Here is a 144,179-nt window from a genome sequence, read left to right on the forward strand (position 1 = left end):
ACAAGTTAATACACCATTCTCTTAAAAAGTCGATGTTAGGGCTGGAATAGAGGGTGACGATATTGTTGATTATTTATTTTTGATGGTAATTTATAGGGACTGAATTATTTACAGATGAATCAAAATGAAATGGCCTAGATTTTGATAACATTAACCGGGATCCAGAACACGAAATGTATTTCCAAGAAGATGATGTCTTTCTTCATTACAGCAGAGAAGCTCGAGATTATTTAAAGGCGTATTTCTAGATCCAAGAGCTTCCAAACTTTCTCAGTACAAGATACTACAGTTTGTTTGTTTGTTTGTTTTGGAATTTCGCACAAAGCTACTCGAGGGCTATCTGTGCTAGCCGTCCCTAATTTAGCAGTGTAAGACTAGAGGGAAGGCAGCTAGTCATCACCACCCACCGCCAACTCTTGGGCTACTCTTTTACCAACGAATAGTGGGATTGACCGTCACATTATACACCCCCACGGCTGGGAGGGCGAGCATGTTTAGCGCGACGCGGGCGCGAACCCGCGACCCTCGGATTACGAGTCGCACGCCTTACGCGCTTGGCCTAAAATAAGAACGAGTATGTCTGTGTTCTCTTATAGCAAAGCCACATCGAGCTCTTTGCTGAGCCCACCGAGGGGAATCGAACCCCTGACTTTAGCGTTGTAAATCTGTAGACTTACCACTGTACTAGCGGTGGGGAGATACTACAGAGCAGTTCATATCCTAACTGAGGTTTCTCACCTGATGGATCTATAGGTATTCGGTATTGTAACAGTTCTAAGTGTTTTTGTATTTGCTACCATCCCCTGATACTTCCTTGCGGTTTTCAGTTTTATAACTCCTGCTTTAATTGCTGGATTGGCCTACGAGTTCTACGTGAATGGCCGCCTTGTTCATCTGATCTCACCCCACTTGACTTCATCTTTTGGTGAATTCTAAAAATCAAGATCTACAGTAAATGGTGTGGTACTAACTTTAGAAGTGAGTTGGTCTCCGTTATCCTCTCTTTGACAAAACATCTAATTTTCAAACTTATTATTTGATGTGACTGCCATGTTCACTTATTAATTAGCTGAAGGTACCATTTAAGGAATCAAAAACTGTATAAAAGATAACGTTACATAATGTTCTTCTTCTTTCATTTATTATTAAATCATTCGATGTCATGCTTCCTGAAAGGTAATAATTGATTCGTTTAACTGATAAAGTACTTGCGCTTTAAGTTCAAAGTCAAAAGTTTATTTAAAAAATGGAAATGTGCTCTATTTCAGAGGTTTTTATTCTTCTATAGCAAGAATCCTAAAATAATATAGTTCATGTAGACCGTGTGGACATTTTCAGTTATCATACCGAAGATAGAGGTAATCGAGCCAGTCAACTCTGAGTAATGGACGATAATACATTCGCTTACATGTGTAATGAATCATCCTTGTATCAAGATTAAACATTCAGGAATGTATTACTTGAGATATATTATTGTAAAGCCTCATTATATGCAGGATCAAATAGCTTTCAGCTATTGATAAAAACTGAATTATCTTCAACGGCACAACGGTAAATCTGTGCGCTTGTACCACAAGAAACCACATGGTGGGCAAAGCACAGATAGCCCTTTATGCTTAACAAACAATAACAAAAACTTAGTTTTATATAAAGCATTCTGTGTTACACACGATTACAATCCCATTGAACCACAACTGAATGTATAAGAAAGCAACATGGAAAATAGTTTACATTTAAGGTGTGGGAGGAGGATCTCTCTTCACATGAGTTGGCGGTCCTTTGCGATTCCATAGAACTACACCCTCTTCACAGCACACTACCCAATGATATTTCTTTGTTTGTTGGTTGAATTTCGCGTAAAACTATTTTTAGGACTATATTCCCTAGCCACCTATAAATGAGAAGTGATAGTTTGATTATTTGTGTATTTGAAGTAAACTGAAAGCTACACAATGGGCTATCTGTGCTCTGCCCATCACAGGTATTGAAACCCGGTTTCTAGCAACGTGAGTCCACAGACATATCGCCAATGTTCGAGCTACTCTTTACCTAAAAAAAAAATGGGAACTTGATCGTAACTTATAACACTAAACAGGATCTAAGAGAAAAGCCAGCCATATGGTTCATTAATTCTGTTATTCGAGGTATATTAGCTTGTATGCACATGTACAGGATCTGAATTGTATTTCAGTTTCGAAATATGCACTGATTTGTAATAGCAAATAAATGAAGCTTTCACATTCCAACGGTCAATCCCACTATTCGTTGGTAAAAGAGTAGCCCAAGAGTTGGCGGTGGGTGGTGATGACTAGCTGCCTTCCCTCTAGTCTTACACTGCTAAATTAGGGACGGCTAGCACAGATAACCCTCGAGTAGCTTTGTGCGAAATTCAAAACAAACAAACAAACAATCACAATCCAAAAAAAGCCACAATAGCCAATAAAATATAAAAAAAGTGAACCCTCAATTTAAAATTAAAATGGTAAAAGTAAAGTGTACATAATATAAGCTGAATAAAATCACAAAATTACGTAAAATGCAACTGAATTTTGAATATAATGACATTAGATTAACCAAAAGAAAATTGCGCGATAATTAGTTTTAAATAAATTAAAGAGTAGCATAGAAAGATATACATATATAAAATACTTGCGTAATATTAACGCAAACACAAACTCGAGGTAACTATGATAAAACAAAACTCTAAGTCATAGTTCAAACATTTCAAATATAATTATTGTAGTATGAATCACACACATGCACAAGGCATTGCCAGGTGGTTAAGACATTCGACTCGTAATCTACGGGTCGCGGGTTCGAATCCCCGTCACACCAAACATGCTCGTCCTTTCAGTCATGGGGACGTTATAATGTGACGATAAATCCCACTATTTGTTGGTAAAAGAGTAGCCCAAGGATAGCTGCCTTCCTTCCAGTCACATACTGCTAAATTAGGGACAGCTAGCACAGATAGCCCTTGTGTAGCTTTGCTCGAAATTGAAAGCAAGCAAACCACATAATATTTCCACAAGGTTTCTGAAGAGGTTAAGAAACGGATATGTGAGCCACTTCCTACTATTTTTTGTCAACCCTTGAATAATGGGTAGACATCAGTGATTAGAAGCTAACCAGTGTAATTCCTGTTTCCAATGGAAGCGATAAAAATTGTCCCAGCAATTATAGACCCATTAGCCTTACATCAGTCGTGGAAAAATATTTGGAAAGTTTGTTTAAAAATGCTTTACAAAGTCATTTAACAAAATTTATAATTGTATCTGATAGTCAACATAGTTTTACTAAAGGAAAATTTTGCCGTACATAAGAGGCTTGTAAAAATATTTTCGTAGGTGTGGAGGATAAGATAGCAAATTGGATAGAAGAGTGGCTTGATGGAAGAAAGCAATATGTTTATGTAAATATAGTTCAGTCAAACTGGATTCATGTTGCAAGTGGTGTATCTTAAGGCTCAGTTTTAGAACGATTGCTCTTTTTGATTTACATCAATGACACAGATGAAAGAATAATCAAAAATTACTTAAATTTACAGATAATATTAAGGTATTGGGTTGGGCAAGCTGCGAAGAGGATGATGATGCTTTACAAAAGGATTTAGTGAGTTGGGCAAATATGCGGCAGGTGGGTTTTAATTATAATAAATACAAGATAAAACATGTGGTTTATCTTAATTTGAATTATAAATATAATTTGGATGGGAATAACCTTAACAGTGTTATGAAAGAAAACGATCTTGGTGTTATAGTCGATTAGTCTGTAAAGCCATCCAAACAATGTAGTTTTGCTAGTGGTAGGGCAAATAGGATTTTAGGTTGTATCTACAAGAATATTGAATACAAGTCTAAAGATGTTATAATTTCATTGTAAAGTTCAATAGTTAGGACACAATTGGAATATTGTGTTCAGTCTTGGGTTATTTATCTTAGAAAAGACATAGAATTGTTGGAAAGGGTTTAGAGAAGAGTTACTAGAGTGATGCCTAAGGATAGATTTTCATATGAAGAAAGATTGAATATCTCAAACTGTTTTATTTTGAAACAAAGAAGAGTTAGAGGAATTTGATTAAGATGTTCAATTGTAAAGGGAATTGATAGTGTTGATGCATCATCTTTTTTCTTATTTATCAGTGAAAATAGTAAAACTAGGGGACACAAATATAAAGTTCGGAAGGGTAAGGCAGTCTCATTTTCCTAACAGAGTGGTTGGCATTCAGAATGATTTGGGTTCTGACTTTTAGTTTTCAAGTGCAATCTTTTAAAACATACTATTGACCGATTTGAGGTTTAAGTACAGTTTTGGATTCAGGAGGTTTAACTATTTCTATTGGTATATTTTATCATGTCTTACATCTCAAACATTAACTTAATCTGAGAGTAAACTGGTAGATTTTCTGATAAGTAATAAAATAGTATCGGGGGTATATGCGAGGCCCACTCTTGGTATTGCCGGCGCAAAAAAAATAAAGTTAATGAAAAGGGGTAAATGTCTCATATATTAAATTACTTTAATCCTGTCTAAACGAATTTCAAGTGCAACGACTACTGAGGGCTATTTTTTGATTTTACTCACTTGGAAGCTCAGTGCTAATAATTTTCACCATTCTGTAAATCATATAGAATACTTCTTTATTCAAATATATTCAAGTAATTTTTTAAAAAATTGTGTGCAGTTTTCATATATACTGAAATCACATCCATGTGTATTAAAAGTATCAAGGTCATTAACATTAGCCAATTATTTTATATAGGTAATGTTTATATATTCAGGTAATTTTAATAAAATGTTGATGCAGTTTTCATATATACTTATCACGTCCATGTGTATCAAATGTATCAAGGTCGTTAACATTAGCCAATTCTTTTATTCAGGTTAGGGGACGTTCTACAGTTCCTGTTCTTATGTCTAAAGCCATCATGTACGCATTTTGATACGGACTTCTAGAAAATTGGCTTATTCAAATAGATAAAACTGAAGTTTGAACAACTGACCTGGAATAGCCTGGAATTATATGTAAAGTAATGGTTAAAATACAAAACTCAGAAGCGCCTCTAAATGCTGAAAAGATTCGTGGGTCTAATCCGTAGGCGCGGAAATTTTCGACTTTGCATTATGATATCGATAACGGTTTTCAATTCTGATTTTTCAAGACATATCTGGGAATTGGGAGCATGAACATCCTGTAGTAGTACCATACGTTTGTAGATTACATTACTAAAGTCTGGTTGGTTTGGTTGTTTGACGTTTTTAGCTCCAAAGCAACTAGGCTATCTGTGCTCCTCTCTCTCGTTTTATTCTGAACCCAGAAACCAGATAGCAGTTGCACACAGACTGTAGCAAAAAGGTATGACTCCTATGGCTAGAAGGAAATACACCGCTCCCTCCTTTTACGCAATCTTTATACGCGAAAGATGAATTCTCCTGTCGGTGCGCCCTCGCTTCTGTGTTTGGGAAAGTCGCTTCTTCGCTTGCCCCATTACTACGGTACTGAAAGTTGCACAGATTAGAAGCCGGAATACAATATGGTAACGCTTCAGACATAAGCATGAATAAAGACTTTATAATTATTTTTCGTTCCCTTAGAAGCCTAACATGGTCTGATGATTAGAACGCTCGACTCGGAATCTGAGAATCGCAGGTTCCAATTCCAATTACCGAACATTTTAATTCTTTCAGTTGTGGAATCGTTATAAGGTAATGGTCAATCCCATTATTCGTTTCTACAACAGAAGCCCAAAAATTGGAGGGTGGGTAGTGGTGATTAACTACCTTTTCCTTAGTATATCAGTAATATGTTAGCGACAGCCTTAGAGAGTTTTGCGGGAAATTCAAAACAATCACCTGTAGTGAGGTCTGTTCAAAACCTGACTCCTCCAAGTCGTGCATAACGACCAAATACAGATACAGACTCACTTGTTTTCCTCTGCCTTATGGTGTTACGTCAACAACTGATTTTCAGTTCTGTTTCACTTTTAACTCAGAAGTAACTAATATCAAGAATACTTTACTGGAAAATGAATAACCATGAAATGTAAGCATATAGCAATCTCTTTGTCTTTTGTTGCTGTAGCTGTTGAGTAAACTTCGCATAAGCCTAGAAACTTAAGAGTTTCTGATTTCCCATGTTTTATTTCGTGTTACTTTTTAGAGTTACTCTAGGTTAAAAGTTTTGTTGAATATTAAAAACAGAATAAAAAACCGCATTACTTTTTGGTCATTTACAGTTAGGGAATGCAGTTTTTAAGTATGTTGTCCCCGATATATAAGTATACGGATTTACAATGCTAAAATCAGGGGTTCGATTCCTTTCAGTGGATACAGCAGATAGCCTGATGTGGTTTTACTAAAAATAAAAACACACGTTCAGTCATGTTAGACTGGGAGTACAAAACTTCAGTCACAACTAAGGAAAAAATTCTGCCATACTGGCCAACAGTGAGCACAGAAACACATTTTTAAAGGCGGTACTTGTACTGGGACTTATTTTAGTTGCTTTGTTGTTTTTTATGTTTACACAGATTTGATTTGATTTTTCAAAAACAGGCCCATCTCATTCAGCAGAGTACTTCTATTTTTGAGAATTTCACTACTGCTTACAGTGACACTTAAAAAAACAATTTCAAAAGAAATGTCGGAAATATATCCCACAAATACGCTTAACATACATGTTTTGTAACTGCTAAGTTTTATGTAATGGTTTTCAAATTGTTTCTTCAGCTTGCAGTAGGCGACATTTTTTATAGACGAAGCCATTTTCATAAAGAATCTAAACATTTCTTCGTCAAAATGAAATTATAAAAAAATCAAAATATACAGAAGTTTGCACTAAAATTTTGTTGGATAAAAGCTAAAGATAGATATAATTTTATTATGCCTTATAAAGTAAAAGTTATATCAAATTTAAGACTCACTTCACTCTCATCTGGTATATAAATCCTTCCCTCCCCCACCGATCCAATATCAACATTTTGTTAGTACAGGAATCGTAAGTTTTTAATTTTGTTGTAATTTTGAAATTATTAGTTGGGGAATGTATAGTAATGGCAGAAAGTTTTTAACATCAATACAAATAACAAATTGAACTTGAAATTTGCATTATAACTCCCTATTTAATCGCTAGGTGGCACTTATTACAACAAAATTCCATAAGTGTTAGAAGTTGCAGAGTGTTCTCAATGGATAGTAATTGAGAAAGTAAACAATTAAGTGAAAAGTAATTAATACTTCTTCAAGAATCACCAAAAAATGACAAGGGGTAGTGCTAGAATAAGAGATGGAGAGTATACTAAAGCTGTGTATACAATGGTTTTTGTTATATTCTGAGAAAAAAAGATGAATATTATTTCGTTTCTCTTACTATTATTAGTAGTAGTATTTAATAATAATAAGTGTATCACCATAAGTTTTAACTTAATGGAGTAATAGGAATACTACTTTTTCACTGTCATCGTGTCAGGATCGTTTTGTCGGGCTATCAGGATTATATTCTTAGTTACACTTGTAGATAAAAATGAAAAAGAAATATGCAGGTTTACAAAGTTGAAATGTGACAGTCATTGAATCAGTTACTGTTGATAACTATTTATGACTAGAGTCTTATTATAAGCCTAAAAGTTAAACAGTAAAAATTGCTTGCTGAGTGTTTATCTCTGGTGAAGAAAAGCAATGTTTTTGATTTTATTATTTATGTTGAGACATTTTATAATTTTGTTCCATATTTGCTTGCAGTTAAATACAAAAGGAAAGTAATAGAAATATGGCAGATAAAGTTAGTTTACTGTTAATATTAGAGGTTCTCTGTTGTTAGTTTATACTAAAGTTTATTTTTGCTTTAGCATCTTTTATACAAGTGTCACTGTTTAAGACTGTGTAGAGGCCTAATTTAAAATAACAGTGACATTTAAGGTCAGTAAGAGGCCTGTTAGTCCATCATGGCTCTCCTGTCCAACAAAGTAACCAAAGAAAACAACAATCTTAAAGCTATCTCTTCTCATGCAAACATTTATCCATCCTTCTTCTAAATTTCCATAAATTAACTGTATCCAACAGGCCTGAAGGCAACTTATTCCAAAAGCCAACCATCCTGTTAGAAAAGCAAATTTTGTTTTATATTATAACCAATACTGTTAAAGAAAATAGCAAAAATGATGTACTAGAGTCTATCTTACCTACTAAAAACAAAAACACTGTTAACCTTTCACTGTGCCAAATATTTATCTCAACAGATATCTGAAGTTGTACAAATTATTTTCTATTCATTGTAGCTCTTTTACTCTCTAACTTCCAGCCATCCTTAGTCTGTTGCATTTGGTAGAGACAATCAAGAGCTTATGATATCATTGCATCTTATGCAATAGATAAGTTCTCTGGAAGCTCCTTGTTAGTTGCAAATAATGTAACATCATAGCTGGATAAACAAATGAATTTTGATTCTAAATGAATGACTATTCAAATGATATTTAGCTGGCTGAACTTCCCTTGATCCATTTTGTTAGCATGAATTAAATTCATCATATGAAACGTTTTGTTACTGAAAAGGTTAAATTTTGTAATTATTTTCTCATGATTTGCATTGTTTCATTTATTATTTCTCTACTCTTAACATTAATTTATTATCACTTAATAGCATTTTACTTAAAACATGAATCAGGCAACAGGAAACAATAAAGCTAAGTCATCTATAAAAGGTCTAATGTAAATGCTTCAGACCTTAAAAAATTTAAGGTAATAGCAAACCACTTTAATGTATTGTTCACAATTGGTTTTATTATTCAATTATTTAAACTTGTATTTAGTTAATAATAGCTATATGACACTTCAGTATATAATGTGACATTACATCATTAGTTAAGATACATTAGTTATTGCTAATTGCTTTCTTTCCCATATTTAAAATTGTTGTAACTTTCCATTCTTATTCAAATTTAACCTTGTGTCTAATAATCAAAGTGTTAATGTTGCAATTTTCTGTTAAACTTCTGAATCCATAGTACCAAGAATATTGTTAATTTTCTATTTTAGAGTTGTTTGTATTAATGAAGTTCTGTCAAACAGAACCATTGTTATTAGTGGAGTGGTTCAAGATTCAGTACATGTGCTCTTGCTTTTTCTGATTTGTGTCAATGATGTTGACAGGAGAATAATTAGTAAATTAATAGTTGTTGCTGCTGATATTAAACTTGTGTATTTCTAACTGTATTAAGAATGTTGTAGTATTACATAATGTTTTGCATGAATTGATAAGTTGAAAAATGATAAATAGCAAATGACTCTTAAGGTTTGGGCAAGGTAATAATATGTTTATCATAATTTGAATAACACATTTAATATAATTGGAAACCCACTCAGTGGCATGGTTGAAGAAATGGATCTTGGCATAGTAGTGACCCACTGCTAGTTCAGTGGTATGTCTCCAGAGTTACAACGCTAAAATTAGGAGTTTGACTCCCCTCGGTGGGCTCACCAGATAATCTGATGTGACTTTGCTATAAGTAAACACACACACACATAGTAGTGAATAAGTCCCTGAAGCCATCAAAACAATACTGTGTTGTTTGTCATAAAGCTAGTGTATTCAAAGAAATTTGGATTCCAAGTTTAAAAATACATCTTTACAAATCACTAGTTAGACCTCATTTGTATACAGTTTTGGTCTTGTGTAATTTTGGTATGAAAATGAGTAATATAGTAGGTTTCAAACTTATTCATACAGCTTTTTATATAAAACTTCCATGGAAAATTATTTTACTTGTAACTGTTGATACATGATGTGTTACAGATCAAAGAAGGTCAGTTCAAGGAGGCAATTGAAGTTCTGAATGATCAGCATCAGAGTAATCCAAGTGTAAGTATGATATCTTGATAGTTAAGATTTACCATGTGTTATGGATACATTTCTTACCAAAAGTAAAAACATATTTAATCTTACAACAACTGTACAGTACAAAATTGTTAGTAAAACCTGCAGACAATGAAGAATAATATGATCTTTTGAGGTTATTTCTGCACACCTATGAGAAAATTTTTTTTAAACTGGTCTTTTTACCATGAAAAACAATTGCCAATTATTAATTACCTTACCAGTCATGACATGAAATTATTATTGCCTGATGCCTGTTTACTCTCAATATTTAATAAACTGAATAACGTATACTTAGTGTAGAAATAAATTCCACACAGAAACTAATTCTTTTTGTTTTAGTTGGCTTTATAGTTTTAAATCTCATTACTTACATATCTATAATTGTGTTAACAATGTGTATATATCTAGTTACTTGAATGTCACTTACTTTATTATAGTTGGTCCTCTACTTTTGTTGAAATTTTATTTAAAACATTTTGTGATCAATTATTAATGGCTACCTCCAGAGGAGGAATAGCAGATTTCCATTACACTTTATTAGCAGTAACTTATTACTTTCTCAGAATGTGTATACTAAACTGTGAGTAGAAATACAACTTTATAAACCCTCAGTGGGGATTCCTGTATGTGGTGAGGAGACCTTCCAGGGAAGGTTCTGTTTTTTCAGGTTACCTTCTCTGGGATCTAAACCATTTACCCATGTGTTTGTCGTGCATGGCAACCTGTGAAGGGGAGAAGAGGATCTTGGTGGTTGAGGGTCCAACCCTAACATACCACATTGGCTTTGAATTCCTGTAGATGGGCAGCATTTGGGTGGCCCCCTTGTGTCAGTTAGCTGGGCCACTTGGGCTAGGGTCAACCAAGTACTAATTTTGGAAGTTCTCAACAGGTGTTGTGGACATTGTGTCTGATGCTGGGGTTTGGGTATAGTGCTCATGAAACCCTGGTGCTACTGCAGTGTCCTTGCTTGACATTGTAGTCCATTCCCTCGTAGGGCTCCATGGTGGGTGAAGTCAGTGGGCACCAAAATTTTTTTTCCTATGGATCCTCCAAATAAAAATTTAATAAAATAGTGAAAAAACAGTCAATAGGTAAATGACCACATCTTGAAGACTCTGATCAGCAATCTTCAACATCTGTACCACCAGTTGTACCTCATTTTCTCATCATACATTCTGTTTCAGGGAAATCTTTAGGGCAAATGTCTCTCTTTTTTATTCAGAAGGGACAGGAAGGACTTGCTTGCTCTCCAAAGTCAGTAAAGAAGCTTCAATCTGGAGACAAATTGGTTGAAACATCCACATTCCAACAAAGTGAATTCCTCTTGAATTCAAAGGCAATTGGGGATATACCTATTGAGGTTACACCTCATGCTACTTTGAATTCATCATGAGGAGTTATTGTTGAGAGGGATTTGAAGAACGTCCCCGAGTCAGAGATTCTCACTGGTTTCTCCACTCAAGGAGTTTCTGCAGTGAGGTGCATCTCCATTCGCAAAAATGGAGTTACACTCCAACAGATATCTTCCTTTGATATTTACATCATTACATGCACCTGTCACCATTAAGGCAGGTTATCTAAATTGAGGGTACGGCTGTACATTCCAAACCCTCTCTGATGTTTCCAGTGTTAAAGGTTCGGTCACTCAAAAGACGTCATGTCAAGGTTCCCTGACATGTGCTCGTTGTGGTGGCAAGGACCCCGATGCCTATGAGTGTCAAACGGATCCACATTGTGTCAGTTGCAATGGTTCTCACACTTCCTACTTTTGTTCTTGCCCTAAATGTTTGGAGGAAGAAGAGGTGCAGCATTTGAAAACAACTCATAATATTACTTATCCTGAGGCTCAGAAATTGCTGTCCACCACTTCATCTCGGACATATGCTGCTGCACTTCATTCCACAACTACAGTGGGACGGCAGACAGATCTTTCTCTGCCTCCAAGGGAATAGTTCTCAACACAAATGAAAAACTTATTGACCTCCATGGTTAAAAAGTTGATGAATCAACTTCTACACCCATCTCTGTTTTTCCCATACATTCCAACAAACCCCAAGATCCACATCCTTTGGCTCCAGGTACAGGCATTTCTTCAGATACAAATTTTTCTCTCACCCCAAGATGCAAAACAGTCATTCATTTGCATCCTCAGTCACTGGAATTCCCTTCCAACAACAAAGACCTGCCCAGTTGACCCAGGGCATAATAAGGGCAGTAAGAATAAAAGACATGGTCATAAACAGAAGGGTTCTCCAGTCAATTCACCTACACGTCACTAAAAATGTACACCTTGATACAATGGAACTGTCTAAGTTTACGTTCTAATCTGGATGACATCAAAACACTGATTGCTTCCTACCATCCTGTATGTCTTTCCTCACAGAAACATTTCTGAAACCTGCCGATACAGTCACCTTTTGGCAGTTTTGTCTGTGCAGAAATGACAGGCTGTGTGATGGATGAGTACATGGAGGGGTAACACTGTTGGTTGATCAGCATATGCCCACCCTGTCTTTGTCATTCAACACATCCTTGGAGGCTGTAGTCATCCATGTTTCCTTGTGTCATACCATCATTGTTTGTTCTATTTACCAGTCACCTGGAGAGACATATGATCAATCAGACCTTCATGCTCTCATTGAACAGTTGCTGTCTCCCTTTTTAATCCTGGGGGACTTTAATGGACATCATCCCCTCTGGGGAAGTGCTGTTATTGATAGGAGGGGTCTCTCTGTAGAGCGTGTGCTCTCTGATCACAACCTTTTTCTTTTCAATACTTGTTCTTCCTGTTATTTTTATGCACCTTGTCAGTCCTTTACTGCTATTGATATCTCAGTTTGCTCCCCTTCATTATTCTCCCATTTTTCATGGAGGGTTGACAATAATCCATGAGGTAGTGATCATTTTCCTTTTGAGAGAGATTGGCTGTGGTTGATGTCAGGCAGACTGGTTCATTTTCACTGGTCTCAGAGAACTTGATCCTGCCATTGTCTGTCAGCCATCAGTAGATGACTGTGTGGCAGTAGTAACTGACTGTATTATACAAGCATCCTTAATGTATTCCTAAAACCTCGACACATTTTCCACTATATTCTCATCCGTGGTGGAATCCTGCCTGCCACATGGCACAGAAGGATCAAAGACGGACCTGGAATACTTTGTCGATTCCCCACACTTTCAAATCACATTACTTTCCAGCGGGCCCATGCACATGTGAGGTGGGTAAGATGTCAAAGCCAGAAGGAATCTTGGATTAAGTTCACAACTGGCATATCTTCTTCTATCACTTCCAAAGTCATATGGGACAGGGTTTGAAAGGTCAGTGGGCACTACAATTCTGTTCCTCTCTTGATCTTACTCTCTGATGGCTAAGAAGTAGGTGATATCCAGAGCATCGCCGATACTCTAGGTGAAAGCTTTTGTCGTGTATCTAGCACTTCTGCTCGTTCCTCTACCTTCTTAGCCATCAAGACTCAGGCAGAGCGTTTACCTCTTTCCTCTCGAACTGACTGTCTCTATGACTGTAATTGTCTTTTCACATTAGTGGAACTGAAACTGGCCCTTCATTGGTCTGGTAGTACATCTGTTGGACCAGATGATGTACACTATGACATGCTGTGCCATCTGTCTCCTGCTTCTCTTGATATTCTTCTAACTGTTTTTAACCAGATCTGGCAAGAGAATGTTTTTCCTGATGTCTGTCACCAGGTTATTGTCCTACTTTTCTCTCAGCTGGGATGGATCCCAAGATTCCTTCATACTATCCTCTAATGGCTTTGACGAGCTGTCTCTGTCAGACCATAGAGAGGATGGTTAATGCTCGTCTTGTTTGGTTCCTCGAAACAAACAACCTCATCTCGCCCATCCAGTGTGGGTTCCGAAGACAGCACTCCACCATGAACCACCTGATTTGACTTGAAACATCAATCAAACAAGCCTTTCTTAAACGACTACATTTTGCATGAATATTCTTTGACATTGAGAAGGCTTATGACACAACATGGAGGTATGGCATTTTATGAGACCTCCATATATATGAGTTATGTGGCCATTTACCAATTTTTATTAATTATTTACTGGACAGGAAATTTCAAGTTCGTGTTGGTTCAACACTTTCCTGTACTTTTCTATATGAATTTGGAGTCCCTCAGGGCTGTGTTTTGAGTGTCACACTTTTCAATATAAAGGCTAATGCCATCACTGAACAGCTCCCTCTCACTGTTGCAAATGGGTTCTATGTCAACGACATTTACATCTCATGTCAATCGTTGAACATGAGATATATTGAGCAGCAACTACAAACTGCCCTCAATCGTGCAGTGAAGTGGACCACAGCAAATGGCTTTAACTTCTCTCTCTTTAAAACCATTTGAATGCACTTTTGCCACCAACGGGATATTCACCCTGATCCTGAACTGCAAATTGGTGAAGTTATGCTGCCTGTGGTCCATGAAGTTCTTGGGGCTTATCTTTGACCATAAGCTGACCTTTACACCACATATGAAGCAGCTATGGGTCAAATAAACAAGAGCACTGAACATCCTCCATGTCCTCTCTACCACCAGTTGGAGAGCAGATCAATGTTCTATGTTAAAGATATATTGTGCTCTTATTTGATCAAAACTTGACCATGGATCACTGGTCTATGGCTCTGCCAGACCCTCGGCCTTAAAGATGCTGGACCCCATTCATCATCAAGGACTGGGGCTTTCTGCACCTCCCCAGTTCTGAGCTTATACGTAGAATCTCATGAACCTTCTTTGCACCTTTGCCGTTTGCAGTTGTCTCTACTATATGCTTTGAAACTTCGTTCCTTACCAAAGCATCCCACCTGGGGTTGTGTTTTTCTGTCTTGGTGGGCCATACTTTTTCAGAACAGATGATCTGCCATTGCTCCTTTTGGCATTTGCTTCCAGGTGCAATTGGATGAATTGGGTCTGTCCTTAAATAACACTGCAGTATCCACTTGTCAGCCCCTCCCACCATGGCTTATTACAGTCTCCAAATATGACCTTTCTTTCTGAGAAAAACAGATACTCCCAATTGAAAGTACCGTCTTTTATTTACTAAACATCTTTAGAACAGTCTTTCCATTCCAATGTATATGGATGGTTCCAAGTCAGGTGACTCTGTGGGCTCTGCCATGGTTTGTTGCGGTTTAGTGGCTGTGTGCAGAATCCCCTCTACAGCTTCTGTGTTCACTGCTGAAATGTATGCCATTTCTCTTGCCCTGGATCATATTGAAGATAAGAAGTACTCTCACTGCACTATTTACACTGACTCGATTAGTTCTCTACTGGCACTGGAATCACTTCATGTTGGTTCACACCCTGTTCTTACTGATATTCAAAACTGACTGGCCCATTTGTCATTAACATTGACTTCTGTCCAGTTTTTCTGGATACCAGGCCACTTTGGTATTCACAGGAACGAACTTGAGGACACAGCAGCTAAATCTGTATGCTCTGGCACTGTCATCACTGTGCCTGTTCCATACTTAGACTATGGTCCTGTATTCAAGGCTTGGCTCCGTGCCAGCTGGCAGTTGACTTGGAGTGAGCAGTGCAAAACAAGTTTTTCCAAATAAAACCCTGTATTGGACTTTGGCCATCTTGCTTCCATAAGGATTGGAAGGAGGAAGTTGTTCTGACTAGACTACACATTGGTTACAGTTTTTTAATGCTTTGTTTTCTTTTATCTGAAACTGATGCATCAGTGTGTAGTCTATGTAACACTTAGATCACTTTTAGCCACATTTTACTTTCTTGCCATCGTTACTCTCAACGACGGCACCATTATAACTGTTCGGTCCTAAGGTTTGTCCATAACATTAGACAGTGTTATTGGTGATTGTGACACTGTCCACCTTGATAAAGATTTTAGTTTTTTAAAGGCCATTAATCTTTTTAATGTCATTTAAGTGTTTTAAATTATACATTAAACCTTTTTTGATGTGGTTTCTTTTAAAAATCACAATATATCTGTTTCAATTTGAAATTAGATAATGGCCATAACATTAAATAACTCAACACCAGGACTGGAAAGGCCAACTTCAGGTGACTAATGCTGCTGTTTGAACTATCCTTTTGTCATCCTGGCGAGTTATTTCAATTTTGCTGCATGTCTTTTAAAACTTTTACTTTACTTTACTTTTTGAAAATGGCCTTAATGACGATAATCTGGAACCAGGACTGGAAAGGCCAACTTCAGGTGACTGATGGTGGTTCTTGTACTTACCTGTTAGTCTTCCTGGTAGGTTATGATGATTAACATTATGCTACAGAAAGTCCTTTATAACTTCTCTTACTGTAGTCTCTCTCTCAACATTGTAGACTGGATGTCAACATTGGTTTTTATGTTATTTATGTTTTTCAATGCTGTTTTGTTTTACCTTCATTTCCTTTTATGAATTTTACTGCATTCACTTTACTTTTATCTTTTTACTGGATGTTTGGTGTAGATGGCCTAGCAGCTTTGTTCCATAAAACACTAAATCAACCACCAACCAACCAACTTTATGAAACTCCTTTTTGGATTCTGAATTTCTTATAAAATGTAACATACATGTTTTGTTTCTTTTAGTGTATGTTTATTTCTAAAACATTTGTTTTTCATGTGATATTTAGTTTATGCAAGTAAAACAACATCTGGTTTTAAAAGAGTTTATATAGCCTAAAAGCAAAATGTTACCCTTAGCTTTCAAAATCTATTAACAATTTCTTTAATAAGATACACATTTTTTTGATACATCCTATACTATAAAAGTGTAACTAAATTTTCTGAAACAGTAGCATATTACTTTTAAACCACTTTAATCAGTGTAAGTACCTCATAAGACTGTTTTGATATGCTTTATATTTTTAGTAATAAAATAGAAGGACTCAACAGCTGATTACCTCCATTCACATGCTGGCCCAAGAATCTCATTTTGATTGTATCTGTTCCAGACTAACTGGTAGCTTTCATTTCTGTGTATAACTAGCTTTCAAAATGGTCTCTGATCAGTACTTTCTTATTGATAACTGAAACCCTCCCTTTCTTTTCCAGAAATTATTGATTATTCTTGTAAATTCTTAAATTTGCTGGCCTGCACCACTGTTGAAGGCAACTCATTCTACACAGAGAAAAATAAAACACACTCAACTGCAACCTAACCTGTCTTTTTGTAAATTATAAATTTCTTTCCTCATGCTCTATTGTTTTCACAATGTAGCATAAACAAAATGAAGGCTTTTATTCTGTCATTCCCCAGATAATTTTCTAAACTTCAATAAAAATTGTGTACTACCCTAATTTTCTCATGAGAAAGTAAGTGATACGACCCTATACTCATAACCTTTCCATTTTGGGATTAATCTTAATAGACCTCTGAGCTCTTTCCAGAAAGTCAGTATGTTAGAATCCTATATTAGGAAATTAAAATTGTACAGTGTTTCATGTAAGGCCTGGCTAGTAGCTATTTTTTTTAAAAATTGCACAATTGCATTATAGCTGGGTGATCAATTTAACAAACTGAGAGCAAAAATTATGTCAATTAGTGTTCCATAAAATAATAATTTAAATGAAATTGTAGTCAATGCTACAAATATTAATCAACTACTGTTTCTGATTATTACTGTTTTATTATTCCAACTGTCTAGTTATCAAAATATTACCATTATGAATTTTCATTTATTACCTTCCATAAAATTTGTTTACCTTCAAAAATTAATATTACAAACTGTAAAAAATGGGCTGCCTTTGCTCTAGATACTGTTTGTATTGAACCACATTTTTAATGTTAAGTTTTGTAGCCATGTTGTGAGTATAATTGATCAGTTGATTGTTGTTAATTAATGAGCCCAGTGATGAAGCTCTTAACAAAATTCACTAATATTCCAGTTGTAAAATGTCATCATTTGCTATGAATGTCACTTGCTGAATATGTTTTCAACTAACCTATTTAAGTTATTCTGCATTACCTCAACTCTTCAATACAACCAGAAATATTTAAGAGATTAATGCCAATTGCAGACTTAACTGATTTATTTGTTTTCTGTAAATAGTATTTATGTAAATAAGTAAAAAAGACCAATCACTGAAACCTTGAAGCATACCACTAGTAGTAAAATGGTTTCAGTTTGACTGGACTGTTTACATAACCATTTTTTCTTTCTTTCATATGACCTTCCTGCAGTTGAATTTATGAGTTTCTCCAACTTACTGGTATGATCTTAGCTTAACTTTTGTACAGCACATTATCAGAAACATTTTGAAAATCCACATACATGAAGTCCACACCTTTTTCATTATCTGGGTAACATTCTTAGAAAAACAACTTAGCAGAAGAACATTGCTTGATTTAGTAATATGGTAAACATTTATCTTGATGTTGGCACTGGCAAAAATGAATACAAGACATAACTAAAATAACTGTGAGGAAACTAGAATTAAGGGTAAGTGACCTAATGACCTTAATTGAAATCAGTTGGCTGAAAAACTGACTGCTTATTTTTTGTTTAACAGCTGTTTTAACTTTCTTTTGAATTTATAGATTTTACCATGCTGTAAAACATTTATATGCATTGGCAGTTTAAAAATTAATTTTTGTGTAACTGGTATGAGAGAGAGATATTTTAGGAATAGATAAATGAAATAAGTTTCTCATGTGGTTTATTTATAAAATGAATGGAGTTTACTGTTTTATGTCTTGTTTATGAGTTCTGTGTGTTCTCTTCTTATTCTTTGGAAACTTTAAATAGTTTTTATTTGGTTTGAAAATTTCACTTACAAAGTTTAATGAAACTGTTTTGGACATAAATATAGGCACGAATAAAAATGGCAAAATATTGACTGTTTTTATTCTGTCCTGTCTTAGGATATCTCCAATTTTCAGACCTTACAGTAGACTTTGGAAGAGTACAAGATTAATACAAATGTTACTAATGTTGTTGAACTCGGTCAATAATGTGCAGAACAACAGGTAGAATGTTAAAATCCAGTGTTACCCTATTGTATTTAGTACTTAATGTTAAGGATTCATGTGAGTTGTTTAAATGATGTTCTCTTTGCCTTATATACAATACAAGCACTGTAGATAGTTGTACTTCGGAAAACTATTACAGCTTTGGTGAAAGAATTGGTTAACATGAAAGTCACATAATAAATAAACAAACAAGACTAGTTCAGTACATAACAAATTCAACATGATCTCTGTCAAGACAGTATTATTAAATTTAATAAAAGATTGCTGTAAAACTGTTTCATCTACTGAGGGCTTTGTATCTCTGGTGGACTGACTGAACTTTTATGTAGCCAGTGAAATATACATATTACATTGTTTACATTTACTAGTTATATTTTAGAGTAAAAAGTTTGCTATCATTGATATTCACTTTAGTTCATTTCACTGTATTTTTAAAAACAATAAATGCTAACATTATATTTCGTTGAAAGTTTCTAGGTAATTTGATATATTGAATTTTTAGCATTATACCTATTGTTGTACTGAGTTAGAAACCTGCATAACATCGTTTAAGAAATCAATTTTCATGGTAATCTCTGCATGATTGACTTGTTAATTTTGTACCTTTTTAAAACTGTATACACCTAATATATACAGATGTTACTAGCAGTATTTTATTCTGCTCTGACAATCAGCAGTGTAAACATTTTTCATGTAAATTAGTAGTTTGATTGTTAATAGTAAAGTATATTTATACTTTCTTCTTAAAATCTATAAGTAGAAAAAAGTACTGACAACCATGAAAACTTGTAGAGTGAAAAATGATGATACAAAAATTTTTTAACAACAAAAAAATTTGTTTACAGGTCACACAGTGTAAGTTAAGTGTCTGCTCTCATACATCTAGTATATTGTGCAGTATGGGAATTGAGTTATTTTTGCTGTTATTGTGTATCATATTTTTCTTTTTTTGTTATTAGTCAAGAGCAGCTCTCTCGTTGTTGGCTTACTGTTACTACTTCACTCAGGATTTTGTGAATGCAGCTAACTGCTATGAACAGTTGACATTGATTTGTCCAGACATAGATGAGTACAAGTTATATTATGCTCAATCTTTATACCAAGCTTGTCTTTACGAGGAAGCTATGAAAGTTACTGTGCAAATAGAAAATCAAGAGTTTCAGTCAGAGGTAAGATTTCTATTATTAACATATATAATACTTAACTCTATCACAAAATGGGAATTAATATACCTGATTATTTGCAAATAATTGTAAGCAAGTTATGAAGAACTTTAATTGTTTTAAAGTTCACTTTATTTAAAAATCCTCATATATGATTCATTCCAAAAGTTAATATTCAACAAGTGCAGCTCAAAACATTCTTCATGAAAAAAAAATCTAAAGACAGCTGGTAGGGGTATAAGATCTCTAATTAAAATAAAGTACATTGTTCCATACTTCATTGTAATTAAAGGTTTAATATCCATACCAACCATCTTTAGAATAACAACATTCTTGCTTATAAAAACACAGCATTTTAATCGCTTTCCTGTTTCATCTGAATGCTAATGAACAAACTCACCAATGCTTTATTGATGAGAACAACTATTTCATATGAAGCCAACATGAAAATGATAAATAGGTACTATAATGGTATGTGTTAAAATTTTTGCTTGAATAAGATTATAATTTTATTTCACTTTTGTAAATTTTTTATGAAGTAACAAGTAAAAAACACTGGTTTGCTTAAATTAACTAAGTAGACATAATAAACTTTACAATTAGGCTTTTCCTGAGACATCACTTTTAAAATACTTCAGAATTTATATTTGTTTTCCATATAATTGAGGTTTTAAAATTTACATTTTAAGCCTTGGGTATAAATTTATAAGTCTGCATTTTTATATTTTATATATTTATATTTAAGCTGGTATGTACTTATACTTAATTTTCATTCATTCTCTTGATACTGCAACTGCTTTAAATTATTTTAGAAACTTCAATTGCTGTTTTTGCTCCTGAACATCTTGTGCCAGTACGTAGCATTTTAGGAAATACTGAATTAGGTTGTTTTACCCACACTTAACATACTTGTTAAATGTGTTAACAAATATGTATACTTGAATGTTAAAAATATGTAATGTCTTAAAAGTCATTTCATATTGCATTCTGCTTAGTAATTTACTTGCTAATGAGATAGTTAGTGTAAAGAGTTTATTTTTTGTATAAAAATTAATCAGGTTTGTATTATTTTGCATCACAGTAAGCTTAGTACAAGTATTGTTTATACAGTTGTTTGTATGTTTCATACTTCGTTTGATAAGGACAAAATTATTTTCAGGTTTTTCTTGGTCTAGAGGTGCAACCTTTTAATAAGCTTAAATTTTGAGGAAGAATGTTAGATTAGAAACCAAAGTGTAAACAAATCTAAAACTGTGAGGAAAAGTATCTTTACTGGAAACTAGCTACTGTTTGTGGCAAGGACAAAGTGAAACCTTTTGGTGAGAGCTTTATAGAGTGGGAATTATTTTCAGTGACAGATGGAGTTTTAGGATGGACAAAGCCAGTAGTGGCCTTGCAGGACTTTTGACTTCAGCTTCAAGTCCCAAAACACAAGTTTTGAAGGATATTACACCAGTGGAAAATTCTATTTTAATAGATAGTTCCTTGAAAATAAAATCTTCTCAAAGAACTAAAGAAATCAGAGTTAGCAAGAAAAGAAAATACCCCTACAACTGTGAAGAATATTTGTGGTTTCAATAATGCTAAAATTACAGAAATAAAAATGATTATAGAATGAGCATTAGAAATTCAATTAAAATCTTAATTTTAATTTTTGTTAACTGTGTTTTAAGCTAGTTTTTTGAAATAAATGAATAATGGTTTCCACATCTTATTATATTTTTTTAATAAAGATATTTTATAAAGTTTTCATTCAAATGTGTGTTCTTGTTTAAAAGTTCTTTTGTTGAATCTTATAAATTATGCAGTTGAAAGAAATATTTACATTCAAATGTATTTTCTGAAGTACACTTGGTAAAAATATTGAAGGTTAATCAGAATTTATGAATAATATAGAAAACTCCAGGAAATATATCTTCACTTAATTTTGTACACAATTTTTACACACTTAATATTTTATTGAATTCAATTTTCTTAAATAACATATAATGCACATGTCAATAGCTTCTGGTACAAGTAAACTATTATCCTGGTAGATAATACAACTGTTGCTAATATTATAAAGAGAAAGTTTAAACAAATTTGTTTGTTATATGTGTTTAGTTCTAAAGGTTATTTGAATGTGAAAAGTACTTTTATGAACTTCCTTTGTAACATTTAAAAAAAAAAATACATTTTTAAATATGAACACTCGGAAAACTACAGATAAACAATAATTATTTACATTTTCAGTCACATTTTCAAAACATTCCAACCACAAACATTGAAGATAATTAAAAATTTATTTACATGGGGCTTTCTTAAACCTGTGGATAATTGAGAAGTTTCAGGAGAGTGTGGGATTTATTTTGTTTTATTCAAGAAAGTATACAACTTTTGTTTGTTTTTATTAGGTGAATATGGTAAGATGTTGTGTTAGAACATTCAAGTATTGTGCAGCATGAATCCTAACATAAGTTGATAATTATAGAATGTGTTACAAACTCAGAAAAGCTAGGTTTCTGGAATTACAGGATTTGTTGGGGTGAGAAGGTGTAGCTTGAATGAATGACTGAATTGGAAAAGCTAAAATGATGGCTAAGAAATTCTGCTGAACAGGCCCAAAAGAAGTATATTCATAGTAGATTCTTGCATTTAAAAAGGTTGAATAAGATAATAATGTAATTGAGTAAACATTTTTTGATTATTTAAAAAGTTTAACAGATGGTTTATTTTAAGGTAAAAAAAGTTATGAAATACAATTTTAGTGCAAAGAATTTTATTTTTGTGACTACTGAAGTGAAATATCAGCCCTGAGTAGAATGACTTCTGTGCTTATGTGAACAACAGAAAAAGGAGAATTTTTGCTATTCTAAATGAGAGATACATTTCTTAATTATGTATCTTAAATAGTAAAAAGGACACATCTTATGTCTTATTTAAAAAAAAAAGGCAGAAAATATTTATTTGGAAGACAAGAAAACTCGAGGGAGTAAAGCTTTCAATTATGATAAAAAGCATTCTTAAAGTTGCAAAATTGAGATAGCTATGTGAAGCATTTTTCTGTAAAATCAAACTGTATAAACTTAATCACTTTTTGAGATTTCCATTTTGTTAAATATTGATTATTAGCAGATACTTGCAAAACATTTGCAGTCAAATTAATATTTTTATTGAAACAGTACATCTTTAAATACAGAATTTATAGAATAATAAAAATAATTCTCAGTTGCAGACACTTAAACTTGAAAGTACATTTGTTTTAGGCTAAACATTCTTTAAGGCTTTATTTAAGCATGGCTGAAGTTCAATAAAGAGAGATTAACACTGTATCATATTAAGTTTTTTTTTACTTTAGTTAGAGCTGAATTTTACCATGTGTAATAATATCATTAGGTAAACTTGTAATATTATTTTGTAATCTAATTAGATTCTTTTAAAAACTCTAAGCTTGTAATATGTGTTGCAAAATATTTGTTAAAGTATATTTATATTTGCCATTTGTTCACATCCATTATTTGACAAAACAAAGGTTTTGTCCCTTTCATTAGAATACCACAAATACATCATTTTGTAGCTTTGCATTAAAACAAATAATTTATGTATCATGAGCATGTAGATGATGTGCCCAAATTTTCACGACAGACAAAAATTCATACTATTATAGTAGATTTCCTTCAGTTAACACAATTGGCTTACAGCTAATATATTTCAAAGTAATTTGTGTTTATATTGCAAAGTTTTGGGTTTCAAATACTTTCATCTTGTTATTCTGAAATAATAGCTCTTGTAGTTTTCTGTGTCTTTATTAAATGTGAACATTTTTATTTACAGATTATTAAACTACAGGCAGCTATTAAATATGGAGAAGAAGACTTAAGTGCAGCGAAGGTAGGTTAGATAATCACATTACATACAAACCTTTTCATGTTGAAGAATTATCAGTGAGGACTCAGTTGGTTTTCTAAGTACTTTTTTTATCTGATGTATTTAAGTACCACGCCACTAGTGGTTCAGTTATGATAATTAAAGGTTTTCTCCCTTTTATTAGACATACCACAAATATGTCATTTTATAGCTTTGTATTAAAACAAATAATTTATGTATTGAGTCCATAAATTTGTTGGTTATGGACTTCTTCATGACGTAAAAGTACCACAAAAATTTCAGAAATATTACAAGTATTGGAAGTAATTCCACTAATTACTGCTTGGGTCCTCTATGTATTTTATATGGAAAATGGGTAATTTAGTCCATTATACAGTTATAATAATTTAAATTTATAAAAGAATAAGTAAGTGTTCTTAATGTTGTGAGAAAGATGTTTGTGTCACAATTCTTTGAAAAAAAAAGTGTAATTTAACATCACCAACATAATGATTTCTTTTTATCATTAAGCTTCATATAGTCAACCCAATCTTTTCAACTGCAGTCTTCATTTCTTGCTATTATCAGAAATAAACCTGATCCTTGGTTGAAAGAGACTAAATTATAGTTTTGTCTTCTTTAAATGTACTCCTTGGTGTGGATTCCTGTACGTGGTGAGGGGACCTCCCAGGGAAGGTTCTGTTCTTTCAGTTTATTTCCTCCGGGTTCTAAACATCCACCGTTTTTATTTGCTGTGTGTGGTGACCCATGAAGGGGAGAAGAGGATCCTGGTGGTCGAGGGGTCCAACCTTAACACACCACCTTGGCCTTGAATTCCTGCAGATGGGCAGCCTTGGGGTGGCCCTCCTTTGGGTCAATCGGCTGGTCCACTTGAGCTAGGGTCAACCAAGTACCAGTGTTGTATGTTCTTAGTAGGTGTTTTGGACATTATATCTGATGCAGGTGTTTGGGTATAGTGCTCACGAAACCTTGGCATTGCTGCAATGTCCTTGTTTGACATTGTAGTACATCCCCTTGTAGGACTTCATGGTGAGTGGGGTCAGTGAGCACCGAAATATTCCTTTTTTATTATGTATCCTTCAAATAAAGATTTAAATAAAATAGTGAAAAAATAGTCCACGTCTTGAAGATTCTGAGCAGCAATCTTCAACAACTGTAATACTTGTTGTACCTCATTTTGTTATCCTACATTCTGTTTCAGATAAACCTTTCGGGCAAATTTCTCTCTTTTTATTCATAAGGGAATAAACGAACTCACTGGCTCTCCAAAGTCAGTAAAGAAGCTTCAATCATATTGGTGGAAACATCCATGTCGCAACACAGTGAACTCCTCTTGCATACAAAAGCAATTGGGGATATACCTATTGAGGTTACACCTCATGCTACTTTGAATTAATCACAAGGAGTTATTGTTGAGAGAGATTTGAAGGACATTCTGAGTTAGAGATTCTTGCTGGTTTCTCCACTCAAGGAGTTTCTGCAGTGAGGCGTATCTCCACTCGCAAAGATGGAATTACGATGCTGACCAGTATCCTCATTCTGATGTTGCCATGTCCACCTGCCACCATCAAGGCAGGTTAACTTAATTGTGGGGTAGGACCATACATTTCAAACCCTCTTTGAGGTTTTCAGTGTCAGCAGTTCAGTCACTTAAAGATGTCATGTTGTGGTTCCTTGACGTGTGCTCCTTGTGGTGGCAAGGATCATGATGCCTATGAGTGTGTAACAGACCCCCATAGCATCATTTGCAATGGCTCTCATTCGTCCTACTTTTGTTATTGTTCTGAATGGTTGGAAGAAAAAGAAGTGCAGTGTTTGAAAACAATTCATAATATTACTTATCCTGAGGCTCAAAAGTTGCTGTCCACCACTTCATCTTGGATGTATGCTGCTGTACTTCGTTCCACTACTACAGTGGGAGTGCAGACACACCTCTCTGTGCCTCCAAAAGAATCATTCTCAAAACAAATGAGAAGTCTTTTGACCTCCATAGTTAAAAAAGTTGAGGAATTAACTTCAACACCCATCTCTGTCTCTCATATACATTCCAACAAATGCCAAGATACACTTTCTTTGGTCTGGGTACAGGCATTTCTTCAGATACATCTTCTCACACCCCAAGATGCAAAACAATCAATAATTCACGTTCTCAGTTACTGGAATCCTCTTCTAACAGCAAAGACCTGCCCAATCAACCCAGGAAACATTTCTGAACCCTGCTAATACAGTCACCTTTTGGCAGCTTTCTTTGTACAGAAATGACAGGCTGGATGATGGATGAGTGCATGGAGGGGTGGCACTGTTGATTGATCAGCATGTGCCCATGCTGTTTTTACCACTTAACACACCCTTGAAAGCCGTAGACATCCGTGTTTCCTTGGGTTGTGCCATCATTGTTTGTTCTCTCTTCCTGTTGCCTGGAGAGACATATGATCAATCAGACCTTCATGCTCTCATTGAACAATTGCTGTCTCCCTTTTTAATCCTGGAGGACTTTAATGGGCATCATCCCCTCTGGGGAAGTGCTGTTATTGATAGGAGGGGTCGCTCTGTAGAGCGTATGCTCTCTGATCACAACCTTTTTCTTTTCAATACTGGTTCTTCCTCTTATTTTCATGCACCTTGTCAGTCCTTTACTGCTATTGATATCTCAGTTTGTTCCCCTTCACTATTCTCCCATTTTTCATGGAGGGTTGACGATAATCCACGAGGCAGTGATCATTTTCCCACAATTTTGAGAGACACTGGCCATGGTCGATGCCACCCAACCTGTGTGCCCTGGTGGAAGCTGGATCAAACAAACTGGCCCACTTTCACTCCTCCCATCGTGTGTAAGTCATCAAAAGATGGCCGTGTGGCAGTAGTGACTGACTGTATCATACATGCAGCTGCTTGATGTATTCCTAAAACCTCAACTCATTTTCCATGATATCTTTGTCCATGGTGGAATCCTGTCTGTCACATGGTGCAGAAGGCTCAAAAATGGGTCTGGGATACTTTTCATAGGTATCCCACACTCTCGCACTGCATTGCTTTCCAGCAGGCTCGTGTACATGCTTGGCGGTTAAGACCTCAAAGCCAAAAGGACTCTTGCATTAAGCTCACAACCAGCATATCTTCTACCACTGGTTCCAGAGTCATATGGGACAAGATTCAAAAGGTCAGTTTTTTAATTTATACAATAGACCTCTTTTAATGTGATTCCCTTTTAAGAATCACAGTCCATCTAGTTCAATTTGAAATTAGAAAGTGGCTGTAACATCAAATAACTCGTAACCAGGACTGGAAAGGCCAACTTCAGGTGACTAATGCTGCTGTTAAAACTACTTGTTAGTCATTTTGGCAAGTTATTATCAAAATTTTGCTACAAGTCTTTTAAACTTTTATTACTTTTTGAAAATATCCATAACGTTAAATAACTCAGAACCTGGACTGGAAAGACAAACTTCAGGTGACTGATGGTGGAACTTTGTACTTAACTTGCCAGGAAGACTAACAGGTATGATAATTACCTTTATGCTACAGAAAGCCCTTTACAATTTGTATTAGTGTAGTTTTTATCTTAATGTTGTAGACTGGAAGTAAACATTGGTTTTATGCTATTTGTTTTATTTTAACTTAATTTCCTTTTATGAATTTTTCTAACTAAAATTGATTTTGACTTTTTACCAGATGTTTGGTGCACATAGCCTAGCTTCTTTGTGCCATAAAACACCAAATCAAATACATAATAAAGGGAGGCATAACAGAAATAAAAGCCACGTTAGACATTGAGAAGTTCTTGTTTTTTCCCTTTGTAGAGCCTTGTTGACCAAGCTCCTCCAGATGATCCTGATACAGAAGTTAATCTTGGTTGTTTGCTGTATAAGGTAAGATATAACTGATGGATTTTTCATAGGTATTTCATAAAATTCTTGATTTGTTAGTTTTTTTCACAGTTTAGATAAAACTTGAAATACATCAATAAAGTATAACATATTTTTGAAATACGTACAGTAGTTACACTAAATAAAGAAAAAAAACTTAAACAAAATGGATTGAATGAAAATGGAAATCAACCCCTTTTGTTATAACTGGGAGAGTTACATTGAAAATTTAATTAAAATGCTTTATTATAATGGTATACAAGTAAATTTGACATCAAAACATGGTTAGTAAATCAAATGCTCATATTATGTAAGTTTTACATTCTTAGTTTTACAAGGAAATATTAAAAAACAAACTTAATTTCACCTACTATGAAAATTATGACTTTTACTCTTTAGGTTCTCCCACTTTAATTTATCACTCCTCTGAGAAGTACAGAATTTAAGGTAAATTTCACATTATAATATATTTATAACTCAAGCAAACTATAATATTTGTTTTGCAACTGACAGTCAAATTAAGATATGTTAAATGTCACTCTCACTTATAACAAGTAAAAAATTCAAAGCAAAGATTAACAGGAAAGAGCTTACCAAAGATTAAATGTAAGTTGGCAAAAAAGTGAATGTATGAAAGTAAATTACATAGCTTATGTGATTACAGTAAGCAAACATGCCAGAAGCCAAATCAAACAGTGACAAAAGAAGATCAGTTTTTGAAAAAGCATCTTTGGGAGGGATAAACAAAAAATGTTAAAAATCAAAATGATACAACAAAGAAATTGAAGTATTGCAAAATTACACCTATCATTGTATTTTTTTTTCTAGGAGGGAAGATTTGAGGAAGCGTGTACTAAATTCACAAATGCAATGCAGGTAGAGGGCTATAAGCCAGGTAACTTTGTATGCCAGTTCTTTATTGTTAAAACCAATTTGTTAAAGTATGAGTCTTTGTGACTTGTGATGTGGTAAAAAATGGATAAGTACTAAAATTACATTTTAGTGGTACTGATTAAATGCAATGTGTAAGTGAAAGCTAGTCTAAGAGAATGTGCATTTGTAATAACGAACAAATATAAGTTTTATTAATATTAATAATCTGATTAAAGGAGCCTACTTAGATAAAAACAAGAGAACCCCTTAGTAAACATAACTAGTTAAATGTTTGATATTTTCTTCTGAATATTTATGATTTTATTTTAAAAAATAACTTGCTATGTATGGTTTTCATAACCTCACATTATTAGACTGATCATGACCTTTATCAATCTAATGCCACACAAGTCACTGATTTATAGATCACATTTCACTTGCATATAGTTGTATAAACCATAAATTTACATTTATTAATTAAGGACAATTTTGTAGATTTGTCGTACAACATAGCTTTATGCCACTACAGTATGAAACAGTTTGCTCCTGCTCTGAAGCATATTGCAGACATCATTGAAAGAGGAATCCGTGAACATCCAGGTTAGTAAAGTTCTGAGCAATAGATATTAAACAAAGTAAGTAGTTTAGTTTCTCAATTTGTGTGATATAAATGTTTATAAAACTGCAAATGTATGTTTGTTAGGATCTTAATTTTTCCAAATTATTATTTGCATAAAATATTGTCAAGAAAATTACTGATTCACCTTGCAAGGTTTGTTATCTACGTATGACAATAGTTTTCAGATGAAGATATACATATAAGCACCAGTTAGTGGTTATGGTTAATCAATCAGCTTCATGGAAATTTAAACTTTTTAATTTGGTGGATTAGTACACATCATATATTTCTGTTGCATTGTTTTAAGAGCAGAGTGCATCTGTGGGTAAATTTGTTCTTTATTTTTTGTGTGAACAATATGTTTGTTTATATTTTTCAAAGGTATAGTTTGAGAATATGCTGATTATTGTTAGTCACTTCAATATATATTAATCTATTTTATTACAAAGTTTAGGTAATATTCACAATCGGATCACGTTGGCTACAAAGGTTAATAAACTGCAAGCAGTGTAACACTGATATGGTAGATCCTGAGATGGAGTAATATTGGTTATGTGTGTCAGTGCTTTTGCATTATATTTTGTACAGTAGTAACACTATAACATTGGTTTAGTTAGGCATTAGCTTGCTAATATGTCAACTCTGAAATTTTGTTACACAGAGCAAATGAAAAAGCCAGTACTGGATGATCTTCATCTTGTACTGGCATCTTTTCCTGTTGTAAAAATATTCTGGTTTTGAACTTCCACAGAGGCCGTAGAGAAATACAATACTTTATGCATCATATTATGACTCTGATAATGATTTAAACCTGTTTTCTTGAATGTGAAGTTTATTAAATTTACTGAACTTGACAACACTTTCTGTACATGTAATTATTTTTTCAATAAATGCTGTTTAAAAGCCACTTTTTAACAGATTGTTTGCAACATCTGTTAGAGAATGATGAAAACCTTGTTTTGAGATTATAAGTATTTGTAAGAGATATATGATTTAATCAACTCATTGCACTTGGTACAGCTAGGAAAGGAACATTCATTGATCAGCTTAATTCATGTCATTGACCAGTTCAAGCAAGTTTTTACAAGCTGTAGGTGTAGTTTGAAATGCAGTTTAGGGAGGCTGACTGTAGCTAACAAACAGTTGTAAGTACTAAGTCAGGATTTTGAGAGGTTTCACATTTGTAAAAAAAACCTTAGAAATGCCAGCTTGTCACTAACTTTGCAAAAACGACCATTAATTGTGTATAACAACTCATTAGCAATCATTATGGTGAGTGCTAACTAAAACCTAGGCTAAGATATAATATTGAACAAAAATTACTGTAACTTCAGAAGTTTGGAGAATAATAACTATAATGTTAGTTTCAGTTAATATTTTGGTTGTCATAACATACACACTAAATTTGTTATGTTGTGTTTTTTTCAAAGAATCTAATAAAAGTGATCACTTTAACATTGTTTTGATTGTAAGGTTTGCTTTAAAATATTTTATGTAAATACATTTAGTTGTAGGTTTTATATATGTGTTTTCTTTACTTAGAATTAAGTGTTGGAATGACAACAGAAGGTATTGAAGTAAGAAGTGTTGGAAACACCATTACTCTTCATGAAACTGCTCTTATTGAGGCATTTAACTTAAAAGCTGCTATTGAATATCAGCTGAAAAATTGTGAGTTTTGTTATAATATCTGAGTTTTGTACTAGAATAGGTGTACTGTTTTATAAAAATAAAACATTTTCCTATTTTTTGGTAACTGAGACATTTGATGTTTGAAATCTTTTTAGCACTATTTATCTACACTTAGTGTAAATGCAACGCAGTGTTCAACAATCATGTTAATGTACCTTGCAGCACTAAACTTAGTCAATTCAATGTGTACTTTTAGTTATTTATAATAACAGATTTAGTATATATCAGTTATCTTAAATAGTAACAATTACATTGGTCAAATGTGACAGACATGGTACAATGTGACAATTTGCTATGATGTTAGTAATTTAACCCTTTTGCTACTGGCTCAGTATAAGATACACAAGTTCATGTACTCATTTGTACATGTTAAGTATTTACAGTATTTCTGAAACAGTACCTTTACAAAATTTGGCAAACTTTTTGTAAAGATTACAAGTATTTTGGACACAAAAAATCAATTTTTTAATGAAATATTTCTACTAAAGATTTGTTTGTGAATATATCGAGCCTGTTTTGTTACTATTTTGATTACAAAGTGATTTCATGTCACAACTAAAATTTATTTTTCTTCCCAAATATGTGAAATATTATTTGTGTAATCTCTAAAACTTCCTAAATACATTTCAAACTTTGTTTTCTTTCTGTAAGACTTTGTCGTTTTCTGTACCCTATGTGGGGTCTATAAATTGATCAACCTCATAACCATCATAGAAAATAAAAATAAATAGTTTATTTGTACTAGAATGCCTACATATTATGATATGTTAACCTTCCAGAGATGCCTAACTAACATTACACAACTAGCATTGGTGCATTACACGTGTACTCTTGAACCATATCCAATAGTATTAAACTGACTTGGTCTTGGCTGTGTTTTAGTGGACTAGTATTTTGTATTGTATAGTAACCTTTAAATACAAAAGGTATATAGATTATTTAATAATAAGTTATTAAACTTTTTTTTCTAAATATAGAACAATAAATCAAGAAGTGAAGCAAACAATTATCTTTTCTTGTTATTGTTATGATCTTTGTACTCAGTTCCTGCTGGGCATAGTTTGCTAAGGCTTTTAAAATTTTGTATGTAGAGGATATCAAGGAAAATTCTTTTTAGGTTTTATTTATACAGCTTAATAACAAAAAAGTAACTATACTGATATCATAGAATTCCACTATAATGTATTAAACTTAGTAATTAAGATGTATTTATATTTACAAAAATAGAAAACTTTGAGCAGAATAAAGACACAACCTACCTCTGAAATTGTACATCAAAAGAACATGGTAACCTTTTCATATATTAAAATGGCTGAGAAAGCTACTCTGGAGACATTCTAAGTTGTTTATTGGTTATTCACATGTAATATATTGAAGTATATTAGGGATTGTTTTTAAAATTAGAAAGAGTTAAATGGGGCCACTGTATTTGATTCAGCACATAAGCCATATCTCAGCAAAATTATAATAATCTTCATAATTTGAGTTCCTAACTTGTATGAAACTATGCACTTAGTATCTTAACATCACAAGCATCTAATTTTAACCAGTGCTACATTCAACATACCATATGACTCACTAAAATCAATATTTAGGTGGGTTCTTTTAATATTTACTTCTAAATTAAGAAATTAACTCGTACAATATTAAAGTTTGGATTTTAATCTACAATTTGATCCAAATTTATTGACATAAATTCATAAAATGGCAGTTCAATAAAATTTTGAATGCAAGTCAACAAACTTGATGACAGGACCTTTGATACTTGGCTTGTTGCAAAAGGGTCAAGCAAATACAATCTTGTCAGGTTTTCTTTGGATAAGTACTTTAAATACTGCTGACACTGATGATACATAACTGAAGAGAGAATGAAGAGAGTAGTCATAGATTGTTGTTCCTATCAAAGACTAGATATTATTATTTGTAATTTTTATTGAAGATTGTTAACAACTGTTTTTGTAGAAATCATTACCTGTATTGATATCTATTGCCCTGCCAAACATTACTAATTAACAGAAGTTTGATATGTTTTTGTTTTATATTCTAAGATGATGCAGCAAAAGAAGCCCTTACAGATATGCCACCTCGTTCTGAAGAAGAACTTGATGCTGTTACTCTTCATAATCAAGCGCTAATGAATATGGAAACCCATCCCACTGAGGGGTTTGAGAAACTGCAATTTTTAATTCAGCAAAATCCTTTCCCTCCAGAAACCTTTGGAAATCTGCTTTTGCTGTATTGTAAATTTGAGGTAATATAAATTTTGATACATGCTATTTTTGAATTAGTTAATATAAAAGTTATAATATCACTAAAACTATATTTTTGTATAAAAAAAAAAATCAATAGGAACAAGTAATCAGTCTACAAGTATTGCTACATTGGGTGTCTTGTTATATCAAAAATAGAGCAGTGAAAGATAGTACTATTTTTAGTAGTTTTGTTACATTTATTTTAATTTTAATCATTTTTGTACTTACTAATTTACCCAGTGTGTAACAGAACATCTCAAGCTAGTATGTTTGCTATAAAATTTATGTGTTTGAATTAAATATATGATTCTGATTTTTCAGTGATAAAACCATTTTTTAAAAATACATTGCAGTATTATGACCTTGCAGCAGATGTTCTAGCTGAAAATGCTCACTTGACTTACAAATATTTGAGTCCGGTAAGTAAATTATGCTGTGACTAAACACACTTTATACATGTATGTTGTATAAAATAAGAGAGGAAAAAGTAGTAAACATACTGACGTTTCTTAAGAATAATACAAAGTCGTAAGATTTTCTGTAGTCAACCTGAGCATTATGAAAAATGCAAACAACTATATGGTAATGTTACATTGTTTGATAACAAAAACAAAACAAAAAATGTAAGTGAGATAGATTAATACTTCTAACTTTCAATATAGTGCATATATTGATTCACAAAACTTGTCAGTCTCTCAGTAAACATTACAAGTCTTTCATGTACAAAAAAGTCATATTTTTAGGGAAGTATTTTTAATAAACTAAAATAAAAATTTGTCCATGAATATTTTAAGTATTTGTTGTGAATAGTTTATGTGCAAAGTGGTTTTTAATGTGAAGGTTAAAATTACTTTTCCTCATCTAAAGATCTTAAATTTCATTTTTGTAATCCCTACAGCCTCCTAACCCAAGAATTATATTTAAAAAGAAGCATGGAATACGTTTAATTTTTTGCTTTTAAACTTTTATTTACTTTAGATAAACTACTTAGTAGTATTGTTATATAATGACAGTTATGGCTGAATGGAAAAGCTGTATTACTTTACAGAAAATATTAGATTACCTTTAATTCAGTCTTATGATTCTTACTTTTTAAAAATATTATGTATCATATAATTAGACTTTATCTTCTAGAATTAAGAAATTGCATTTGACTGTAATAGCTATCATATTCAGTTTAATGTATAAGCAGAAACATCTAATCAGCAGGCATTTTGATGCATAGAACTAGTTCACATATGATTGACAGATGCTGCAGCAGTATATTTACCCCAAATAAGAGTGACAAAATCAATAAATATATGCCTTTCATTTCTATCCTTTTAAAAGCTGCTTAACATAAGTGGCCACCAGCTAGGTTCTTAAGAAATATTGTCAGATACTGTACTGAAAATTGGTGCATTTGCAAGTGTTTTAATTTCTGAATGGTACTTTATGTTAAGAAATGGAACAAAAAGATTGTCTTTATCTTTTATTATTATTACTAAATTGATGTTTTAATTTTCTTTATTGTTTGATAACTTCAAGATCCAACTTTGCACTATTAAGGAAAAAATTTAACTAATCTTAAACTGCTACTAACCATCTTTTTTCTCTGCTTATTTTCCTAGTACCTGTATGATTTTTTAGATGCACTGATAACCCAGCAGACTTCCCTGAAGAAGCATATCGCAAGTTTGATGAGATGGCAGCTCATCACACAGAGTCTCTCAGGAAACTAACCAAACTTGTGCAAGAGGCTCGTCAAAACAATGAGGATGAACAAGTCAAGAAGGCAGTTAATGATTTCGAAGAAGCTCTAGAGAAGTATACATTTTATTAAAAATTAATTTCCGTAAAGTACTTGAGTATCAAGTGCCTGTGATTTATCTGCTGTTTTTATTGTGTGTTTCTTAACTTTCACAAAATATTTTTAAAAGTTATTTTCCTTTATTGAAAAATATATTAGTCCTTGAAGAAATTGTTTCATCGTTTTTTGAAAGTAAAATTTTGTAGGGACTGTATCATTGATTAGATAAAATGAAACTGTTTTCCCGATAACAAATTCTATTAACACTTTCTTGGTGGGCTAGTGTAATTTGTGGAAATTGAGTCAGAAAGTTCCCAAGTACAACAATACTGTGATTTCTTAATGCATCCTCTCAAAAACTGGTAAGTTTGTGTTAAAGATTGTACACATCTTGTACACAGAATAATATTATTGTTTTAACCAAAAATGTTATTTCTTCTATTGTAGTTACTTGTACTCAAAGCTGTCAACAAATTGAGTGCAAGGTGATTTTCATTTGAAGTATATAAATACTTTTCTTTGTCTTATAGTTTTCATATTTTATTTGCATAATCTCTAGAGCCTCCTAAAAGAAAAATGATAATATTTTATTTTTCTATACCATATCACTTACTAGCTGTTATTATCAAGATATAATGCAATGAAATATTTAAAATTAGAAAAGAGACAAAAAATTCCATTCCTTTTTAATTTTTTGTGCAATATCTTTGAAAATTTTCCTTTTGTTAAATTCACATTTTTAGGTCTTTTCCTTTTCACGTATAGATAATTTTTAATGATTTGTTTTATTGTCTTGTCCTTTATCACTTATTATTCATCTTTATATACATCAATGGTACATGAGCAACCTTTCAGCAAAATTTTTATTCAGTTCTTAATGTTGTAAGTCATGAGAATGGACACAAAATATGGTTTATATTTTTAAAATGTTTAAACCTTTTAATTATGCATTTTAACACATAACTAATATACACTGATGGCCAAAATCTTTAGGAAAAATATGCATTTTGCATTGTTAGACTCAACCACTTATTTGAATAGAGCTTTGAAAGATGACAATAAGAAAAGCGAAAATAAAAATAAAAAATTTTTTTAGCATTTAATAAAGAAATGTGAACACTATGAAATTAGCCTAAATACTAGCTGGTAAAAGTTTAAGATCATACTGAAACGAAGCGTTAGTCAGTAAACACGTAATGAAATTTAGTCGTTTGTGTTCAAGCATTAGCGTTGTCAACATCTCCCACTGACATCTCTTGTGTTACATTGGGTAAAAATATGGCAAAGGCTAAAAAGTTGACAGAGTTTGAACGTGGCAGAATTGTTGAGCTGCAAAATCAAGGTCTCTCTCAACGAGTCATCGTTGGTGAGATTTGGCATAGTAAAACTGCTGTTGCAAATTTTTTAAAAGACCCTGAGGGATACGGAACGAGAATTTTAAGTGGTCAGCCCAAGAAAATTTTGCAGGCATTGAGCTTTAGGATTTGACATGTTGTCCAGCAAGACACCAGCCGATCATCGAATCAGATTAAGGCCTTTATAAATGCAGAATGCAGCTCAAGAACAATAAGCTGGCATCTCTGATAGAAAAGCTTTAAAAACCATAAAGGTTTTCAAAGGCCACGCCTCCTTCCACACCACGAAACAGCTCGGTTAAACTTTGCTGAGAAGCACCAGACATGGGATGTAGAGAAGTAGAAGAAGGTTTTGTTCTCTGATGAGAAACAATTTAACCTGGATGGTCCAGATGGCTTCCAATGTTACTAGCACGATAAGGATATCCCTCCGGAGACATTTTCTACACGACACAGTTGTTGTGATTAGTCAGGCAACCAATAATACTACAGTCTCTTCCATGTACTTTTTTTTTATGACAACTGTGTACCAACTTCAAAATGATCATTATTAGATTCGTTTAAAATGAGCTCTTTCTAATAGCTGTACACAAGTGTATGCAACACCTACATGTAGACTATAAAGCTGAAACATCTGTTGAGGGTGGAAATGGCACCTGTGGTGAGTTGAGAAAAGTTATTGCTTGTTTCAACTGTATTCATTCAGAGAACTTTGAAACAATAGACTCAAAGGGTTATGTAATCATTTTATTTAGATGTGCTTCAACTATTGTATTATTAAAGATACAAAGAGCTAAATTAGAGAATTGTCATATCTCATTGGTCATATGATAATATATCTGAAGTTTTCTGTGAGTTATTAAGGTTTAGTTTATTTTGAAATAAAGGACTTAAAACTTTGAATCATGAAATACATTATAATATTAATTTTGTTCACATACTTCGATAGTAAAAGTGTTAAATTCAATTTTGAATGTAATACAGTATCTTTTGGTGAAAAGTATTTAAAAGGGGCTCCCATTACAAAAGGGTTAATAGTTTATATGTGAAACCTGTTATTTATTCCTTTAACTTCTTTTTAAAGAATCAATTAAATTATTTTTTACCCCATTTAAACTTGACTCCTCTTTAAGTATAAGACACAAGTGGAATGCTGGAAATAATCTTTAACTGAAAGTGTAAAATTGAAAAGGTTCTGTTAATTCATGTTTTATAAACTGGGTATAGTTTATTCAATGTGCTTTTGATCTGGTTTTAAAGAAACTATTGTTTAATTACAAAGTAATTTTACTTACTAATTTAAAAAAAATGTTCTTTTAGGACAGAAGTTTCACATTTTTTTATGTTCATGATGAAGGTACATTTTTGAAGGTTCATATTGCAAAGGCATGGTTTATGGGTTTTATTTAAATATTTTTCATTTAAGTTGAAAATATTAATTTAAACTGTCTTCTTAACATAAAAGTGGCTTCAATCTTTTTATTTCTTGGTGTGTATTTTAACATTTTTACAGATATATACCAGTACTGATGGCCCAAGCTAAAGTTTATTGGGACATGGAAAACTATCCTCAAGTGGAGAAAATTTTTCGAAAGTCAGTAGAGTTTTGTAATGAACATGACACATGGAAACTCAATGTTGCTCATGTATTATTTATGCAGGAAAACAAGTTTAAAGAAGCAACAGGTTTCTATGAACCAATTGTTAAAAAGCACTATGATCATGTAAGTAAGCACAGAATAAAATGTTTGTAGATTAGACCAGGTTGTAGGTTTTACTGACTTAACATAATTTGTAGAATCTTATGAATGGAAACTTTTTATTATTAAGAAAACTCGGTTAATGCTATATACGCATTGAAAATAAATACACAGAATAAGATGGTTTTGCAGCAGAAAAGCTTTTAACTTAGTATAGAAGTGTTTTAAACTTAAAGGTTAATATACAAAAAAAGGAGAATATTAGTTGGTCTAGAAGTATAAAGAAGCCTAGATCTATGTCACTTCATATTGTGTACTCAAGATATGTTGGTTGCCCAATTAAGTTTCTTTTCCAAATTTTGTTGAAATTTGTTCAGCAAGTACCTCACAAGAACTCCAGACAGACAACTCTTCTACATGCATTTTTTTGGTATCCTGTTTTTAGTACTAATTATACCAAATGTATGCTCTGCAGTGTATTTGAAGCTGTGTAATTGATACTGTGTGACTAAACAAAACTGATTGGTGCATATAGTTTTTTTAAATAAGATAACTAGTGTTTGGGAGTTCTGTATATATTAATGATTTAAAGAATTTTTTAGTATATATAATATTAACAAAGCTTGGAATGAAAGATTTGTCTTGCTTGTATGATATTGTTAGCTATTGTGATTAATAAACTATTTTAATTGTAGAACTAGAGGTATAGCATAAGTGAACTCCAGAGTAAATATTAGCTGCTATATGTAACATGTATGTATAGTGAAGTGATACTTTTAGCAATGGTGCAGTTAACAAATGATTTAACAAGATGTGTTAAAACTGATCACAAGATATTCTAGCTGACTCGTCATTTGGTATTACACTGTAGTTTTAACAACTTCGAATAGACAGAAATGAATTCCTTTGATATTTAGCAAGTAAGGTCTTTAAGCAAAGTGGACATGAGCTTGCTGTCTCTTTGTTTGTTTGTCTTCATGTCTTTATATATTTACTGTGAAACTGTAACTGGTATTTTGAATGATTTGCATTCTTGTGTGTGTAATTTTTATATTGATTTTTCCCCAGTTCTGTTTTTAGTGTATAACAGTAGTGAATATTAATTAACTTTTGTTGTAGTAGTAAAATTTCCTATCGTAACATGGCATTAACTGATTTTACAAAAATGCGTGTTTAAAAGGACATTTTCATTATGAGAAATATCAAATTTAGTAGTTCTGTTACACAAAGTGGATTTCTACTTATAAATTGAATAAGTTATTTTGTAAGAGAAACTTGTGTATCTTGGAATAACTTCCATGTATTGGTACTTTCATTGCTTTGTTTCAAAGGCACTGATTGTGCTCATTCAATGCCTTCAGTTAACTGTCTATAACAGGAACAACTATATTTTCAAGCCCATTTGTCATTAAAAAAAGTTACAATTACATACATGGTCTATTTATTAAATTATCAAAACAGTGATCAGTAGAGGACAAGCTAAGACTTAACAAATTTGTAAACTATACTGAAATGGTAAGATTTTAAAAAGAGCAACCGAACTGCTAGAGCTGAGTCAGGAGTGAGAAATTTTACATATTTGCCTGTTTCAAATATGAAACTATGTGTTCTCACTAATAAGATACCAATATCTCTTTACCAGTATCACTTTGACTGTTTTTTAATCTCCATTAATTACTTTTCTGTTTAACTTCCAAAAACGTAATGTATTTTCTGAAACTGCTAAAAATATTTGAGAAGAATGATCTTAATTGGAAGTCACACAAGATATGCTTCCTTACAGATTATTCAAATTAGAAAAAAATTCTTGCATGGTTCTCAAGCATGTTCATTTTTAACTTTTACCAAACAGTTTTAGCAGTGAAATTGTCAAGCTAACTTGTGTATGCATTTAAGAGAAAAGAATGCTGTTTCTAGTGAGATTTTTCTTCTGTATAGAGAATCTTTGTAATATAAGTCAGATTATTAATGTTTTAAAGCAGATAAAGTATTAATATGAAACCTTTTTTATTTTCTTTGACCTTTTACAAGTATCATACTCTTTAAAGTTAATCAGACATTCTTCTATAGAGTATTAATGAGTCACTTTTGTTTTACAGATTTTGAATGTCAGTGCTATTGTGCTTGCCAACTTATGTGTCTCCTACATCATGACTAGTCAGAATGAAGAGGTTTGTACTATTTTTTTTATGGAATCCTTAAAATATTGTTAAAGATCATTATTGATTTGGTATGCAATTAAAATTTGCTTCTGATTTAAATCAGGCTGAAGAGTTGATGAGAAAGATTGAAAAAGAGGAAGAACAATTAGCTTATGAAGATTCTAACAAGAAGATATTTCACCTGTGTATCGTAAACTTGGTCATAGGGTAAGCAGTTATTTTAATTGTCTTTATGTTTATAACTATAACAGTGGAGTCTAAAGCCTTTAAGGCTGGAATGTACTATCAAGTATCATAAAAATATGCTTTTAACACTTCTTTTATGACCCGGCATGGCCAGGTGGTTAAGACACTCAGCTCGTAATCTGAAGTTCACAGGTTCGAATCCCCATTACACCAAACATGCTCACCCTTTCAACTGCATGGTCATTATAATGTGACAGTTAATACCACTATTCGTTGGTCAAAGAGTACCCCGAGAGTTGGCAGTGGGTGGTGATGGCTAGCTGCCTTTTCTCTAGTCTTACACTACTAGATTAGGAACGACTAGTGCAGATAGTCCTCAAGTAGCTTTGTGCGAAATTCAAAACAAACCAAACCACTTCTTGTAAGAAGCATTCTATGAGTTAAACAAAGTTAAAGGTATAGTTTACTTTAAAATTTCATTAATTCATTATTTTTACAAGAAAGTTTTTGCCATCACATACAGATTGTTCACAAAACATCATATGTACTTTTATGTAAGGAAATCATTTTCATTGAAATTGGGTTGCATTTTGTTATGCTTAAAATATTAACAACCACTTGCTATAGATTTCTTTAGACCAATTGCAATGTGAGAGCTTTACCAATCATTATAGAACTTGCAAGAAATGCACATCTAGCATATATACAGTTGACAAGCTTTGTGATAAGTCATTTCTGGATAGTATTTGTTTATACATGCACTTTAACATTTTATATACCTTTACAGTATTATTTATATGCTGCTATGGCAACAAAATTATTGTATAAATGACCCAAGCAAATTCTGTTATTTGTGGCAAATTGGGAAGAAAAAAAGCGGAACATTACAGAATTTATCAAAAGGCATGTTGCACATAATTTGAAATAAAACTTGAACTAAGACAAATCATGGGTTCTTTACAAAGTTTGTATCATGTGTGTCAAAGAGTTGCAATGATAGACTAAATTAATACTAAAGATTATAAAATGTCTTTCCCTTTTGCAATTACAGTGGTTTGGTGTGAGTCTTAACACCTTGGGACTGACAACTATGTTTTCTTATGTAATATACAAGGCCAAAACACTTGGAATAAAAAGGAAATTTCTAATCTGAACCTTCAATTTGCTACAAGACCTGTACCTACTTCAGCAGAGACTCTTAATAATTTCATCTGATTCTGATGTCAACAGAAATAATGATAGGGACTGTTTTCAACTTGAAACATCTAATGAACCACAACTTTTCACATAAGATGAACTTGATGATTTGGTGAGAGATTTGGGTCTCCCAAAGGATTTTTCAGAGATTTTAGAATCCAAACTTTGAGCTAAGAACTTAATTTCTCCAAGGACATAATTTTACTGGTACAGAAATTGTGGGAAAGAGTTTGTCAAACTTTTCACAAGAAGGTTCAGTGGTTTATTGCAATAATATTGTTGAATTAATACCAATGCTAGGTGCTGCAGTCTATGAACTAGGTGAGTGCCAATTGTTCATTGATTCTTTCAAAAGAAGTCTAAAAGGTGTTCTCATTCACAGTAGTAACACATATGCATCTGTTACTATTGCTCATTCAGTTTCCTTGAAGGAAATATATGAAAATCTTGAACTTCCTAATAAGGTCAAATACATAGAACATGGTTTGCTACTTTGTGAGACTTAAAAGCCCTTTGTATGTTGTTGTGTTACCAATCTAAATGTTAAAATGTCCATGTTTTTTGTGTGAATGGGACAGCAGAGCATGAAATGAGTATTGGATAAAGAAGCAATGGTCATGCAGAGTCAACCTAATTCCAGGATTAAAAACATTGATTGTGAGAGTTTGGTTGACACAAAGAAAGTCCTATTACATCCACTTCATCTAAAACTAGTTTCATTGTGACGTATGAAATAATAATATAAGTAAAAGTTATTTTTCTTCCCAATTTGTAAAATATCCTACATGATAGAAAAAAATGAATATTCAAAATTTGGGTAGTTAAATTACAGGAAATCCATTATTAGAACCAAAACAGTATCTAGGAAGTTTTAATTCACAGGCTTGTTTTATCAATATTGGACAAGAGTCAGTAGTTTGTTAGCATAATATAAATCGCAAATAAATATGCTTGTGAAATAAGTTTTTACACTTACATTGCCAGGTTTCTACATCAGCTTTTTTTTAAGTTTTATTAAATCCATTGAAATTTTGGGGTAGTAATTCTAAATCAAGTTAGCTGGCTCTTACTTTAATGGTCCATGTGACTAATTTGTGTAAATAAGTATATCTGAGACAGTGAGATATGGCATCAACTTAAATTAATTCAATTAAAAACATGCACTGTTAATAGATAATGTCATAAATATGGCAAGAAAAATGAAGGCTTAAATCAGTTGTTGAAGATTGTCAAACTAATTTTCCATGCCGATTTGTCTAGACTCGCCCATTTTGTTTTTAATTTACTTTTCAGAATTAATTCTCAAAGTGGATTTGGAAACTGTAAACCTTTTGAACTACTTTACTCTTGATGATGTTTTCACTAGAGGTATTATGTCAGGTCATTCTGAGTGTTACACATCAAAAGCTTAATTAGAAAACACAATTATAATCTATTTCAGTAATTTTGTGATAGAACATACAAACTGAAATTATATTAACTTGTTATAAGGATTACACACGTAATTTTAAAAAATATTCAGAATATATATAAAATTGCATTATATTGATATTTATCAAAGTTTGTAGAATTACAAAGAAAGTGATATTTCTCAAGTTTCACGAGGAGGTTTAGTTGAGCTATTATTTTTGGTTTAATGCACATGCATAAACTTCCTACAGATAGTCTTTACAAAAGAGTATCTTAGGTTTCAAAATACATGTGCTCTATAGCTAAAAAATTGTTAAAGGGGGAGCTTTTTATCATAAAAATTATGGTAATCATTTTGTATTTCATTTTATACCTGTAAGTTCTGAAGTAGTAGTCCAGAAATACCACATGTAAAGGTTACAGTATTTTTATAAATAGTTTCCAACTAATTAAAGGCCTGGCAGTTTTTTTAAATAGTTTCCATTTTTCTTGTTTTCATTTCATTTATGTTATCTTCATTTAAAAGTTACAGAAACCAGATAACTATATTTATGAATAGTCAGTATGTAGGTATAATAGGTTGTAAAATCCATCATAAGTCATTATCTAAGTGCATGTATTTTTTTAAATAGGTTATATAAAAATTGTATGTCAATTAATCCTATATTAATGAATGTGAAATAATTTGAGTTTAATGGATAACTAAAAGGGGTTTTTCATTATTTATCTATCATTTTTATTATATTATGCAAGCCAATGGTCATGTGTAAGTTTTGGCAAGTTCCACATAATATTGTAAGAATAAAAATAGAAAAAAATATTTATATTTACTCGAGAAAAGCTACTGAATACATTTAAAAGGTTTTAATTTAATAAGCATTAACAAAATTACTAGGAAATCTAAGATTAAAGAAGTTTTATGTTTTATAAACTGTATTTTACAAGGAAATTTCATTAATTTCAGATCTTAAAAACTGTTACAAATGCTGAACCATTTTGTATTTTTTATCAGATTTTTATTTTAGGAAATGTTACCATATTTATGCACTTTTACTCAGTGTTTATTTTTATTTTTCAATTACTGATTAAATCAGTTTGAGCTCATTAGTAAGTTTTGTAATCAAAATTATAACTTAGTTAAATGAAAAGCAATTATCTTACTTCAAAGTAATATGTCAGAAATAAACATTAAATATTAAAAATGAAGGCATAATTGTTAGTATTGAGAAGTTAAATCTCTTAATGATTCAGAGATGTCATTTTTCCTGGTACTGGTATTCACAAAGCTGTTGGAATTGATAATCATTAGCTTAGTTATTTTAAGTTCTATATTTGTTTGAAAATTTTGTTGTTGTTTTTTTATTTTAGCTTTTTCAGATTTTTAAGATTACAGTTGCATTTATACATTCTTGTTGTTTTTCTGTGCATTTTATTTAATAAAATTGTGCTTAATTTTTTTTTCCCTGATTAATTAAGGTTGGCTTATATTTATACAATTTCAGAACCCTCTATTGTGCAAAAGGTAACTATGACTTTGGAATCTCACGGGTAATCAAGAGCTTGGAGCCATACAGTAAGAAACTTGGTACAGATACTTGGTTTTATGCCAAGAGATGTTTCCTGTCATTGTTAGAGAATCTTGCAAAGCAAGTAATTATGATCCGTGATACTGTTCTGTATGATACACTCCAGTTCCTTACTCAGTGTGAGAGTAAGATACCCTCATTTTTTATTAGAATTTACTGTTCTCTAGAAAGTTTATATGCTTACATATGTTGTAATAATTGCTATAGTTAAAATATAATGTAATTGAATTGAATAAATTTTTTATAGACACTTGTGATTAAGGGTGGTTTTTCAGGTGCACTTATTGAGACATTGTTTATAATAAGGATGGCACCATAGGTGTGTGCCATAAAATATGTTAATAGCTATATTTAGGATAAACCAACCTTGCAAAATATAACAGTTGTCAATACAGGTAGTGTTCTGGTTTGTCTTATAAGGTAGAGGAGATTATCTTTTTGATGATGTTTCTTAACACAGATAGGCCCGGCATGGCCAGGTGGGTTAAGGCATTCGACTTGTAATCTGAGGGTTGCAGGTTCAAATCTCCATCACACTAAACATACTCACCCTTTCAGCTGTGTGGGTGTTATTAGTGATGGTCAATCCCACTATTTGTTGGTAAAAGAGTAACCCAAAAATTGGTGGTGGGTGGTGATGACTAGCTGCCTACCCTCTATTCTTACGCCTGATACATTAGTGACGGCTAGTGCAGATAGCCCACAAGTAGCTTTGTGCAAAATTCAAAAAAACAATCTTAACACTATGAAGATTGTGTTAGTATACATCTTATGTGGGAGTTATTTTAAGCACAGTTAGCTGTGGTACAGCTAGAGTATAGAAAGTATAGATAGATTTTAAACATAAGAAAAAGGTAAGGAAAGTGTTAAATGACAGACACAAGTATAATCAAAAAGTTCTACAAATTGAGTTTTGTGATATCCATAGATAGCCCAAACACTACTGGTAACAAGGAGTAGAAAGAAAACAAATGACATTTAACACAGTTGTAAAGTAAAATGTAATTCTTGTGGCTTTCTGAGCTTGCATGTTGTAATGTTCTAGCACTTATGTGGCTGGTATTGGAGGGTCACCTTCATATCTTACCAAGGTTAAGTGATAGAAAAATGTTTAAAGTGAAGTGAGTACTGGTCATTATTATTTTTTGTAAGAAAGATAACAGTACTAGACTACAGCTAATATTCCCAGCTGAGTAATATCAAATGCATAATATCTAAAGCAGTATTTGTAGCAAAGATGAAACTACTGGATGCTACAGCTAATATTCCCAGTTGAATCATTTCTAAAGCATAATATTTAAATGTTTTGTAGAAAGGTAGCATTGCAAGGGTCTGAAAGGTTCTTGATCAAAAATTGTTTCTTTGCCTATCCTTCACCAACTATTTTTATTTAGTTGTATCTGTAAAAGCTTCCGAATAAGTAAAATGAAAAATTATATTAAATAACATTACATAGAAACTAGAAAATTATATTTTCATGATATTCAAATATTATTTCATATTTTCTTTCTATTTTCTCCCCATATTTTACATGAAGCTTGTTTTTAGTATGCATTCTAGTAACTTATATTCCTGACCTATTCCAGGATGTCAGTGTTTCATATTGGCTATTGATGGAAACATGTGCCTATTTTTTTTTTAATTGACTGTTTGAAAAACAACTTTATTTGGCAATAATATATATGATGTGGTTGTATAATATTCTAACAAGTCTTCAGAGACTAAAATAATATATTCCAGTTGTCTGATCCTAAAGTGTAGCTAGAAGCCATTAAAAAATTAAAATAAAAATCCTAAAAACATTGGTTTATTTTCTAATTCTTTCTGTGATAGATATTGTAATGTGTTTGCATATGGTGTTTAGCTATGTATATAGACAATAAAAATAAATTGTGCATTTTTTACAGTAATTATTTGCAACTTTAGCAATAGTTAATTTGTTTGTGCATGTCAGTGTATGAAGGAACAAAAATCTGCTGAAATGAACTACAACAACTTATTTAAACAAAACTTAAAATTAGACACAAAACTTTTCTAAAGTAGATGCATACTCTAAGAATTGTAACAACAGAATAATGAACAAAAACTGGATATGCAAATCTAGACTTATCACTCTGTGCCCTTTGATATTATTCATAAAGTCAGTGATGAACAGGTTGAAATTGTTTTTCTGTTGTATGTTTATTTTAGTATTTATTTGAAGTACTCATTTTGATTGATATTATACCTTTATATATTTTTATTTTGTTTTTTATTGACCAACCAGTTCAAGGTTTAAACTGCATACACCTCATGGTATTTTAAGTACATTTAAATTTTAAAGTATGTTTTGCTTTGAATCATTGATATTTCTTGTTAATTTATGAGGTTTAAGTACTTCAAGGTTAAGGCCATAGTTTGAAATAGGCATAGTGAACACACTGTAGTGTCATTTCCAGTGTAACAGTATTGTAGAGGGAAAGCAGAAGGAAAGAGAATATTCTTTCTTTGTAACAAATACACGATAATGGTAGCTCAGAATCTTTGCATGAAACATTCACATTCTATAAGAATATGTATGGTGCAGAAAATAATTGGCTTTCTTAAGTTGCATTTTTTAAAAATTTAATATGTGTACATTTCTAGGTTATGGTCGAAATGTGAAAGCTGTGATAGAACAACCATTAGAAGAAACACCACTTCATCCTGGAAAAAACACTGTCACCTATGAAGCTCGACTTCTTAAGGCATTGCTACTAGAAATTATGAATAACTGAATCGACTTTGATGTTTAATTGAACTATTGACACTTAATATCATCTATTTACAAATTTTGAAGCACGGTAGTGGTATTAATAATAATAATAATATCATTAAAGTAAATAGTTAAATTAAAAGAGCATTATTTTAGTTTAGCATTGTTGTGCCCCATATTTGTAAATGTTTTGTTGGTATCTGTTTGATAACACTAAAGTCACACATTTAAGTTATACAACTGAAATACCATTTAGTAATTTTACCAACAACTTTTGTTTTATCTAACTTTTACATTACTTTCACACCTGTAACAATCGGTGACCCTAGAAAAGTATGTACAAATAGTGGCTGTCTCAGACATGTCGGATAATACTTTAAATGAAACAATATGCTAACATGGAAAAATTTCATGGTAGGTTATTATTAAATAAAAAGGGTGTATCTGGAAGTTAGTTTTATTTTATATAAACACAAATGAGAGGAATGCAATGAACCAGTTCATGTATATTAAAGTGCTTGTTTCTGTGATATCTTTTGTCAAATGTTCATCATTCCATCACTAGATTAGTAAAGAAATTTGAGTATTGTTGCCATCAACAGTAGATTGACAAAACATGTGACCTGAATTTATCGTCTCTATCTATTTATATATATATATATAAGAATATATGTTAATATATTTTCAGGCTAAATCATACCTATATTAAAGAGACAAAGTAAGTGGAAATAAGGTATCCTATAATTATTTCACATTTGCTTAAAATATTTTGTCATTTTCAATACATGCAGTTTGGTTTATTGATAATCCTAATTAAAAACAAACATTGATTTTTAAAGTAATACTTGTGAGATTTGTTTAGTTCACCCAAATTGTCCATGTGATGCCTTATAACAGTACATAATACTTTGACTCTTGTTCCTTCAATCCTCTAAGTTTTTTTGTTTTTTTTTAATTTATATTTTATTTCCAAAAAAGTGAACTTTCTAGTGTTTTTTACTTCTTCACTAGGTGACAAGATTCTGGTACTTTGTTTTTTCACAGTTTATGCATACTTTCCACCAGTTTATGCCTAAACTTTTAGGTGTGTTTTATTTACTAAATAAAACAAATGATTATTGTTTTATAGTCATTTTTGACTTTAGGTGTGTTTTATTTACTTGTTTAAATTTTTTCAACTAATTATTTGTAGTAATTTTGTGATATCTGCAGAAAAAATGATTATGAAAAATAGATATTCATATCTGGCAATTAATTTTAGTTATTTGTAAATAAAAATTACAAGTAATTTCATATACGTTGGAACTATTGTTTTCTGCATTATTGGCTGTACAATTAAAATAATCAGTTCACTTCCTCCCATCAAATTTGATTTGCAAGTAAATTAAAAACTTTGAAACATTTCTAGTCTCTTTGTACATTATTTGTCTTCACTGAACAAGAGGTCTACTTGTGATATTTGAATTAAATCTGTATAACTCAGAGTTTTGTGTGTGTGCGCTTGCCTTACTAGTTTGGCCTTATAGTTTAGAACAACCAGTGAAACCAGAAAACTGTATGTTGAAGCTCGTGGAACAGCACGTGTTTTTTTTGTTTTCTTCATGACCTCAAAGGATTTCTGCTAGAGCTGTCTAAAAATGCTCGTTCATATTCATCTTGTGTTTGACACAAGTTTTATTGAGGAGGTATTGTGTTTGGTACCAGCACTAATTCGCTAAGTAGGATTTATGCCAGCCATAACCTGTTATGTTATTATTTGCAGTACATGAAACTTTTATCAAAATTAAAAAAAAAAAAACTTAATCTATTGAAGCCTAACACATGTGATGAAACATCATGTTTAACTTTATATTTTACTTTACTTATTTAGTTCATTATAAATTTCAAAACCAGTGTTATATTACTAGATTGTATTCGTTACTTTTCACGTCTTGAAGTACGTAACGGCCTATAATCTCCACTTGTTATATGAAAGTATAATTTCCTCTAATTTAATTGAAAGAGAAAAAAAAAAAGTGGGACGAAAAATCGACAGCAAGTCCATCATAGTGGTATACAAGCTCTGAAGTCAACAAGGCTTATTTATATCAGTTCGTCCCACAGTAGTTAAGACTAATACTGGAAAAGGATCTGTATAATATGATTCAGTGTATCTGTGCACGTATCACGTTGCACATTAACTGCTGATCACACCGACTACTAAATAGTATCTATCAACTCATCTCGGTCCCGAGGTGTGCATGTAGGTAAAGAATTTCGCCTTGCTCCTTGATGAACCCGGAGATTTTCCGAAAACCCTTTCTCCTAAACTGCTGAACCCCCCAACTTCTAACAGGTATTACATGAGTCGTTTGGACAACGAGGCATGCATAAAAGTAAAACCTTTCATCCAACCCCCTTAGGGAACCCGGGTACTTTACTAAAACACTTTACGGGGATTCCCCGTTAAAGGACCTCAAATTTGGCATTGATCTACATAAGTAGGGCTACTTAACATCATTCGTAACTTGAAGAAATTACACATGCGTTGTAGCGGTAGTAATATCAGACTGAAAAGTGCAAAATGGTAGGCCCGGCATGGCCTAGCGCGTAAGGCGTGCGACTCGTAATCCGAGGGTCGCGGGTTCGCGCCCGCGTCGCGCTAAACATGCTCGCCCTCCCAGCCGTGGGGGTGTATAATGTGACGGTCAATCCCACTATTCGTTGGTAAAGAGTAGCCCAAGAGTTGACGGTGGGTGATGATGACTAACTACCTTCCCTCTTGTCTTAAACTGTTAAATTAGGGACGGCTAGCACAGATAGCCCTCGAATAGCTTTGTGCGAAATTTCCAAACAAATCCAAACAAGCAAAATGGTAATTAAAGAACTAAACTTGCATTATAGTGACCTGTAAACGCAGAGCGGATGTCAACGGTTCACTAACAGTGAATGTTACGAATATTATTATGTTTATATACATAGTAGATAAATCGAAGGAAAGAAGGGTTAAGTAAATAATAAAATCTAAATATATTATAATGGTGTACGAGTTTTGTTTTGTTTTTTAGTTTATCAATATCCACTTTTTACCACATGATTGAATATAGATTTAATTACTCTGTTACAAATTGCTATGTTATAGGTACAAGAATGTGTGGTGTTTAGTTTAGAACCTTGTACAGTAACCACTAACTTTGTAGCTTTAGTACATGCTTCAATTTTACGTACAACGTTTTGTCTGGTAATTATTTATGTTTAGCGTCAGTAACAATCAAATGAATTGTCAGTGTCGTCTCAAGATGTAAACAATTATCGGAGCAATTCGTTTTTTTTTTTTACTTGTTACAACTAAAATTAATTATACTATTTATTCTCCTTTCTTTCACTTAATAACTTCCAAAGCTTTGAGCCACTTTCTGTAAACTTGATCTTTTTATTTTCCATTCTAACTTCCAGAGTTTCGTTTTTGATTCTCAACTTTTCTGTTTCTGAACTTGTTTTCACGTATTTTCCTCATTTGAAATAGCTTCATTAATTTCTCCAGAAATTTGAAAAGTGTTAATGGGGGATTCTCTTGAATTGTATGTTTTTCATAGTTTGCTTAATATTTCAACTTCAAGGCTTCTCTAACATCCAAATGTCTTTTAAAAATCTCTCATTACTATTTGCATCATACAGAATATTTTCAGTTTCTTTTTTCATCTACAGTTTTCTGAAGATTATAATTTCTTTCAGAAAATGTTTTCTGCTCGAGTCCTTTCTAGTAAAACTTTTAATATTTCTTGATGTTGATCTTGACTTTGTCATGCATTCAATAAATTCTTCTTTTTGCAATCATTTATCAAAAGTTCTACTAAATTTCTCTAAGAAATTATCAAACATTTCTTCCTTCATTTCGTATTTGTCTTTGGCAGGCATTTTTCAAGTAACTTGTTTTATAATTTGATTTAGTTTTATTCTCAATAAAATCAACACACATTATAAATATAACCAAAACATCGGGCCGCCATGGCCTGGTAGTTAGGGTGCTTGACTCATAATCTGATTGTTGCGGGTTCGAATCCACATTAAACCAAACATGCTCGTCCTTTTAGCCGTGGGAACATTATAATGTCAATCCCACCATTCGTTGGTAAAAGAGTAACCCAAGAGGTGTGGCGGTGGGTAGTAACGACTAGCTGCCTTTCCTCTAGTCTTACGCTGCTAAATTAGAGACAACTAGCGTAGATAACCCTCGTGTAGCTTTGCGTGAAATTCAACAACAACAACCAAAACATCAATAAGATTTACCTGTGGATATAAAAATAAAGCACTGGAATATTGGCTACCATCTTCCTTGATTAATTTTTCAGCCGGTTTGTAACTCTCAAAGTAACTCTTCTAGAAATAGTTTTACTGATAACACTGTGCAACAAATTTCAGGTTCAAAAAAAGTACAAGTTAAGTAAGACTTGTTTCTGGATCAAAACATTGTCCTGATTCTGAATCTGACCTTTATTCCTCCAGATTAGGCACAGTTTTTCTGTACCATGAACCATATGTTTTATAATATACTGCAAAATATCGCGTATTGAACACAACATTGCAAATACTGAAAGTTACAAAAAACAAAACAAAAATTTAGTTGGTATAACAAAACATTTATTGGTTATGAATTAAAAACACACTCCTGTCAGTTTAAACAACTTTTGTTCTTCTAAGCCTCTTGAGTGGAGTGTGATCTTCTTTTTTTATACCCCAGCAGTGGTCTGCCAACATGCCAGGGTTCCATTTTCCTTTAAATCGTCGCTCCATCACTGAAATATCCTGATGGAATCTCTCGCCATGTTCATCACTCACATCACCAAGATTTTCCGCAAAAAAATCCAAATGAGAGTGGAGCACATGAACTTTTAGAGACATGTTACATCCAATATCATGATAATGACTCAGCAGATCATTCACAACTTGCACATTGTCTTCTGAACGATGGTTCCCCAGGAAGTTATCACAAACTTTCTTGAATGACTCAAAGGCAAGCTTCTCTTTTCTCTTGAGATGTGTGATGGAGGTTTCATCAAGTACAATTTTTCGAATTTGGGGACCTATGAAGATACCTTCTTTAATTTTAGCTTGACTCAGGGAAGGGAACTTCTCTGCAAGATATGCAAATGTGGAGGATTCCTTGTCCAAGGCTTTCACAAATTGCTTAAACAAACCAAGTTTAATATGCAAAGGTGGTAAAATAATTCTATCACTTTTCACAAGTGGTTTGTGCATGATGTTGTGTTTTCCTTGCTCAATTTCATCTCGGATCGGCCAATCCTTGCGTACATAATGTTCAGTTCTTGCTCTGGAGTTCCATAAGCACAGGAAGCAGCAAAATTTTGTATAGCCAAGCTGAAAGCCAGTAAGCATGGCCACAACCTTGAAATCTGCACAAATATGCCAGTTATGGTCATCATACTGTATGCTTGTTAGAATTGCTTTCAGATTTTCATATGATTCTTTCATGGTTGTGCTATAAGCTATGGGAACAGAAGGCAGAGTGTTACCATTGTGTAGCAGAACAGCTTTGATGCTGTCCTTGGATGCATTTATGCAAAGTCGCCAGTTGGTATTATCATATGGTATTTCCAGTTGTTCAAAAAGTTCAGTGATGTTATTACAAAAGCATAAGTCATCCTTCATGGTGAATAATGCAAGCAGATCCTCTGTACGTTTCCTGTACAGTGTTATCTTCACTCCTTTCTCAAGAAGATTACGTTCTTGATGCCAGAAACTCACTTTTGTCTTTGGTTAAATAGAGATCCCTGCACAAGTCATTTAGAACCTCTTGAGAAAATGGTATTGGTTTATTCTCGCTTTCTGGATGATTGGGCTCCGAACAGTAAATTCTTAATTTATCTGTTTTACCAAAATATATATACATATATTTAAAAATGGCTGGTATGGATAGAGAAGGCACTAATAGGGGAGTGAACAACGTTTCGACCTTCTTCGGTCATTGTCAGGTTCACAAAGAAAGAAAGGGTTACTGACCGGTAGCTGACCACATGTTTGAAGGCGGATGTGTAATTGAGTGTAGGAATGTAAAGGGCGTGCTTAGATGATGAATATATTTATTAATATAGGTATAAAGGTGTTCCTTTGTTTTGGTTTATTTTGGGCTTGACTTGTATAATAAGGCTTCTTTAACCAAAAAATTATCAACAGAAGAAATGACATCTATTTCAGTCAACAATGTGGAAAGGAACAACTAACCTCTAACTTTGTAAAGGTAAAACTATCAAAAGATTTTAATCAATGCACAAACATTATCCAAAATGTACAGAAAAAAAAACAAACTAGTTAAGGCCATGTTGAACACGAAATACAAAGCACTACATGACTTACAGAAACAACAAATGAACCTAGACCATCAACTAGCATGTTGTGTTAAACCAGAGATTTACGGACTTATACAACAAAACATAAACCAAATCAACACTAGGAAGTACAGGGACAAAAAGATCTGCCACAACAAAAAACTAGAAAAACTAAGATGCAAACAACAGAAAAGACACCAACACGACAAACCATTGACTAACCTCATAATTAACAGATCCAACCGGCAATTAAACACAGGCGAGATACATCTACTTAACAAAGGACTCAACTTCGCAATAGCATTTAGGTACACCCCAACCTTAGTAATTAAAGCATGTTTAGAAAACCTAGCCAGGAGACTTGTGATACCTTCCACAGAAAACAAACAACCGAAAACAATCAACAGAAAGAAGACAACTTCGACAATTCTATTGACATCCAACAGCCAAACTTCCCAGGAAAAATTAAAAATTTGTATTTTCCAGAAACACCTAAAAACAACATCTTAAACGATTTTTTCAAATAATTTTCTTACAAAACCATCAACATAATTTCAGAAAACTAAAAAACAACCTTAGAAAAAGAGACATTAATTCCATTAAAAATCTAAAACAAGACAAAAACATTAAAGTTCTTAAAGCAGATAAAGGAAACGCTATAGTCATAATGAACACGAATTAATACATCCAAAAAATGACAAACATTCTATCAGACACAAATAAATTTAAATCAATATACACAAATCCAACAAAGACACGCAATGCAACTAAACAAAATGCTATTAAAAATGAAAAAAGCCAACACAATTTCACAAACACTTTATTCCTACCTACGCAAGGCCGACTCACGCACACCACAAATATATGGCATCCCCAAAACTCATAAACCAAATTGTCCATTACGACCAATAATGTCCACATATGAATCGTTTAATTACAATCTTGGTAAATACATAGCACGGGCATTCTTCAAATATGTAACATCAGTCAGTTCATTCATCAAAGACTCTTTTAATTTCAAGTCTAATCTTAATCAACTTAATTATAAAACCTTAATGGCCAGTTTCGATGTTATATTCCTCTTTACAGAAATTCCAACCACTGAAGCCTGCAAGATAGCCTTAAAACTCTATATCCGAGACCATAACCCATCAATAGACGTTCCCAGCAACCCTCATAGAATTCACCACAATGAAGACAAACTTCGTGTTCAACAACCATAATTACATACAAACAAATGGCCTAAGCATGGGCAATCCAGTATCACCAGTTCTAGCCAATATTTTTATGACACAAGTTGAAACACAAGCAGTTAACACAGCATTACATCCACCACTATATTGGTACAGATATGTGGTCGACATGATTGCGGGATTCACACATACAGAATACGCACTTAATTTTTTCAATCACATTAACTCTGTACATCCCAACATTAACTTCACATGTGAACAGGAAGAAAGCAATCAAATATCATTTCTTAACTTCAAAATTACAAGAACCGATCACAATTTAAAACAGGAATCCACCGAAAAATCACCCATACTGGACTATACATTTCTTGTGACTTGGCACATGAAACAAAAAAAAAACAAACTCAACATTCTCAGAAACCAAATAAACACAGCCATAAAATCTATGTTCACCAGATAAAAATTAACGACGAATTAAACAAAATAAAACAATATTTCATTAACAAGTTTCCTCCACAAACCGTAGAAAATATTTTACAAACACACTTAGACAAAAAATTAAAATCAACTACCAAAGGTAAATATACCCAATGATTTAAAAAATTACGAAACCATATACGGCTGCATACCATATATTCCCGAAATCAGCAGAAAAATAACAAACATTTGGCAAAAACTAGCAAAAAAATATGACATTCCAGTTAATACCAAATTTATTCAAAAACCCGGCACAAAACTGAGGTCTATACTATGTAAAAACTACACTGACAAACACCACACCAACATTATTTATAAAATACAATGTGATAACTGCCACGACTTTTATATTGGAGAAACATTTAGAAAATGGAAACCAGATTCAAAGAACACAAAAGTCACTTTCACACTTTTTGTAGATCAAAATACACAACATAACAGAAAACACTCAAATACTAAATATTAAGCCCTACTTATACAACAATTTAAGCCCAAAATAAACCAATACAAAGAAACACCTTTATTTCTTTCGAAGATAAACTTATGTCCACATATTTACCAGTTTCTTGAGTACCTTTCCGTATTAGACAACAATCATCTAAAATATTTTAGACGTGGTAGCTCTGTATCTAAGTGCTGAACATGATTACGGATTTAAAGTTGTAGAACGTTCCCAAGATAAATATACAAAATTCGTCCCAGGTTTAGTAAGGGTCTTATCTTAAGAGATTTGAATATAATTTTTGTTTTTTGTTTTTTTACTTATCACAAGCAAATCTTTCACAAAAGTCTCTCCAACTTAGATTAATACCACTTTGGAATTTTTTCGAATTACGTTTAGCTACTATAATACCTAATTATTTTAAAGATAACTTTGTAATTTCACATAAAACCTTTCGAAAATATTTTATAAATGTATGGCGCCATTTATAATAGATAGTAGTAAGAGGGCAAAAATAGCACTGTCGCTTTACATGGCATGATGGTTGAAGATCAAATAGAAAGAAATGGAATTACCAACAAGAGTCATTCGCTGATTATCCAGCTTTCTTGATGACAGAAAATGTAGAGCATGTGTTGAGGAAACCTACTTGGGTATTTTACTCTAGAGGCGGTTTTCTTCAGAGAGGGGTTCCTTGTCCTATCCTGTAAATCGCGTATGTAAGCGACATGTCATTGAACGATATTAATTAAATCAACTTCGCAGTTTGCTGATGATGTGGCTTGCTTGAAGAACTCAAACATACCATCAATAGTATCAAACAATTTACAACCAGTTTTAAATCAAATAGTAGATTACTGTTAGAAATATAGAATTAAAATTATTCGCAAAATCGCTTAAATTGCATAGAAAACCCTCCTAAGTTAAACCCTAGCGGAGCTCTTAGTGTACCGGTTATTCAGCAAGAATTTTAGGCCTAACATAGGACTCAAAATTAACTTGGAGAAAACAAATAGCCAAAATTAGGACAAAGTACGGCAACGAGCAAACTATCTCAAAAGAGTAGCAGGTAAAAACGCAGGAGCATTCACAGAAAACATTAAATTTTATAAACAATATATTACAACAGTAATAGAATATGCATTTCCAGCATAGTTAAATGTAGCAAAAACAAATCTTAAGAAAATGCAAATGACACAAAGTTCAATACACATTGCAACTTTCATAATACCAAAATTCACGAACTCAACAATTTTACATAATATGGCAAACCTATTTCCTGTAAAAGACAGTAATAGATTGCTCGTTCCAGTATTTTAATAAAACTTTATGCAAAAGTGATTTGTTAACAGAAATTTATCGTTATATCCATACATGATGTTGATAGAACTGTGCCGTTCTTCATTAATTTTTCTACATGAGAAATAAGACTACCTGCACTAGAAATTCAAATTATTTCATCAAGGTTTAGAAACCATTGTTATATTTTTAAAATGGTATTTTATGTATAAATACGCTATGGTGAATATTTCTAATGAACGAGAATAATTTCGGAACTGTTTGTGATCACATACAACTAAATGAAGCGAAATACTACGATACCAACTATTTGCAAGTGTTTGTAACCAAATGAAGCAAATAATTTAAAAATTAAATTCAGTGGTACTAGCGTTATATTCAAGGACACGGCCCTGAAACGCCTTTCAGAAGTTGAATTAATGTTTTGTGTTAGAATGCTATCAGTAGCACTTGACAGTTATTAAATCATTAGTTTGATAAGGAGGAAGAGATCAAACATATTTGACCCTTCCATGCCCTCAATGACCTAAAACCTGGTGCTGAAACATTAGGTATTTGGTTGTGTAAAATCTGTAAGAATTGTGAAACCAGTTACTAAGAATTATTGGAAAGAAAATACAAGTAAAAGTTTGAAACTATAGGATAAATGAATAAATTTCTACTATACTAGCAATAATGAGAAATATAATAACAATATGATTTTAGTTTAAAAATTATATTGACTAATGTTATTTATTTTTCAACACTTGTAATGTACTTAATTTATACTTAAAGTGTATTATATGTTTGTACATGTGGTAAGTATAAGTATTTAATTTAGATTATTTATGTTTAGTTGAAAATGATATTTTTATGTTTTTTGTTATAGACTGTCATTAAAAGTATTTCCTGAAGAGTGACCCTTGAAGTGACGAATTCCCTAGAAGAAATTAATAAAAGAAGGTGAAAAAGGTCTGATATTTCAGAGTTTTCTTATATATACACATACAGTTTGTTCTGTGGTCAAGATGATAAAAAATTATTTACAACATAAAAAGACTAAAGAGGATTTTTGTTTTTCTCAAACACTGTGCATGAATGGCGTAGTTTATTTGAATAGAAATATATTAGTTTTCTTGCATTGAATATGCCATAAAAAAAAGAAAATTTTGTTATCATAATAATTTTGATAAGAGAATAATTATTTTTAAACTGACGATAAATTTATTCTAACAATTTATTCATTTATGTTTGTAATTAAGTACAGAGATACACGATTGGCTAGTAGGTTTTTATCCATTATATGTAACGAACCCAGGATTCTCTAGTGTTGTAGGCCCGGCATGGCCAGGTGGTTAGGCACTCAACTCGTAATCCGAGGGACGCGGGTTCAAATCCCCGTCTCACCAAGCATGCTTGCCCTTTCAGCCCTGGGGGCGTTATAATGATCGGTCAATCCAATCCCATTATTCGTTGGTAAAAGAGAAGCCCAAGATTTGGTGGTGTGTGGTGATGTCTAGCTACCTACCCTTTAGTCACGGGTTCGAATCCCCGTCGTACCAAACATACTCGTTCTTTTAGCCGTGGGGCGTTATAATATTAGGTCAATCCTACTATTTGTTGGTAGAAGAGTAGCCCAAGAGTTGGCGGTGGGTGGTGATGACTGCTGCCTTCCCTCTTATCTTACACTGCTAAATTAGGGGCGGCTAACGCAGATAGTCCTTGTGTAGCTTTGCGTGAAATTCAAAACAAATAATACTAGTGTTGTAATTTTACAGATACCGCTGTGCCACTGGAGGGCTTGTTCCTTTCTATGTTTGTTTTTTCTTTTCACTTGTTCTTCGCCCCCCGCTAGTACAGCGGTATGTCTCCCGATTTGCAACGCTAAAATCAGCAGTTCGATTCCCTTTGGTGGGCTGAGCAGATAGCCCGATGTGGCTTTGCTATAAGAAAAGACAAAGACACACTCATTTGTTCTTCAGGTTTACATTTGCATATGTTACGCGTTTTTTCTTGTAAACATGTTTTTAATTTGAAGCTCAGATCAATCTTCAAGAAAACAAACTTCTACTTAATCAATACTTTGACTGGTAAAAAATATATACTGTAATATTAATAATACCAGAAGAAAGAAACTATCGTGCTTTAAAAGCGAATCATGTATCGTCTAATTAAAAATAGTAAAGAAGTCCTAACATTAAATCAATTGTATAAATAAACAAATTCACTTATAAGAAAGTGACCGTTTTCAAAATTAATAAAGAAGCTGCCAGATTTGAACGTTGGTAATTTCTTAATTAGATGTATTACTCAGTTATGTGATATAGGTTTTTAAATATCATTTTTTAAATGATTATTATTCAATAATAAAAACGCAAATATATTTAATTATACGTGATTTATGTATTGGTAACTTTTTACTAGCAAAATAGGTTATTATAATATTCTGTACAATTAAAGGACCATTATTTTAGGATATGTACCCGTTCAATGCATGGGGAAGACATAAGGGTGAGTGGATCAGAAACCGTTTGCATGTCTGTCTTTCAGCATCAGTTTCTATATCCGTAGTAAGCAGAGCGCTGAAAGCCCATTGTGTACCTGTGTGCTTAACCTTAAACAAAAAATTCAGTTTGTTTCTTTAGGATCTTCTTTTGACTGTGTCAGTTGTTTTCCTTTTGTTTCAGTTATCCGAACTTTTACTAATCTTTCTCGATTATGTCGTGCCATCCATCTACTTTTTGTTTCTCTCGCTAAGCGACATGTTCCTTTTTATGCTGCTTCTGAACTATTTTTAGTTTTATTCAAAATTTTAGTTTAGGACTTATTTCATAGATGATGTCAAAAATGTTTAATTGAAAAGAAAAGATGAGTTGGCTTGATGCAGTATGCAATCTTTTAATTCGTATTTTTTCGGAATTTTAAATAAACTAAACAAGGAAATTAAGTTTACCATCAAAATAAATAATAAAAGCTTGCCATTTGTAAATGTATTGGTTAACGTTTCACCAGAAGAGGAAATTGTAATCTGATACAATATTATAATCAGATTGTCTATGAACATTTAAATGAAACAAAGGTTCACCAAAAAATGAAAAGTTTAAATAAAATAATGTTAAATAATTCTGTTGACAAATTTACAATGGTATTAATAAAAGAAGAAGAGGATTTTATTCTATGTTATTCAAAAATTGGATATTTCTGTGTACTTCCTAAAATCCATAAATCAAAAGAGATTAATGAATTAATGTTCGAAGCAAAAAGTGGATATATTCATATTGGAAAACCTCCCAATACTCCAGGAAGACCGATTGTAGGAGGAACTCAAAAACGAATAACTCCTAAAATTACTAAAAATAGTATTTTTCAATAGAAAACATTTAAATAGAGACATTAATGAACCCAAAGATAATATTATACCTTTTGTGCGACTCTTGTATAATTATAGATATATACTTTGACATCCACTGTTTGAAATCCAATGTTAACAAATATTAATTGAGAATATTATGGTATTCGTGTTATCCAGAATGTTGAAAGAACTTGTTCTAAATATGATAATTTACTTTACAAGTCCCTCACGAGCCAGTGGAGGACTTTTCTGTTGAGAAAAAAAGCTATCAAATTCGATTTTACTTAATTTGAACTAACTTTTTGAGGCATTTTGTTATTGGCTAAAAAGAAGGCATTGTCCTGCATTCTCTTAGCGTTGGGTCTGTGAAAACTGATTTGAAATTGTAAAGTAACTGAAATTTGTCAGCACGTCACAAGAAACACTGAAGTCTCCAAATGGCATTTAGAGGTATTCAGGAACAATTTAAAACCATCTTGATAAATATTGTGCAACAAGCCGAGTACAATATTATGTCTGTAGCTGCTTTCAAAATGTTCATATTCGCTCCTCCTACTGTTGACTATCGTGATGCTTCGACTTTCACCACCGAATCGCAGGTTTTGAAATCGTTCGTATTTTATTTGAAAGCTAAATACCAAAAGGTTATAGCAGAAGTATAAAAGCTTAGCAATTGCTTAATTAATTATACGGAGAATGTAGCTTTTTGGTATATACTGAATTTAGTTCCAACGGATAGACCTTATTACTAGCTAGTATGAAGACTTAAGGATGTTGTATTTCACTTAAATATTTTTCAATTTAACAAATGAAAACTTATCTCGAAGTTGTATCGAGAAGATACGTCCAAAACCACCCTCTTTGGGAATTTCCAGATTGAACTCACTATCGATATTCCACAAATATTAGTATAAAGACACCTCTTGAGGGACGTGTTAAAAATTTGCAAGTAATCACATCTGTACTGCTATTTGAAAGAGAAACTTCCCCGGTTCCTCTAACCTTAAAAATATAACACTTTGTAGAATGTGACAATAAAATCTTTAAAAGACAATAATGTGTTACTCAGATTTTGATTGAGTACTAACTTTAAAAAAATTATTGTGTCTGATGAAGGGTTAAATAATGTTTTGGCTAATTAAAAACCAGTGGTTTGCAAATGATTCGTTTCTGGCTCAAAGCTGGTGTTTATATGACCTTTAGAACTGACATTGGAAGCAGAATTGTTGTTTTGGTTTGGTGCTCTTGGAACACTTTTGTTTTCTGAATGTGACTCGGAGACTTTGATAGGATTATCTTGATCACCTATGCCTTTACTATTTTCTGGCAAGTCTGTTAATTTGGAATTTGCACGACTTCTTGATGGTTTATATTGATGATCATTTTTAAACATATCTGGTGGTTTAAGAAATTGCTGTGTCTTTGACACATCTAAGGTTTTGTCAGTTGATGGGACAAAAGACAAGCTTGTGGAGGCCTTTTCTCTTGTCTCCACCTCTTTTAGACAACGGCTTTTCATAGGGATGGAGCTGTGTCGTCGACCTTCCAGAGCTAGAATAGATTGCATGTTGCTTGAATATAAGCTAGCCATGCGAAGAGATGATGAAGTTGATATTTCGTGGAATCCATGATTAGACACAACTAATGATAGACTAATAGCCCGTTCTCGATGTTCTAGTTCTTTTTTTGTTTCTGTGAGAAAAAGAAAAAAAAAAGATTTAATAAAATTTCACTTGATTTAAACTGTAAGTAAAAATTTCACGTGTTAATAAAATAATTCCTGTTTAAATTTTGATTAGTTGGCATGATCGTCTTCTGATTATTTAACCAGATAGTATCAGAAATATACTATTTAATAATGAAACAAATTGTAGCTTATTAATTCTAAAAGTTTGTGCTTTTATTATCTGTCTAGTGTTCAAAATTAGGGCTACTCGCAACTGTTTCTGGCCTGTACGTTTATTCCGTGCATTTTTTAATTAATATGACAAATAAATAACTCAAAGAATTACCAATAAAATATTGATTGAACATTTCAAAGTATTAACCCAATTTACTCAATAACAATTGTCCATACCTGAAAGCATCAACCAAACAAATTTGCCCCCCCCCCAAATATAGTATTAAAAAACTTAAGAAAGTAAAGTTAAATTTACTAGCCTTGTTGGGATATTTTAGTTTGCTGTTCAGAAAGTTGTAACATTTCATTATTTCTGAGTATATATTCCTGTCGACTAATATTGTATTAGAGATGAAATAGCCTTTCACCTAATGCGTTTAGATGTATTGTTTAAGCAGCTCAATTATTTCTGGCGATTAAAAAGATACATGATTTAACGTAGCTATCGAAGTTTTAAAATAGCACGGTTAAAATGCTATTGATATGTTTTATTTGACATTAAACAAGCTAAAAATTACAGTAATAGAAACGTTTCGTATTTCTTGTTAAGCACAGAGGAACATAATGTTTAGTGTTATAAGCCTTTAGACTTACCGCTTAGACATAGGAGTGGGACTAAAAATATATTTTACTGTCTCAGTTTCATTACCTTTAGTAACTTTAAAAGAGTTTATGTATTGCTTAGCAAGATGGTTCTTTACCTGGAGAACTATCTGCAGCTTTCTCAGAAAGAGGACGTTTCCTTAGGTAAAACACGTTGATTAAAAAATAGAACACGCACAAACCAGCAGCAATGTAAGAATACAGGCGAAAAGTTTGACGGAATCCAAAGGCATCCGTCATGAAGCCTCCACTGAGGCTCCCAAAAGCCCTTCCTAAATCATAGGATAGAAGTGGAGTATTTAGTAAACAGGTCAATGAAATCAAAAGTGAATTTTTAAAATAAAGTTGCTCAATACAAAATATTTTATTACTGGCCATCGTTTAATTCCATTATCTTTAGATACAATTATCGTGACGGAAAACAGCAAAATTAAACTGATATACTTTTCGACTGGAGCATTTTTTAAAAATAGAATTCCAATAGTAAATATATAAAACTCCAATTGCCTACAGCAGAATATTGTTTTTATTTCACGTTTTTGCACGTTTGTTTGTTTTTGAATTTTCGCGCAAAGCTGTACGAGGGCTATGTGTGCTAGCCGTCCCTAACTTAGCAGTGTAAGACGAGAGGGAAGGCAACTAGTCATATGGCCAAATGGGTTACGGTGTTCGACTCGTAATCTGAGGATCTCGGGTTCGAATCCCAGTCGCACCAAACATGTTCGCCCTTTTGCACATTACAACTTTTTCAAGAGTTTTTGTCCAGCACACACCCAACCGAAAACTTAAGGTGAAATGAAATATGAGTTATGCTAACACCATCAGCACCAAAAGTGTAAGTTCCCCAACAATATAAGATCTTTAAAAATGTTTGCAATCAGTAATGAAACACAGATATGAAACATTACAGTCGATTAACGCTCAGGAAAAATATCAACAGAAAAATGTATTAAATAGTAGTAAGTTTTAAAACGTTAGAGTTGTATCAAATTAAGAAAATAAATGAAATGGTACAGTGAGTAACACATCCAACTTCCTATTTACAAAGATCAACTTTTGAATTTATTAATTTTTATTGTTTTTTTCTAAAATAATGTTAATTCTTTAATTATAGGATATAGAAAAGTACATTCTTTAGCTGAAGTTTTTGTATTATAAAGGTTTTCTATTCTTGGTAAGCCATGTTTTTTGATATTTTGCATATAATTACTGGCCAGCTCGCAAGCCTACAATTAAGTGGATAGACTAGTTTACAGAGGGTGAGAATGTGATAACTAGTTAGAAGTTTGAAACGTTTCTTACTAGGCTTTGTTCGGAAGGTGAAAATTACCTGATCCAACACATGGTAAACAAAAAGTTGAATTACTACAGCTCCATCGACGATAAAGTTAATCGTACAAAATGTTGTTGTTTTTTTAGAAAATTATAAATATTTCTAAAAAAAATCCTTTACGTATTTTTTTATTTTACACTATCGTGCAAATTTATTAGAAAATAGGATATATCTGGTAGTCTTTGTTTAGCTTGGTTTGTTTGCGCTAGCCGTTCCTAATTTAGCAGTGTAGGACTAGAGGGAAAGCAGCTAGTCATCACCACCCACCGCCAACTCTTAGGCTACTCTTAAACCAACGAATAGTGGGATTGAACGTCACATTATAACGCCCCCAGGGCTGAACGGGCAATCATATTTGGTGAGAGGGGAATTCGAACCCGAGACTCAGATTACGATACGAGCACCCTAACCACCTGGCCATGCCATGCTGGGCCTCTGGTAATCTCATGGACAATACTATTGTTTAACAATCTATGCAGTACACCTTACCGGAGATGAAATGAACGTTATTCCACAGTGTCATCATCGTTGTCAGCATCTCTAAAGGAGCAAGGTGAGAACAGTAAAGAGTTACTCCAACTGTCATCAATGTCACAGTAAAACTTTCCATTGTCTCATAGATAAGGCATAGATATGGAGTTGTGGCATATGAATACCCAATAAATCGTATTACATAAGCGGCAAAAGCTAAGACAATGACGTTGACATAACCAATTTTTTGCGTTATCCAGGTAGAATAGATAGCCATTAGGACTCCAGTCCCTGCTCCGACAGTGAAAGTTAGTCCCATTAAAAGAGTAGTCGATTTCAATTCGCTTTCTAAGAACCAAAATAAAAAATTTTCAAGATATCCCCAAGAAATACCTAAGAAAAGGAGGTGAAATAACATAAGATCTACTTCTACGTTTCGTAAAATAATTCCCAAATTTTTAAAAGCGCTTTCTGATGGTATTTTCATGCTGAGATCTACAAAAAGTGAAACGATTGCTGCTGTTACATACAAAGCTGCGTAAAGATAAAAACATGGAGAATAATTTTTGGCATTTATGTCCACACTGATCCAGTCCACCAAACCACCACTAACTGGAGCAAAAGTACACATGGCTATAGCTTGCCACATCCGCTGATATCCAATGTCTGCTTGACATCTTTGTGCTACCGCCATTGAAGCTGCATCAAAAAGTCCATTCACAAGTCCAATTCCAAGAGACACACCAAGACGAATAGATAAGTATATCCAAAAAGTTTTAATTGGTTTTCTCTCTGTCAAACACAGTTGGTTATTTTCTTTAGTTTGAATGTTACAAAGAGTCATACAGTTTGAAACACCATTTGTTGTAGATTTAGGTTGGCAAACAATTTCATCATACATTTCTTCTCTGAATAGAAATTTTTTTGCAATAGTGTAGTGAATTACAGTTGTCTCGTTTTCATTATTTTCTGTTATAGCTGTAGAATTTAAGTCAAATATCTCAAAATTGATTTTTTCAGTTGCGTTAGTACAAGACTGGTTAATACTATTAAATTTAAAACAAAATAGGCTATCTGAAATATTTTTATCATCTCCTTCACAAATAAACCGACAATCTGAGAGCAACACTGTTAACTGCTCCATGTATGTATGATTTCCGAGTTTACAAGTATCATTCACGTTCATAGAAACAATATTTTGAAAGCTTGCATTTGTATGACAAGTTAGTTTAAGTTCAATATCCTGAAAGGTATTCTCCACAGGTGGGGTAAAATATAGAGCAAGACATGTTCCAGCTGAAAATGTGAGGAAAAAACAAAAAAGAACTTTAAAATTTCCAATTCGATCTGCCAAAGCTCCAATTACAGGTGCCACAAAGAAAGCTACTAGAGGTTGGACAGCAAAGATGATGGCAGTTTCTCGAATAGACATTCCAAGGGATTTAAGATGGACGGTGAAATAGGGATACAGAGTAGCTTGTCCTGTAAATGAGAAAAAAACACGAAAATTATTAGTAAACAGAATTAGTTAACATTAGGATAAAACAAAAGTATTGAATTTATTTAAGTGGAGTTAATTATACACGTTTAAATAAATTGAAAACAAATATATTAGATAAATTAGTTTAACGAACATATTCATGCATAAGTAAAAGCAATACCAATAAAAAAACACAGAACATACATACAGCATAATTAAAAATTCTGATAAGTTGAACTGAATATGAACAAGTATAGAAATTGCTCTAATCGATTTTAAGACATTTTGAAATATGGATATATATATTTATGCATAATTGTAACCTAAATAAGTATAAACAATTTACTGAAATTATTCTGTTCTGTAACGATGCATCATCTCTGAGAGATTTAATTCATCCTAGCACATTCAAGAACCAGCAATTAATGTAGAGTGTCCGAAAACAAATCTACCAAAATAAAGTTGAATAACGTTATTGTTATTTGAGATAACAACAAAAAAATAAATATAAAGATAAGCAGTAGGCTTGTAAGTTTTTAGTTTTAATAATTAATGGATTTCTACGTGTCTTTCATCATTTGCTATAACTGACGTAATTCTGCACTTAGATTCTGAGAAACGTTTTCCAACATAGCAGTAGAGATGGATAAGATAGCATCACTAATCTGATTTTTCAGTTCTTCAAGGTCTTTTGATTTGTTATGGTAGACTTTTGCTTTCAAAAAGCCTCATACGTGAAAATCTGAGAGGGTGAAATCGGGCGAACGAAGGGGTCATTTGATTGGTCCTCCTCCCTTATTAATCCAATGCTCTGGAAACATTTAGCTTTAAAACACTTTAACAATTCAAGTAAAATGGGGTAGTAAGTACTCTGTCCTGTTGGAAGATATCTCTCTGTAACAAGCCAGTTGTGGAATAAAGAACTCTTGTAGCTTGTGAAGTTACGAATTTCCAATAACAGTTCATTCGTCAAAGATACAAGAACAAAAGAAAAATGTAATACAATAAAACAAAACTTACAAGTCTACTATGTGTATTTATATTCAAATAACAATAAAATTATTCAACTTTATTTTTGGTATATTCATTTTCAGATACCCTGTGCTATGTTGAAAGTGACAGCTGTAAAAAATGAGATTTCTTTTACATTTTTTGGTTATACAAAACTGTTTAGTGTAACAGCTATTATTTAGTTCATTTAGTGATCTAATATTTAATTATTAGTTTTCATAACAAGAGTGGTAAAAGTTAATTATTTTACGGCAGTTATGAGAACTTTTGTAATATCACGCGGTAAGAGTCGTACGTTATGCAAGTCGTTCAACTGTTGTAAATTGAAGTCACGTTACTCAGGTGAGTATTGTTACATCATAGCGACTCGGGCTTTGTAGAAAGTTCTAGGCCACAGTTTGCAACGTGTATATCGGCAACCAAGTGAGCACAAGTGAAGCGAAAAGCGTTAAGTTACTGAAAGTGAAGTTAGACTATGTGATTGTTAGTTTAGCCATAATAGGGAATATTTTAAAGTGAATTTCACAGTTTAAAGGAGAGTAATTTGTCATATCAAAGGGTGTTTTAAAAGCAGTTGAAACTGCTTGTGTGAATTTTACGAATTAGGGAGAAATATTTAAAGTTTTGTGGCAATCCTTGGAGAAACGTAAGTGAATTTTTCGATGATATTGTGATAAAAGTAGAGACAAATAATTCTTCTTGTCAGTTAGGTCCTACAGTAATTGAATCAGCCTGTGTGGACGTTTTGCAAGAATATACAATTATTTAGAGTACTATATGCAACTTTGATATCAAGTGGTGTAAAGAATGTTTTTACATACACTTGAGTTATTTTGAATATACTATTTTGGAGCATGTATATTGTGTGCTTTCAGTTTATTGTTCGAATTTATCGCAAATAAGTCATAGACACCTACTGCAAGGAATTACAGCCAGTATCCATAAAACTGAAAACATTGTACAGGTGTATGTTGTATCCTGTACTTTCTCACTAAGACAGCTGCTCAGCTATGAGGAGTACTTCTTATCTTATATTATGTTATAGTCCAAGGAGAGTTGCATCGTATGTTTGTCCAGCGTCATTGCATCCATGGGCAGTCTACCACTTGGCATTGGTGGTTTTATTAAATCATCACTGATTTCACAAATCATATGTCCAACCAATATAATATTTATTATTTTCGGCTTTTTCTTTTCAGTGGTAATTTACGATATTATATTTTATCTCTTTTTCATTTAAGTATGCCTTACTGGGGTTAGTGTATGACTTTTCTTTATTGCCCCTATGGTTATAAATTGATGGAATTCCTATCTACTATGTGAAAAGGGATTGGTGTCTTAATGATTTCTGCCAGTTCTAACCCAGAATCCATGTACTATGTGCCTTCATGGCTGCTTCTACTTTTACTTCCTGGCCCATTAGTTGGAATGGATTGAGGTACTCCTATGAATCTTTGTAGGCAGCTACTAAAAAGAAAAAGATAATATCAATAAGAGATAAGAAAAGCATCAGATTATTTACTGAGAACAATCAGCTCTAAGTCGATTATGTAGTGGTTCAGTGGACTTTCGTTTATTCACCACTGCCAATTTGATATATGTTGTATCGTGAATGCACCCTTATTGGATTCCTAGTTTTTCAAACTCACCACTGGTAGTCGTAAAACTCGTCTAACTTCAAAGTGAGCCATAACTTTCTCACAAATACATAAGTAAACAACTTTCCACAAGCTGTAATGTCTGCAGCAGAGTTTTAGCTGTAAGTTCAAATAAAACTGTGGCTCTCATGATAATCCCTGGATAGATCAATGGCATCATTTGTAGCTGATGCAATAATCTCTCCTGATTCTTCAGTTTCAACCAATACTAACTATCTCGACAGATCCAGTGAAAACGTAAATTTTATGTTTGGAAAATAATTTTCTAACCCAATGAAATTGGCCACATATAAATAGTATATAAACTAACCAGACTCACAGCTCAAGTGTCATTTTGGTTAGTTAACAAGAAACATTCAGCTACACTGGTCTTATTTTGTCTTGTAAGATAATTTGCACGTGATAAGCCTTATCTTGTTAAAATTATAACTATTAGTGCTGATAAATAATTGAATATATATTTTAAAATAAATATAATATTAACAATATTTTATATTTTGTTTCCAAGCAAATTAGTGTTTGAAAACAAACAATACAAAACAGATATTTTACAGTATCACTTTGGAAGGGCGAATTATAAGAAAGAATAACACCAAAGGGTTTAGTTACTTAATTTAAATAAATGCTCCCAGTAGCATTGCAATATGTCTGCGACTCTGACTGCTAGAAACCGAGTTTTGATGCCCGTGGTGGGCAGAGCACAGATAGCTCCTTGTGTAGATTTGTTCTTAATTACAAATAAAATTTAAATAAATAAATATATGATTACTTGTACTAGTCAAAAACACCAGAAAAAATACCATGGTGGCTGTACTATGTATGAAGAAACACAGCTTTAATACAGTTTTGACCAAAATGTTTGCATATTTTGTAACAAATAAGGACATTATTATTACCATGGAATACAAATATACTTAGCGCTGTCAAAATGAGAAATGTATATTACAATACACAGCTACATGTGTTAGTTGAATAATTAGAAAATTTCTGTGGACATCGTGAATGATTTATTCGAAAACAAATACGTTTGTCAGACAACTGTAAAAAGAGGTATAATTCAGCATTTCACCTATCACAACAAAACCTTATCAAAACGTGTATAATGATAAAATATAATGTTACATTAATTCATATTAAATATTCAGTGATTGGTTGACCTTCTTCATACTCTAATAACCTACACAAGGTGACGTGGCATTCTGTCGATGAATTTATTGATGTAATCCACCGTGATTTCATAGCAACTTGTCACTTGCAGATACAAATAAAGCAGCTATAGTAGTTTGTTTAGGTTGTGATTAGCAATTTTCTGGCTCAGTTCTGCTCAACAGTTCTCAGTGAGATTACATTCTGGAGACTTGTCTGGCCATGACAATCTTGTAACATCTTTCTAGTCGAGATAATCCTGTACAATATGTACACTGTAAGCAGTAATACTGTAGTTCTGCAACACAGAATTATTGCCAAACCTTTCTCTAACATATGGTACATATATCGTCTCCATATGATGTCCTTAGGAGTAGCCATTGACGAGGATAAAAAGAGCAGCTTTTACACCAAGTTGCATAGCTGCCTGAATACATACTACACCATCTCCTATGTATTCCCTGTCGGAAAAATAGTCTTCCATTATCTGTTCTCCAGGCAAACGACGAACACGAATTTTACCATCAGCCTTAACAAGCTGTAAACAGGACTAATCTGAAAAGATGACACGTTGCCAGTGTTCTAACTGTACATTGACAGGCTGTTTTGTCCAAGTAAGACTGTCAAGGTGATGAATTCTAGTTAATATCAGTATGCAGATAGTCTTTCTTGCAAAATAACCTTGTTTGGCCAGCATTCTATTCAGTATCCTTCTGAATACCTGAAATGGTTGTGCTCATGCCATTTCTGCCGTAATATATCGTAGAACTTTTTTCAGCCTTGTCGTGTTAACGTAATCAAAACACAGTCATCCCGAGTTGTAATTTTTTCGACCATTTTACTTTTCTTTCTGAATTTTCGTTGATTTTGTGGTGTTTTTCAATAAAATGATGAAATCATACCTACTAGTATTTTAGCGTGAAGTCTTCTGGTGGATTAACAGTAGGTCTCTGGACTATCAATGCTAAAAATCAATGGTTCATTTTCCAGTAGTGTACAGAAGACAGATAGTCCTTTGTGTAGATTTGTGCTACAAAACTGATGCCATCAACCTCCGTAATAAAATACAAACATATTTTACATATTGTTTTGTAAATGTTTTATTTAAAATTATTTTAAGTTATAGAACTGAACAAGTTGTACAAATTTTGTGTTAAGCATATTTATACATGTGTGTAACTTACTGGTCTTTTCGAGTATTTGTTTCGCAAGGCTGGCACAAAGTAAGTTTTGATACAAATGCATTGGAGACAACCCACACAACCCACAGTTTTATCAGTTTCTTATAAGTGTGTAAAACATGTGTAAAATATTTTCTAGTTATAATTAGTGTATAATTATGTAGAAATTGTTAATCAGTTACTATTTCGAATAGTTATTGGGATAAAAAGAATGAATCAGTAATTAGTTCAGTACTGTTAGTATTATTTCAGTTTAAACATTTCCAACAGGAAGCATTCAACTGTTATAACATTAAGGTTATTGGTCGAAGATTGTACAAGTAGTAAGCAACAGTTTCTCAGTGAGTTACTGCAGATTTCGTCATTGTGTTTGTTGGATCAGTACATTACTGCCTGGATTGAAAACAATTATTGTCCATCATATAATACACAAGTCTTCATAGATATTGACAGGACTGAAACAGGATAAATATTCAAGGGTGGAGTAATTCAACAAGGAGAAATTATTTATTCATCTCCAGTAGCAACTGTAAAGAAGAAGTAGGGGGAATATCTTGTTTTCATTTTAAGTATGTCAATCTGTTTCTGTTGTAATGAGTACTTAAGTATCTGAATGCACTGAAAGTTAAATATGTTAAATCTAGTAGAAAGTAGAACTATGTGATGACAACAGATCTAACTCTGACTTTGGCATTCGAGATTAATTTTTATTATTATATTTTCACCATACCACTCAACCTGAATATATTATTTTGAGTATATTATGGGACACATATGTATGCAATTGGACAAAAGTTTCATATATACGATGACATTCTAGTATTTTACCTAATGTTGAGAACCCGAGAAAAGTAGTTTAGTGGACAAAGAAAACATGTTTGAAACCATAGCCAAAAAAAAGTGTTTATGTGCAAAATTATGTGTTTTTTTCGTGGTTACATATAAATCCTTTAATCCTACAGATATTCCAGTGACTAAAAAAACAGTTCACAGGCTTTTAGAATTTGGATCATATTTCTGATGTTTTGTGGACAACTAATTAAAGTAGCTGGATCATTAATTGTACATTCTTATTAAAGCCGATTTACATTTCATACAAACTTAAGATTGTAGTTAATTATTTTAGTAACTAAAACTTGCTTTGAATGAGACTCCATTATTGACTTATCTCAGGCAAGATTTTCGTTTTCAGAATTGCAGTGATAATGGAATTAGTGTGGTGTTGTAACAAGTGCTGAAGTGTGTGTGTGGAGACTGATTTCACACACCAATCATAATTAGATGGCTTCTGGATGCTACAACTATGCTATAAAGATAGTACTATAGTGTACTATTTGTCAAATACTGCCACCACATCATGCATAACAGGAAGCCTACTTTTCGAATGGCCCATACACACTGTAATGGGCAATGAATTTTTAAAACATGGAAGCTATTATTACACATTCGGTTACGAAAGTGTAAAGTTTAAAATCCACTGTATAACACCATATTGTGAAGAAACACATAAAGTTTGCCTACTTGTTGATAATTTATATCTGGGTCGCGGGTTCGAATCCCTGTCGCACCAAATATGCTCGCCCTTTCAGCCGTGGGGACGTTACAATGTTACGGCCAATCCCACTATTCATTGGTAAAAGAGTAGCCCAAGAGTTTGGCAGTGAGTGATGATGACTAGCTGCCTTCCCTCTAGTCTTATACTGCTAAATTAGGGACGGCTAACGCAGATAGTCCTCGTGTAGTTTTGCACGAAATTCAAAAAACAAACTTTCTTAGTTTAAATTTCTTGATTCACTCACCCTTACTGTCAGTGAACAAAGATAAGAAAGAGTTCAACGTTTCCACAAATTTTATATTGTGTTAACTTTGTAACTACTCATACAATATTGCTTACTTAAAAGTAGTAGCTATCAAAGTTATTATGCCATATATTTTAAGGTGTAAGTGTGGAATTAAACCCTGCGTCTATAGCATTTTTTTTTTTTTTTTTAGAATTAAATTTTGAAAAAGAAAGTAAACCGCTTCTTACCTCCATAAATTAGGAACATCAGTATTTTGACGGGTACTAATTCTTTCCGTGTGAGATCTTCCCAAAACGTTTTCATGTCTGTAGCACATCTAACAATGGCTTTCGAAGTAAAATGGTATTACAGAATCAAGATGTAAGAAAGTAAACTAAAGTTCCATTTTCATTAATAATACCTAACAGTACGCTAAATGATTAGAAAATCTCATATCGTGAAAAAATAACGACCTTTCTTTTCCTCGAACAAAGACGAACCTACTGACGTAAATACATAAGAACAGAACTTATATAGTTAATAAATATTTTTCCTTTTATCGAAATGGGATTAGATAGTATATTATATCTACGCCCAATGAAGAAATATTATAATTACTGTAACAGACACAACACTGGCTTCTGCTATTGGATAATACAGAAGATCTTAAAGTAGTCCTAATGTGATTATATATTTTACTGATGTTACGTAATGCACTGTGTAATAAAACAACATATTTGGACTCTGAAAGAGAAATTATTATCAAACATACAAGGATAAGAATCAACATAAATACCTCACAAAATAAACAAAGATATAAAAACAGCAGCTTAATACAAAAAATTAGTATCATAAAACTAACAACGTTTTAAATTTTTTTTGTAAGTAAAACCCTAATTTTAAGAATATTAAGTATTTATTAGACCAGATTTAATTTTAAAATCTGTAATTACCGGGGTATCATCGATTAATAAAGGCATTTTGAGAAAAATTCAATTATCCAGAAAATCTGCAAATTGAAAAAAAGCAGTAACCATCACCAGAACCAGAATTTTACTTACGTCAAACTCGGGTTTTAAACTACAAAGTTCAGTTATTTCCCCCAAGGGGGACCGAAGACCGCCTGGAAAAGTCACCTGTTTTAACCACTACAAAGTAGTGTGTTGTCTTTCTGTCAGTCAGTATACACTAAAATGACATCACATAGGAACGCATAACAGTTAAACGTGTGCATGCCTTGAATCATGAGAATAATTAGGCACTCTGTAGGCTACAACACAGCATGACATATGAACTTCAAAGCAATAAATAAAAACAGTTGTTATGCTGTTTGTTTGTTTGTTTTTGAATTTCGCGCAAAGCTACTCAAGGACTATCTGCGCTATCCGTTCCTAATTTAGCAGTGTAAGACTAGAGGGAAGACAGCTAGTCATCACCACTCACCGCCAACTCTTAGACTACTCTTTTACCAACGAACAGTGGGATTGACCGTCACATTATAACGTACCAACGGCTGAAAGGGCGAGCATATTTGGTGTGACGGGGATTCGAACCCGCTACCTTCAGAGATTACGAGTCGAACGCCTTAACACACTTGGCCATGCCGGTCCGAAAAAAAAAAAGTACTTAGTAAAGTAAAAACTGCACTAATACTTAATTGTAAACAGTAATATTGTATTAATGTTTTATTATGTTGTTGAATAACATGAGTTGTTAAATGTTATGGTACTTAATAATTACAGACCAGGTAAAGCTTTTGGTAAACTAAATACGATGAAGATGATTTGCAAGTTATGTTATATTTACCAACCTGATCCAGGCATACCTTTCCAAACATAATTAAATACCATGACTTTAATAAGAAGCAGATACTAAGCCAATAGTTTTATCAACTTCACTAACTTCGTATTTAATCTTTTAATATTCGGATGTTATCAGTCAACCAACAAAGATATTATCAATTCGATGTGCTGTAGTGAAAACATATACAACAGAAATTCATGAAGACTTATCAGTGACACAAAAAGAAATGTATGTATTGGTGCTGTTCTAAGAGTGGCGTGGAAAATGATAAATCAACTTACTGTTACAAGTATAACAAGATAATGACATATCTGTGTTTTCTGAAAGGATGATAAATTGATTTATACTTTATAATTACATCAGCCTATACGCCGACAGGTCGTGCGGATAAACAGATTACGGTCTTAAACGCCTTAAGCTACCGAGTAGACACCTTTGATTTCGAGCCGAAATGGAAAAATTAGTTAAGAGAAATTTGAGGGTAAAAATTAAACATGTTCAGTTAATTTGTTTTGGTTAGAGGTTGTTACGAGAAGTAACTAAATATCAGTAATTCTTATCAGTGTTTATATCTTAATAAAACAAGTTCTAAGATGTTAAAGATATTGATAATAATTATATTTAGCAGCGGAATATCGGACACAGTCCCGTAGTTCACACACCTTTTAAAATCTCCAAATTTATTGGTTAAGATCAAAATATGTTTTTACATATTTCATTGTAACAAAACAATGGTCATTAGTGATACTGTGTGCTTTGTCCTTATTTTCTTAGCGTGTGTTTGTTTTCTTATAGCAAAACCACATCGGGCTATCTGCTGAGTACACCGAGGGGAATCGAGCCCCTGATTTTAGCGTTGTAAGTCCGTTGACTTACCACTGTACCAGCGGAAGACGTTTTCTGAGCGCCAAAATTACACCACATATTATCTTCTCTCTGTCCATCATAGGAAACTGAACCCCAGATTTTAACGTTATAAGTGCGTAAACTAGTTGTCACCCACTTTGAGTTAATAGTGCGTATTTTGATTCAGGTTTTTTTTCTTTTGTGTTAATGCTGAAAATATGGGTTTGTGCTTTTCTTTGAAAGGGCATTAACCATCGTATAATACAACAAAATTATGAAGAAAGAAATCTCAGAAATAAGTTTGTTTAGTTATTTGATACGAGACTTTAAATAATGAATAATATCCAATGCCTCTTTTTCTTTGTTCGTTTCTACGCGATGGCTTTAACTGGCGAGTCTACTTTCTGCTATAAAAATTTGAACTAGAAGTCAACTTCCTTTAGGTTTTATCCTGGTGTTATTTACACAGTTTTTTTCGGTACTTAAAACAATGTAAAAGTATCCCTATTTCATTTTTTCCTTCAGGTACCGGACGTGTACAGTGGCAGCGGCCCTAATACTTGAAGTGTATATATATTTTATAGTACATATATCTGTATACTGATCACAACATTTTATTGTCTTTTCTTTGGAACACGTAATTTACTACAAAAAACTACTTCACCCAGAATGAACACTATGGTAATTCACACTTCTCTTCGGCCAGGTGGTTAAGGTGCTCGACTCATAAGCTGAAGGTTGCGGGTTCGAATCCCAGTCACACCGAACATGCTCGCCCTTTCAATCGTGGGGACGTTATAATGTGACGGCCAATCACACTATTCGTTGGTAAAAAGTAGCCCAAGAGTTGGCGGTGGGTAGTGATGACTAGCTGCCTCTCATTTAGTCTTGCACTGCTAAATCAGAAACGGCTAGCGCAGATAGCCCTTGTGTAGCTTTGCGCGAAATTCAAAACAAACAAACAAACAAACACACTTCTATTCAAATTTTTGAACTCTAACAGAAGTCAAAATACGTATCTACGTAGTTCATGCTGCCAAACGAGGAACACTTTGAAGCACTAATTTCTCACATTTCCTTTGACACTCGTTACTGAATATCGAAATGTCGTGTAAAATAGTTTTATCGATAACTCATCAACGGAGTGTTATCCTGGAGTGTTACAGTGGATGTAACTGATAAACTTAGAAACATTTTATTTACTCATTTTCAGTGTTATAGCGAGAAAGAGGAAGTTACTTTTTAGTTTTTAAGATAATGATTAAAAATCAGATAATGCTTTTAAGGCAAGAGGTTAAAAAATCAAACTTATATCTGAATTGAAATTACAATCGTAATAGGTCAAATTCATCATTGCTTTTTTTACATAGCTGTGGTTCAGAGAATAAAATAAAAGACGAAATAAGATAAATTAATTAAAATATGCTTTTGTAAATAAGTGTCATTTACAAACAGCATAACTATTAGAGAACGTTTTGAAATTATAATACCGCTGACTTTAAAGAAACGTAACAGCCTATAAATGAGAAACATCTCTTTTCTTTATTGGGCAACAAACTAAGTTTACTTTATTCGCTTAAATTAAACGTGGCTTTGTTGCTCAGACGATAATTTATAGCGTACAATAATAGGTAAAACTTAACGTAATCTTCCATCCTGAACAAGATAATATAACACAGCTATTACGTTGTGAGGTCACAGAATACAAGTTGAATGATAAATACCCAACAATTCTCTATTGCCTAAGTAACGTGAATCAGTTTAAAACAAAATGAATGGAGTAACTTGCATATTTATTAAGATAATTTCTTTTCGTGGTATCATCTATAGCGCAGGGATGTAGTCCTTTAGGAGCGCACTGGAGCACTGCTCCGATACTTGAAAAACTAAAAATATGTATATAAAATAAGTTGCTAAATTTAAGCCAGAAGTTAGGTGTCATTCATCAACAAACATTCAGAGTACAGAGAGAACAGTATATCTGATGTGATTTCTGAGCTGGCGTCAGACACAGTGTGACTATTCCAGGTCAAGATGATGCGTAAGAAAGTGTGTTAAAACGGTTAAATGTTTCTTGTCATTCGTCACATATTTATTAAGATATAAGGTATTAAAGTATTTAATAAAAGACAATTATAGTGTGTTTTTAAAACACACACATTTTTAAAAAAATATTTTCATACAATGAAAATCTTTTTCTTTTTTTAGCTATTCGTGATGGCAGTATAGGAGGTGCGCAAGTTGTTAATACTGTAGCACAGTTAGAAAGCTAAATTAATACAATATGTTATTTTAAAATTGGCTTTAATGTAATTTATTTCAGTTTGACAATCAGTTGCTGTGCTCTTTCCCTTGCTGTTTAATTTCAAGAAAAGTAAATTACGTGTCATCTGTCGTAAATACATGTGTATTTAATCTATTACTAATGTAAGCAGTCTCAAATAATTACTGTTGCATGTACTTTTTATATTAAACAAGAGGTTGTACTCAATAGCCGCAGCATTTTAAGTTATTTTAAGGAGGCGTTACGTATTATAATTTATGTCGTACAAGTCTCCGATTTATTATGTTACGTGCGTTACACAGTACCATTTCAAATAGCCTGGAATTTTAATTTTAATTTAAAATTAATAGAACGTAAGTATGTATCAAATTTATATTATTTGTCAACCAGTTTGATATTCACAATTTTTCTTTCTTATCACATATATATTTTAATATACAAATAGCAATACAATTTATAATAATGGTTATTACAAATAATGGTTTATATATAAGTTTTACAAACAATACTGAGTCTTCTATCTAATCTGGAACCGAGACCCAGCATGGCCAGGTGGTTAGGGCACTCGACATAGATATTAAAATAAATGTATAGAAGTAAATTCGTTACACAAGATTAGAGTAAATTAATCTATCAGACCTTGGGTGTGGTCAAATACATCAAACGAAAGGATTTAACAAACTGAGTGTGAAACTGTAATCAGATCTAAAATTGGTCAAAAGATGATAGAACTAGAAATCTGTACTTGAAAATTAAAAAAAATAACAATAAAAACACAGAGCCGTTGTATGATTCGATACACCGCGGCTAGACTTAGCCTCGTGAAAAAGTAAATTAACTTTTGACTTTGGCCCGGCATGGCCAGGTGGGTTAAGGCGTTCGACACGTAATTCTAGGGTTGCTGGTTCGAATCCCCATCGCAACAAACATGCTCGCCCTTTCAGCCATGGGGGTGTTATAAATTTATGGTCAATCCTGCTATTCGTTGGTAAAAGAGTAACCTAAGAGTTGGCGGTGGGTGGTGATGACTAGTTGCCTTCCCCTAGTCTTACACTGCTAAATTAGGGACGGCTAGCGCAGATAGCCCTCATGTAGATTTGCGCGAAATCGAACACCGTAACCTACCTGGCCGTGCCGGGCGATCCATTTAAACTAAAAGTTTTCAAAATGAAAAGTCCATAATTGTTTCTCAAATATTTTTTTCTGTGTCCATTATATATATATAACTTGAAAACTGAAGTACTGTACGAGACAAGATAACAGTCATACTTAAGGAAATGGAACTCAAGTTTGGACATTTGGTACTTGAAAAAATAAAAGCAGTGTGATATCGAATCACGTGACATGCCCTGTTTGCTTTATTTTGTGCGACTCCTCACAACTGTATTTTAGGTAGCTTCAAGTGATTTAAAGTTACACAAATACGTATTGGTTTAACATTATAACTGTCTTTAAGTACACATCACAGATCTTTTCAATTATACTTAATTAATCTTTTAATGCAGTTTTTATGTTTATTTTTTTCAAATGGAAAAAACTGAAACCTCTACGTGATAACTCTGTGATTCGCTTTTGAAACAATAATCAATATAAACTTGTCAGTGTACAGTTTTGTTTCAACCTTTTTGACACACGGTAAATCAGTTCAACTTTATATTCTATGTCCAATAATATTCCTTTAAGCAGATACTCGTTATAGAAGAATATATAGTTGGCGGAACAAATGTAAATTTGGGGGTTAACAGAAATTTGACGGCACTTTGAAATAGCTACTACCACATCAGTTTTGCACAAGTCTCTTTCCCATTCGTTACTGAGACAACATTACTCTGTGTTCCAACGTTTATGAGGGAAAAATATTTATATTGAATGGCAAACTTTAAAATATATATATATATATATGATATGACAAATAATATTTTTAAAACAACGTATTCTGATATTTACAAAAGTACAAACATTAATCTTTGAAACTACTTTAGGTTAACGATTACTCATGTTATGTGATGTTAACAACCTATCACGAACACGCATCTAAAGAGCAAGGGCAAGTTTTTATCACATTTTGACATTTAGTTTAAAGTAATATAATAGATGTGCATTCCAGTTGACAGGAAAAGTTCCATTTTCATTATTTCAAATACTTAATAACTACCTGTTTAAATTCACATTCATCACAAGCAGAAAGTAATACAACAATTATCCCTATTAATTTTTTGTCTACCTTGTAATTTCAAAAACGAAAAGCTACGAGCCGGAAAAGGGTGGGAAATTGAATAGCGGTAATGAATATGGCGAACAGTTATGAATAATACCACTTTAGGAAGAAAATGCAAACTTAACAACAGCAGTCTTGTTAAATATTTGTTTACTAAATGCAAGCAAAGTCTGTGTATTAAATTCTCCTCACACGTCTTTTAATAACGAGCCAAAAATAAAGGTTTCGAGACTGACCAAGGCTATGTTCGCATTCTTGATACTAAGATACTACGGAGTGGATATGTACAGAGATAAGTCAACTGCGTGCCTCGCTCGTCAGGTCTTTTTATTTGAAATTATGAGAGTTAATTTCTGTTTGAGAGAGCGTAATTTCCCACACTTCACTGACAAGAATATTTTTATTTGTGCATAACATCGTAGAGCTTTCAAGAACTATGTGCAAATGGACCTTAAGCTGACAAAATATGATATTTCGGTATTTCATATGATTATAGTTTTCTAGAACAAAAACACTTGTCTTTTACAAAGTTTTAGCAACTAATTTTTGAACGAAAAAAAAATTGTTTTCAACTTTTACTTTGGAAAGACTTGTTTCAGAATTGTTGGCCCGGTATGGGCAGGTGGGTAAGGTGCTCGACTCGTAATCCGAGGGTCGCAGGTTCGAATCCCCGTCACATCAAACGTACTCGCCTTTTCAGCCGTGGAGGCGTTATGATGTATTAATAATGTACGAGTAGCCCAAGAGTTGGCGATGGGTGGTGATGACTACCTGTTTTCCTTCCAGTGTTGCACTCCTAAATTAAGGAAGGATAGCTCAGATAGCCCTCGTGTAGCTTTGCGCGAAATTCAAAAAATCAAACAAAGAGAATCGTTTGCAGTTAAGTGCAAAGCTAAACAATGGGCTCTACTCTTCACGGACATCGAACCTGGTTTCAGGCACTGTAAGACTGAGAGACCTGTTTCAGTAAAAAGTTATTGTTTAATAAATATTTTACCTAATTATACATAATTTCATTTAAGGTTTGTTATCGTATTTTTTGACGATTTTATTTCATTTTAAAATAATTGTCCAGTTTACTTTGGTACTCAGAAGATAATTAACAATACTAGAACTGTGTGTGTGTGTTTTTTTTCTTATAGCAAAGCCACATCGGGCTATCTGCTCAGCCCACCGAGGGGAATCGAACCCCTGATACTAGAACTGTCTATAGAATACAAGATGATTGTGAAGATGTAAGAAAACGCGCGTTGTGAACAAAAAGGTAAAAAATGTTTTCGTTCAAAATCTGATGAGATCTGCGAAAACTCTAGGTTTTACCATGACTTTTAACTGCAACGTTTTATTGCCCCACTTTTCAAAAGTAACGTTACTTCATTTCGTATTTTACTGTCTTAGATTTTATAATGTTCAAGCAATTTTTAACATAGCAGTTCTCTCACTCGAATGAAGTCTCTCTTACACTTTTGTGTTGCTTGTTTGTTTTGAAGTGTAGCACAAAGCAACACAATGGGCTATCTGTGCTCTGCCCACCAGGTGTAGCGAAACCCAGTTTTAAAAATTGTACGTCCGCAGACATACCGCTGTGCTAATGGGAGGGGGGGCTACTCTTTTGTAAGAACATCCTTTTTATTTTTATATGGCTATCATTGTTTTCATTTTGCGCATTACTTTTTGGATGCTTTTTTTAAGAAGCTGTATGTCCGCCATATGACGGGAAAATAATGATTGGTCGTATCTAACTAAATGTTTTATGAACATGTTTTCTAGAAATTTATTATAATCTAGTAACAATATATGTATGGAGAATGACTCTCGTTTTCTACTATTTCTTTTATGTATATTTGGTCATCTCCTTTAAGTATTGATTGACTAGCGTTTTGACTTATATATATATATATATATATATATATATATATATATATATATATATATATACATATATAAGTTATGTTCTTTTCCTGTTTTTGATAAATACTTATAGACTGAAAACATGTGAAAAACTGATTCTCAAAGACCTTGGTGTTTCTTGGTTAACTATATGATCCTGCAAGTTATTAACTGTTATGGTGAAGGCAGTTAAGCTTATTATGAATTTAGGGATATTTTCTGTGGACTGTCTTCCTGGATTTGCCTTTATTAGCCTGACGAGCTAAAGAAGTGCGCTTTCACCTGGGCATTTTCAATATTTAAATGTGATGCGGGTAAAACATGCGGGTTATTATACAGTTGTAGCCGAGGGTTGCGATTGGACAAAAGTTGGCGATGCTTCGCCAGTGTGTCCTCTCGACAACCAAGCAAACGTAACGGGAAATTTCAGCCAACGATTATGATTTTTGTGCGCTAGCAATACCGAGCGTAGAGCACGTGCTTATCTTATTCGATTTGATTACTTATCACGGTCTCTACCATTCTACTCTCAAATCTAATTATATGCTCACGGTAGCGCATCATCCAATTTATATATATATATATATGGCTGGAAGAATTTTAAAAACACAAATTTGCTTATCGTAGTAAAAAGCATGGTAAATTTTTGCAAATTGTATGTTTATTGGTACCGCAAGGGCCGATACATCGGCGTGACAGACGGACTGCTTTTCATCTTTATATAGTATATTTTTAATCTCCATAAACAACTAAGTACTACACAAACTTTCGTCTCCAAAGTATTCGAATTTTATAATATTAAAAAAAGTTATTAAGATTAACTATTCTATTTTTACAACCATAAAAAATAATTTTTGTAGTTAAGTAGGAAAATATATAAAGATAATATAAATATTTCCTTTGAAACTTTTCATGCTTTAATAACGTACCTAGATTTATTTTTCTGATAATCCATTTTCGAGCATATTTAAGAAAATTATAAATTATCTCGCATCATATTTGTTTGTTTTTCAGATAGCTTAAAATGTGCATACATAAGATTACGTTCTGAAATTGGACTCAGCAGATAACCCGATATGGCTTTGCTGAAAGAAAACACGCACACACACGTTCTGAAATAAAGTACATAAACCACAAAATATATTTATGATACAATGTAAGATAACACCATCATACATAGTAACTGAGAAAGTAATTAATTCGTTAATTATTTCACTTGCGGTTAATGTTTGGTCAAGTTAGTAGAATTGTCATCTGAATAAAAATGGAACCATGTATACCAACATATTTTTAGGTGTGGTAGAAAAGCACGTTTCACGTCGTTTTCAGAAAAAAAAAGCACACGAAACCTCTATGGTTGTTCCACTTATAACATCTCCGAAACTATAGTTTGCAGTTGTAAAAATCTAAGCGAGTTCATCAATCATTCGCAAAATTTAGACCTTAATATCTCCTTTTCTAACAAATCTCTTCAATACTATGTGATTTTAAGACAACTATTTCCAGTGATAGCAGCATCATTACCTCTATTCACTGCATACAAACATTCTGGCTCTCAGTTTACATCTTCAGTGTAATACTAGTTTCAGTGCATATTCCCACACCTTTATTTTTAAGCTGTATGAAGTTCAAAAGTATGTGATTGGGCCACATTATTCTCTTTTTGTGACCAGAGTGATCATTTTGTGGTTTGTTTTGAATTTTCGCGCAAAGATACATGAAGGCTATCTGCGCTAGCCGTTCCTAATTTAGCAGTGTAAGACTAGAGGGAATGCAGCTAGTCATCACCACTCATCGCCAACTCTTGGACTTCTCTTTTACCAACGAATAGTGGGATTGACATTATAACATTATAACGCCCCCACGGCTGAAAGGGTGAGCATGTTTAGTGTGACAGGGATTCATTTTGTGAATGAAGGCATTGGCTCACATTGACTTATGTTGTGGTTTCAGAATTGTCGTAAGTGTTCTGCTGTACGAGCTTTTCACTTATACAGAGAACGTTGAAGTCTCTTCTTCGACATTTTACGTCATTTTACTCCACATTGTTTCGAATTCACGCTATGCGAATATTCCTTTCTCAAAGAGAATTGTGACATATACCTGCCATAAATCTATACTGGTGTGAAGCAGCTGTTGTAGAATGATTTCAAATTCGTCGTGAATCAAATATATACAATACTGCGTAAAAGTGTTAAGATAAAGTAAACATTAGAATTCAGGATACTTTCAAAAGACAACGGAGGGTAAATCAATAATGAAACATCAAAGTTTTATTAATCTCTATATTTAATACATCAGAAACTCAGTGAAAGTGTTTGAGTTCAGTAAACAGTTAATATTTTATGTGTACCCCTTTTGCTTTAATAACTACAGACAGTCTTTAAGGCATCACATAAAGTTTTTATGTGAAATATCTGCTCTATTAACAATTCTCTACGCTTTTTGAGTCATGTCGTGACAACAAAACCAAATAACTAGTGTTAAGCTCTGTTTTTATCAAGGTTTATTTGTGGAGTGCTATTAAACTGATTTATTCTAGTATATACCGATACCATATGCTGTCTTCTTTCTATATAATTAAGACAGTGTATGGGGTACGATGGTAGTTATTTTAGACCCTAAATTTTTCAGTATGTCCATTCAAGTTGAACTCTCATGAAATGCCCTTGACACAAGTATATGTAAATGCTAAAAAAAGGAGGAGTATTCTCACCCTGGCTCATTTAGTTATCAACAGGGATCAGTGAAGCATTACTATAGTGTTGAAATTTACATTCTGCAACGACATGGAAGAATTATTCCATAAAATAGAAAGAATGTCGAAATATTTTCTTGTCCTAACCCTTTTGCACAGTACAATAATTGATAAATATGTTGGCCCTCTCACATTTGCGGGTACACACTATTGTATTGGAATATGTAATCTTTTTGATAAAGAGCACCCTCTACAGTTTTTATTAGCATTATTTGTATTCTATTTCTTCATTATTTACTAATTTTGTATATTTGCTTCCTATTTCATATTATTGTTGACATATTTTTTGACTTTCTTTTATAGTTTTTACAACTTATTATTTCATATTTCTACTTCTTTTGATCTATAAGTAGGCTCGGCATGGCCAGGTGGTTTAAGGCTTTCGACTTGTAATTTGAGGGTCGTGGGTTCGAATTCATGTCTCGCCAAACATGCTCGCCCTTTCAGCCGTAACGGCGTTATAATTTTACGGTCAATCCCACTATTCGTTGGTAAAGGACTAGCCCAAGAGTTGGCGGTGGGTGGTGATGACTAGCTGCCTTCCTTCTAGTCTCACACTGCTAAATTAGGGATGGCTAGCGCAGATAGCCCTCGTGTAGCTTTGCGCAAAATTAAAAAAATGATCTATTGAACACTTTATCTAAATTCATACATAAATATTCAAACATACCAACCATACCAGATAGACTCCTATGTAGTACAATAACGTCATTTGATAAAAATTGGATGAAAAATGAATTATTCTGCTCGCTAGACAGGTATCTCATACATGATGAAGATAGTCCTAAACACCTCTCCACGATCAACATATATTTTAAACATAAAAATAAATAAGTGCAAAAAAATAAAGAAATACAATAATAATAAATATATAGAGAGAGGAGACAAAAAAAGGCCACCATCAAACTAGACTTCCTACTGATAGGGAAAATAACATCTATAAATGCATGAAATCAGTACATGGACATTGCTCTGAAAAGGGTCGGAGAAATTTAGCCCACTCTGACCCTAAAACAGTAACTATATCAACCAACACTGCATGATCACATAAGTAAAGGAAGGGGGAAGAGGTCAAAGTGCATCTGACTCTCCAGGGTACATATGATTATCCAAATCCTGAGAGAGAGAGAGAGAGAGAGAGAGAGAACACCCAGACTTCTTATTAACAAACCAGTTAGCATGCTGAACTGTTTATCTGATGGTTTATAGCAATTGTCATGTTACCGGAAAAAAATCACATTTTACACTCTAGGGTCATGAATATATTTTGAGAGTGATGGTGAAACCCCAGTATTCGATTACAGTAACTCAATAATTGGTAATGGGTGTTGTTCTATTATTTCAGTTCAAAATTAGGTATGGTATAGTTTTGTGAAAAAATCCCAAAATAAGTCTTTTGCCAACCTTAAGTTTCAGCAATCCACACTGCCTCTTGTGTTAATACTATTACATTATTTCATTTTTGTAATGGTGTTTTTATCAGTGTTTTGTAACCTAAGCAAAATCAGCATGTTGAATTGTCTTTTTTAAGTTACTATCTCAACATAGGAATGAATAAGCTGTCTTTTATACAGTGGTTTCGTTCACTGTTCGGTCCAGTTGGATTTTAAATTTAAATAGACGACTAGGTCACTGTTTCAATGCGTTAGATCTATTTGATGACCTTAAATGTTCATGTTATTTTATACGTATCTTGTTTTCTGTTGATGGATTGCATATAAACATTATTTATAACAAGAATAAGTAAATTTATAAACCATACTTAATAATAATATTATTTCTTTACATCTATAAGAAATATTTCAAACGATACCCAAGATTTAAAATACACCTTAATTGTAAGTAGGAATACGTTTCATGAAGGAGGATATGTACCAGATACTTTTTGAGGTGCAAATCGTGTTTACTAGTATAAAGCAAACCTTAGATATAAAATATTAATAAACTTTATATACTGATGGTTTTACAAAGTTTTGTTTGTTGAAATGGTAGCGGATATCTTACGTATCAAATAAATAGGATAACCGTTCTTGTATAATGAGTTCTATGTCATTATTGATTTATTTATGATTATTTGTTTTTACACATAGAGCTACATAATAGGCTACCTGTGCTTTACGCACCGTGAGTGTCGAAACCTGATTCTTAGCATTATAGGCCTTCAGACTTATACTTGACATTTAATGGGAAAGTTAAAATTCAAGTCATAAATTGTTTTACCAAAATTCGCTTGGAGCTACCATCACAGTTATGTACCAATGAACAGTACTGTGCAAAAGTGTTAGGGCAAGAGATTATATTATCATTTTCTCCATTTTATGGAGTTCATTCTTCCATACCTTTATAAAGTACATGATTTAAATTATTGTTGTAAATTAATTAAGCATTTCATTATATTCTTTCTTTCAAATGAATGCTAATTTTTTTAAGATTTAACTTTCAAGATACCCCCAAGAAGTATTTTTTCAAAATTTTAAAGTACTGAATTTTATTAGAAAATTAACCACCATTCTTCCAAAATTTTCTTTATTAGTATAATCCTTTAAAACATGCATTACTGTAAATTCTAATATTTGAAACTATAAATATAAATGAACATCGTTCCATAAATATTTTAGGGTTATCTGGTGGGACAGCGGTAAGTCTACAGACTTACAATACTAAAATCCGTGGTTCTATAGGTGAGTGTAACTTTGCTTTAAAATAAACAATGGAACAAGTATTTATGGAGGTCATATATCTGAAGATGGCTTCATGATGGTCCATTTATTGTGTTCTGATTTAATAAGTTATATTTCTTTAAGTTCGATATCTTTTCAATTTTGTTTTTGTAGTTTAGCAGGAACTCACTTAAGATTAACACATTGATTTGAATCATTCAAAATGTTGACTACTTTGATCAGGTAATGCACTTTATGGAAGATAACAAAATAATTTCCTGTGCCAAATGTTATTGTTTCTCAATGTTATGTTTCATATCAACCACAGAAATTATATAAAAAGCTGCCACAAAAACTGCTCATCATTTGGAAAAGTCTTTAAAATTTGAATTAATTCTTATGATAAATTCGAAAACCAAAAGCTTAGTTTTTATTTTCAGTTTTACTCAATGATTAACTTTGAAAAATTAAAGGTTTAAAGATTACAGTAACAGGTTGTTCTATAAATGCATCTTGATCTTCATACCTTAAGTTATTTATTTTGAAGTTTCCTAAACCGTAACAGAATTTCATTAATTTATGTTTTAATTTAGTTCAAACTTTTTAAAAATCTAGACTAGTGATTTCTTAAATAAGGAATTGCCCTTTTTCTTTCTTTTTTTCTTCTTTCAAAGCACACTCCCGCTTTACTGAACTTAACAGTTGGCTTAGCCTCTACAACGGTACTGATTTACTTTAAGTTGTAATAAGTATTATCCTCAAAATCATCTTTTACTGCACAAATATATGAACAATTTCTTCATATTTTCAGATTTTATCACGTTGTAGTTTCGTTTGTTTATTATTAATATAAATTAAGATGGTTTCTTCCAAACTCTTTGTTTATCTCTTGAGACAAAATATGTCTACTTTTAATTTATTCAGTTTGAAACAATATCGTTAACAACGAAAACGTTTTAAAAATTGGATGGCATCTCATTTAAACGTGAACTAAATGACGAGGTTAGTGTTCAGTAACAGTAGTCTCTAATTTCTAATTACTGACTATAGGGAGAGCAGCCAATTAGCTGCACACGCAACCATATGAGCTCTGTTTGGCTTTTTGAAACCGAACAAAGATAATGACTGTTACTTCTACACCGCGTCAATAGTTGAATGTTCGGAGCACATTCGGTAGCATCATGTCGTCACAAACTATAGCAGCTCTGATTCTCAGTCTTACGTTTTAACCGTTGGGCCAAAAGTATTAAGAAACAAGAATTATTAGCACTTACTCTCTTTTTTAATCAAGATATCGCAAAAAGAACCTTCTAGGTTTTATATATAACAGTGCCATTACTCAGTTACAACAAAAAAGGTTTTTTTTGTTATTTTTGATTGCCGAAAATTGTCAGTTAGCAAGTATAATTATCAAACTGTTTACATCACATAAAGCTTCTTCATCACAAATTTAACACAATTTTATTGTAACAACTAATAAAATCAACATTGCAAGTCATTTATTAGCACAGTTTTCTAAATATAATTAACTCCAAATAGAAACTATTTATTCATTGTACATAATAAAGAGAAACAAAATAATATGAATCTTTGTTCACAATTTGGCCTTGATCGTACATATCATATCAACATCATTATATTATTATCAAGAATTGTTTTACTTATCAACTTTAATATTTATTACATAATCCTCTCTTTGCTTATCTCTCGCTTTCTCTCTTGTTTCTTAGCAACTGTCAAAGGCATAAATTTTGTCACGTATGTACTCATGTTTATTAGTTTCAGAGAATTTAGCGAAAAGCTACATGATGACTATCAATGCTAACCTTCCCTAATTTTGAAGCGACACACTGGAGGGCTGAGAGCTTGTAACACCACTCACCACCAACTCTTAACTGCGGTTGTAAGATTCTAATTAAGGACTTGACGAGTACAACGTTTTTTATTAATGTGTTTTCAAACAGCAAACTTGTCATCACTAACCACCTACTTTGCAGTAAGTATATTTACAACGTCATCGGGTTGAATATTTTAGAGCATTTTCACCCCAATAACTACACTGCAGAAAATGTCTTTCTTACAACTCTCATTATTCTGTCCAATGTCTCAATAAGGCAGTATATATCCTCACTACAGAGTTGAACACTATTATCGTCAACGTAATGGCATTCTACTCCTACTTGTAATAATTGTCTTTGTTCTATACGTTTATATAAATGAGAAGAAAATTTGCACTTACATCTGATGATTTTAATACTATTGTTCCTCTTGGAACGAGATATTCTATCAGAGGAACATTTATCTCTCATCATCCAACCGAAATAATGAGTTTTGGTATCGGATGAAATTCATCTTACGTAGTGATTTGTGGGACATAAAAGTTATATCTAAAATGCTATTTTTACACACTACTGATTTCGATTATAATGATAATATTATTATTACTTTATATTGATGTAGATTACAATTCCACTCGAATATTGTAGCATTTGGTGTGCTATACTGGAAAGATGCAGGTGAATAATTAAATGGGGGTGTATTGTCGTAAGAAAAAGTGTGCTTTAGTTACAACACTCTTACGACAGGCACGGAGAAAATGCTGGATACTTTGAACATTGTTTTTGTTTTAGAGCAAAGCCACATTGAACTATCTACTGTGTCCACTATAGGGAATCAAACCTTAGATTTTAGCATTGTGAGACCGTAGACTTTTACTACTGTCCTACCAGAGATTAAGTGCTTATATTAATTTATTTGTTTTTGAGTACGTTTCTAAATTATTTTGGTATGACCATCCACACTCCACTTGTGTGTACAAAAAGTTCAGTTAATTATCAACAGAACATGTGATCACAGTAAACTCGCTGCTAAACAAAATACATCAGAATTACCTTTTTGGAGTTTTGAAGCTAGTGGGATGTCAAAATTGATCACGACTTTTGAGAAAAGTATAAAATAGCTCATTTTGACGCAAAGTATTCATAAATTTAGATCATTAAAATGTGATAGAAATGGAGATATAGAATTTCTAAGACGAAGATTAATTGTTTTTTTGTTGTTTTTATTCACAAACTACACAAAGGGTTATCTGTGCTCTGCCTACCAAGAGTATCGAAACCTGGTTTCTAGTAATAGAAGTCCACAGATATACCACTGTGTCACTGGGGGACCCAAGACGAGGATATCCTTTGCACTCACTTCCATTGGAAAATAAAGGAATATGGAGTGGAAGAACTGTCCAGAAAAAGACCAACAACAAGTCGTACCCCAGCCATAGCAAGCAACGTGTAATGTTTTGTAATAAGTAAGAACATAGGAACAGCATAATCAAAAGGATATCTATCTGTAAGAGCAACACAAGTCATGTGTGCCTAAGTTGCCTGTGCAACATGTTTCTCCAACCATCATATAACTCAGGCGACTGGAGAAGAAACGTATATGCATGCTATTCCGTATAAAGATGTATCGTTCAAGCCGCCAGGTGAAGAACCTATGGATTTCTGTGTGATCACATTGTTAAAATCGTCATTTTTTTGTACACTAGATGTTTCATGGAAAGCATGCAGGCAGGAGTGATGCGCTTCATAAACAATAACATTAAGACGAAACATTTGGCAGTAGAAGCTACACTGCAAGGTTAGTTTCCAGATACAAGGCTGTCAGATAGAGCATGACTATATTTAATTACATAGATTGTAGCAATATAATGAAACTCTAAAATCGTTTTGATATAACGCTCAACCTCTGTACACTAAATAAGTTTTCTATTACGGCCTAATAGAAGGACTGACCTTCTGTTAACCCACCAACATCCTTTTCTTTTTGTTTTTTTGTTTGTTTTTGAAAGGACTGATAGGAAACGTCCTTGTAAAAAAACAAAAACTTCTTGTCATCGTACTTTCAAAATAACACATTTTACTAGTCACACAAGACTAAAGATATAGCTATGACTTCAAACCTACACGTTTTTGCCTTTAATGACTTTGGTATGCTGAATTACAACAACACTAATAGCTGTCATAGACAGCAATATAATAAATCTCAATTTTAATGATGTATGCTTGAAATGAGGCCAGCATTTTTTTTAACACCAGTATATTTATGCCTAACAGTTAAACTAAAACTGAATTTGTGTCAGAAGTGCCCTTAGATTCAAATTAGCATAATTATTATGTAACTTACTGTTTGATTATGACATTTCCAACCTAACATTATAGTATTCTGCTGTACTGAAAAACTAAAACTTTAATGTTATAATGTTAAACTGGTGAATAATAATATTTGAAAGAATCCTGTACACAGCTTGTTATAAATCCTAGGTTTTCAAGGTCTCAACCAGTAAAATATATTTAAAGCACTTCTTTTAATGTAGCGGTTGCAGAAGAAAAAGTTTTATAAAACGATGCAACACGCTTCAGAAGTTTCTGCCATTTGACATCAATGACTAATAAATTTGATTTTTACATAAAAATGTGCAGGTATGCAAACACAAGGATAAATAATAATCCCCAGTTGCAAACCCTTAGGGTCCGCTTAGTATTGGTGCAAAATTTGTAATACAAGGAATCACTTCGTTACTATACATATTTTCGCTAGCTTACTTCATTAGAAAGATGCGCGTACGTACGTGGATAAGATAAGTAATAATACCCCCGTGCACACTCTCAGGAACCACTTAGTATGTGTACACAATTTTAGATTTCTAGGTTCTTTCTTCTGGAGTTTTGACGGTCGAAAACAGATACGTTTTTTTTATTATTATAGATTTTCAAAAGAAATATGAATAGTTTTTATACCATTGTTGTTTTTAATCGTCAAATACTTCAATTATTTCATGTTAAAAGTGAAAACATTAACCTTTAAATCAAGTGTTTTCAACAACATAATTGATTCCCTACTTCTCTAGTGAGCGGCATGATTGAGGTCTACACCACCAGTGTCAAAGATTTCAATGTACAGAATTTCTCTATAACAGTAATGTTTTTTGCTTCTTTGTTTTTACTGGATATTGCTTTTGATTTGAAGAACATAATTGGAAATTTTATACATTCTGCTTATCCATGCTGTCACTTTACACTTTATGACGTGTCAAACAGTTAAATTATCTTACTTTCGTTTTTATCGTGTAAAAGGAATTAAGATAAAATGCTCTTCTTAAACAAGGGGGAATAATTATCAGCTCCTTTCTCTTCACGTATGCTATACTAATGTATTGAAACAACGAAGTTTCGGATTATTTTACAAATTACTGATGAAATGGCTATCTGGGATGGCTTTTCAAGTACTTTTTAAGGCAACGTAACGTGTGACACTAGAATGGCTGATCTTCGTAAATCCTGAACAAACAAACAAAAGATATTAAACACTTTAACCAACAAATTACTGGCTTCTTTATATAGCGTTTATTACTAGTGCGGTCGGTCTATTAAGTAGCATTTTTTGTTTTTATTGGTTGTAAGGACCAATATAAAGAAGTAACCAAAAATAACTTGGTGAAATACTAATGTTCCATCTATAATAATAAAAGAATCTTTCTATCTGTATGTGTGTGGCCACCATAACTTCAAGAGAAAAGTTTGTTTTTGAATTTCACGTAAAGCTAAAACAGGGCTATCTGCGCTAGCCCTCCCTAATTTAGTAGTGTAAGACTAGAGGGAACGCAGCTTGTAATCACCACCCACCGCCAACTCTTGGGCTACTCTTTTATCAATGAATAGTGTGTTTGACCATCCCATTATGACACCCCACGACTGAAAGAGCGAGTATGTTTAATGTGACGAAGATTCGAACCCGCGACTTTCGGATTACGAGTCGAGCGCCCTAGCAATCTGGTCATACCGGATCTCCAAGACAAAATACTCCAGAGATCTGAAATTTTGCATGCACATTAAAGGGATTCTGAGGTATACGCCTGAAGAATATCTTTTACATTTGAGTAAAAAATCTTTCGGCCCATTTTTTACCCTATAGTCCTTACGCTCCATACTTCTGCTTCCTTAAAGTCTTTAGAAAAATATATTTTTTACATTTCTTATTTACTAAATTAGCAATATGTGAAAGTTTTCTTCCAAATACACTTTTTCCACACAAACTTAGGAAGACAAAAAAAAATATGAGGGTAAAAAAAAGGTGAATTGAACTTAGTTTGGAAAACGGTAACAAACAACGGGAAATAAAATATGAATCAGAAAATACTACAGAAGAATTCTACGAATGAAGAAAATTCAAGTAAAATAGTAAGAAAAGGAAATGAAGCTGACTTTGTTTGTTTTGAGTTAAGCCCAAAGCTACACAATGGGTTATCTGTGCTCTGTCTACTACGGGTATCGAACGCTCATTTCTAGTGGTATAATTCCACAAACATACCAGTATGCTCCTGAGGGATAGGAAAGTGAGAAGCTGAATTTAAACTATCTGCTTTTAAAAACAGTTGAAGTGAATTAATTTTGGACTTTGTTTGTTTTGAATTTCGCGCAAAGCTACACGAGGGCTAACTGTGCTAGCCGTCTCTAATTTAGAAGTGTAAGACTAGATGGAAGGCAGCTTGTCATCAACACCCACGCCCCACTCTTGGGGTACTTTTTTCCCAACGAATAGTAGAATTGACCGTCACATTATAACGCCTCCACGACTGAAAGGGCGAGCATGTTTGATGTAACTGGGATTCGAACCCGCGACCCTCAGTAACTAGTCGAGTGCCTTAACCACCTGGCCATTAGGTTTGGGAAAGAGCAACAGACAAATCAGTTAAAGAACTGGCGTAGTGCGGTAGTTATAGAAGTAATTAAGACAATGGAGTTGCTTTATTGGTACATTGATGCTACTGTGAATTACAAATGAACCAGAGAGTCCTGCAGCGAAACTTGGGTATCTTATACTGAGGTAAAATAATTAAGGTAACTAAACAATAAGTAGTAGAAGTGTTGCATTATTATTGATAATTTTGTTTAAATATTAATGTGTAACTCATATCTTATTTGGCACCATGTAATCAACGAAACCATGAGTTCATAATCACCTTGGTGCATAAATAATTTAGAAAAATGAATTAAAAAAGAATACGCTCTCATTAATAATGCTAGGGTTAACAAATTCATGAGAAGTTATAAAGATCCCCACGCCAAATGCAGATATTCACAAATGTTGACTAATGATAAAACATATTAAAAAATTAATTCGTTTGAAATAAAGTATAAGACAAACTATATTTTTGAAGGCTTTCTAAGGAAGCTTTGTGTGTTTGTTATTAAGCACAAAGTTGCACAATGGGCTATCTGTGCTGTGCCCATCACAAGTTTCGAAAAATAGTTTTTAGTGATTACTAGAACTTACCGCTAAGCCACTAGGGGTTACAAGGCAGGGATTAGTTGATTGCTTATTTTTAACAGGATCTGTCCTGATATAACTGAGTCAAAAACTGATGTTACTGAGTAGTTCGATACCTCTTCACCAGGATTAAATTAAATTCAATGTACCAAAACTTCGATCCTTGGCTGATATACAGGATTGTTCATTGACGTGCCGAAATTGGCTACCCCTAAACAAAGCTGTAACGGATACTAATCAGAAAGCGTTCTTACCTTATTCTAGAAAACTGTTAATACTGATTCAAAATTATTTCATCCAAACTTGCGTAATTGAGTATAAGCACCCTAAAAATTCACAGCGCGAAATTGAACCCCCAGTTTTAGCACCCGGGAACTAACAAAATCATGAATTCACAATCGTCTTGGTTCAAAAATAGATTTAAAAATGTGAGTTTAAAAAGACGATACGCTTCATCGATAACTGTAGAGGTAATCTTGGCTTTAATATCAGAATCGTGAGAAAATCACCGGTTGGGCGCTAGATTAGAATTGACGATTTTTTTGGAAATTTAATTGGATTTTTTTTTAAATTATAAAATTGTATTTAGAGATATAGATTTAACTTTGGCTTAAATGTCGCAAACCTTTCTAAAACAAACCTCATTCAATGAAAGAAATTTCGGGAGCTACGGAAAAGTTTTGTATTTATTCCTCTAACACTTTTTTATTTGGCTCGGCATGGCCAAGCGCGTAAGGCGCGCGACTCGTAATCCGAGGGTCGCGGGTTCGCGCCCGCGTCGCGCTAAACATGCTCGCCCTCCCAGCCGTGGGGGCGTTATAATGTGACGGTCAATCCCACTATTCGTTGGTAAAAGAGTAGCCCAAGAGTTGGCGGTGGGTGGTGATGACTAGCTGCCTTCCCTCTAGTCTTACACTGCTAAATTAGGGACGGCTAGCACAGATAGCCCTCGAGTAGCTTTGTGCGAAATTCCTAAACAAACTGTTACAGGTACCAGTACATGGACAGTGAGCTTCACTGAGATGTGTACAAAGTTCAAATACTGATCTGCTCCATGAACAAGCCATTTCTCCAGACTTTATACTCGTGTTGCGAAAAACATGTTCAAAGATAGACCTATCTCTTGCCCCTGTCGAAACAAAAATGGACAGAAACAAAGAGCAACGTGTTTACATCACATTTTGTATGAAAAATGGTAAAGGAGGAACAGAAATCCTCGAACTGATAATAACTGCCTTTGGTGATGACTGCTTAAGGAAAGCTGTCCTTTATCAGTGGATTAAACTTTTCCAAGATGGTCAGGAATTGATCAAAGATGATCTACGTTCTGAGCGATCGTCGATATCGTCCAGTGGTGAAAAAATTCGAAGTGATCGATGATTAACTATTCGCGAAATTGCTGATGAACTGGACATTTCCTTTGGATCATGTAAGGCGATTTTAACTGAAAAACTCTTCATGCGTCTTCGTCATGACAACGCGCCTTAACACACTAATGTGTCTGTTCAAGAATGTTTGACAGAAAAAACATTCCTGTGATACCATACACCCCGTATTCTTCTGATCTCGCCCCATGTGATTTTTTCTGTTCCTCAAAATCAAATTAAATTGAAAGGAAAGAGACTTAATGATATCTAATCATCCATAATAATGTAAAAGCATAACTTAGTCACATAATAGTAGAAGACTTCCAGCACTGGTTCCGAAAATGGCAGGAACGTTGGAACACGTGTATATCAGCTGGGGGAGATTACTTTGAAGGGGATAGCATGTAATACTGATGTATGTACATTATTCTTCGGAATAGAGTGAATTTTTTTATCATACCTCATATATCACATTTTCCCAAGATGCTAATGATATTTCTTCTAGGAAAAGAGATAAAAGTAACATTCCTTATAGTTAGTTAGTGTGAAAGATAAGTGTCGTAGATAACTTAGATTTGTATTTATACTTTGTATCTCCAGGTCATAAAATAATAAAATGTAGCCTAAAAAATAATACAAAAAAGAATGAAAAATAAATAATAATCTTGATCGCTTGTGATTCAATCTGTATCATAAAAATGTTGGCTAGAACTGGTGACACGACATTCCCCATACTTTGGCCATTTATTTGTAGGTAGTTTTGGTTATTGAACATAAAGTTAGTTTTGGTGCTAGTGAATTCTATAAGGATTGCTAATTGGTTGCTGGGGATGTGTATCAATGGGTTGGGGTCTTGGATATAAAGTTCTAAAGCTACCTTGCAGTCTTCAGTTGTTGAGACTTCTGTGAAAAGGGAGATTACATCAAAACTGGTTGTTATGATTTAGTTGATTAAGAATACAGCAACTAAAACCAAAATAAACGAGTATAAAGAAACACCTCTATACCTATACTAATTAATAATCTAACATCCACCTGCAACGCCCTCTATAATCCTGTACCCGTTTATACTCTCGTCCCAAAGACATGTGTTCGTCAACAGTCACATTCAAATTCTCTCTTTCTTAACCTGAAGATGACCTGGAAGGGTTGAAACGTTGTTCTATCCTTATCAATAATAGTGTTAATATCCTTAACAGCCGTTCTGAAATACAACCTTAATAACTGTTTTAGTATTGTTAGAAACTATATCAAGGTGACTGCTTGAGCCCTATAAATGTAAAACTGAGTAACAACAGGGTTAGTCTGCAGTAACATGAATGGGAACAAATGCATTTCCAGTATTCAATAAGGTATTTAGTTATAACCATATAGCAATATGACATTATTAAAGAACGTTTTTTAACAGACAATTCAAAGACCGTTGATAATCGGAAGAGAATACCTTTGGTATAAGCAAAACTGTCTAAAAACTACTGACATATGACGGACAGAACAGAGAATTTGACTGACCTATACACAATAAGAATCGTCAGACTGTGTATTAACTAATAATTTCCTTCATTAGTTTTCAGTATTAATTTTCTTCAACTGAAGTATGAAAAGGAAATTACAAAAATTATCATTTTACAGTGTATACTTGTTAACTGTAATTTCCAGAGGAAAAGGCGAAAGCACAGTTTCTTTGGTTCTTAGGGTTCTGATGTGGCTTTGCTATAAGAAAAATACATACACATACATATATACTTTTATGGTGCAAACTACAAGTGGTCAAAATGATGTAATGTTGTTTCATGTGTAACATTTCATCTTACTGTTGTTTTCTAGAGATAAACTGAACATGGTGCAATAACTAGAGCTTTAGCAAAAGAAAAAAAGTTTCCAAAGTGAACCTAAAGTTAGACGATTGAACCAAAGAAAGAAACGGGACAACGGAGCTCGGCACAAGAAACAAAACATTTTATTCCACTTACGCACGACAAGATGCAAAACACTGCACTAGCTATTTCAGAATCCTAAATAATTTGCAGTCTGATATAAACAACCCTATAAGGAAATTTAAATTAAATACTGATATGGTTAATTATCCACGAATGAATTGGCACTAACATAATTCATCACACCCATTAAGATTTCAAAAATGGAATCTTACTACTACGTCTTTATATGGTTGATGAGATTAGAAAAATTATTAGAAAACGTTATTTATCTAGCAATTTCAGACACATAAAGACTTAGACGTATCTAAAAGTATGACTCTAGATAATGTGTAGCGAGACTAAAAAAAGTCAACTCAGTTCAAAGTTGGTTATCCGCACTTTATACGTGAAGTAATGTTGGAGCAATCTTAAATGTGAAAAGTTTTGAAAATTTTTACACCTTTTGCAACTAGAAGAGAAAGAAACATTTAGTAGTTTTAAAATACCAGATCTCCATTCTAGCCACTTAATCTTCTGCCTGTTCCTATTTTTTTCTTTAAATATAATAAAATGTAAATATATTTGGCACCATAGCCTTGAGCTAGACAAGCACATCACGTAGAACGAAAAACCTTTAAAAACGGAATTGTTAACAGTTTGCGAATTTATGGCCCACATTTACATAAACGTTATAATGTAAATTTAATGTTTATCTACCGTTTTGCTCTTTTTCAGTTTAATGATAATTACTGTTATAATGCAAACTTAATTTACTTAACCAGGTTGTTACTAATGGTAATTAGTAGGCTTACTTATTTACGTGCTATAATATAAATCAATGACGAACTCGGAATCTGCTTTTGAGAAATCCTTGTAAAAGTGTTTTCGCGAAAATATGAGTTGTCTAAGGGATTTGGTGATAAGTTTGTTTTTTTTGTAGATCTAGGATAATTCGTTTGACATCCTTTAGAAGCTGTTGAGTGAAGCAGTTTATGAGAAGAGATTTCGAAAATTTCTCTGGTTTCTCAATAGGTGAAACAAATACTTTCCACCGTCTTGGAAGCCTACGGATCGAAATATTCGTTTGGTACCATTTAGAAGTCGGTGTGGCCAGCGATTTATGAGCAGTTACCTAACACACACACACAATGAAACTTATTATGTATATGGTATGTATTTATCTCCAAAATTGACCAGGAAATAACCTTTACCTTTGCAGGCGCACTAGCTAAAATGTTTCTGAAAGATGTAAACTCTTATTTTCTGCATTTAATGGTTTTAAACATTTAACGTTTGTTTGTTGTTAAGCGCAAAGCTACACAATAGGCTAACTTTACTGTGCCCACCGCGAGTTTCGTAAACTATTATTTTTCACATTAATAAGTCTTCAGACTTACCGTTGAGTCACTGTGGAAGAGGAGATAAAGCATTTAAAGATAAATACTTTAAGCATTATATAATACGTGTTCTTATTGTAGAAAACTTTTAAAACAGTCTACTGAATACACCATTTAAGCACTTCTCATTTTTCCTACACCTTAAGCATATGCATAAGAAACACTATACAAACCTTGTTTAAAGCATGTATCAGTACCTTCGCTTTTCTCGTAGTACCAAAACTTGTACATTTTACAAGAAGATTATTACTTTTCCCACAAAAAATATTAAAATTAAAAACTAAGTTATAGATATAGATTAGTATCTTGTTCAGCTTCCAAGTCGTTTCATTGGGATTCTTTTATGTTTTTATTCGATAGAGGCATATTCTACACTACTAAAAGAGTTTATCTAAAGTAAATAGTCATGCTTTAGACTATTTTACGAGTAACTAACACTAGTCATGAATATCACGAACGTAACTCCTGCAAGACAAGAGTAATTCAGTCTTATATTCACCAATGGCATTAGTATAAAAGTGATTTCATATCACACTTAAGTCCTCGAACATTGGTCATTTTATCGTTTGTTTGTTGCTAGTGGCTTCTATTTATTTAATAAGAATAACAGATTTCATTTTTAATTAAAAACACAAACAGTAATACAAGTTATAATAACGGTTATTGCAAATAATGATTCATATACAAAAGTATTACAAACGTAGAAACAATATTGAGTCAACTACCTGGTCTGGATCTGGAGACGTTATCTGGGATCACGATGAGCGAATTAATTATGAGTTGGCATAGGTACAATTCATATTAGGTTTTCCTTCATTTTTATACAGTTATTTAAAGGATGTTTCATGAATGTGTTTTCGAGATTGGTAAATAAAATGTTCTAAAAATAACTTCTTGGAAAAGCCAAGACATTAAAGATTTAATTACAGGTTGAAATTAGGACCCTAATTGAACGGTTTTATTAAATGAATTTTTGAAAAGTTATTTTCTCAACATGAAATTCAGTTACAGCGTATAAAATTATGTGATAAAACTGTCCAGTATTTTGTTCATAATTGCAGTATAACATATTCATACTTTAAAGCCATCTATTGGTGTAAATAAGTAATAGTTGTATTTGAAGGAAAACCTTAACAGTGAACTAACTAACAATGCGTTCTTCTTCGGCCACATGTCAAGTGTTTCCACCGATGAAGCTATGTAATGTATTTGTAAAAACTAATGTCTGATGTGAGTCCACTGAAGTTAAACGGTTCGTAATATTCGAAACTTATAAACGCTTCTGGTCATATATCTGAAGTTTCCGATTAATAAGACTTAATGGTTTCAGAAGTTTATATTATACAAACTATAGTAAACCAATAATATATACCATCCCTTGACGAATCGCGTTGATTACAAATAATAGATGTTAGAGGAGAATTTCTAGAAATTTCAGTCTGCACAACAATACACACGAGACACTAGTGTTTACGTACAAACATATATTATTGATTCATACACATGAAAATTCTTTACAATTGTAGTGAACAACGAGAACTTCGCGATACAGATTTAACAGTATAAGTTATGTACATTTCGAAATATAAATTTAACATAAACAAACATCAATATTTGAAAAGATATATGATAGTAAATACGACATGTAGTGTATATATAAGAAGTACTTTGTTCGAAAATTTAATTATGAAAGGCATAAAAAATTATACATGGAAGGGAAGAAACACCCGCTAAGGATTACACTCAGAGTTAACAAGTTCATTAAAATAGATGCCTTTAACAAAGTATATGAGAAACAAAAGATATATTTGTTGAGTTTGATATTTCCTGTGAAAATGAATCCAAGATGGTGGATTTTAATGATTATGTTCTGGGAGCTAATAATTACAAAGAGAGTTATAACGTTACAAATTCTCAAAATAAGAAATATGATGCAAAGTTAGCTGGTGGATGCAAAGACTGTATTAGAAAAGACAATCCCTTGTTTGACAGATTCTAGCTGATCATAACAAAAGAGAAGCAAGAACAAAAACTGACGAACTAGTATCTAAGGAAAACACACTGAATCATACTAAACATTTGAAATGCGAAGAATTTTTGTCAAGTCTTAAAAATAGTTTGGAGATGAAATTTGAAAAATATCAATAGTTTATTAGCAACTTAAATGTAATTTCTTCCATATATCTCTCGTACAATGCAAATAAAAATTAATGGACGAATATAAATATATCGAGTTGGAAACTGTTCAAACAGCTATAAAAATAATACGCTGAATTTTGCTGAGGCAAAAATACATGATGATGCACGTATTGAATAAAAATAAAACATTAATACAAATGCTCATGAGTGACTCTTAAAATACTAGATTAAGAGCAAAAAAACTGTTAGTATATCATTATTTACAGGCTCATTATAATATTAAAAATTAAATAAACGAAAACAAAAGCAACTGGTGGGTTCATTTAAATATTCATAACGCGAGTAAAAATCTTGTATATTTTAAGCCCGCGGTGAATCACCTTAAATGGATATTTAAGACTCAAACACTAATTTTTTTCACCTGTTCTTTAATGATTATACAAAAGTTGGATGACCATACCAAATGATAATGCCTTGATGCAGTGATATGGCTTTAAACTCATCTCATCTGATAGTCATGGAAGATTTCCACTGACTTCTTGTGCATTCAAGTACAGCACTGTTTCTGCATATTAAGGAATTAAGTACATTAAGTGTACTCAAAGAGTCTAGCGAATATCACACAATATTTTCCGTATAATATTCAACTAAATGAGATGAGAGATAACCATGAAACAGCAGACTTTCATTTCAACATAGAAAATTGCTCAGTAGTTAGGAAAATTAAGACTACAGTGCTCTTTCAAACAAGTACTCTAAATTCTAGTAATCGTTGACAGTTATGTAAACTGATGATATCTTAGGTTTTATATATACTAATTCCAACCATCCAAAATCTGCCATAATCAAGCAGTTGTTAGTCAATGTCTTGAAAATATCTCGTTGTGAACCTTCTCCAAATAGCTCAGAAAGGTTGTGGTTGTTTGAATTAAGCACAAAGCTATACAATGGGATCTGCCCACCGCGGGTATCGAAACCCGGTTTGTAGCGTTGTAAGTCCGCAGACATACCGCTGAGCCACTGGGGGGCAGCTCAGAAAGGAAATGATGCAGTGTCATTTTTGGTCCTGTCAACTTTGTAACCTTGTGATCATCAAATGACAATAATATAATGTTGTGCATATGTCATACAGCAGACGTCACTTGATAGCTTGTAAAGAAATAAATCACGTCAGTAATTTTGCAGTCAAATAACTATCCTAGCTGCTTTTAACTCAGTCATCATGATCAGGATGTTGTTGTCGGCATCTCAAAGTACATTGCAATATAATGCTGCTTCACTTCATTGAAACATTTGATTTAGCCAAGCACTAAACTATACATATCCAACATTCGTTATTACACTGCTTGTCCCCAAATCCATTCATTCCAGATAGCGAATGTCACTAAAAGCCACAAAATTAACTGCTGCACACCATCAAACTTTTCTGTAGCTTGTGGTTGTCCTGGTAGTGTAAATTACGTAACAGAGAGGCCCATAGATCACCTGTTCATGCTTAATGCTTCACTCTTTGAAAAAATAGTTCAGATTGGCAGATATCGTCCAGCAGTTACACGAATAATTACAAATGGCATTAAATAGAGCTGGGGTTGATTTACTCTGGCTAACGAATGTCTAGAAGTTCTGTAAAAACAAATCTCATTCAGTATCAGACTCACCAGACCACAGACCATCCTCACTTATCTGTGCCTCCCATTAATTGAGATGAAAGTGGTGTATCTAATTGTCTATTCTGAGTGCATCAAATTATGACAGTGTCATGGAACTTCAAAGTATCAGCAGAAAATGTTTTCTAGTTCTAACAAATTTCTTCTTCCTGTCTACTCTTTGATATTTCCAATTTCACTGAGTTTCCATCGAGGAATTGAATAGGAACTGCAGGATAACTGGTGGCTAACCAAGATATTTATTGTGAAGTAGAAATGTGTTTCTTACTGAAATCAACTGAGTTTAACACAAAGAAAGAGACTGAACACAAGTTAAACAAAGTGAAGCAATTTCTTGTCGCTCAAACAACTTCAAAGGAAAAGATGAATGTATTAGGTCATCCCATAAGTGATGTAGAAAAATTTAATGCAGAAAGTGCATCATCATTTCTGTCTTTGTAGAAGGCTTTAGTGACGAAAATATGTAGTAGGGCATGTATAAAAATGTTCAGACAAAAAAAAGAAACTAACCCAACTTCACTTTTTAGATCAGTAATCAAATAAACCCTTATGAAGATGGATGTGTATGAGGAGTACAGTAGGTCTATAATGCTTTATGAGTTTAAAAAGGCAATAGTACAGGAGAAACTACACGAAACATTCAAGGTGTTTATGATGCGGAGTCTCCCAATGAAAGAAAATGTCGAAGATAGTTTCAGAAGCTCAGATCAGGTGACTACAGCTTAAGTGATGTGCCATTTTAAGGTCATCCTGTTGAGTTTAATGATGACTTGCTGCTGCTGTAACAGTTGAAAAACAAGAACAGAAGCTTAATTCAGCCCACTCAACAATTCTCCGTCATTTGCAACAGCTTGGAAAAGTGTCAAAACTTGGAAAATGGGTCCCCCATGATTTGACAGAAGCCAACCTTAGAGCAAGAGTGGACATTTGCACTTCTTTGCACTCTCGTGAACATAACTCAACTTTTTTGAACATGTCAGTGAATGGTTGTGTAAAATGGATATATTATAAAAATGTTAAGTGCCCCAGACAATGACTCAGTGCAGGTAAACTAGCTAAAGCACAGCCCAAAATGGACCTCCACCCTAGAAAAATCTTGTTAAGCATTTGGTGGGATATTGCTGGTGTGATCCACTTTGAGTTGCTGCCACTCAATGTAACGATTACATCATACTTCTACTGTCAACCGTTAGAACGCTTGAATGTTGCACTGAAAGAAAGGAGGTATGCTTTGACCAATTGTAAAGGTGTTGTGTTACACCAGGATAATGTACTGCCCCATACAGCAAGGATCACATCTGCAAAGATCGAAGAGTTAGACTGGGAAAAACTTCCACCTCCTCTTTATTCTCCAGACTTTGCCCCATCTGATTATCATCTATTCTAAAGTTTGCAAAACTATCTTGATGAAAAAGAGCTTGGAACACATGAAGATGTCAAAACTACCCTCTCTACATTCTTTTACACCAAACCCCAAGAATTTTATAGAAGTGGCATTCAGAAGCTTGTGAATCATTTACAGGAAGTAATTGATAATAATGGAACATGCATTATTGATTAAATAATATCAAAAGTATTTTAAATTCTTTATCTTTTTCTGAACCTAAAATTGAACATTACGTATTGGATGACCTGATAATAGTGGTATTTTTACCGTACAACAAACAAACCAAGTAGATTTAAATAAAATAATTCATGTCTACCTTAAATCTTAACTGCAGTCTATTTAACGTGTTAGAATTTAAATATTGTGCTAGACTGTGAACACAACAATCAGTAAAGACATTCTTAGGATACAAGCATCATCCAAGCCACATAAATTATGGTCATTCTTACTGTAAAATAAGAAACATCGTATATCCGGGCATCACCTAGTCTGCCATTATCTTTCTGTACAGAATGCTCACCATTAATTGACTAATCCGATTCCGTGAGTAACTTGGGTGAGAAGAACTTAATGAATCCTATTTAATGACTTTCTATATGAAAGACAAGACACTTCATATGCACAAACGTTTTATTAAAAATTATATATGAGCTAAGTGGGTAGGAAATACATACTAGGTTGCATATTGTGTATCTATGTTTTCACCTTAATAGTTGTGTTGAGTATTGGTTAATAGCTCTGGGAGTTGTACTCAAATGCGTTGATTCCTTATCTGAGACTGGCTTTGTTGCAGGAAGAAGAAAAGAGATTCTTTACTGATGCCATTAGTGACGTTTTGGATGTGTATTGTCATACTGATTCTCCATATTTTGCTTTTTCTTACCACACCGTTTTGTACTTTGTTTTCCAGCAGTATTGTTTCCTCTGAATGTCGATGAAGGTCTGTCGTACTTTCTACTATCAACTTACAGTATCATACCAAATGGGTCGCGCTGGATTTAGTAAAAAGGTGTCTTCTCTTGTCAAACTGTCAGTTACCTCATTTAATTTTACCCGGACATGGCTTAGCACATATAAACAGGCGAGAATTTTACCATGAGGTTACTTTGTTTTGTGCCATTTATACGGGAACTAATTTTAAAGTTTACGCAGCATTATTGTGATACTCGCAAGTATTATTTTGATGGCACTGCTTATATATGGTTAATTGCTTTTCAGACGCTTGTGTTATGGTTTCCAGCTTCATCCTTGTGAAAAGTTTAATGCTCAAACATCCTTATGCTGAATGTTGTTTCCTGAGACGATGAATGCACAACCAGATCTGTTATTGTATTTAATGTACGAACCATTTGTGTGTACATTAATTAATAGGTGACTATACACAATGCCCCACTGTGATATGACATGAAACAATTAGATAATTAATTGTTGTTTTCTTTTTATGTCAGTTGTTGGATCGTCTTGTAATTCATAATTAATTATAATATCAAAAATTTCGCGGTTGGCTCAGCGCCCATTTGTAAATTTGTTTTAAAAATACAAGCAAATGTGTATGCTACAAAATAACACAATTTATAAACGTTATGCAAAATAAAATCTGGTGTACATATTGTAAATATTGTTCACTGAATGCGAGGACGTAAGAAAAGTATAGTTGATTTATTTATCACCATGTTGATTTTTAGTTTGATTCAAAGTAGGTAGCTAGCTCTGATCGGAAGTTGATATTAATAAGCATCTAATAAAACGTTTGTATTACCTAGGGAAAAAAATTATGTATACTACCATAAATAAAAAATTCAAGCATATGTCTATTTATTCAGAACACTACAAAGTTAATAAGATACACGTTGTTATACAAAATGAAAACTGTGCTGAATGTGAATTTTATCAAAGCTTCCCACACACTACAATGTCATTGTTTTTTGTTAACAGAAGATAACCACTAGCGAGCGACTAACTAGTACTATTACATATAGCGTTTTTACATACGGTGAGGTAACGATTGGTGATTGATTTAAACAAAGTGAAACTAACAAGGTAAGCATATAATATCGCTGCATATGTGTATAAATATTACGTATGTGGTTATAAAAGGTAAAATACTTTAATTTTACAAAGCTTAATCAAGACTTAGGTTTTATATTATTATAGAAACAAAAAACAACGTTGCTTGTGTAGCATTATCACCATAGTATTAGCATTACAACTAACATTAACCACTCTGTACTCGTTACTTTTTGAGTGGTCTCTGTTTTGGAAAGTTATATTTATAACGCCCTACATGGAACAAAAAAGGGTTGGGAACATATAAAGAAAGAATATGTGTGTAAAAGTATAAGCTTCAAACAGATAAAGCGTATATTTTACTAACATTATTTTTCTTTGTAGTTAAGCTTACACAGTGAAATGTAAGGCAAATAAAAATTACTTTAACTTTATAAAGTTTTTAAGGTTATATGTGTTCATGGAGCTGTTGTTAAATGATGTAATTCTTAATTGTTGTTAATAGAACTAGTAATTATCACACGATTTACTCTTTAGCGTTAGGCTTGTGTTTCTTTTTGTTAGTACTTCACACCCAATCCATTCATTGCTTGTATTTACTGTTTTTAATTTTGATTTTCACTTACTACCACAGGTAGATAGCTTAGCTACAGGCCAACTGTGTAACACTAAAACTTATACTGCAGTAACAAACGACATTTGAATCAGAAATGTAATGAATAAGGCTAAACAAAAAGTCAGTACTATTTTCTAGTACTAGTATTACCAATATAGATACTGCAGGTAGGCTTAGTTACATTTCTTTTGTTTTTCTACTACATCTAGTATATCTTGTAGTAGCAATAATATATTACATAGTGCCAATTTAGTGAGTGATTATTTTTTAGTGTTTGTATAAGATGGTATCAGGCGATTTTCACATTATATGGTAGTACTAGTTACAAGCCACATTTCATTATGAACCAAAATTATTTAAGTCTGAACTGTTAATCAAAAATACATTTTTTTTCTCTATGAAAGATTTTCTTTGCTGTTATAGGCCTCAGCCAAACTATATTTTGATTAACATACATAATACAATATATATATGCAGTGCTGATTTACATCAGTGACATTTATTAAGGAATGGTCAATCAAGGTCTTGAATTTGCTGACGATAATTAAGGTCTTTGGTGTTTCTGGTTGTGTTTGTGAGGATGCTGCTTAAATGATTTTGATTATTTGGTGAGTGAGTAAATGGTTGTTGGAATAATAAATGCATGGTAATACATTAGGTTCTCATAATTTAAGTATACTTTTAATGTGAATAACCCAAATTATGTTATTGAATAAAAGCGTCTTGGTGTTCTGGCAAATCAACATCTTAAAACAATCCAATAATTACAGTGTTGCTTCTGGTAGGGAAGATAGGATTTTAGGATGTAACTGTGTAAATAATGACTGTAGGTATAAAGAGACTACAGTTTTATTTTATAGGTCACTGGTTGAGCATCGCTTCAAACACTGTGTTCATTTTTGAGCTTATTACTCTGGGAAGGATATTGAATTGTCTTAAAATAAAAGGGTTATAGGAGGGCTACTAAGGTAATACCTGGGATGGAAAGATTGTTATACAAGGATACGTAAGATATATGAAATTATTTTCTTCTTAAGAAGAGTTACAATGGATGTGATTGAGATGTTTAATATTTTTTAGGGAATTGGTAATGTCAATTATTAAAATATTTCATACTTAATCGTGAAAATAATAGTACTATAGAACGTGAATAAATTTTGGCAGCTAAGGTATTCAGTAATTTTTTTAATGGTGGTTAGCATTTCAAATGGTTTGCCTTCATATGTTGTGGATTAAGTAAATTTAGTGGAGTTTAAGGGAAAACTTGATAAATATTTTAAAGATAAGAGTTGGATTTAACTTTGTTTTGTTTTTTATTTTAATGTTTAGTGGTTGGAATGTCTTAAGTGGACCAACAGTTATTTTGTTGTCTTTAAGCCTCGTGTTATTTGTTAAGTATCACTTAGTTCTTACAGTGTTTGAGTTACTCTTCTAACTGATTATCTGGAAGCATCATAGTATTTTTTTTTCATATCATTAATGAGTATAGTATGTTGAAGCACTTATAATATGAAATTATATCATATTATCATGAAAACACAAGCCAGTGATAAAAAGGACTGTTTGCTTATCAAAATCTTCCATAGATGTTGTAAACTTGAAACTTAGGGTTTTCCCCTCATAAGGTTGTTTGAAACAGACAAAAAGAAAACATTTGGCTCTTCAAGACTTTCCTGACTCACCCAAATGTGTTTAAAAGAAAAATTTTAACCCACCTTTTATTTTTCAAGAAATTATTTATTTTGTTTTTAATCCCTTCTGTTACTGATGGTAACTCATTCCATATGCTAATTACCCACTTAAAAAAACAAAACTTTCCTAAATTAGAGTCTAACATGTCTTTTCTTAATTTTAAACTTGTAGTATATTATATTTTGTTATTTTGAGAATACAGTACAAATAAACCAGATGTGTTATTCTATCATTCTTTTAGACAATCATATAAACTGAATATAGCATATAAAGAAATCAAGGGGCTTATTGGTCTATATGGTTGTCATATACACTTAAGATAAAAACAACTAAAATCTAGCCCTGATCTTTATTTAGGTTTTCTACTTTTTTTGCCATTAGATATTTTAAAAAAATGTTAGTGATACTCTTAGTTTCCTTAATGAACTTGAACATCTCCATTACACTTTTTCAAACTCTTCTTTTTTTCTTTCAAGATAAAATTTCAGAAATCTACACTTGTACTCTTATGACAACTTTTATGTTCTAGGTATCAGCCTATGGACTCTTTCCTCAAGTTATTCTTTCATGGGTTATAAAACAACACTGTAAAAATTAGTTAAAGTTTGGCCCAACTGATGATTTTTATCTAAACTATTTACTGATATGTGCCAAAATTATATTAGGTTTACAACAAATTTAACACTAGAAAGGAAGATAAGTTTATCTGATAAAAATTGTGTATCTAGGCTTCCAACTATAGTAATGATAGTCTTATACATTCAGGGAACCATTTTCACCCTTATCTTACTAGATATCAAATGAGTTGTCACAATATAGCATAATGTTTTGGAATAACATGGGACCTATTGGTCCATCTTGACTGTTCCATCCTCTAAAGTAAATTAAAATAATTTAAAAAAATCTTAAAGCCAGCCCTTATCATTCACATATTTATCCAGCTTTTTCTTAAACTCAAATTTACTGCCTCTACAACATCCAAAGGCAATCCATTCCTCAGACCAACCATCCTGTTAGAAAAATGAAACTGACTTAGCTGAAAATGACTCATACCCTGCCAAAATTTATACTTACATACCTAGTCCTACTATTCTTACTGTTCAGTATAAAAAATGATGATGTATCAACACTATCAATCCCATTTACATATAGATACCTCAGTCAAATCTTCTCTAACTCTTCTTTTTTCAAGAAAAAACAAATTTAAGGATCTCAGTTTCTTCTCCTATGACAACCCCTCCATCCAGGTACCATTTTAGTAACCTTCCTTTAAATCCTTTCTAATAATTCAATGTCTTTCCTAAGGTAAAGAGCCTAAGAATGAATACAGTACACAAAAGTCAACCTAACCAGTGACTTGTACAATTAATTTATAACCTCTTTAGACTTGTATTCAGTGTTTCTGTAGATACAATCTAAAATCCTGTTTTCCCTGCCACTAGTAGCAGCACACTGCTTGGATGACTTTAGAGACTGATCAACTATTACACCAAGTTTCCTTTTCTTCATGACACTGTTATGATTATTCCCATACAAATTATTCTTATAATTCAAATGATGATAACCCCCATTCATTATCTTGCATTTATTATGATTAGAACCTCTCTGCTACTTATTTGCTCAACTCACTAAATGATCAAAATCCTTTTGTAAATCAGTAGCATTCCTTTCATAGCTAGCAACATCCGAGATCTTAATATCATCTATGAATTTTAGTAATTTATTGACCACTCCTTCATTTACATAATTGATGTGAATCAAAAAGAGCAAAGGTCTTGAGCCTGAGCCATGAGGTGCCCCACTTGTGTCATTAACCCAGTTTGACTGAACTCCATTTATAACAACCCTCTTCCTTTTTCCATCCAGCCACTTTTCTATCCTGTTTGCTAAAGTTATCCCCTTCACTTATAGAGATAATTTCTTTACAAGCCTTTTATGTGGCATTTAAAATTCAGATACACCAAATTTACACCATTACCCTCATCTACGTAACCAGTAACCTTTTCAAAGAATGTAGAAAGATTTGTAAGGAAATATTTTTATCTTAGTGAAACCATGTTGACTCTCAGATAAAATTCTAAACTTTTTTAAATGACTTTACAAAACATCTTTTAACACACTTTCCAAAACGTTTTCCACAGTTGATGTAAGAAATAATGGGTCTGTAATTACTAGGACAATTTTTATCACATACCCTATAAAGAGGAGATACATTAGCTAACTTCTAATTTTCTGATACCTGCCAACTGGTTCCCTGCTGGAACAGTGGTAAGTCTTTGTAAATCTGCAGTAGTAAAAACCAAAGAAAAAACAAAATAATGCAGCCCTCTTTTAATCATTACATACTAGTCTACCTTTATCATCCTTCAAGAGTCCTATACCCATTTTAACATTTTACTTACCCTTGATGTATTTAAAGAAATCCTTAGTGTTATTTTTTACATTTTCAGTCAATCTTTTCTCCTTCATTTTTGATGTTCTAATTTCACCAACTTTTATATCATGTTTTAAGTCTCCTGTCATACCAGTCCATTTAAATGTCTTAAATTTATGATGCTTTTCTTTAATTTTACCTGTTAAACTGTATGTGAAACAATCTGGTTGTTTATTTGCAGCTGTCCTTTTCTTTTTATAAGAAATATGTTTATCTTGAATATTTAAAAATTTATTTTTAAAAATTTTCTACATCTGATCAGTGTTTCCAGATATTTTAGTCACCCACTTCACAGATAATTCTTGTAGGTAGTGAAGGGACCTCCCAGGGAAGGTTCTCTTCTTTCAGTTTATCTCCTCTGGGATCTAAACATCCACCCATGTGTTTGCTGTGCATGATGACCCATGAAGGGGAGAAGAGGATCCTGATGGTTGAGGGGTCTAACCTTAACACACCACTTTGGCCTTGAATTCCTGCAGAGGGGCAACCTTGGGGTGGCCTCCCCTTGGGCAAGTTGGCTTGTCCACTTGGGCTAAGGTTGACCAAGTACCAGTGTTTGATGTTCTCAATAGGTGTTGTGGACATTGTATCTGATGCTGGTGTTTGGGTATAGTGCTCATGAAACCCTGGCATTGCTGTAGTGTCCTTGTTTGGCACTGTAGGGCTTTGTGGGTGAGTGGGCACTGAAATGTAGCTTCTTTATTATGGACACCCCTCTTTCTGACAAAATAAATAAAATGAAAAAAATGAAAGAAAAACAGATCTGAAGAAGTTGGCCAAGAAGTTGCTGATACCCAGAGCATTGCCAGTACACTTGGCAAAAGCATTTCTCATGCATCTAGTGCTTCTGCTTCATCCCCATCTATTTAGCCATCAAAACAAGGGTAGAATGATTGCCTTTTTCCTTTTGAGTTGATCATCTCTATGACTATAATCACCTTCTCATGCTGGTGGAACTTAAACTTGCTCTTCATTGGTTTGGCAGTACATCAGTCAGACCTGATGATATTCATTATGAGATGTTGTGTCATCTTTCTCCTGCCTCTCCTTTTAAATGCTGTCCTGCTGCTTTGACAAGCTGTCTGTGTAAAATCCTTTAGGGGATTGCTAATGCTTGTCTTGTTTGGCTTCTCGAATCAAACAACCACCTTTCACCCACTCATTGTCAGCTCTCCATCATGGATCACCTGATTCGACTTGAAACATCAACCAGGAAAGTTTTTCTCAAGTGACAACATTTTGTTTATGTATTTTTTACCTTGAGAAAGCTTATTATACAATGTGGAGGTATGGTATCTTGCATGACCTCCACTTGTATGGGTTGCGAGGCATTTTACCGATTTTTATGAAACATTTTTTGATGAATCAGCAATTTCAAGTCTGAGTGGGTTTGACACTTTCCCATTCTTTCCCACAAGAACATGGAGTCCCTCAGGGCTGTATCTTGGGTGTCACACTTTTCATTATAAAGATTAATAGCATCAGTGGACAACTACCCCCTGCAGTTGAAAACAGTCTCTTTGTCGATGACTTCTACATCTCGTGTCAGTCTTCAATTATGAGGTATGTTGAGAAGCAGCTACAGACTGCCCTCAATTATTTACTGAAGTGGATCACAGTAAATGGTTTCAACCTTTCTTTCTCCAAAACTGTTTGCATGCATTTTTACCATCAATAGGGTATTCACCCTGATCCTGAATTCTGTACTGCTGAAGTTGTCCTTCCCATGGTCTCTGAGGCAAAGTACTTGGGGCTTATATTTGACTGTAAGCTGACCTTTATTTTACATATCAAGCAGATATGTGTCAAGTGTACAAGGGCACTGAATATCCTCTGTGTCCTCTCTTCCACCTCTTGGAGAGCTGATCGATGTTCCATGCTAAAAATCTATTGTGCCCTTATTCAATCAAAACTTGACTACAGGTCTCTGGTCTTTAGCTCTATCAGGACCTCAGCCTTGAAAATGTTGGACCCTGTTCACTGTCAGGGACTTTGGCTCTGCACAGGGGCCTTCTGCACTTTCCAGTCCAGAGTTTGTACATATAGTCCCCTGAACCCCCTCTATACCTTCATTGTTTGCAACTGTCTTTAATGTATGCTTCAAAATTTCAATCTTTACTTCAGCATCCCACATGGGGTTGTGTTTTCCTTCCTCAGTGGGCTACATTTTTTCATAATAGATGGTCTGCCATTGTTCCTGTTAGCTTTTATCTCCAGATGAAGTTGGATGAACCGGGTCTATCTTTGGATGAGATAGCAGTATCCACAGGTCAGTCCATCCCACCATGGCCGATTACTATCCCCAAACGTGAACTTTCTTTGAGTCATCAGAAGAAGACAGATACTATTTGCCAAAGATATTATGAACCATCCTTCCATTCCCATTTATACACATGGGTCAAAATGAACTGACCCTGTGGTCTCTGCCATTATTGCCATGATTTGGTTGTTGCACACAGAATCTCCTGTAAAGTTTCTGTGTTCACTGCCAAAATGTATGCTGTTTCTCTTGCCCTGGATCATACAGAAGCTTTGTAGTACATGAACTGTACTATTTATACCAATTAACTTAGCTCTCTGTTAGCCCTGGAATTGAATCATGTCAGTTCTCACTGATATTCAAAACAAACTGGCCCATTTTTCTTTAAAATCTTCTTCAATCCAATTTTTCTGGGTACCAGCCCAGGTTGGTATTCATGGGAACGAGTTTGCTGACACCATAGCTAAGTCTGTCTGTTGTGGTACTATCACTGCTGTGCCTGTTCCATACATGGACTATGGTTCTGTGTTCAATGCTCAGCTCCTTGCCATTTGGCAGTCGACTTGGAGTGAGCAACGTGAAAACAAGCTTTTCCAAATAAAATCCTTTATTGGGCTTTGGCCATCTTGTTTCCATAGGAATCAGAAAGAAATTGTCCTAATTAGACTATGCATTGGTCACAGTTTTTTAACTCATTGTTTTCTTTTATCTGGGACTGATACACCAATGTGTTGTCTGTGTGAAACTCAGGTCACAATAAACCACAGTTTACTGACTTCCCATCATCAAGACTTAACAACAGCACTCATTTTAAACATGTTTTGTCCCAAGGTTTACTCATAACCATCACCAATGACACTGTCCACCATACAAATGTTTTTAGTTTTTTTAAAGGTCATTGACCTTTTTAACCCTAATTAAGTTTTTATTCATAAATGGCAAGCATTCTGTACAGAAAGATAATGCCAGACTAGGTGATGCCTGGAGATGCAATGTTTCTTATTTTATAGTAAGAATAACCATAATTTATGTGGGTTGGATGATGCTTGTATCCTAAGAATTTCTTTACTGATTGTTATGTTCACAGTCTAACACAACATTTAAATTCTAACACGTTAAATAGACTGCAGTTAAGATTTAAGGTAGACATGAATTATTTAATTTAAATCTACTTGGTTTGTTTGTTGTGTGGTAAAAACACCACTATTATCAGGTCATCCAATACGTAATATTCAATTTTAGGTTCAGAAAAAGATAAAGAATTTAAAATACTTTTGATATTATTTAATCAATAATGTATGTTCCATTATTATCTATCAATTACTTCCTGTAAATGATTCACAAGCTTCTGAATGCCGCTTCTATAAAATTCTTGGGGTTTAGTGTAAAAGAATGTAGAGAGGGTAGTTTTGACATCTTCATGTGTTCCAAGTTCTTTTCCATCAAGATAGTTTTGCAAACTTTAGAACAGATGATAATCAGATAGGGCCAAGTCTGGAGAATAAAGAGGATGTGGAAGTTTCTCCCAGTCTAACTCTTCGATCTTTGCAGATGTGATCCTTGCTGTATGGGGCATTGCATTATCTTGGTGTAATGCAACACCTTTACAATTGGTCAAAGGAGACCTCCTTTCTTTCAGTGCAACATTCAAGCGTTCTAACGGTTGACAGTAGAAGTATGATGTAATCGTTACATTGAGTGGCAGCAACTCAAAGTGGATCACACCAGCAATATCCCACCAAATGCTTAACAAGATTTTTCTAGGGTGGAGGTCCATTTTGGGCTGTGCTTTAGCTAGTTTACCTGCACTGAGTCATTGTCTGGGGCACTTAACATTTTTATAATATATCCATTTTACATAACCATTCACTGACATGTTCAAAAAAGTTGAGTTATGTTCACGAGAGTGCAAAGAAGTGCAAATGTCCACTCTTGCTCTAAGGTTGGCTTCTGTCAAATCATGGGGGACCCATTTTCCAAGTTTTGACACTTTTCCCAGCTGTTGCAAATGACGGAGAATTGTTGAGTGGGCTGAATTAAGCTTCTGTTCTTGTTTTTCAACTGTTACAGCAGCAGCAAGTCATCATTAAACTCAACAGGATGACCTTAAAATGGCACATCACTTAAGCTGTAGTCACCTGATCAGAGCTTCTGAAACTATCTTCAACATTTTCTTTCATTGGGAGACTCCGCATCATAAACACCTTGAATGTTTCGTGTTATTTCAGCTGCACTATTGCCTTTTTAAACTCATAAAGCATTATAGTCCTACTGTGCCCCTCATACACATCCATCTTTGTAAGGGTTTATTTGATTAATGATCTGAAAAAGTGAAGTTGGGTTATTACTGTTATTTGTCTGAACATTTTTCTACACTTCCTACTACATATTTTAGTCATTAAAGTTTTCTACAAAGACAGAAATGATAATGCACTTTCTGTATTAAATTTTTGGACATTACTTATAGGATGACTGGATATATGTCTGAAATTAAAATCACCCTTAATTATGACTTCATTAACAGCTGAAATCTTAATTTCATTGTGAAGTTTCTTACTAATTTCATCAGTGTCATTTGGTGGTCTGTAACAAATTCACACTAAAATCACTTTCCCTTTATAACCACAATTAGAAACCCAAATGGATCCAGTCTCTTTGCTATTATGTTTGACATCTTCAGTTTCAACATATAAAACCATTGCTCCCCACCTCTTTAATACTCTGTTCCTATTAAATAACCTGTAACCCTACATTTCAAAGAAACTTCTGTCATCAAAATCAACTACATTTTACCATATTAGTTATTTCCATCATATCAAAATCCTCTGTTCTTATCACTGCTCTAAAGTCACTTATTTTATTTCTTATACTTTTGTAGTATCAATTAAACTTATCCTTATAACCACTTCCATGCTCATTTTTTCTGATAAACTTTTCTCTGCCTCTTATTCTTTTTGCATTTGTCTTGTTTTGTTCCTCACTATTGTCTACTTCTAGTTTGAAACTTCCCTTACAAATGAATTAATAGCTTTGACAAACAAGCCAGTCCCTATCATAGTTAAATATAAATTATTCATTCCAAAAAACACCTTTTCTTCCACTGAAGTGATTCCATAAATTCAACCAGCCAATCTGCTCATCCTTGCATACTAATCTAAGTCTAGCATTTAGCCATGTTATCCGTCCCTACATGCACCACAAAAACTGCATTTGTGCTATCTCCCTTTATTATATCTCTTGCTTTGTCAGTTATATCCTTTATCTGTGCCCATGGGTAACATTGCATGATTTTTTTTTATATTTACCTCACAGATTATTCTTTCTGCATGCCTTGTCAAGGAATCATCCATAACTATAACCTCCTTATAATCCACATCCTTATCTGACCCTTTTGTTTTTCCTTCAATAATTCTACACCTACAGAAGCCAAGGGCTGGAATTTGTTGCTCAAAGGTTCCTTATCTGCTTTGTTCTCATATTATTTTAATAATTGAGGTCCCTTTTTGATTTCAGTATCTTTTGAAGAAATAACTTAAGAGTGCTTGAACCTAACTTCATAATCCATTAAATATATACTGCTAACTTTATTAGTAGTAGGGAGCATAGATTGATGGTAACAGGTATAGAACTAGATTCTTCTTCTCAGATGATAAGAGTAAATATATATATATATATATATATACATATTGACAATTTTCATGAAGTGTCTAGCATAAAAAGAATTATCTTTGCACTTTGTGTAGGAATGACTGAGTAGTGTTACAATTTTTCAATCAGAAGAACTGCTTAAAAGTATAAAGAACATCTTCAGAAGTTTTGGGATAGAAGCAGGTGTATGGTCCTTTAGGGAATACTCTAGGAAATAAATGACTTAGTAGCATTCAAAGCTTAAATGTTGAAAAAGTAAAATACTATCTTATGTCTGGTCTTTTATTTCCTGATCTTAAGAATTTGTATTTTCATCCTATTATATTCATAACCTGGGATAAAGAAATCAGAAACATTAATACAATTAAAACCCTGAGATTATCTTGTAAATTTCAATAAGATCACCTTATGCTCTTCTTTTCTCAAGAGAAAATAATATGAAATAACTTAACTATACCTGGAATCACCCTGGTAGCCATCCTCTGATCCCTTTCCAGTAAGTTCATATATTTTCTTAGATGAGGAGATCAAATCTGTACACACAGTATTTCAAGCAAAATCTCATTAATGATTTTCATAGAAAGGTAATTATTTTTTTGGTTTGTAAACAATATTTTTATGAACACAAATTCTTTTGGCTTTACTCCTAGCATTTGAGCACTGCTTTGATGGCTTGACTAACTTACCACAGTGCTAAGATTCTTTTCTTCTGTCATGTTGTTGAGTGGGTTTCTGTGTTTATTAAGCACTTGATCTAAGTTATCATAATTCAAATGTGTTATGAATTAATTCAAGTTATTCTTTAGTACTTAAAATCCTCAATACAACTAGAAACACCTAAGAGTTTAATGTAACCAGCAAATTTTACTAATTTTGTCCATATCAGTATCATTAAATAAGAAAGAGGAAACTCTTGAGGTACTCAACTAAAGTCAAGGGTCTATTTTGAATGAGCACCATAAATGACAGCTTTTTGTTCTTTCCCATCCAGCGACCTTAATATTATAACTTGCTTCAAGTATATTATTGTATTCAAAAGTATCATGAATATGGGTCATACAAGTACCATCATAATAGTTAATATTAAGTATTAGGATAAACTGTTGGTGAAGTGTAAATATATATTGCTATTGTATATGATATTTAGGTGTTAAATTGTTTTAAACATTTTTATTATCTTTTTGTATAGTTTTATAAATTATATGTGAAAATACATTAAGGATAATTATATTCAGCATATATTTAACACTTGCATGTTTGCATTATGGCAATACAAGATTACAAATGACTGCATGCAAGTCAGAGAGTTTACCAGTTCAATATTCTCTCTAACATTGATATTCTTAATAGATGCATGTCACTTGCATTGTAGTATTCATTGACTTAAGATTTTGTCATTATTATAATAATATACACTTTGAATGTTTTATACATTCAACCAATCTGTATTTATGTTAAAATTTCTGCTTTTCTCTAAAATGTAATATACATTCTTTTCATTTAGATGAGATGGATTTGTAACTTTTATACAAGGGAAATGTGCTTCTCCATTTGATGTTTGAAACTTTGAAGAAGACACAGATAAGTCCTTGAAGATGTTTCACCAGTGTTTGTTTCATTTGATTTTTCTACACAATGTGATTATTACATTTATAGATGCAGTTCCAATTAGAGAAGGTAATTGTTAATAAAATCACATTTATAAAAGTCAAGAAAAGTGAATAATAATATTCAGGGATATGTCTAAACTGTTATTAGTTTAATCTTAAGTGAATTGAAGTTTCATAATATTATAACAGTTGTAAGAAACTTCATTTAATACTTACAAAAATATTAATGTATGTATCATGGCCATGTATGTAATTGTTCATATATCAAGTGTAATATCAATTTTCCATCTGGGTGTCATTGAAAAGTTAATAACTTGTTTTCAAGATTTAGTATTTAACCTTGAAATGAATAATATGATAATCTTAGTATTTTAAACTGCACAGTTATGTTTCATATCTTTTGTGTATGTGTAACTTTTTCAAAATTGGGTAATTTTAAAATATAACAAAGACTCAAAATTACAAGCTGAAATATGCTTTGCAGATTTTTAGAATATTGGCTCTTTTCTTAAATGTTTGATGTGTGAAATTACTTGTTTGTCCACTTGATAATCCTTGTATAATTATGCATTAATATTTTTTATAATCAAGTTGAAACCTTGGCATATGTAGGTCAGTAAAGCATCAGGCTTGAAACAGTTGTGTGAGCTGGAGATCTTTGATACAATTTACATTTGATGTAGATAATTTTCAACCCTATTAAATTCATAAACTGGTACCCAAAAGAGGGTGGGATAAATAGAAAATGTTTAATTGGACAATGCAAGTTTTTTGGGTTACGTGTAAAGTTGTAGTGTACAGGATTAGTTGAGGCATATTAAGCTGACCTACATAATTTTGCATGTATATTACATTAATGTTGAAAATCATGTATTTGTAAATCAGCTAACAACCAAATTATATTATTTTGACTATTTCACATTCATAAGTGATTTTGATTATATTTTGTATTATTAAGTTAATACCTACTAAAATATGTAAGTAACATTTTCACAGGTTTAAGAATTATAACAAAAGACATATATTTGAATTTTCAACATCAAGATTACTTTAGGAAACCCATACGTAAGGCATATTTATCATTTAAACTTATTTGACTTTCTAAATCAATTGACTAAAGTCTTCATGTACTGTGCACCTCTATGAAGCAGGTCATTGATTGCTGGTTTGTAGTTAACTGTATGAAAATTGTCTTGTTTTTGTGGCAACTTCAAGAATGAGAAAATTGCTCAACCAGTTTCTTATATAAAATTTTGCATATGTTTATGGTTTGACCTTTTGCTTTGAAAAATGTAATGACACTTCCAAAGTTTTTTTGATGCTGAATAAAAGTTTTCAAAGCATGGGTATTTTTGCTAAGTACCATTCCATTTTCACCTTGATTTATACTGCAAGAATAGTTTCAACATTTTCTTGATGTTTTGTACAAAATGAACACTTAGATAGAAAACAGCAATGAATCATTATTTTTCTGTCTTTCATTGGTTTGAAGTCTGATCAATCATTTCTAAGTCTGTCAATCACATAATTATTTAAGACAGTGGAAATAGTTACAATGAGAAGAATAAAATATTTTATTCTTAATATTCCTTTTGCTTTGCTGTTACCTAACCACAGTTAGTGGGATTCTAGTATTTTTGGATGGCCTCTCTAATTGCTTTAACTTCAACAGGAACCACATTATGACTGCATCTTTTACATCACACCTGCCAATCTTGCACTTACAACTGAGACTATAGTCAATATGTATTTCTGACATTTATCATACATTGGTCTGCATGTCTAAGTATATTACTGTACAAAAGGCAATGGACTTTCACCAGAATCTTGACACAAATGGGGATGACTCATTTTTCACTGAATATTTCTCTGCAACAGGTGAACCAATGAGTACAAAAGTTATAGTATTTGAAAGCATGAGTACTGTATTATTGCACAGTTTCAATAACTTTTGTCATTTGCCAAATTTTATGATAACCAAAACAGCAACTAATTTTAGTATAATCAATTCTGAACTTTAGGTTAATGATTTCACTTGGCATCTTAGTAAAATATTGAGAAGTACACTTCCAAATTTATAGCCAGACATGACATGTTGATTGCAAGAGGTTCTTTAATATGTAAGTTTTGTTTATTGGAAGCAAAAAAACAAAAATTATCGTATAATAAAAAAATTGTTACTTTGATAAGAGAACATTCTACAGGGTGGCTCGTAAGCCCCTACCCATCCATATATCTTATGTATCCAGTGTATCTGTGTGGTGTCACCAGTATTCTTGCACTCATGTACCCACATACTTGTCACAATACGCTCTTCAAGTGTAAATGGGCTTACATCAGTCATATTTCTCTGAAAAAAAAGAAACAAATTTATAATACATGCATAATTGAACATAACATAATAACATATGGATGGGTAGGGACTTATGGGCCACCCTGTATACCTTGCTTATGAATTTCTGGTTTTACAGTGTTACTCCTAAAAATTGTCATTGTTTCACAGTAAACCTTGATGTTTACAAACTATATTTTTCCCTTGACAACACTTTTGTGGAACTTGGGCAACATGTATTTCAACAAATCCATGGAATACTTATGGGAGGTAATTTCAGCTCACGCATTCAAAAGTTGTGTTTAATCAAACTTCTTCAAGTTTTACCTAGTTGTCCACGTTTTCTCAATAACATCAGGCACATTTGTCAACTGGAATTCAGAAGAAAAATTACTAAATACAAATCACATTACCATGATTTGGATATCATCTGTCCATTTCCAATTACAAATATGTGCTCTAATTTTTCATAAACAAAGATTTTCCTACAGAATTTTAATTATCAGATTTATTCAGCTTTGTAGAAAATTTGACAGTCATTTACTGTCATTTATTGTATGATTCTTTTGTTTATGTAATTCATTATTATTTTTTTCTTCAGGTATCTAACTCACAGCTAAACAGTAACATATCATTAGTAATTTATATGAGATGTCAAACTGTCCTGAAGTTATAATGTTGGATCTGACTCAAACTCTGATAAGTCCATTGTATAGCTTTCATATTGTATTTGCATAACCTATAGAACTTCCAAAATTATATATTTACAGTTTTCTAAGTATCCATGTATATTTTATATGGTATTTATTCTACCATGAACTGTTGCTAAATAAGCAATATAGGGCAAAATGATTAATTTAACTCTAACATCGAATACGTGTAATACCCTGTTGGAAAACACTCTTTAGACGTCATGGCTTGTATGCTTTGCCTGCACTTTGTACATATGTTTAATAGGCTTTTATTTGTAATAAGGTATTGTTAAGGAGAATTGTTCTAAATTTTAAATATACTGGTATCAAATTCTTCAAGGAATGTGAATTTTAGACACTGCATGAATCAAACCACTGGTGTTTGTGTTGCATAAGTTATCCTCACTATTCTTTCTGTGATGTTATTATTTTTAAAAGTATTTTTTCAAATGTTTAGTATATCTGTTTCAATTATTTTCTATTGTTATATATTTTTATTGTTTCCTTAGTTAGGACTAACTTAAATTTCCTAAGTTGGCTTAAACTTGTGAGATATTGAGATTATGGCTGAAAATATTTTAGAGAGCCAGAGTACCAAATGATGAAACAATGCATTCTAGTAATTATAAGTAAAAACATAAGAACATAGTATTAAATTAGATACTATATATTTATTACTGAGTTGGTATTTAGTTCTGATCTATATACACAGCTTTCTTTAGTAAGCAACAAGACTCCATTTTACATGATGAAATATTTTAAAGTAGTTCCAGTCTTGCAAACTAGCTTGTTTCTTTTTTATCAACATTAAATTCCACTGTTGTGTTAATAACGAGAATAGTATGTACATTATGTTGCTGCTTTTTTAGAAACAGCTAAAAATGTTGCTCAGGTGCTTAGCAGAGATTGTTTCTACACAAATCTAAACCTAAGCTAAGATTTATTTTCACAGTGAAAGCCTTCCCTTTTACCCTTCAAGTATACTTTGTTACTACACAAGTTTAAAAAAATTAAAGAACTGTTTCTCTTGAAATAAATTCTCAAGAAGTTGCTACAAATTGAATCTTAAAAAAGATTAACTGCATAATTATATCTATATAAATAAAAGCCATGGTCTGTTGGTACTGGTCATATTGTCTCAGTGGATTGAGAACCTAAACCTCAAGTAGAAATCTCATGTTCATATAGCAGTACATATGGGATATCTTGTAATTTATTTTTAATATAAGAAAAACATCAATACCATGATATTTTAAATTAATATTTTTAACATTGAATATAAAACACTGGATGCCAAAGTGGTTATAGCATTTGATTATCATGCAGAAGTCTCACACTCAAATCCCAGTTGAGTTGGATTTTTTTTTTTAAGTAAATTATTATATTTACAGCAAGTTATTTCAATACCATTATAGATATAAATTAAATCAGGATTTGGGATATTGGATAAGATTCAAATTAAAAGATGGCATTTGAACTTAACAGTTCTAGCATCATCTCTGAAATAAATTCTAAACTAAAATTCTGAATAACAATGAATGTGGTTCAGAAACAGTGCAAGAAAAAAAATATTTAGCAAGTGTAGGAAAACATAGTTGGATGGCATGACAAAATCAAGAAAACAAATATGTAGGATAACTGAAGCTGCACAAAAACAACTGATAGTGTCAAAAAAGCTCATAAAGAAAGGAAAAGACAAATTAATGCTTAAAGACATTCAAGTTGGTTCTGACCCCATATGTCTTTTGTGCACATTCAGTGAGTACATCAGCTAGTCTGGTATAAAGACAACACTAATATTTGAATAAGCCACCAGAATACAGTATACTGGTACTTCCCCACTGATGCTTTGTAAAAAATTTTCATTACAGTGTGTAAGTACTCTGAAACTATAAGATTCTTGCATCAAATAATTTAAATAAAATACCATTAAGAGTATTGTGAGACCAATATTGTGTTACTGAGGCAAATTGGAAAATTTTGCAAATGCAACAAACTATGTGGTGGAATTAATGATGAATAAACATTACTATTTTGGCATATACTTTTTTTAAAATAAAATGTCACAACAAAAGCTCACATAGGTTGAGGTTTCAAAATTATTAGGTTTAATGTAGCTGAAAAAGTGAAAATTGTTAAAGAAGATTTGGCATATTTTTCTACTGTAACATGCAAAAAATGTTAAGACCATGTAAGAGTAAACATGATATCAAAACTATATCTTTTATTGTCTCCAGAGGTTCAGCCAAGTCAGTTTGATATGACAGCACTGTTGCCAGGTGTGGTAACAGGTGCTCTCTTAGTATGTTTGCTGCTGCTGTTAGCTGGATGTTTGTGCTGCCCATATGCCAATGGGTTAAAGGTAAGGTTTTAAGTTTTTTCTTTTTTCTACTTTTGTAGTATTATAAACCAAAATTTTGATGATAAAGACATAATCTTTACATTATAGTTTTCTCTCTCCTCTTTTTTTCTTAGGGTCAAGTAAGTATTGTTAAATATATAAAATAAGGTACATATGACAATGTACAATGTGTTTGTGTTCCACAGAAGACATTCAATTATTCATGGTAACTTTTAACACATAAATACTTTGCAGTTTATTTATTTTCAACAATTGCTTAGGCTTCAAAATAAATTTATTTGAAGCATTCATAAAAGGTGATGATAAATTTATAAGTTAAAGAATGAACAAAGCACATGAAAAAAATGGATGAAAGTGCATTTTAAGGTTGAAATAAAGTAATTATGGAGAGTTAAGTGTTTCAAAATGTGAATGATCCTGCTTTGTCTTTTGATGTTACATTGTCAGTTTAGTATGTGGTACAGTATATGTATGCATTGATCTAAAACGTGAACAAGCTAAAATTTTAGTACGAAACTTCTATTAAAGTGTATTATAATGTTGATTAGTTTTAAGATGAAAACTTTCTTCTTTATATATGCTGCAGTCAGATGGTGTTGTCACTGTACATGTCATTTCTGTGAGTATTGACTCTAATTTTTGAAGTAAACTTTTTGTTTTAATAATATTTTTGTTAGAAACCTCATTGAAAATGTGTCCTTTTTGTTATAAATGTTTTGACGTCAGGTAAGGTTTCCCCTTTCTTTCTTCTGCATTTCACTACATGACATTAAAGAACAATTGTAACTTCATTTTTATTTTTACTCAGTACTGGTGTTGACCCAAAAGAATTGACTTCACTTGTTTTGATAAGGTTTTATTTCAGTCTAGTCACTTGAAACCAGATAAACAAGTTATTTATTATCTGATTATAAACTTTAGCATTTTAATACATGTGTAGTTTCCACCTGAGAAAGCATAAAATTGACTTATATAAAATAATGGAATAAAATATCCATAAACACTATGTGTGAACTGCATGTTATTTTTAAGTTGCTTCAGGTAAACCAAAGAAATTGTTTTTGGAAGTATTATGCTGACTGAAGAATTTGAAATTATGTGCAAACGAGTTGCAGTATAACCAGTATTTTTATAATATTTTTAACTGTATCCAGTTTAACCACAATTGATGATTTTAACTTTTGGCATTTTGTAAAACTATTGGAAGATTTAAATTTGTTATTGTTTTCATTTTTATAATACATGATGTGTGCAGAGTAAGGCTTATTTATAAAAGAAATAGTAAATTATATTAAAGTAACCTGATGTAATTGAAAATTAGTTAGTTTTTTGTTTTTTTAATTAGCTGTTGCAAAAGCAATTCAGGATATTTTATTTTAATACCTTTTGAATTTATAAGTTGTAAGATCATAAATTTGTATATTAAGAAAATAAGCTAATATTTCCTAACATAATGAGCAATAAAAAACAACTGAGTGTTAAAGACTAGAACTCTAACTTTTGCTTTTTATATGGTGCTTTAAAAAGTAAACAAAATTAATAGGTTTAAAACTTTTATGTGAAACGTACACATATTTTAATAACTGATTTTTAGATACTTCTGCAAATAAATAACATTTAATTTCCTTCACTATGCTCAAATAATAAACTTTCATATTTAAAATTGAAGTTGTATAGTTATCTTTGTTGCTACAAGCATATGTAAACATTTTGTTTCTGAATGTCATTTGTGAATTGTTTGTAAAATTGTATTGTCCTTAAGATCCAGCATCTAGAATGACTTATAACATATAGAATGCACTCTTTAAAAAATTGTTTAAGAAAATTAGCATTATAAAGTTCTAATGTCATTGAAGAGTATGAGAAGAAATTTTTGGGAGGCTAAAATGTAGATTGCCCTTTTGATGTGAGTATCATTTAGTATCGTAATGTTGCAAGTTGAGAAGTCAGTTCTCATGTACTTACAATTACTACTTGTTCTGGCCTCTCATTTTGACATTTTTTTTTTAAATACTGGAATGAAAACAAATAGGAAAGACATAGTCCAACATTTTGGTGTTGAAAATACTAGCAGTCCCAATTAAAAAAAGGAAGTGCTTAGACAATATATGGCTATTTATCCAAGCAGAATTAATTAAAAGTAAAAATAATGGTAGTCTTTTTTAATATAATTTTATTACTTTTGCCAGAAATGGATGTGCAAAGTAAATTGTAGAAATTCATTTATAAAGTTTGAACTGTCTTTTAAAATTTGGTGTGAAGCTGTATTCAACTAGTGTATGTGGGTCTTGGAATTTATGCATTAATTAGTAAAATTCACTTGAAAATATATGTTTAGCATACCATTGCACAATAAATGTTGTGTCATAGCATTTTTATGGTGCAGTAAAAGAAAGTGTGATTTTAAAGTAACAGTTGAGAATGCAAGTCAACTTTTAATGAAATTATTTGGATATATGCAACTTGTTGATGAAAATATAAATAAAAAATGTGATTACTGTACAATATAAACTATCTTCAATGTTACAAACCCAATATTAAAATATCAGTGAATTGTATATTTAGAATCCAATAAACAGAAATAAAACTTAACATAAAAACCAAAACAAAATTCATGAGATATTTATAAACTAATGATTATATAACAGTTAAATGTTGTATATGAAAGCAAACAAGCAAAGTATAAATTGACAAATGTTAACATAATTAAGGATATAGGAGTAAATATGTAATATAATATGTTATTTGATAGATGAAAACCTTGGCTTTCTGTTGGGTAGAAATAATATATTATTAAACATGAGAGAGAACTGTTGCAAATTCTGAGAGAGAGGATGCAACAGGTGGATGTGGCAGAGGGGTCTGATTTTTTGTTTCATGCTTCTGTGACTGAAAATTAAAGGCTGTGAAAATTAAGCTTCATCTGAGCCATGAAAATATTATAAGTAATTTTGCTTGAAGCTTTGTACTCCTTGGAGGGAGGAGTGTTAAATATATTATAGAAGAGGGGATGTTGAGAGAAAAAAATATCATATTTCACACACTAGGGGAAATTTAATATTTTTTTTAACATTGCTTTATAAAATTAAAAATGTAAAACTTGTATACTATTTCAATATGGACTATTAGCTATGATTTTATGCCATACTAATTGGTATTACATGAACAAACAAAAAGTAGTTCAATTAAAGTTTGAATGTAACTCACTACAAACCTTCTGGCATGCATAATAAAGGATACCTGTGGCAAGAGAAGTAATTACTGCTGAAAAGTCACTAGACTTTTTTTTTCTCAAAAAGCCAAGGAGACCACATTGTGAAGAGAGTGATGAGGTCTTGCCCCTCAACAGATTAATTTAAAAACAATTTGTCAACCTTCAGTTCAGTTGCAATATCTTCAAGTCACTTCTTTTTCTGGTTAATCAATTGTTATATTTTTATAACAGCTGAGATGTTTGGTATTTCTTGCAGTTTTGAAGTTTTATATGCCAGGAACTGATTTGTTCATGAAATGTCATGTATGATACAATTAAATATTAGGGTTTGAAGCTGAATAAAAGTATTATTTTTGAATAAAATGATATCATTTATCATTTTTTCATTAGTGGATGTGTTCACAAGGAGATAATATGTTTAGTGCTGGATTTAGTTGTCATAATGTGTTAAAATGATGAATATAAAAGAAATTCTAAGCAATATTTGATAACTACTAATCAAATCCACCAAATTATTTTGTTCTCTGAATTCCTATTTTTTTTTTCTCTACTTCAACAGAATTTAGGACACAGTAATGGAATTGCTCTATCTCAGAGAACTTACCATAATCTTCCAAGATATTCAGTTGAATCAACATTTAACACTTTTCCACTGCAAGATCCTCTCCATAATCAACAAATCAGACAATTTTATGAAGATGAGGTTACATTTGATAGACTTCCAGAAATACATTCCAGGAAACCAGTCAGTTTGCCATCTGATCGACTGCCTCGTCCAGCATACTTCGGCCAAATTCCATCGAAACACTTTGCTCTGCATGAGTGGTTTGGTACAAAAGTTATTTACTTTTATGTTTTGATTTCTTTATCAGAAACAGCTTGCTTTGAGATATATTAGTTGGTTTAATTACTGCTATTGGATGTTTTATGTATTTATAAAACTGATGTATAATCTTTATTTTGTTTTTGTAGAATGTTTATTTTGTGACTTAGTGTTTATATTATTTTGGAATGTAGCAGGAAAATCAAGTTTTAGTTGTTTCTATAAAGGAACACTTCAATTATAAAATTACCTTCAATTATATTAAGGGAGAACCTGTCTAGTAATCTGAGTGACAAAGAAAACTAGTTGTATTGAGAGTGTTTACTAAATACTTGTCACTTTTGTAGGCAATAACCTTCCCCGAAGCCAAATCCGATACATACGAGAGCTTGGCAGTGGTTGGTTTGGTAAAGTGGTTGAAGGTGAGATTCGTCAGGCTAGCTTGAACCAAGGCAAATTTCAGATAGTCGTTAAAATACTTCGTGAAGATGCTTCACCTTCTGAACATAATTATTTCTTAAATGAAGTGGAATATTTCAGGTAAGTTGCTGTGGTGCAAATAATGTGACAAAATATTATATCAAAATACAATATTTAGGAAGATCTTCAGTGTGAAATTAAAAAAGTTATTCTATTGGTTTTCTCAGGAATAGTTTTGACTATCAGATGTTTAAGTGTTGGATATTTTACCATATTAGGGTTTTAGTTAATGCTCTCAACACAGGCTTGGTCGATTTGACCAACCATATAACCTCTCTGAACATGTTTGAATTCTTCATAGTTTTAATACTACAAACTTTTAATATAGTATGTATATCTTCAGAAGATTTAGCAGACCTTCACAAAACATTACAAGTCTCTTACACACAAAAAATCATGTAAAGATTTGTACATAATTATATTGAGTATTTGTTTTCAGTAGTCTGTATATAAAGCAGTTTTCATCTCAAAGTTCCTTTGTGTAATCCTTAAGACCTCCTAAGTACATTTCTAATGTTTTTTTTGATAAAACTTGATAGTTTACCTGTTATTTTCTTTACCCTAACTCAGAACTGCATTAATCAATTTGACTGACCTAGTAACCACCAAAAAAATAATAGAAATAAAAAAAAATTGAGAACTTGAAACTTGTATACTGTTAAAATATGGTTTATTAGCTAAGCTTTTATGCTATTCTAATTGGCATAACATAAACAGAAAATAGTTTAATAAAATTTTAAATGTAATATTCTAACACTTTGCATCATGTGCAGTAAAGGATGCTTGTGGCAATAGGTTTAAAATAAAGGCATTCCTTTGTATTGGTTTATTTTGGGCTTGAGTTGTTGTATAAGAAAGGCTTCTTTATAACTATATTAATAAATATATCCAACATCTAAGCATGCCCTCTACATTCCAACACTCAATTACACAACTGCCTTCAAGCATGCAGTCAACTACTGGTCAGTAACCCTTTCTTTCTTTGTGAATCTGAAGATGACTGAAGAAGGTTGAAACATTTTTTGCTCCTCTATTAGTGCTTTCTCTACCCATACCAGCCATTTTAAATGTATAAAAGGAAAATGTGTTTTTGCTTCATGTTCACAGGACACTGTATCATTACAACTCTGTTCTGTTGTATCTAAACAGATCCTTTCTACATAAAAATGCAATAGCTATGGAAGGAAATAATGCTTTCTCTCCTATTCATCTTTCTTCCATTTCCTGTTTATGAAACCATCCAAATCATGTTTTATGCCCTGTTTTGGCTCTCTGATGCTATGTTACATGCACTAAAGCATTTTGGGGCTCACTTCATCAGTGATTTATCCATTGGAATCCTTTGGTATCATGTAACTTACAGTCATATGAAAAGTTAGGACACCTTATGAAAGCCTGTGTATTTTTGTAACATTTTTGGATATATAGATATTTAATCTCAATTTTAACAATACTGAGAGATTATGGGAATATAACTAAACAATTAAAACTGAAGAAAAGACTTTTCAAGATCTTCTGTAAACGTAATTCTACAAAAATGCATATTCTAACTGAGGAAAAAGTTAGGACACCCCCACATTTATTCCCACTTAAAATGGCTCAACCCACACACAGGTGTATCACACCAGGTGCACATGATTAGAAGATTATTACTCAGCATTTTGAATGAGGCTTGTCCTATTTAAACATCAGAATTTAGTTTGGTGTGCTCCTGACTGTTGAAGTGAGAGTGAGCACCATGGTGAGAGCAAAAGAGCTGTCTGAGGCTTTCAGAAAGAAAATTGTAGCAGCTTATATGTTTGGTAAGGGATTTAAAAAGATCCCAAAAGATTTTGAAATCAGCCATTCTACTGTCTGGAAAATAGTCAACAAGTGGAGACCTTTCAAAACAACTGTTAACATGCCCAAGTCTAGTCGTCCAAGCAAGTTCACCCTGAGAGCAGACCGCAAGATGCTAAAAGAGGTCTCCAAACACCCTAACATGTCATCACGGGACCTACAGCAGGCTCTGGCTACTGTTGATGTGAAAGTGCATGCCTCTACAATCAGAAAGAGACTGCACAAATTTAACTTGCATGGGAGGTGTGCAAGGAGGAAACCTTTGCTCTCTAAGAGAAACATCAAGGCCAGACTGAAGTTTGCCAGAGAGAATATAGACAAAGACCAGGACTTCTGGAATAATGTTCTTTGAACAGATGAGTCAAAATTTGAATTATTTGGACACCAGAACATAGGACATGTTTGGCGTAAACCAAATACAGCATTCCAGGAAAAGAACCTCATACCAACTGTGAAGCATGGAGGTGGAAGTGTCATGGTTTGGGGCTGCTTTGCTGCAGCAGGACCTGGACAGCTCACAGTAATAGAATCCACCATGAATTCTACTGTGTATCAGAGGGTGCTTGAGGATCATGTGAGACCATTTGTACAAAAATTAAAGCTGAAGCGGAACTGGACCCTGCAACACGACAATGACCCAAAACATACCAGTAAATTCCCCAAGGACTGTCGGAAAACAAAGAATTGGAGAGCCCTGGAATGGCCAAGTCAAAGCCCAGATCTTAATCCCATTGAAATGCTGTGGGGTGGCTTGAAACAGGCTGTACATGCAAGAAACCCCTCAAACATCTCACAGCTGACAGAATTCTGCATTGAGGAGTGGGGCAAACTTTCTTCAAACTGATGTCAGAGACTGGTAGATGGCTACAAGAAGCATCTCACTGCAGTTATTTCAGTCAAAGAGGGTAACACTAGCTATTAGGAGGTAGGGTGTCCTAACTTTTTCCTCAGTTAGAATATGCATTTTTGTAGAATTACATTTACAGAAGATCTTGAAAAGTCTTTTCTTCAGTTTTAATTGTTTAGTTATATTTCTATAGTCTCTCAGTATTGTTGAAATTGAGATTAAATATCTATATATCCAAAAATGTTTCAAAAAATACAGGATTTCATAGGGTGTCCTAACTTTTTCACATGACTGTAACCCCTGTTACTTTAACAATTTGGATTTTTCATCTTGTTCAGAAGAAAGACTTAGGGTGTTATCTCTTCAAGTTTGACATATATTGATGACTCTAGTAGCTTAGTTGCATTGACTACTGAAGAAAATTGTACAGGCTGGCATGTAGACCACACCTAACACCTTTATATTACACTATTTACAAGACTAAGTAGTCTTCTCCTCTGATGGGTTTTGACTGTTTCCATGTGTTCTAAACTCTTGACTCAATTGTGACAGAGATGAGTAACTTCATTCCTTCTCAGGGACCTTCTCATCATTTTTATTTGGATCTCACTTCAGTGGTGACTGTTGCCTTGTAAGGTGTGCTTTGACAGATCTGCATTATATACCGGTAGACTAATAATTAAATTCCTGGTAGCAACAAGCTCTATTGAGGTGGAGTATTTTATAAGGCTGTCTGGGTGTTCCATATTTAATATAATATACAATATCAGACTGCCACTCATGGACTATCATGACTAAAACAGAAAGGGACTTTGTTAATCCCTAAATTGAACAAATAGATGTTTGTTTGCTTTTCAAAATAGTGAGTGTGGTTCACTTGTTGTACTGTCTTGGGAGCATCGTTCTTCAGTACTTCCCAGTGCAAGTTACCCCTTCTGCTCCTCTCTTCTAATGGATCAGTGGAGTCCTTACCAATATCATTTTCCAATTGCTGTAATGGTGGACAAAGGTCTGTTTGTCCTGAGTGATGTTTATACTCTTTATTCCACTTAAGAAGAAGAGGACAAAGCTAGATATTCTCCTACCTTTAACCCTGGATACTTTTCCCAGATGTTGGGTAGAGAGCCAGTCCAGCCTATGCAAGAGCCTCGTCATAATTCTAGTACAGATGACACTATGCTATTCAGTTGTGTGAACATGACCCTTTTTGGTTATTCATTCTCTTACTTTCCATGATCATGGAAGAGGGCTCTTGACTCTTTGTAATCCTGCATGAGGAATATCATGCCTATGAGCCATTGGTTGAACTTCAGTTGTTCCACATCCTCCTTGTAATTCCAGAGCAGAAGGTGTTATGTTGCATCCCTGGTTGAGAAATTAGAATTTCAGTTCATAATTCCAATTTAGCTGATCTCTGCTTTTTCAAGTTGAAATAAGTGTGAATTGGCTCCATAATTGGAAGTTCAGTCTTGTGTTTGGAGTTTCCTCAGGACTTGGGAAAAACTTGTTCAGTCGGATGTTGCTTTTTTCCTTCATATTTCCTGTGGATTATGTACAACATCCTGTAACTTTCAGAATGGGTTCTCCTCATATCATATTCCTATTATACAATTACATGTAATTGTGGTTTCGATGCCCTAGCCATTACACCTTCAATTTAGCTTTGCATCCACAGCCCTATAATTCCAATAACAAGGTAAATATGTTTTAGAAGTTTACATTTTCCTATACTGAAAATATATTTCTGATGATACCTCTTCTCACAATACCCCACCCTTCCTCCCAAGACAGCCAGTGTTTGAGTAGTGTAATCATGCCAGTCTCAAAAAAATGAATAAAAAAGAATAATAGGGAACTTGTATGTGGACTGGTTATAGATATCTTATTGATGTGGATGGATAGAGTCATATGATTAAAATCACTAGGGGCAATATAGTGTGTATAAAGACTGGAGCAAGCAAGGTAGAAGTCATACCAATGCTTAGACAGGCAGAGTAGAGATCCTCTCATTGGGATAAAGCTAAAGTGTGAAAAAAAAAGTATTATTGGAAATACATTTTTAGTATAAGAAAATATAAATGTATGTGAATATTGTATTTCATGTTTTTGAGATAGTTTGATTTTAGAATATCTTGAATACATTGCTCTGTTGTGTCAAACAATAGAAGATTTCTCTGTTTCAGTTAAACAGTACTAATTTGTTTCTGATAGGTTTTGTTTGTTAATTTCCCATGCTTTATGGAGAGATATTTTTTTAATGTTTGTGTTGAGAAAGAACTTCGGTCCATTAAAGGTACTTTCACTTTTTGTATTTGAAAGTTCTTATGAAAAATTTGTAAATTTAATAGAAGTAGAAGAGGTGTTTGTTATTTTTTATATACCTCATTACCTATTTTTATGGGAAAAATAAAATGTCCAGTAAAGTTTTAGAATTTTTTTAAGACATTGTTATCAAAAGGTTTTGATGGAGGTCATTCACTTGGAGTAAACATTGTTTTTGTTACCTTGCTTGAAATAAATATTTTACAGAAGTGTGCTAGAAGCAAAAAGATGATGATACAATAGTTAAATTAGTTGAGAGTGTATTGTGAAATGGAGATAATTACTACATATAATTAAGAATTGAACAAAGCTGATTGAGCATTTTCATGTATCTCTTGTAACAGCCATCAAACATATATGTGTAATAATGGAATGTGGAAACTTTTTTATTTTTGAGTTTCCAAGTTTGTGTAAGTGTGATTAGGTACTGCTTTTTGAATGGAAGCTAGTGACTTTTAGTATGTAAATTTACGTAATGTTTTATTAAGAATTTTTAAATGTACATTTTATATAACTACACTGCTTGCGATGTTACATGCTTTGACTAGACAAAGGTATGTCAAAGATCTAAAGCTGAAGAAAAATGACAGAGTTTAAAAAACTATATTTGTAACATTATAGAGTATTAGACACAGATATAAGTCAGTCCTAATCAAGAATTTTGTGTTTATTGTAGCTAAACGTTTTTAATATTTATGAGGTTGGTTAAAAATTTATATCAAACTACAATGCTTATATATATATAATAATAATGTGTTCAGAATTCTTAAGCATGGTAAAATAAGAAGAGATGAAAATCAGCTACAAGCAAGGAATTTATTTAATGACAGTGGTGGTTGTAATGTGTTACATTCTTGGTAACATCTTATTAGACGCAATAGATAGCTGTCCTAATACTCTGCAATTCTTCATTAAGGACACACAACTTGGTTTTTCAACAACATTAATTGCTAATTACACATTGAAAAAGAAATGTGAAGATAGTCGACAGATTTACCTAATCTTTCAGACAAAACTATTATCTATTCACTATAATCTGACAGAATATAGTTGCTATTCATGTTATATTTTGTCTTAAGGAATTTGGTAATGTTTGTGCAGACTTTATTAAATATCAATTATTTTCTATTTACTTTGTACAGATTTTCATTTTAGGAAAGTGGCATTTTGTACAAGTAAGATTGTTTGTCTGTAAATATATTTCCATAAGATTTTTATTATCATAAGTGAAATATATGCATCTAGAAGTTGCAAATCAAATACCAATAATAGTACAGAGAACATTTGAAGTAGGACCAGTGTACCAGAACATGCTTTATAGTGCTCAAGCTTCATATTTCAGGGATAAGTCATCATATCCACATTATTAAAGAAATTATATAAACTTTTGACTGGCAGTAAACTAAGTTTTACCCCCCCCCCTTTTTTTTTTGACATAATAGAAGTTTAATCTGTACTAGCTTTGTCAAAGACATTCTTAATAGTCAGTGTATCAGTGTATGCATAGTCTATGTAATAAACTCTTGTTTTATACATTTATTAGCTCTGTATTATTTCCTCCCAGAGTATATGAAATATTGATCAAATAACAGACTGTCAACAACCTCAAAAACAAAGATAACAATAAATAAATCTTGACTCAAATTAGGTAAATTGGAAATGTATACCATGAATGCAAAGAAGCTGTAGTTATTAGTTTCCAGTCAGAAAGAAAACCCAAACCTGAGAAATTTAAGGAAGTGGACTTTCCTTTACCAGAAGTAAATTGTGAATGCTAATCTTAGTATGTTGATCAGTTATGTTGTCATATTACTGAAAGTGGAATGTTATGCATTTAAAATATGACCTTATTTGTGAAATTGCACTGTGTATGATATGAAAATGATGAGAAGGAGTGGGTTTGAAATAGGAATGTTTTACAAGAATTTGTGTTTATGCGAGAAATAATTTTCAAAACAGCTTGGAGATTTTAAATAGAAGTGCATAATTGTAAAGGAACCATAAAAGTGATAAATTTTAGAAATGAAATTATGTGATAATGTATGTGTAAATGAGAACACAAAAGTAATGTTAATTAATAATAGGAGTTAAAAGGCTAAAAATGCAATAACAGAGGAAGTTTATTTCAAAGTTGACTTTTCTAAGGTTTTCTGGAAAGATTGAGTTTAAAGATGGAGATTGTTAATATCAGGTTCAAGCTCATACCATATGGGGAGGTAGTGTTTAAAATACTGTTTTTTAGTTAGGCTTCTTTAAATTCTTTAACTTTTGATTTAGATCTAGTTGCAATATTGATGGATTATTATGCTATAGGTAAAATGTTCAAGCTGATTAAAGTGTAGGGCAATAGTATTTGTTTTATTAATAAAAACTTTGTTTAGAATAGTCTGGATTTTTCCTGTGTATTTGTGGTTGCATTTTGTTTCACTGTACAATGTACAAAATATGTCTTATTTTCAGTTTAACAAGAGGTTTATGTTGTTATACTGTGTTGTTTTTTTTATGTTGGTCAAAGAAAGTACTTGTAGTTTTTATGAACTTACAACTGTGGCATTGAACTTCATTCATGGGGAACATCTGTTTTGTGACATGGTATAATATACTTTTCTGTGAACAAAGATATCTTAAAGACTTTTGTGTCATTGTTGTTGGTTTTTTTTTGGGTTTTTTTAAAGACAGCAGGAATTTCAGGTGAGTTTTCCTTTAGATGTTCACTGAATGCAGATGATGTAAATCTTTTTAAAGATATTTTATGATAACCAATTAATATATGTTAAATTGCTTGTTGTCAGATTGGTTGAGATCAGCAGCAGGTGAAACATTGTCAGCTTCTTCAATCTGCTTTTATATTTTATAAACTTTAAAACATCTTTCTTTCACAGATGTTTTTTAGTTTGTCAAAAGGTTTTTTCTAGTGAAGACTTGATTGTAAATATTGTTTCATTTGAAATTGGTAGTAAATATGCTGTGGTCTGTATGAAATTTTTGTAATCGTTAGTATGTAGAAAGTCATCTTTTAAAGGTTTATTGATGTTCAAAATACACTTTTAATACTATATAGGAGTAGTTTAATAAAGTTTTGAATACATGTATACAAATGTGATGGCATGGACTTTGGCCATTGACTGTAAGAAGACCCATTTCATTAGATTTAAGTAAAAAACTTTCTTTATAAAGTACGTTAGGCCAACCCATCCTAATTTCTTTTAGTAGAGATTTTAGTCAACAACTTTCTTTTAGCCATATTTCTGTGTTCCTTGCCACTATATGTATCCATCCATCCAAGTCTTCTTAATATGGGTTTTAAATGTTTCTGATATCTGACAACTTGACCTGTTTTTTGTTTTTATTCACTGCTTGCATGATTTGCCCAAAATGGCACTAATAACCTAACTTGTATGATCCAAAAATTTAAACAGTGCAGTTATTGGCTATTTGGAAGTCCTAGAATGTTTTATACTGGAATTAGGCTAGTCACTCTATAAGTTATCAGTCAGGAGGGTGGTAATTATTGTCAGTATATCAAATGTATTTATCATGAGCTATACATAGGTACTATCAATTCAGAGAGTGTTAAAGGGCTTACTTTTACTAACAATACCATCATACTGGTTTTTTTCTTTGCCAAATTAACCTAACATTGTTTTTTAGGAAGTGATAAATAGGAGGAGGAAGCACTGGCATGTTGAGAGTTATATTGTTGCCAAGATATAACCACATTTATAAACACTTGATAAAACTAATTCATCCTCAGTTGGAGGATTAAGAGGTAATGGTGTGAAGTGGAGAGCTCATTTCCAAATGTCATTATAAATGATACTTGTATCTTTATAAATTATGGAATATTTTGCCTATATAAAGCTGTAATCATTCTTAATATGAAATATTCATTGTTTTCAAATAGCTTGCTTTTCTCATATTTCAACTGAAAACAGAAGGATCAGTGTAATAATGAAAAGCAGATATTTCTGTATATACATTTGGTTTTTACTGCAGATAGTGTTTAATGTCACATTTGTTTTGTGGATATGGTATTTCTTCAAGAAAACTTCATGACATCTTCAGTTTGATATTGTTTGTTATAAGAATCAGTCACATATATCAATACATTCTTATGTAACATTAATAAAAAGTAAACACTGAAGTGAAAATTATGGCACAATCAAAGTGAACTTGGTAATATAAAAATATGTTTGTTTTGACTTGTTCAAAACGTTTATAAAACTATCAATAAATAGATATATTTATGACTCATAATTTTCTCATTTCATGATGACAAAAAAAAAAGCTTCTAGTGAAATGTTGGCTATTTTTGTTTTCCCTCATTCATAATTACAATAACTTATTTATATTAAACATAAAATGTATGTCTTATAAGAATGTACAAGTTCTTAACTGTATTTGTTTTCACATAATAGACTTTTTGCAGTTATGGTGTTTTGTTTACCTATTGAAACTATTACAAGCCATTATGTTGAGATCAAAGATTTGTGAAATATGGTAATTGATTAATTGTCAGTCTTATTAAAACCTGTTACATTCAAATGATAATTATTCTCACATAAGCGTGGATAGTTAGAATACCTGAAAACAGTAGTAATTTATTAATCAAGTTAATCACTCAGCTTTAATGTTAAGTGTAACTATCATATTCTAATGTTCCTATTACTTTCATCAGTACCCATAGTTTCACATTTAAAACTATAATTATTCATTTATCTGTACATATTTCCATTAATGAAAGTAACACTATAGAAAAGACAAAAAAATATAATAATAGCTGAGGTGATGTCATTTAGTTGGTATGTTTTATAACCACAGCTTAAAGACAATATAGTATATGAAAATATTAATCTGACATAAAAAATGTTTTTAACACTAAGCAACACACACAGTGCAATGTTTCTATTTTTAAGTGCAATATTTATTTTTTCATATTTTTGTTTTATTCTTTGATAGAAAACTTCACCATCCAAATATTGTTCATGTGATTGGACAGTGCCTTGAAGAAGATCCATTTTTAATTCTTATGGAATTTGTTTCAGTGGTAAGTTCTGAATTCTCTTAAATTCTCAATTTAAACTTATAATGGATATACCATTTATATAGATGTGCAGTTGTAACTTATGTTAATTAATTAATAAGTAGATAATAAAGACTTCAATAGTTTTTTGGTGGAAAGTGTTTTGAATTCTTGTTCTATGAGAATCTTGCCATGTGCTTAATGTAGAAATATGTGTACATCTTGTACTCTACATTTCAGCAACTTTGTTGATTGAAAATTAAATTTAACCCACTTCTGTAATAAGGGATCTTGACAACTCCAGTATACATGTTATTATTAATTTTTATGTAAGACTTTTAACTCTCCCAGAAGAAAGTCGGTTGAATTGACCAATTTCGTAGCTACTTTTGTACTCATTATAATTTCCATACTAAATATATTTGGTGTACCTTCACAACATTTGCAAGACATTCAGTAAACATTACAAGCCTTTTGCACACAAAAAAATAAGATTTTTATTAATGATTTGTATGTAAATATATGTACTATTTCTGTATACTACTCTGAGTGATAAGTGATTTTTACATTAAGATTAAGAGTACTTTTTTGTTGTCTTAGAAGCCTCAAATTTTATAATAATTAAACCCCTTAAACAGTAACACTTTACATTTGTTTATTTGTTACTTTCTATACCCTATTTTAATACAAGGTTGGTCAGTTTGACTGACCTTGTAACTACCTAAAGAAAATTGAAACAAATCTAAATTACACTTAATCCTACTTTTTTACACTAAATAATTTTTATTATAAGTAATGCACCAAAGAACACAGAATGATTACGTGCAAAAAAATAGACAATGTCCCATAACTATTACAATTTTCTAGCTTTCTAACTATGCACCAAGAACTGGTAGAAAGTCAACTGAGCTCTAAATATGTTTCCTGTAAGAATAAAGGTTGAATGGAAAAATAAACTGACAATTCTCTCTGCAGAAAACAATCAGTATAATATGTTATTTGATTGTTGAAAACTTGGCTTTCTGTTGACTATAAGTAATGTAGTATTGAACATCAAAGAGAACTGTTTGCAGTTTCTGAAAGAGAGGAGAACAGGTCAGTTTGGCAGAAGGGTCTGTTGACTTTTTCATGGCTCTGTAATTACATAAGATTGAAGGCTATAAAGGTTATGCATTGCCTGAGTGATGAAGATATTGTAATAAATAGTTTATGTTAAATTTCTTGCTTCTTGTAAGAATGTTAAATAAATTAGAGAAGAGGGGATTCTTACATATCAAAGTCACAATTATCACACTAGGGGAAATTCTATATTTGCTTTTAATATTGCCTTACAAAAGTAAGAACATAAATCTTATATGCTATTGAAATGTGAATTATTAACCATGTTTTTATGCTACATTTACTGGTATGCCATGAATAGAAAGTAGTTTAATTAAATTTTGAATATAAATCACTGAACCATTGTGACATGCACAGAAACAGCCATGGCAAGAGGTTAGGCAGTTTTCCTCTTAGAAATGTGTGTACTTAAGCCATGTACTCTATGAATATCTTACCATTTGTATATTTAATCACATTTTAGGTATTAGACAAGTGCCACTTTTGAACTGAAAAATTATCTTTGAAACTTCTTCAATTGAACATGTGAATGGCTTCTTTTCTTTCTTTTCTTTCTTATGGTAACATGTAAATATTGAAAACACTTGAAATTGCTTTTTAAAAATATCAAGACTATGAAACCTGTAAAGATGTACATTTTACTGCTGAAATTTTAGAAATTACCTTGAAAATGATAACATCCTGCTGTAGATATGCTTTAAGAGTGATGATCAAATCATGTCATTTGATTGAATGAGTGTCTCAGAAGTTGGCACTGGGTGCTCTTGAATGGCAACTTTCTATATCTGGTTTATTACTTAAAATTTGAGATGGCACAAATTTCTAAAAGAAACAAAATCTTAAGTTCTTAAAATACAGCTTGTGATCGTAAAAACGTTTGGAAAAGTCCATGAATTTATATTCATAAGCATACTATTCTTGGAATAATAAAATACTTGTTATAACTGATAATTCAAATCTACTTTAAAACAGATTGTTAATAAAAACTGACATGTATTATTGGTTATGTCTGTAATTCTCAGCCAGTTAAATTTTGTCAGGATATGGGGTAATTTTTCTATTAATTTTTCATGCAGATATGGAACAGTTTATTAAACAATTATTACAAGTCTTGGAAAGAAAGACAGTTGTGCCTTTCATTTATTGTGTTGTTGTTTAGCCTTTTTCCATTTATTAACTGTGAAAACTATTTCTGAAAGTTATAAATAAGGGGTGTAACCCTGCTTTTTTCAAACTCTGGTGTTTTTTAATACCTTTACATATTACAATAAAAAATGTTTGCATTCACAGTGAGTATAAACACAACTTGGTCACATGTTTATTTATTGAAGTGTAAGAGAATATTTTAAAACAAAATGAATAACTCATACATGTTTTAAAACAATTACTTATAATTTTTTAAATCAAGAAATTAATCCTATTAGTAATTTCAAATATATTACTGTCTTCAAGTGCTTAATGTTGTTGAACCAAAAATGTAGGCAAAAGAAAAACTTAATTTTTAAATCAAATCACTAAATTGGTGATAAACACTACCCAAACTAAAATTAAATTAATTGTTTTTTTAATTTGTATATGAAATAAAGATATTTTTACATTTGTAGGATACCATATTGAACTCACTTGGTTTGTATATTATTTCCTCATATATGTGAAAGATTGCAAGGTTTCCTTCATTGTCAAAACCAGATGTCACTTGTGTGTCTATGTATGTGTATGTTTGTGAGAGAGAGTGAGAGAATAAATTTCCTTTAGCACTGACTAAAGGTTATCTTATTCCTATTTCTGCAATATATACACAGTCAAAGTGTTGGCATGTTATTTCATTACCAGACTTAAAAGTTCTTGCTATAGATTACTTAAACTTCAAACTGTTTATCAAAGAATTTTCTGGTCAAGCAGAACCTCTCTTCCTTAAAGAATAACTGGACTCTAGTTGAATTAAACTTTTATTTTATTTTTGACTTTTTTCCTTATTTTTTATTTTTTGTAACTATAATTTTTTTATAAATAATTCCATTGCAAGTTCTCTATTTATTTTAAAACTATTAAAAGTAGAATGAGAAGGCTTCTGAAGCATCCACTAGACATGTTATTTGTAATTTTTGTGATTATACTGTTTACTATTAGATTAATATTTCTGCCTCATAAGTTAAATTAATTGATTTGAGAAAGAGAATTGTCACTTAAGAATAGCAAAATGTTTGATGTTTGAGTTTGGTTAAGTCAGATAACCATTACTAATCATAAAATAAAATAGTATGCTTGTTTGGACAGTATATTATGAAGATAAATACTTGGGTAACTTAGGATGATAATATCATACTCCAAATGTACTTATTTGCTTACATGTCTTAACATGTATTCGTAATGTGTGGCAGTTTTTCTGGAAAAGGAATTTAAAAAGGAATTTCTAGATTGCTGTAAGTTATGGGTTTAAAGCTAACAAAGTATTCATTAATTATACATATTCCTATAATTTAATTATTATAATTTTTGTCCAAACTGCACATTTATGTGTATTTGGTGTTCTAGTTAATCATGATAATTAAAAAAAAAAGAAAGAAGAAAAAGACAGACCACATTTAAATGTATTACTAGAAAAACAACTTAATCTTTTTTTGTAAATTTGCTCAAATATACATTTTATTTTTATTTTTATAGAACTTGAAGACATTTCTAATTGATAAATGCTCCAGTTGCAAGGGGTTAGATGAAAATGTTTCTCTACTTAGTATGGCTGTTGATATAGCTTCTGGTTTGCAACATATTCATGAACAAGGATTTGTTCACTTGTAAGTAATTGAGCTTTTAATTTATGAAATGAATAAGCCTTTGTGCTGAGGTTAGTAAGTTGGCTTAGCATAAATTGTTGAATTAGATTAAACCAAATCTCACATCACTGTTTGTCAGTAATGTCTATTGTAGAAGCTGTACATTAAGAAATAAATTGACTTTATGTTTAAATTGGATAGGAAAATTGTTTCTAACAAAAAAACATTTATTTGACTAATTGATACAACATCTAATAAAAGTTTGCATTTTTACACTTCTTCATTCACAACTGTGATAGCTTTAACCTGAAACAAATTTACCTGCTGAAACATTTTCTAATCTGTATTGATAATTTTAAATAATTCTGAACTTGTAAATCCTTACTTTTTTTATGAAATTAATCATTGAAATAATATTGCATAAGATGAAATGAATGATTAATGCAAGTCTTAATGTTTAGTGTAATGTCTACAAAAAGACACTTAACTAATCTGTGTAGAGTTTTCAGGATAAATGCACAGTTATAAGTGATATAATAAATTTTCTCCTTTTGTAGAGACTTAGCTGCTCGTAACTGTTTAGTCACATCAGACTTGAAAGTCAAAATTGGAGATTATGGAACCACTGTAGAACAGTTTAAGGTGAGAAGTATATGGTCATATACACTCTGTTAATAAGGTTATAATTTTAAAAGAAGTTAAGTGATCTAGTAATTACTCTGTTTATAATTAACTTTTTATTACACTGGGCCATATGTTTTTGGTATTTGGACTGGTGAATACAGACTAAGATATTGTAGGAATAAGATTCAATATGGGATTATGTTAATGAGTGAAAAAATTACCTTTGCCTCTCACTGTTTTAGTTTTCCAATGCATGCAAAAATGTTTGTGTGTGTGATTTAGCATGAAGAAATGGGGTAGCTTCTAGAAAAGTAAAATTAAATTAGAGCTGGGTAATTAAATCAATTACCTGTGAGCAGAGATCATTTTGATTAGTGTTGCATGAGCTAAACATTGATAAAATGGGTTCATTTCAAGAAAATAATCAACTAATTAAAATTAGTTCTTCTAGTTATTAATGTCTTTTATTATTCTAACTATCCAATTAATAGAAATGTTGTCATTGTGTTTGTGTTAGGCATAAAGCTACTATATAATTTGGGGTGGGGATCTCATTGTTTTAAAATCTCAAGTTTATTTCCCGTTGCCATTAAACTTGCTCACCTTGTGTTTGCTTTTGAAAGCTACTAAAGTTATCAACCATTATTGTTAATTTTGTACTGCTGACTAGAGGAAAAACAACATTCACCATTAACTCTTTTGTAACTTACATATTGAATGAAGTGTTTCCTATGTATAATTGCAATCTTTAATGTAATATAATTTGGTGAGTACCAAAGAAAGTGGTCCCAAGGAGTCTGGACTCAACCCATCCATTTTGCTTTTGAGAAATCAATAACTATTAGTTATTGTTAAATATTTGGGCACAATTCTAGGTA

General features: G+C 32.5%; 3 protein-coding genes and 1 long non-coding RNA gene across 9 annotated transcripts in view; 3 read left to right on the forward strand and 1 right to left on the reverse strand.

Moving 5' to 3' along the window:
- The first annotated feature begins 7,143 nt into the window (after nucleotides 1-7,143).
- On the forward strand, nucleotides 7,144-48,697 carry Ttc30 (tetratricopeptide repeat domain 30). Its single transcript, XM_076455977.1, is given in 17 exon segments — nucleotides 7,144-7,317; nucleotides 9,791-9,856; nucleotides 19,799-20,008; nucleotides 23,816-23,872; nucleotides 27,670-27,738; nucleotides 28,564-28,630; nucleotides 29,104-29,208; nucleotides 30,770-30,898; nucleotides 32,968-33,170; nucleotides 33,525-33,590; nucleotides 34,782-34,821; nucleotides 34,824-34,977; nucleotides 37,829-38,039; nucleotides 40,115-40,186; nucleotides 40,281-40,384; nucleotides 44,473-44,681; nucleotides 47,182-48,697. Coding segments are annotated over 17 exon segments (1,953 nt in total). The 5' UTR covers nucleotides 7,144-7,257; the 3' UTR covers nucleotides 47,313-48,697.
- A 9,537-nt stretch (nucleotides 48,698-58,234) lies between these two features.
- Nucleotides 58,235-73,487, reverse strand: LOC143225850 (major facilitator superfamily domain-containing protein 6-like). The gene is made up of 4 exons (XM_076455978.1): nucleotides 73,171-73,487; nucleotides 64,684-66,147; nucleotides 62,960-63,133; nucleotides 58,235-62,050 (listed from the first exon to the last, which is right to left on the reverse strand). The coding sequence occupies exons 1-4, from the start codon at nucleotides 73,244-73,246 to the stop codon at nucleotides 61,497-61,499; spliced, it is 2,268 nt and encodes a 755-aa protein (XP_076312093.1). The 5' UTR covers nucleotides 73,247-73,487; the 3' UTR covers nucleotides 58,235-61,496.
- Nucleotides 67,575-91,102, forward strand: LOC143225851 (uncharacterized). The gene is made up of 3 exons (XR_013014106.1): nucleotides 67,575-67,802; nucleotides 81,216-81,337; nucleotides 90,464-91,102. It is a non-coding gene; the product is annotated as an uncharacterized LOC143225851 (long non-coding RNA).
- A 15,389-nt stretch (nucleotides 91,103-106,491) lies between these two features.
- The window catches only part of LOC143225852 (uncharacterized), a 77,274-nt gene continuing 39,586 nt past the window's right edge, over nucleotides 106,492-144,179 (forward strand). For 3 of the 6 annotated variants that reach the window (XR_013014107.1, XM_076455979.1, XM_076455983.1), the window contains exons 1-9: nucleotides 106,492-106,623; nucleotides 118,745-118,917; nucleotides 124,112-124,236; nucleotides 124,823-124,855; nucleotides 128,010-128,280; nucleotides 128,621-128,813; nucleotides 138,721-138,808; nucleotides 142,568-142,698; nucleotides 143,235-143,319. Coding sequence is in view for 5 of the 6 variants with exons in the window: in XM_076455979.1 (XP_076312094.1) it covers nucleotides 118,836-118,917; nucleotides 124,112-124,236; nucleotides 124,823-124,855; nucleotides 128,010-128,280; nucleotides 128,621-128,813; nucleotides 138,721-138,808; nucleotides 142,568-142,698; nucleotides 143,235-143,319 (1,008 nt within the window). In the remaining variant the exon portion in view is untranslated. Of the gene's footprint in view, nucleotides 106,624-106,876; nucleotides 106,995-107,251; nucleotides 107,374-118,744; nucleotides 118,918-124,111; nucleotides 124,237-124,822; nucleotides 124,856-128,009; nucleotides 128,281-128,620; nucleotides 128,814-138,720; nucleotides 138,809-142,567; nucleotides 142,699-143,234; nucleotides 143,320-144,179 lie in introns of those variants that run through there. The other 3 variants (XM_076455980.1, XM_076455982.1, XM_076455984.1) reach the window with 3 other exon arrangements.

The sequence above is a fragment of the Tachypleus tridentatus genome, chromosome 9, assembly GCF_004210375.1.
Source record: "Tachypleus tridentatus isolate NWPU-2018 chromosome 9, ASM421037v1, whole genome shotgun sequence".
Classification (NCBI taxonomy): domain Eukaryota; kingdom Metazoa; phylum Arthropoda; class Merostomata; order Xiphosura; family Limulidae; genus Tachypleus; species Tachypleus tridentatus.

Coding starts and splice junctions, on each gene's coding strand:
- LOC143225850 (XM_076455978.1), bottom strand. CDS start 73,246: ATGAAAACGTTTTGGGAAGATCTCACACGGAAAGAATTAGTACCCGTC. Junction 66,148..73,170: donor GATGTTCCTAATTTATGGAG/GTAAGAAGCGGT, acceptor TCTCATTTACAG/GACAAGCTACTCTGTATCCC. Junction 62,051..62,959: donor AGCTGCAGATAGTTCTCCAG/GTAAAGAACCAT, acceptor TTTTTCTCACAG/AAACAAAAAAAGAACTAGAA.